At 33.2% G+C, this 144,179-nt stretch overlaps 8 protein-coding genes, 4 long non-coding RNA genes and 2 pseudogenes across 24 annotated transcripts; 6 read left to right on the top strand and 8 right to left on the bottom strand.

Moving 5' to 3' along the window:
- The first annotated feature begins 16,692 nt into the window (after positions 1-16,692).
- Positions 16,693-17,055, top strand: LOC109189647 (protein AUXIN-REGULATED GENE INVOLVED IN ORGAN SIZE-like). The gene has a single exon (XM_019340260.1). The coding sequence runs from the start codon at positions 16,693-16,695 to the stop codon at positions 17,053-17,055; it is 363 nt and encodes a 120-aa protein (XP_019195805.1).
- A 2,229-nt stretch (positions 17,056-19,284) lies between these two features.
- LOC109189625 lies at positions 19,285-25,600 on the bottom strand. 7 transcript variants are annotated; one of them, XR_002055600.1, is made up of 9 exons: positions 25,208-25,600; positions 24,474-24,512; positions 23,629-24,247; positions 23,012-23,094; positions 22,074-22,150; positions 21,764-21,893; positions 21,232-21,286; positions 20,871-21,149; positions 19,285-19,558 (listed from the first exon to the last, which is right to left on the bottom strand). It is a non-coding gene; the product is annotated as an uncharacterized LOC109189625 (long non-coding RNA). The 7 variants fall into 7 exon arrangements; XR_002055602.1 differs by lacking the exon at positions 21,764-21,893; XR_002055601.1 differs by lacking the exon at positions 22,074-22,150 and having other exon boundaries at positions 21,764-21,875.
- A 1,687-nt stretch (positions 25,601-27,287) lies between these two features.
- LOC109189646 lies at positions 27,288-34,081 on the top strand. Its single transcript, XM_019340259.1, has 4 exons — positions 27,288-27,469; positions 27,556-28,202; positions 28,577-29,770; positions 32,421-34,081. Exons 1-4 carry the CDS (start codon positions 27,288-27,290, stop codon positions 34,079-34,081), a joined length of 3,684 nt encoding a protein of 1,227 aa, XP_019195804.1.
- Positions 34,082-51,476: 17,395 nt separating this feature from the next.
- Positions 51,477-56,917, top strand: LOC109189749 (ankyrin repeat protein SKIP35-like). 2 transcript variants are annotated; one of them, XM_019340358.1, is made up of 4 exons: positions 51,477-51,583; positions 51,844-52,870; positions 54,709-55,141; positions 55,853-56,917. In XM_019340358.1, exons 2-4 carry the CDS (start codon positions 52,218-52,220, stop codon positions 56,645-56,647), a joined length of 1,881 nt encoding a protein of 626 aa, XP_019195903.1. In that variant the 5' UTR covers positions 51,477-51,583; positions 51,844-52,217; the 3' UTR covers positions 56,648-56,917. The 2 variants fall into 2 exon arrangements, with proteins under 2 accessions (XP_019195903.1, XP_019195904.1); XM_019340359.1 differs by having other exon boundaries at positions 51,499-51,677.
- Positions 56,884-60,491, bottom strand: LOC109189750 (queuine tRNA-ribosyltransferase accessory subunit 2-like). Of its 2 annotated transcripts, XR_002055624.1 has the most exons (11): positions 60,221-60,491; positions 59,952-60,126; positions 59,691-59,849; positions 59,080-59,173; positions 58,646-58,716; positions 58,313-58,364; positions 57,925-57,973; positions 57,719-57,850; positions 57,342-57,461; positions 57,065-57,256; positions 56,884-57,031 (listed from the first exon to the last, which is right to left on the bottom strand). XR_002055624.1 is itself a non-coding variant. In XM_019340361.1 (10 exons), exons 1-10 carry the CDS (start codon positions 60,430-60,432, stop codon positions 57,124-57,126), a joined length of 1,197 nt encoding a protein of 398 aa, XP_019195906.1. In that variant the 5' UTR covers positions 60,433-60,491; the 3' UTR covers positions 56,884-57,123. The 2 variants fall into 2 exon arrangements, 1 of the variants encoding a protein (XP_019195906.1); XM_019340361.1 differs by having other exon boundaries at positions 56,884-57,256.
- A 9,764-nt stretch (positions 60,492-70,255) lies between these two features.
- On the bottom strand, positions 70,256-73,625 carry LOC109189626 (annotated as a pseudogene).
- A 4,434-nt stretch (positions 73,626-78,059) lies between these two features.
- Positions 78,060-99,250, top strand: LOC109189766. The gene is made up of 3 exons (XR_002055628.1): positions 78,060-78,071; positions 91,826-91,832; positions 99,174-99,250. It is a non-coding gene; the product is annotated as an uncharacterized LOC109189766 (long non-coding RNA).
- Positions 84,533-91,173, bottom strand: LOC109189764 (Golgi to ER traffic protein 4 homolog). 4 transcript variants are annotated; one of them, XM_019340382.1, is made up of 14 exons: positions 90,927-91,172; positions 89,541-89,600; positions 89,295-89,399; positions 89,040-89,119; positions 88,861-88,939; positions 88,437-88,518; positions 87,633-87,789; positions 87,010-87,100; positions 86,685-86,768; positions 86,469-86,515; positions 85,562-85,690; positions 85,077-85,161; positions 84,879-84,959; positions 84,533-84,739 (listed from the first exon to the last, which is right to left on the bottom strand). In XM_019340382.1, the coding sequence occupies exons 3-14, from the start codon at positions 89,340-89,342 to the stop codon at positions 84,722-84,724; spliced, it is 981 nt and encodes a 326-aa protein (XP_019195927.1). In that variant the 5' UTR covers positions 89,343-89,399; positions 89,541-89,600; positions 90,927-91,172; the 3' UTR covers positions 84,533-84,721. The 4 variants fall into 4 exon arrangements, with proteins under 4 accessions (XP_019195927.1, XP_019195929.1, XP_019195928.1 ...); XM_019340384.1 differs by having other exon boundaries at positions 89,295-89,389; XM_019340383.1 differs by having other exon boundaries at positions 89,295-89,378.
- Positions 93,016-102,618, bottom strand: LOC109189763 (apyrase 2-like). Its single transcript, XM_019340381.1, has 9 exons — positions 102,071-102,618; positions 101,802-101,930; positions 101,659-101,715; positions 101,424-101,516; positions 99,965-100,170; positions 94,753-94,844; positions 93,951-94,168; positions 93,629-93,821; positions 93,016-93,510 (listed from the first exon to the last, which is right to left on the bottom strand). Exons 1-9 carry the CDS (start codon positions 102,374-102,376, stop codon positions 93,404-93,406), a joined length of 1,401 nt encoding a protein of 466 aa, XP_019195926.1. The 5' UTR covers positions 102,377-102,618; the 3' UTR covers positions 93,016-93,403.
- A 6,469-nt stretch (positions 102,619-109,087) lies between these two features.
- On the top strand, positions 109,088-109,693 carry LOC109189622. The gene is made up of 4 exons (XR_002055596.1): positions 109,088-109,164; positions 109,256-109,283; positions 109,372-109,499; positions 109,610-109,693. It is a non-coding gene; the product is annotated as an uncharacterized LOC109189622 (long non-coding RNA).
- A 143-nt stretch (positions 109,694-109,836) lies between these two features.
- LOC109189621 lies at positions 109,837-112,345 on the top strand. 2 transcript variants are annotated; one of them, XR_002055595.1, is made up of 5 exons: positions 109,837-109,899; positions 110,257-110,477; positions 111,149-111,192; positions 111,272-111,348; positions 112,204-112,327. It is a non-coding gene; the product is annotated as an uncharacterized LOC109189621 (long non-coding RNA). The 2 variants fall into 2 exon arrangements; XR_002055594.1 differs by lacking the exon at positions 109,837-109,899 and having other exon boundaries at positions 110,179-110,477; positions 112,204-112,345.
- Positions 112,346-112,443: 98 nt separating this feature from the next.
- Positions 112,444-114,983, bottom strand: LOC109189645 (annotated as a pseudogene).
- Positions 114,984-117,485: 2,502 nt separating this feature from the next.
- Positions 117,486-118,372, bottom strand: LOC109189620. Its single transcript, XM_019340233.1, has 3 exons — positions 118,188-118,372; positions 118,019-118,074; positions 117,486-117,928 (listed from the first exon to the last, which is right to left on the bottom strand). Exons 1-3 carry the CDS (start codon positions 118,270-118,272, stop codon positions 117,755-117,757), a joined length of 315 nt encoding a protein of 104 aa, XP_019195778.1. The 5' UTR covers positions 118,273-118,372; the 3' UTR covers positions 117,486-117,754.
- An 8,805-nt stretch (positions 118,373-127,177) lies between these two features.
- On the bottom strand, positions 127,178-128,206 carry LOC109189644. The gene has a single exon (XM_019340258.1). The coding sequence runs from the start codon at positions 128,204-128,206 to the stop codon at positions 127,178-127,180; it is 1,029 nt and encodes a 342-aa protein (XP_019195803.1).
- Positions 128,207-144,179: the final 15,973 nt, after the last annotated feature.

Raw genomic sequence — 144,179 nt, 5'->3', positions numbered from 1 at the left:
TGGACTCTTCCCATTCTCACGTTACTTGAGTTAAACGCTACCTTCAAAACTACTTCTTTTAACATGAACTCTATTCGTTCCCTAACGATTTGGTTGATTTTTCCTCTCTAACTTGTTTCTACAAGTTTCACTTTACTCTTGCCCAACTTCTCACAAGCATTACTATTTAACACTTAGATTTCTTAAAACATCAAACATCACCAAGACAACAGGAAATAAGGCAAATTCATAAGCACTTCAATTTCCAATTTAGGGTGTTACCTTTCTACACTCCACGTCCTCCAGCCTGGGTCTGCCCCATGACCATAATCTTGCCTGATTCGGCTCTTGTTGTACGTCCTGGCTAAGCTCCTCCTCGCCCCTGACTGCCATTTCTATGAAAACCTCCTCTAAGCTGATCTCCTCGGCCCATCCCTCTGCTGGGTGCCTGGCTAGTCGGACCTCTAGGTGGCTGACTCGAGGTCGTACCATGGGATTGCCCCATCCTCGGATACCGACAAACTGCAGCTCTATGACCTGATCTCCCGCATCGAAAGCAATTCACATGTGCTCCTCCACAAGTGGTCTTAGGATGATCCTTGCCACACCTCGGGCACACCTTATTCCTCTCACCAAATGGTCCCCCAGCTCCTACTCCCTGTCTCATAACCAGATTCTTCCTTTCACCTCGATTGTCGTTTCTACCTGCAGGGTTGAATTTGTGTCCCTTGCTTGACGGGGACTCCAAACTCCCGTTCTTCTTTTTCGATCCAAGCATGGTATCTCGATGGAGTCGCTCAATCCTGGAGTGACCAACAGCTGCGTCGTAAGCCTCAGTCAACGTGGAAAACTTCGTCGCGGAGAATGACTTTTGTGCATCATAATGCAGTCCTCGAACAAACTTCTGGGCTCGACTAGTCTCATCCGGTGCTAAGGTAGGGGCGAACCGAGACAGCACCACAAAGCGGGCATGATACTCCTAAACTGTCGAACTTCCTTGCTCAAGGTGCATGAATTCCTCATACTTTGCAGCCTTGACATGCTCCAGGTAGAATCTCTCCCTCATTACCGTCTTGAACATCTCTCAATCGAACCCTTCTCTTTCCTTGATAGATGGTCCCTCCATCACCCACCAATTGTCAGCCTCTCCTTGCAGGTAGTACACTGCAAACTCTACTCGCTGATCCATCGGGCAGCCCACTACATCGAACAGTTTATCGAACGTGCGGATCCAACCCTCGAGGATTTCCGGGTCCTCCTGTCCCTCGTAACTCGGTGGATTGCGTCCGGTGATCTTCCTCGACACATCCCCGCCACCATTGTTCCCATTAAGCATGACAGCTCCTATAGTCTAGGTCAGCTACGTGAGCTGGCGTAGGCTCTCAGTCAGATCGGTGGAAGATGATGCTCCGGGTCCTGACGGTCGGGGAGTCTCTTCCCTAACTCTTCGCGGTGGCATCGCGACAGTCCTTTAACATGATCAGAACAGATCATTCTTGTTAGCACAACTAAGGATTATCTTCAACTAACTTCTCTATTCTTAGAGCGATGCTTACAACAAACAAACATGAACAAGCACAAGCAAAAACTCTTTCACTTAACCACTTACACAAAGCCTTTCTCTTTCAAGCCTTAATTTTTTTAAAGGTTCATTACTTCTAGCTTTCTTAGCTTTTCGCTTTCAACTTTCACTTCTACTTTCAACTTTCACTTCTACTTTCAACTTTCATACTCTTGGTTTTTCTCTTTCAATTCTCACTTTTAACTTCTCTACTTTACTTTCAAAGATAAGCAAAAGACACTTTAAACACATTAATAAAGCACATAAACAGATAAGCAAACGCAAGGGAAAACATACAACCTCACTGCGTTTCTAATTGATACTTAGAGTTTCTCTTAACTCTGATTCTCAATCTTAGTCATTGAACTTAGAGTCTTTCTCATCTCAAATTCACAACTTAGGGCTCTTTCCCTAATCTTATCATTCCTAGGACTTTCACTTAAAGTTCTCTTCTTAACTTTTCTTCCTTAACACTTCAACTTAGAGGTCTTTCTTTAACTTGTCCTTCCTAGAACTTTCACTTAGAGTCTCTATACTCAATCTTAAGGGTCAAAACTTTCTAAGTCTCCCGCGGTTCGTACCGCTCTGATACCAACTTGTAACATCCCACTTTTCTTAAACTTACTTAACAACTAAAACTAAATTATGATAAACTAAACAGCGGAAAGATAAACTTAAATAATAAACTCAGTGGGAATGTCACCACCACAATCACCTCCCCATGGTAATTGCACAGGCTAAAGGTAAAACTAAACTTCAAACAACTAACATCCGAAATACTAGGGGAATGCGACCCTGGTGTCTAGCACCAACAAAAGAGATAACGTACTACAAACCAAAATAACAAGAGTTTAGACTACAAGTCATCTAACTAACTAGTCTAATTCGTACTCTCTCGTACCTACGAGCTGGGCCCACCTGAAAGGGGGTTAACAAACAACAAATAGCAAGCAAAACCCGTTAGCACGAAGCTAAGTATAATGCCACTCAACCCTATAAAGTAAATACAATATATACTTTGAAAAATAGAGTTTACATTCTTGAATCAATCACTTAAACACTTAAATCATACTTTGACATTAGCTTCTAGATGCTTGCAACCTAAATAATAAGTAGTCGAACTTATCCAATAAACAATTATCACATTCTCGTCTCATGAACAGACTAAGCTTCTCATTCATTTTAAATAAACTCATGTTTTCTCAAATAACTCAAATAAGCATTCATATGTCGTCATAAACTTATCATGCATTCACTTGCAGAGACGTAACTCACAACAAGATCATACTATCAATCATGCAATCTAGTGCAATGTGTGTAACTCATAAGCAACACATACTATCAAATAACTCATAAGCAATCATGCTACTAATCATGCAATCTCGTGCAAGATATATAAACAAACTCATGCTACTAATCATGCAATCTCGTGCAAGATACGTATAAGCAACTCATGCTACTAATAATGCAATCTCGTGCAAGATACATATAAGTAACTCATGCTACTAATCATGCAATCTCGTGCAAGATATATAAGCAAACTATGCTACTATTCATGCGATCTCGTGCAAGATATATAAGCAACTCATGCTACTAATCATGTAATCTCGTGCAAGATATATGTAAGCAAACTCATGTTACTACTCATGCAATCTCGTGCAAGATATATAAGCAAACTCATGCTACTAATCATGCAATCTCGTGCAAGATATATATAAGCAACTCATGCTACTAATCATGCAATCTCGTGCAAGATATATATAAGCAAACTCATGCTACTACTCATGCAATCTCGTGCAAGTTATATAAGTATAGGTACATATACATAAACACTCTTTTGTAAAAAGAACACTTTGGCACCGAGGTACCGAGCCACAAGGGCCCATGACACCCCATTCGAAACAACACGTAGCTGAGCCACAAGGGTCCGGCCAGTGCACAGGACACACTCAACGGTTCTTGGGGCGGGGCTCAACTAGGCCCGCCTCACAAGCCGCCTAAAAGTCGGCTCTAGGTAACGGCCCCCTTCTAGGGCCGTTACCTAGGCCTGGTAGGCCACGACTCTAGCCAACGGTCCCCTTGTTGGGCCGTTAGCTGGGGCCGATCATCTACTGGTGCACACTGTCTGTGCACCAGATGATCTCTTCTCATCTGCAAAATTAATTCAGGTAATTCTAACTCAACAAAAACATTATCAACACATCATAGGCAAATAGTAGATCACTTAATAGCTCAAACACTTCAAAATCTAGCATTTCTACTCATTTCTACACAACAAAAGACTTCACAGAGTCTTAAAACAAGCTTGGGAGTCCATGGGTTATACCTTGTACCTTTCTTCTTCTTCTTCTAGCTTGGATTCCACCTCTTCCTTAGCTAGCTACAACCTCCTTCACCTCCTAAACAAACCACACAACCAACCTTAACATATAATTTCATAGAAGGATGGAAGCAAAATGAAATGGAAGGTTAAGATTGAAAGTTGGAGATGGAGAAGCTTACTGTGTCTTCTTGGTGCTCTTGCAGGGGAGGGAGACAAGGTGGAATCAAGAGGCAAAGATTAGATAAATGCCCATTATATAGAAGAACAAAACCCTAGGTTGATCCCTCATGATTGGTGGAGGGCAAAAGGGTAAATAGGCTTGGCTAAAAGATGAATCAGAATGAGTTTTGGATGTCTAGTGGTTCACCATGCTCCATGAACCAAGGGTTAAAATTGTTATTTTAAATAGTTTGGGGTTGAAAAGGAATTTTCCTAAAATGATTTCTTGATAGACACTTGATTTAGGCTTTTCTAAATTCTCCCGGTTTCGCTCAGATATGTTTCTTAGTTCAAAACTCGGTACGCGATGTACCCGAAAATTTAGGGTAATGGAATTAAATCCATTCTAGGCATCGAATCAAATTTAAAATGGTTCAAAATAATTTATTCAACACCATTTTCTTCGTAAAAAAAAATTATGGAGTGAAAATTGGCTATTTTGGATTTTCTTAAAACGGATTTATAAAATAAAATTTTGGGTTGTCACACAGAGTGTCTCTTTAGGCAGTGGCCACGGGAGCACATTCTACCACCAAACCGGTCTGTCATTCTGTCCTATATAGATTCCATTGCCCCGCGACGGGTGGTTCGCGCTATTAGATGGGATCCCCCTCCGAATGGCTCTATAAAGCTCAATCTCTCATACTCTGAGTCTGTGGGTGGGGCTGCTGCCGTGTTGCGTAATCGGGGAGGGGGGGTGGGTAGCTTTTGCTATGGCTTGGCCATCTCGACATTCGACGAGTTTCGGGATTTTTTCCGAGTTATGTTCCGCTGTCTTGAATGGTGCTTAGCCGAGGATTTTAGGTCTCTGGTCCTAGAGTCTGTATTGCCTAAGCTTAAGGGTTATGTTGACTCCTCCGTTCCTATTCCATGTGTTTTTTACTCTGAGGTGTCGCGGCTCCGATTTTTTTGCTCCTGTGCATCTGTTTCTGTTCTTTAGTGTTTGCCGTAGGGTAATCTCCATGTCGCTGCATTGGCCGATTGGGTTAGGGATAAGGATGGGGAGTTTATTTTTCTTAACTTGTTTGACTTACCACCAAAGGTGCGTGCTTTGCTTGTTCATGATGATTTCCCCTCGGTGGTCCTTGAGGATTATGATCCACCTTGAGCTGAGACTCCGATTCTCTTGATGTTTTAATATTTTTGTTGAAAAATGAAACAGAATTGAAAGATGAAAAAGGAGAAAAATGAGGAAAATGGAAAGAAAACCAGAAAAGAACAAAGAAAATGAAAGAATTAGAACAAGATGAGAAAAAAGAAAAAGGAAAGAAAGGAAAAATCAAGGAAAATACAAGAAAAAGAAGAAAGAGATTGAAAAGTACACTGATTGGAGGCAATGATGGCTTGGCTTTATGTCAAGTCTAGCCTCAACAACGCAGGTGTCAGCGGTACAAGAGGTACTCTAGTCCGGGCTGAACGACGGCCGGGCAGGATTTATCAAATCCGTTGACCTATTCAGGCTTGGTGCTGGCCAATAGTAGTCGAGTCCCTTCTAGGCTCCGGGTGGGGCGGGTTATACATGATGGGGGTTGCTTAGTTGTTCGTGTCTGCCTGTTATTCCCTTATACACTGCTTGTTGAAATCATGATTTTCGAGTTGTATTGGTTTAGAAAATGTGGCGTTTGCTTGTTTTGTCACGTTTTCATTTTGTAGGTCTTTCCTTAGCTTCTGAGGTATTGCTGGTCTTAGGCTTATTTGGTTTCACCCTTGTGGGTTCTTTTAAATAGACCACGCCTCAACATTGGTGCAAGCGGTAAGAAATTGCATCCTGGCCCGGGTTGAACGGTGACCGGGTAGGGGTTTTTCAAATCTGTTGGCGGTTTGTCCAGGCTTGCTATTGGCCCATAGTAGCTAATCCTGTTAGGGTTCTGGTTACTATTATGTTAATGGTGCTGATTGGGTGGACTGATGCGATTGGCTAGCCTTATGTGGCCTGTGTGCTTTATTTGTTGGCCTGCGTGCCATTTATTAGTTTCTGGACCTGCGTGCCTCCTGTTTTGTTTGCCTAGTGCTGATAGTTGGACAACTGTTGTTGTGTATTTCTGTCCTTGTGAGATAGCCCTGCAACAGCCGTTATGCTGCCGAATATCTTACAAAATGGGCTAGCATTCTTGGAGGTTTTGGCCAGCCAATAGCTTTGAGACGTGGGCGTGGAGCGTTGCAGCTGTGTTGGCATTGATGCATCGTTGCATTGTGGTGTAGATTCGCGGCATTGCAACTTTGTGGTGGTGCGGCATGGTGGCGCAACAGTATATTCTCCTAGAAACAGCCGCTATGCTGCCGGATTTTGCGCCTATAAGGGGATTCTGCGCCTTTATTTCAGTATCCCTCTTATTTTTCTTTTATTATATTCTTTCATTCTTTAGGTCTAACCTGTTAGGACTTGGGTCCATCCCTTATTTAAGTTTCTATAGATTAGTATAGGCCTAATGGGTTGAGTATGATTTATGGTCACTTTTGGGCCATCATTTGTAAGACCTTTTATCTTCTTTCGGTTAATAAAGTTTTGAAATTGACTTAAAATATATATATATATATATATATATATATATATATATATATATATATATATAGAAAATTTCAATTTTGGTCCACTGACTATTGAACTTGTGTTAATTGCAATACTTGACTTTCAAAACTGTTAATTTAATACCTTGACTTTGCAATTTCTATCAATTTTGGTCACTCCGGTCAAATTACCGGTCAAATGTGACCGGAAAATTTTAAGTCAACATTCAAACTGAATTGGGAGGGGCAAATCCGTCTTTTATGCTTCACTCTGATTTGGGAACATGTGTTCTAGCTACGTGTCTAACTCCTTACCTTGCATGCTCTGGTCCAAGCAAAGGAATAACTTAAGCTGATAGCTATGGCAGACACACGAAGCCTACGACGGTCACTCCGGTCATCGCCTCTCCGGAGACATTCTGCGCCTGCTTCTCTCACATCTCTGATTCCAAGCAACTCATCATCAAAATACTCTTGAAAACAAAACAAGCATCCAGCTGAATCAAAGATTCAAAAAAAAAAGAAAAAGAAAGTTCTGTTTCTACAAAGAAATTCAGGAATTATTTATTTTTTATTTATTTTTAATTTGGGAATTGAATTTAATATCCATCACAAACGGGTGTTGCAGAAGTTGTTGCATGCTCCACATCTTACTGGATTCCTTTTGCAAACAGGAATCTGCTATAAAGTCCTTGAACTCCGGTGAAGCTCCGGCCGGCAAGCTGGGCGGTTCGTAGAAACATATAGCGCACATTAGGTTCGTCGGCTTTAGATCTCAGTGGATGATTTTGGTCAATCGCTTTCCCAAATCCTTCTTCCGCGACCAATTCGGCGTCCAATTCATCGTCAATTCGTCAAATCCTTCACTGTCCAATTCCGAAGTAAAGGGTCTCAGATTCGGTGGCCAATTCATCAACAAATCCTTCGCCGCCGGAGCTCCTCCGCCCTCCTCGCTCTTCCGTCGTCGCCCTCCAACATCGCCAAGCCGCCTTTCCCTTTCACCATCGCTTTCGTGCCGGAGATTCCGCTCGGGGAGGTGCACAAGAAACTGATTAAAGGGCTGAGCGACTTGAAATGGTGCGGTTCAAGTTCAGAAAGGGCTGCATAACATGAAAAGACGAATTTGCCCCTACCAATTTAGTTTGAATGTTGACTTATAATTCTCCGGTCACATTTGGCCGGAAATTTGGCCGGAGTGACCAAAATTGATAGAAATTGCATAATCAAGGTATTAAATTAACAGTTTTAAAAGTCAAGTGTTGCAATTAACACAAGTTCAATAGTCAGTGGACCAAAATTGAAATTATATATATATATATATATATATATATATATATATATATATATATATATATATATATAGGAGATGTTCATGCATAGGTAAATAAATATTGAATTTGTTTACTTAAAGTGGTAATTTAAAGTATATAAATGCAAGATAATAATATATGAAAGATTGATTATAATTGTCACTAAAATAAATGTTTGCAACTTTGTAATAACGATGGTCTAAATACTTAGTTTAAAAACGATAGTCTAAATAAATACTACTTTTGATTTAAATTTCTCTAATTCTCTTTCGGGTAGCATTATCATTATTTTCATCTTCAGCACATGTCCTCTTTTTAGTTTTTTTTTTTTTTTTTTTTTTTTTATTATTGATAGTGTGTTATGTGTAATTGGGTTACTTGTGGTAGCATAGAGGGATACATCGTGCAATGAGATTATAGTGTAGGAAACTTTCGATTTATCTTGTTGTGTATATGGCTATGATCTTGGTTGTACTATATGAACTATTTATCTTACAAACATATATTGATATTTGGTAGTGGTAGCTTTTCCCCTACATGTTCCATGTGTTGTGAGATATGTATCGTAGGTTATGTGAAAGTGAACAAAATATTAATTTTTATTATATTTGTATAAAATACTTGGTACTTTCAAAAAAAGTATAAAATACTTGGTAAATAAATAAATATATAACATAATTTGTATTATAATTTTGATATTTAATTACAAGATAATGTAAAAAGAAGACAATGGACAATGTAGTGAATATAATAAATTAATAAATTTGAAGGTGAGGAATCTTTCATCTACGAATTGTAGAAAATAAAAATAATATAACTAATGAAATTATATCTCTTTTTAAATTTTTTATAATGAATAATTTTTTAAAATATAGTTTATAGACATCAAATTCTAAATTAATTAAATGCATATGTATTATTTTTTTTATAGCTACTAATTTATTTAATTTAATAAGAGTAATAAAGTGACATACATACTTTTCATCAACAATAATGAAATCATTGATTTTTTTTTTATTTTATAATTTCCATTCATTGTTGGGGCAAATTGTTTTGAGAGTTTGTCAATGACAATTGCTACGATTGCTGTCAATTAATAATAAATAATTCAAAATATATGGTCACAATAGATATTGTTATAATGATATAGTAAAAATTAAATTAACTTAAAAATTTCTTTAGAAGTTTTCATGCATTGATAAGATTCTGATGTGTAAACTTATTCAATTGGGGCCAGTGGAATGTCAACATTGTCAATTCTTTGAAAAATGGGCGTACCGTTTTAGAGTCCATGTGTAATTGTATTTATTATGATTATGATCAACAACTTTGTAGTTAGGTCGCGCAGGTATGACAATGATGTACGAACAATTTTGTCCGATAAAAAAATAATAGTATAATATTTGTAAAGTAATGTACAATTGTATAATTATAAAAATACATACAAAAAATATTAATATCATAATGACCTAAATCATTCCAATAATATAAAAGCATAATTGAAATATTAAATTTTGTTCTAAATAATCAAAAGAAGATAATTAAATGGAAAAAAAAAAAAAAAACTTAACCTAAATTTGTTTTTTTTTTAAATACAAAAAAATAAAATAATTTTTAAAGTTCATGATTTATAATCTTTGATGCTCAACTTTAAATGCTATGTATTTAGTCGAGCTAATTATTTGACCAAAGTTTATGTTAAATATTACACACACACACACATAAATATAAATATAAATAAATAAATAAATAAATAAATAAATAAATAAATATATATATATATATATATATATATATATATATATATATATATATATATATATATAATTGCACTCGGGTGCAAATGCATTGCCCAGGAGCGAATATGCGAATGTGTGATAGCCGTCCACGTGTCCGGATCTAATGGATGAGAAACACTGATTTAAAAAAAAAATGCGGTGACATTTTCGTAAATAATTGAACATCAAAGTGCTAGTAAAATGTATTACAAGTGCATGTAAAATGTATTATAGGTGCAAGTAAAATTTACACTGAGCATCAATACTAAGTTCACATATAGTTATAAGTAGTTGCACCTATAGTTATAAGTAGGTGCATGAATGTTTGCGGGGGTGATTTTCACTGGTACTAACTACCCGCATAAATGTTTGCGGGTGGTTTTACTGGTACTAACTATCCGCTGAACTCCTACGCAAGAATGAACTCAAATCAGTGAATGTTAATAAGGCAAAATTACATGCACTTATAGTTGAAAGTAGGTGCACTTATAAGTGATTTTACTTGCACTTTTGACTTGCATAGATGTACCAACTACTTGCTCATATAACACATTTTACATGCACCGAAGACACGTTTCGCGCGTTGATTCATTCGCATATTCGCTCCTGGACACTTATTCGCACAAGAGTGCATCCCTATATATATATATATATATATATATATATATATATATATATATATATATATATATATATATATATATATATATATATATATATATATATATATATATATATATATATATATATATATATATATATATATATATATATATATATAAATACGTTTTAACATATTCGAAGTATATGTTTAATAATTATGCCAACTCTAATTGGGGTGGGGTTCGAACCTAAGAACATTTTATAGAAATTAATGAGTAAGTTAAGAATAATAAATAGTTAACAGAATATTCAGTTACTAAAGTTTGTACTAATGAAATTTAGGGTTATTTAAGGAAAGAAAATAATATAATAAAGGGTAAATAAAGAAAATCATTAAATAATACTAAAATCAAAATAATATGAACCATTCATTTTAAGAAACAATTACATTGACATTTTTTTGTTCCAGTTAAGGGCCGAACATTATTGGCTCTTATGCAAGAACATAAAATAATTTTTAAAATTCTTGATTTATAATCTTTGATGCTCAACTTTAAATGCTATTTATTTAGTCGGACTAATTATTTGACCAAAGTTTATGTTAAATATTATATATATATATATATATATATATATATATATATATATATATATATATATATATATATATATATATATATATATATATATATATATATATATATATATATATATATATATATTAATACGTTTTAACATATTCGTAGTATGTGTTTCACAATTATGCCAACTCTAATTGGGGTGGGGTTCGAACCTAAGATTTTTTTTTTATATAGAAATTAATGAGTAAGTTAAGAATAATAAATAGTTAACGGAATATTCCGTTACTAAAGTTTATACTAACGGAATTTATGGTTATTTAAGGAAAGAAAATAATATAATTAAGGGTAAATAAGGAAAATCATTAAATAATACTAAAATCAAAATAATATGAACCATTCATTTTAAGAAACAATTACACCTACATATTTTGGTTCCAGTTAAGGGCCTAACATTATTGACTCTTATTAGATTTGTATATATATTGTATGTAGATAATAATTTAGTAGCTACAACAAAAAATAATACATATGCATTTCTTTAATTTAGAATTATGTGTCTACAATGCCTTTATTCAAAAAATAATAATTCATTATCAAGAAATTAAATAAGAGAAATAATTTCATTAGTTATATTGTCTTTATTTTTCTCCAATATAAAAATTCTTTAGAGAAAATTTCAATTTTGGTCATATGACTAAAGGGGTCTTGTTAATTCTAGTCCTTAACTTTTAAAAGTGTCAATTTAGTACTTTAACTATACAACTTTTGTCAATTTTGGTCACTCTTGTCAAATTGCCGACCAAATTTCGTCGAAAATTTTTAATTATTAAAATAATAAGGGTATTTTGATCATTTCACGTCTCTATTCTTCTTCCCAGGCGAGTCCATCCCTTCCTCTTCCGTTTTCTGTAAATGCAATGAACTAAGATGATGGGGAAAGGAGGCTTGATGATATTAAAGATAGGGTTTAGAGGGAGAAAGAACGCCGGAAACGGGAGAGAAAGAGATGGACTCGCCGGAAACGGGAAAGAAAAGAGGCGTGAAATGACTAAAATACCCTCATTATTTTAACTATTAAAATTTTCCGGCGAAATTTGGCCGGAGTGACGAAAATTGACAAAAATTGCATAGTTAAGGTACTAAATTGACACTTTTGAAAGTCAGGGACTGAAATTAACAAGACCCCTATAGTCATATAACCAAAATTGAAATTTCCTCAAATTTGTTACATTCAAATTCATCAATTGATTATATTCGCTACATTGTCCCTACAATGTCTTTAGTAAAAAAAATTATTCATTATCAATAAATTAATTAAGAGAAATAATTTTATTAGTTATATTGTCTTTATATTTCTTCAATGTAAAAATTCTTTACATTTAAATTCATCAATTGATTATATTCACTACATTGTCTATTATTTTTTTGTGCATTATTTTTTAATTAAATATCAAAGTTATAATACAAAATAATGATATATATTTATTTACCAAGTATTTTTATTAATACCATGAAAAAATTAAAAAAAATATAGATTATTAATAAAGTTAATCATATTAGCTATTTGAGGGATTTGTTAACAAAGAGAGTATTCAAATCACACAACAAATTGAAGTGAGAAGTTACCTCGCAATGTCATTATTTGACAATTATCAGTTAGCGATTAGCGTTAACAGATTATATTAGCGGATTTGACCAGCGGATTAAAATAACCTAGTAGTAGTAGTAGTTGAACGTCAAATTTCAAGAAAGTGAAATAATTAGGTAAACCGTAAACATAATGGTGCTTGAATTGGACCATGGATATATATTTCGTCAAATTTCAAGAAAGTGAAATAATTAGGTAAACCGTAAACATAATGGTGCTTGAATTGGACCATGCATATATATTTTAATGTAGATATTACAAAGGTGGAAAATCAAAATCATCAAATTCAACCCAAAGTAAAAACGTGGATGCAGCCGTTGACCAGATGCAGCAACCAGTCTAGTCGGTCTTCTTTTCTTTGCTGCATGCGCTGCTTCAGGGAAACAAGCCTAATAAGAAAGAAGAAAAGTCCAAGAGAGCAAGTCTACTTGAGTTACAGCACATGCTTTAGAGTCCAATCTTGAGAGCTGATCGGATTTTTAAAGTAGTGTCAAAGTCATTCCATTTTCATTATTTTCTTTAGGGAAAATGATCAAATACACCATTCAACTTTAAGTAAGAAGTCAATTAAGCTCTCAAACTTTTGCAAGTTGCAATTAGAACATTAACATATATATTTAGTGCATCAAGGCCCAAAGCCTTAATAGTGACCTGCAATAGCAGGTCAATAATGCTCCGGGGACTTTTCGGCGACAGGTCGCCGGAACGCCACCCTCAACCACCGCCCCTCCTCCCTTCGCAACATCCGCTGGCGGTCTCTAAATTATTCGCCTTCAACATTCTGCCAAGCTATGCCCAAACCTACTGTATATATCTAGAACAGAATTTAGGAACAAATTAATATTCTATCTTTTGCGAAAATACCTTCCATTCCTCATCGGTGGCGACCTTCGATTTGTAGCTGAATACCGCCACTAGCTTCCCCATCGGCGCACAAATTTGCCTCAAGATTTGGAGATCAAACTAGTAAAGAAGCCATGGAAGCAGCAGCCACACCGTCGCAATTGGCAAATCACGACGCGCATTCCATGCCGGCAACCATCTGGTAAATCAAACACTCCTAATCACCTCCAATGGCGGCCTCTCCTGCAAAAACTTACCAATCAAGGTAAATTTCTCATCCTCTTCAGCCAATTTTCTCCAATCCTCCTTCGTAATTTGTATAATAGGTTTGCCTTGACGCAATTGTTCTTGAGTTTTTTTTTTGTATTTCTTGGAATTGCTTAATTTCTTTGTTGATCTGAAATTGCTTGATTTCTCTGTTGATCTTGAACCCCTGGAATGATGTTGTGATTAATTGTTGTTTTCTGTTACCGGTTTTGCACTACATCCGCGAACATGTGAGTGATTGTTGCCGGAAGTATCCGGCTCAGACTGAATAACCAGCGATGATTATTGCAAATTATGGATCCTACGATGGGAGGAGGGGCGGTGATTGAAGGTGGCGTTCCGGTGACCTGCTGGTCACGTTTTTGCCGGAAAGTCGTTGGAGCTCGGCCGGAGCATTATTGACCTACTATTGCAGGTCACTATTAGAGTTTTGGGCCTTGATGTACTAAATGTATATGTTAATGTGTCTAATTGCAACTTTCAAAAGTTTGAGGGCTTAATTGACTTCTTACCTAAAGTTGGAGGGTTTATTTGACCATTTTCCCTTTTCTTTATAATTCAAGTTTCTCAATTTCAACATATTATATTCGGGTCTCATAAATCTGTCACAAGTCTATTTAACTCAAAATTGTACACTTCTATACACGAAGATTACATTCCAAACCCAAACTATCAATGCTTATGACAGTGGTCAAGCCCCACACTACCGCTAATTTCAAATCTTAAAATGAAACTTCTCACCCACTAAATTAATGCCTTGAGAGCTATTCCCATCATTTACTAACAAGCTTTCGATCCAATTAACAAAAAAACAAAAAAAAAAAAAAACAAACAAACAAAAAAAAAAAAACTCTTTATCATCAAGAGGCAATGTGTATCAATTGCCTTATACTAACGATTTTGAAACTCTAATAGAAATTAAAACGAGCAAATATCAATTTTGATTTCACGGATATTAGTAAAATGACAGTTTTGATTCATATGTTTAATTTCTTCCAATTTTTATCCACGATTATTTGTTTTGTATCAATTTACATCCACGAATATTGTTTAGTGTCAAAATTCATCACAACAATCACCCTCTGTTTAAGACATACCGAAATATAAAAATTTAAAAGATATTTTCATCCTTTTCAACTTAAAATCCCAATATGAGCATGAATAAATGGATTTTATCTCTAAGATCGATCGCAACTCGCAGTTCTTCTCCTCATCCTACCTTATTTTGAGGAGCAAAACTGTGAATTATGATCGATCTTATGGCTTAAATCTCTTTATTCATGATCAAATTGTGATCTTAATTTGAAAAGGACAAAAATACCTTTAATAATTTCATATTTCGGCATGTATATTAAACGAAATGGCAATCGATCATGTGATGAATTTTGGCACTAAGATAATAATCGTGAATGAAAATCGGTAAGAATTAAACATGTGGACTAAAATTGTCATTTTATTAATATTTGTAACATCAAAATTGAAATCTGCTTAAATTAAAACTTATGACTAAACAACATTGAATCAAGGGAGATGGACTGAATCGCTTAAACATACATCATCACTATAATACAATATTAAAAAAAAAAAAAAAAAAAAACTTATCACACTATGTACAAACTACTCTATAATTAAACATTTCCATTTTCAATTAAAAATCAGTAGTACATATATAGAGTATCAGTTATATTATTATTATTATATATAGTTGCTAATTCTTTCCCCTAGCTTATTGCAAGAAGCAAATAGTTAATTAATTGATTGGAACAAAACTGTTCATACAATATAATTAATTAATTGTGAACACATGCCACTATCTACAAAATTGGACATCGTGCCGGGTTCATAGGCAGAGAGGAGACAACCACACATTTTTTTAATAATAATAATAATAATAATAATAATAATAATAATAATAATAATAATAATAATAATAATAATAATAATTCTGATTACTTTTGAATTATTCACATTATAAATATTCTACATGCATTTTATTTGTCATATTAATACCTTTTCTATTCACTTATTTTTTCTTTTAACATCCTCTTATATATAATTTTGAAGTTGAGTTTATTTATTTATTTATTTTAATATAATTTATAAATATATCAATAAAATTAATTAATTTAAAGAATTAAATAATACATAATTTGAAAAATTCTCATTAGTTATGTTAATTATATATAATGAAGTTAATTAAGGTCACATCATTTAACTTTACAGTCATATTAACAATAACAATTCGCTTACAAATTGTTCTAAATTACTTTATTTTCCAATGTAATGAGAAAAAACATGTTTTCATTACCAAAAGTGTGTACCAAATTTATTTCTAATAACTTACATATCAATTAAATGACACTAGAAAATAAGTGTAATAAAGTTGATCGATCCATAACGGAAGGACAATGAAGTAATACTCGCATGGGCTTAGTTCAATGGTTTAATGGGCAGTATTTGAGACAAGAGACCAATGTTTGAACTTCAGCGGAGACTGTGAGAGAATTATGTCTAAAGTGAACAGATTTCTTGTGCGGATCGGTATTTGGCCCTGTCTACTAGGGTTAAAATAGAGATATTTGTGTAGGGAACGGGGAGGTGGAAGAAATGAAATGAAAGAAAAGTGGGTGGGGGTGGGGTAAGGGTTGTCCAGGGGAGAAGAACCTGGGCAAGGAAGGTGGGCCAAGTGGGGGAGTGTTTGGAAACATCATTCAAATTTGATTCCCAAGTAGCATGTCAGGTTGCCCCACTTGATAAGGAAATTCACTGAATCCAACCTTAATTCAGCAACATCCGATCCTATGTATATATACAGTTACGTTGCACATGATTATTACAAATACACTGTAACCACCCCAAATTCATCATATCAGATCCCTAAACCAAATCCTTCTCCCCATTCCAAACTAATATCCTTTTTCATCAACCACTATATACTCATCGATCACTCTTTCTTCAATATAATGCAATTGGGTTTGTTTTAATTTGTTCTCTCGTTCACTCTCAAGATTGGATTTTTATGAGAAGATAAGATCGATCAGAGCTAGCTGTTTCTTTGGATTCAATTCAATAATGGGTGCAAAGACGATGAGAGACGAGATGTATGGGTACTCTGCGGCGGAGAGTTTTGGGAGCAGGAAGAATTTGAATTTGAAGGAATACCAATGGCGGCGGGTATCGCAAGGAGGCGGCGGGGGGCATGCGAAAAGGGCGCGGTGGTTGAGTATGAAGTATTTCAGTTCAGAATCGTTTGTTCTGCTTGTGTGTCTGACGGCGTCGGTGCTGCTTCTGCCGTTGATCTTGCCGCCGTTGCCGCCGCCGCCGTTCATGCTGCTGCTGCTCCCTATTTGCATTCTGGTAGTTCTTGTCATTTTAGCTTTCTCCCCTTCTGCTGCTTCTAGTGGGCAGAGCATGAGTCATCCCTCCTATTTGTAGCTTAGCTGAGAGATGAGATCAGAGTTACCCTTAGCTTAACATATTTTTGTCTTGCTCTTGCATGTAATCATCAAACATTAATTATATTCAAAACCTATATATAACAGTTCAGATCAAATACATATATAGCTAGCTAATTCTAAAATTAAAGTATGATCCAGCTAGGTAAATGGATGTTTGTTATGCGTACTCTTTAATTTGCTCCATTTGGAAACCAACTACTTGTATTCTGGGCTAGCTAAATTGCTCCATTTGGAAACGAACTACTTGTATTCTGGGCTAGCTAGCTTAAATTAGCTTGTAGTACAGTTGTGTTGTCTATATATATGGTTAATTTTCACATTTAATTTGCAGGCTAGGGTGTAGGGTGTGGTTCATCAAGTCAGGATGAAAAGATTTCCCGCATCAAATTAAATACAATTAATTGCCTTAATTAGCTAGCTAACCTAGCTTTCAGTAATTCTCAGCTGGTTGATCCCCAGATCGACACACTTAAGCTAGGGCTGGAATGCATGGTTGCGAACGTAACCTACCTTCAAATCCACCCAAATTATATTAAAGAATATCTCAATCTATATTAAAGCAAAATAAAAGGAGCAAAAACTTCCCGCCCAACAGCAACGGCGCCGTTTGGAGGAATCCGAAATATTTATTGTGTTTGCTTCAGAAAACGAAAGGTCTATAATACGTAAAGTTTATATAAAACCCAACTTTTTTAATATATATCCGATAGCTCAATCTCCAACCCAATGGGATTAGAGAATGTATTTAACTCTATCAGTTTCCCATAAGGGACATAGAGCCCACTCACCGATATCTATTCTCTAGGTATTTATTGTTGGATATTGGTGAATAAATCGATACACAAAATATATATAAAATATATATTTGTCCCGAAAAATGGAATTTAATTTATAGAAAATTAATTTCAACCAATTTTGGTATGAAGCCAAAATTACATATATATCAGCGTATATATATTAACCAAATAGGGATTTATTTTATCAAAATAATCCCACCACAACTAGTACGAAACTAGTACACGGGACTTAATTTCCACGAAATTAATCCCACCACAACTAGTACGAAACTAGTACAAGGATTTAATCTATCCGAGATTAATCCCACCACTTGGTCCGAAACCAAGAACAAAAAAACAAGATACGGGTTTCTAACCTGAGGTTTTAACCCAACAAGAAAAAAGAAGAAGCAGAGGAAGCCCGAGTCGTGTGTACACACACTCTCCTTAAAACCGATTCGCCACCTCCCGAGGGTGCTAGGATCGTTGTGGCGTCAGTCTCCCAGGATAAAACGGACTACGACTTTGGCATTCGAGCACTCCAACCTAAAGCCCGACGAACTAGAACACAAGTTGAGCACTCCGATGTTTTACGGAATTATGTTGGCAAAACAATCTTTCTCTTTTGAAATCAGGGAGATTAGAGAGAAAAAAGCAATGGTGTTTTGAGTTTCAAAAATGGCGTAAAGCATTCTGCCAACATAACAAGCTATATGTAGTGAAAGGGAAATTTAGTAGCATTATAATGGTCATTAACCAACATAAATCCAAGATTTAATAATTGGATAATAACGTTTGAAACGGCCGTAATTATTATCGTAATAATTCCAACGGTCACGAACTTAATACGCGATTAATTAGTACCGATCACAACGACCCGTTTCAAAATATCTGAGTGACCGAGAAGTCCATACGAACCCGAAAGGTTAACGAATTGGGACTGAAAACCACACCCGAGTGGTCCACACGCACCGAAACGGTGCAGCACGAATCAATGCATATAGCATTGACTCGTGCTCAGCACGAAAGTAGCTCACGAAATGAGAGCACGAAAGGAGCTCACAACTCAAACTTTCAGCATGAAACTAAAGCTTATAATTAAGCTTTCAATTTTGCATGCACTTTCGTCCAACATGAAAGCATAGCACGAAAGGTGCTAAAATCCCAATTCACTAATTAAGCAACCAAAGCTTAATTACACTTAAGCTCTACAACTTTCGTGCAGTGCAACGAAAGTTATTAAAATGCTGATTCCTAATTAGCATTTAAACTTAAGTTTTTGACTTCTCTCAAATAGGTTCACTTTGAGAATCAATTTTTCATTCACCTATTACCCATTTTGAGCGTACATTATATCTAATTCTTCGTCTCACTACGAAGAACCCGAATCCACTTTAACCCAACCCAAATCAGAAGTGGACCCACATATATTTGTACCACAAAATAATCACTCAAAATGCCATTTTAGCTAAAAATTCCAACAATTATTTCGAAGGTAAATATAACGAAAGGTCATCAGACCTTATATATACAGCATAAACATACTTAACACAATTCAAGCTACTGAACACATCCGCAATCTGTATACAACATCCTCTCTCAATTTTCTGCCCCACTTCAAGATGTTTATCCTTGCCAGCCAAATATCTCTAATTAATACTAGACAGGCTCTTAGGCTACGCGTCGTGCGAGCATATCAAATTCCTGAGAGAAGTGATCCATCGAAAACTAGATCAAAAGAAATCGTATTTCATGATGAACAGGTAAGTGTTATTTATAAATAGATAGAGATTATGCAGTGAAGATTATTTTAAGACAAATATATTTTTACAAAAATCTTATTTTGTTTGTTATACATACACAGGGTACCTTCCTTCATGCTCATGTACCAAAAGAATATGTGGAAAAGTACCTTAGCTGTTTTGCTGAAGGTTCAGTTTATGCCATAAAAATTTTTTGTGTGATCACCAATTTTTACTCATACAAAACCAGCCCACAGAAGTACATGATAAAATTTAACTATCAGACTATGGTAAAGGATTTGAAGTCTGTGAAATTTCCTATGAAAATGTATCGTCTGAAGTCCTTTAAAGAGATCAAGTCTAATGAAGGCCTTGATGAGAAACACCTATTTGGTAATCATTGCTCTCATGCAATCTATGTCTTCTAAATAATTTAGATTATTTTATTATTTTATACACTAATGCATTTTTTTGTAGATGTTATTGGTCGAGTTATTGAAATACACTGCCCACAGGAGAAAGTAATTAATGGGAAGAACTCCAGGTTGATTGACTTCACCATTGAAGACACTGAGTACTCCTAATTATCAGTTCCTATCTATTTGAAGTAGATTTTTATGATTTCTGTAGTTCTAACAGATTATCTAACATTTTGTAGAGGAATACAACTGATGTGTACGTTGTGGGATGAACACGTAAGCAAGATTAATGCATTCTACAATTCTACTTCACAAGAGCCACTATTGGTGTTGATACAGTTTTGTAGGGCTAGGGTGTGTTTAAACAGTAAGTTTCTCAAAAATTTGAAACTGTGCCTAACATCATTTACCAAGTACATATCCACCATTTATGTATTTTCTGATGTGTGCTAACACTAATTTCTATAGGTGGGGATGTCAAGATTTGTAGCTCCTATGATGTCACCCAGCTTCTTTTCAACTAGGAATCTCCAGAGTTTGAGGAGTTCAGAAAAAGGTTAGCCAATGCTTATTCTTGCAATACCTATGTACATTGTTTACTAATTCTTATTTTATTTTTCATTTCACAGCATCAGCCATGAACAAACTCCAATGCGGAGTATTATTTCGCAATCAAGTTTTAAGGAATGTAGCTCCTATTCAGTTTCGCTATCTGGTGATATGGAACTTCGTACTATCAGTGAAATCTACAGAGACAAGGAGGTAATATCTAAGTCAATTATTAGCTTACCTCATAAATTAAAAAGAAACTATGAGTACTCTATAAGTTGGAGACACGTATGTTACGAGTATTACCTTAGTAGTAGTACCTTAATCTTCTCATGTATAATCATGTGTTATAGGAGTGCCAACTTCTGACCTTTGTAATCTGCATTTAATAATTAGGCATTATAATTTATAAAAATAAAGTAGCACATAACTGTACAGTCCTATATAACTATTTGAAAGCTAATAGACAAATAAATTGAAGTGTACAAGTGGGTGCTTATCTCATTAACTAAATAGAAATCCTCTAACTCTGTATAAGTTCTGTGGGTATGTTTGTGCAACCCATACTCTGTATTCATCTCAAACCTGCACAATGAATAGACTATTTGTTAGTTATATAATCATACTCTGGGTGCTTTTCTGTTAAACTAAACAGAAATCCTCTAACTCTGTATAAGGTCATAGGGTATGTCTGTGCAACTGATACTATGTATATCTCAAACCTGCACAATGAATAGAAGATTTGTTACTTATATAATCATAGAGATAGGGGGGAGGGGGGGGGGGGGGGGGGGCTCATAATGTACTCTGCTAATTGCCTAAAACTGTATGCAGTTTGGAGATTTTTGGGTTGCAGCAAGGATTGTATTCATTGATGACCCAGAGTGGTATTATGCTTCATGTCGAACCAAGGGTTGCAACAAAAAGTTGAAACTGAAAGGAAAGTGGCTGTGGTGTAGTACGTGTGACAGGAATTGGGGTGATGAAACCCTGAGGTACAGGGTTAAAGTTAGAGTAGTGGACTTGGATGGGAATGTTCCCTTCCTTCTATGGGACAGGGAGTGCCTCGAACTACTTGGTATTAGTGCAGATGATTGAAGGATACACATACCAAGGTACTAAATTCTAATGTAATTGTTAACTAATAGACCAATTTCTAACTTTCGTATGTATACAAACTTTATACTGAGATGAATTACCTGCAGGGTCGAAAGGGGGTACCTAAGGAGCTTGAAACTCTAATTGGATTGAATCTTCTCTTTCGAATTGCTATTCGCAAAGAACAGTTTCAAAACTATCTCAATGCTTTCCCTGTTATGAGGATCATTTCTGATGAAAAGATAGTAGAGAAGCATGCACCAGAGCTAATTCAAGTTAGGGACAGGGATCTCAGTTCAAAGTTGAAATTGGAGCTTACAGATGAGGATCTATGGGATCTAGAGGTATACTTGGGGATATTGGTGTCATATGATACCAATTAATTCATACCTATGTTTATTTAGTACTTACAGTTTCAACTTATGATTTTTTAGGACATTGACCAAGCCAATGAAGCTGAAAGTCCTCTCCAAGTTGTTGCACAGAGGCTGAATGCAGAGAACAATGTTGAGAATAGAACAGTAAAGAGGTCTCTAATTGATGAATTTTCCAGCACACAAAGTTCTAACAAAAGCAAGGAAGGTGTGGTCAAAATTGAGAATGAAGCAGCTGTGTAATGAGTGAAATGAGTGAGAGGGTGCTCTATTGGACTGTTAACTTTTTTTTTTTTTTCTGAATGTTTTTGTTGTTGAAAAACTTTTGGTGTCCCTAAAACAGCTAAACATACCCTTTTGGAAACTTGAGGGTGGATTTATGGATTTCTAAGTTGAATGTTATTTACAGTTCCATCCTTAAAACATGCTTTAAAATGGTATCCCTTTTGCAGAATGGTTTTTTTTTTCTTTGTTTTTTTTTAGGTACTAAAGCAGAAGATGATGGCAAATACAGCAGATCAAGATGCAGAGCACATGATGGAAAACAGACCATGCAAATAGTATATGTTAGCATAACTACACAGTTTTAATTGTACTTTGTATAGGTAAAATATTAGATGCAAGAATAATGTAAGCTAAATTACAGTGTTTACATAGAATTTTACCTTTTCTAGCTTGAATAATGTAACCATAGTATATATGTGATGTATCTAATTCTCCATTTTGTTGAATCAGTTGACACATAACACAAACATCAGAGAATAACAGGGAGTGATTAATAAGCTATCACTAAAAAGATTAGTTATCTCATTCTCCATTCTCCATTCTATCAATAACTCTAGAGTGATTACTAAACTATCACTAAAAAGATTACAATACTGTAGTATAAGTATTTAGGTCAAACAAATAGGCTTATCATGTGTATTTATAAATTATTATAGAGTAACTATAGGCTTAGTAAAAGAGATATCTCACCCTGTCAATGACTTATTGAAAACCACTTCTCCAGTTTGGTAACCAGTTTCACCAAAGCATTTTGGCTTCCAGATTGAACCATCCTAAAGCACAAATACAGAACCATTGAACCTTCCATGGTTTTTATACCAATGCTGATTTGAAGATAATCATTACTTGTGCAGCAGTAGACAGAACATTAGAATTGTAATTGATATAAGGGAGCAAAAGTATAAAGACACTAACTTATACATTAGAATGTAGACAGAAAAAAAATGTGGTTATGCATCAAGGTTCAAATTTAAATATTCATTTCTCGCATGGCTCATGGAATCTATGTAGAATCAAATAAAACAGTTGCAAATCTTTGTGAACTCCGCAAAACATTTATAAGTTTGATAAAGTAACAGACAGTTAATTCTACTTTAGAATGTAGACAGAAACACAAATTTGATTAGGCATCAAAGTTAAAATTGGGATCTTCATTTATCACATGAGCCATTTAATCAGTGCAAAATCAAATAAAACAGTTGCACATGTTTAGCTGTCAAATATGAAGAGTAAACTTGAAACTCTAAACATGAGAAGAGTAAGACTCGATTAAGTAATTCGAAAAGTCAATTAGTTTTCAAACGTACTAGATGAAATTAAAAAGACAAGCACAACTTCAGGTCAGTTCAGCAATCATAACATTTTGCAGATCATCTTGCTAACCTGCATGTTATATAGAGTCCATTAGAAACAATGAAATAATATAGCACGAGGAGGGAACTTATGTATATTGAAGTAGAGTGAGAGCTGATTGGGGACTTAAAACTTATCTTTGCTCATGAAAGTACCACTGAAAGTACCAATGTGCATAAACAGAGCTGATTAGGGACTTAAAACGTGTTGACACTAACTTATCAATTAGAGCTCTCTTCAAATTCTTTTTAACCATCATAGATTGTGTAGCAGCTTACCTGCAGTTTAGTCAACAACTCATAAGTGAAAATATGACTAGCAGGCAAATGATGCTTATAATTACCATCTTATTTAGAAACAATGAAAGAATAGTATTCTGGGTAAAACTTATGTATATTGAAGTAGAGTGAGAGCTGATTAGGTTCTTAAAACTTATCTTTGATCCGTGCGCTGCAACTGTAAGTACCAATGTGTTAAACACAGCTGATTAGGGACTTAAAACATGTGACACTAACTTATCAATTACAGCTCTCTTCAAATTCTTTTTAACCATCATAGATTGTATTTGCTTACCTGCAGTTTAGTACAACAACTCATAAGTGATAATAGGAATAGCAGGCAAATGATGCTTATATCGGAGACCAGTAAAGTACTTTCTTATTGCAAAGATCATTCTCAATTTTATTTTTTTTACCTTCAAATTATTGAGAACTCTTTACAAATTGAATCAAAATTTGTATGCATTACCAAATTCATACAATATTACTGATTCCTATATCATATGGTAAACAATTTCAACCTTTGCACGTCTAAACCACCGATTTCAAGTCCTGGCTACCTGGAAAACAACATAGTAGATAAATCAAAGAACTTATTATATTCCAGACAAATTTGAGAAATCCATATATTTATGAGAAGGAATTAGTAATATGCAAGGAACACGTATTTAGATGTCCCTATGCATTAAGTAGCACACCTAAAACTTATAGTATTCCAACAGCCATTATAATGACCACTTTCCAATTTTGTCTCCCAATCTTAAATGAGTACTTTACATCTATATAAGGGACACATAGATATTCTGAAGCTCTTTTAAGCACCACCTAAACAAGTTCTGAGTTAGCCCATTCATCTCCCTAAGACTACATGAGGAAACTTACATCTTCAACCACCATTGGTTCGAAGCGGAAGCATCCCAGCCACAACCAAGGTAAATCTATATACTGCTATTTTTATTATACTATTTTGTGTTAAAAAAGAGACCTATTATCCCGAATGAATTTTTTTTTTTTTTTTTTTGTTTTGTGTAAGAAAAAGCTAAAAACGAGTTCAAACCGTTGGAACAAAAATTAATAAACCTGTTAAGCATATATTAAAATTCATCCTATAGTTTTTATTCTTATCAAAATCCACATGCATGTGTTCTATATTAAATGAGTTCTAAAAATCTACACTAAGATGCCAGTTTAATTAAATTGAATATACCATACTTAGATCTGAAACACTAGAGATGTTAGGGTTAGAAATCCGTACCCAATTTGGTAGAAATTGTAGAGATGATCTGAAATCCACTGTGTATCTTCACACAAATTTCTTAGCACCAATCTTCGATCTCTGTCTACACATGGACTCCGGTGAAGTATAGTGTTCACCGGGTTCAACTGTAGATGACGAGAAACCCGGTGAAGACTCCAATTCGGGGCTTTGACTATGGATTCAACACCTCAGATTGGAAGTATTTTGTAGACCGGAGGGTCAGTTTATGCTTCAAAGTGTATCATCTTCATCGTGAATCCATAGGATAGAGTAGACGAGACTGACAAATCGAACCCTCTCACCGTAATCTCCTCCATTGTTAGTGAGAGAAACCATCGAGTGTTTGAGAGATGAGAGCGTACGAATGGAGCAGTCTAGGTGAGTAGGAAATGACGGCCAGCTGTGAACAGACTGATCTTCATCTTTCTCGCTTTAGGACATTCGATTTATTATTATTATTATTATTATTATTATTATTATTATTATTATTATTATTATTATAATAATTATTGTTAATTAATATTATTATTAACAATTACTATATTATTATTAATTTTTTTTATTATTATTATTATTATATTATTATTGTTATTATTATTACTAGTAAGATACTCATTATTATTTGTATTATTACACCTTGAAATATTATTATTAATATTTAAAGTATTATTAAAGTAGTATTATTATCGTTATTATCTCTAATTGAGAGAGTGCTATATGTAAATGTTATTATTATTATTATTATGATATTATGATATGATATTATGATATTATGATTAAATTATTAAAGTATTATTATTAGTATAAAATAATAATTGTGATTATATAATATAATGTAACATAAGTATTAACTATCTATTGTTGAATAATTAAAGTAGGTCTCGGTATGAGTAACAATATTTTATCTACCAAATTATGCCTGTATAGTGATATTATGTTTTTTTTTTTTTTTTGACAGAGAATGAAAATCGTACAGTCAATGACACGAGTTTAGTGTCGTCCATTGAACAAATCAAGAATACAGAAAATCGTTCACAGTTAATTGGTGTTTTCCAAAGTTCGCTTTGTACGCCTTTAAGTATTGTTTCTAATGGTAAGGGTTTTATATCTCACAATTCACTTCCTTAATGAATAGTTGATAATAATCTTTGCTATTGTAATTCACAGTTTCTTCTCTGGTACGAACGACAATACGGACTACCTCAACGCAAGATTTTAGTAGCAGAATACCATTAAGCAACATATCAAATAGTATGAAGCTCAACCAATATTGTAATAATATTAGTATAAATTTATATATAATAAAATGGAATACTTAATATTCTAACAAGTGTTTTGTACAATATTTATGTAATTAAAGCAAATTGCGCTAGAGTTAACGGGGACCGTGATAAACCACCTAGAACCAAGCGTCAGAATCGTTCGTTCGACTTAAATCGAACCCCAGATTCGCAACTAGGTATAAATTTAGAATTCAGCGAGGTCTTTATTAAATATTAAACTACAATGCTTAAGTAAATATTTTATAATCATATATTATAATGGGCTATTGTTTTTTTAGACTACGAAAGTAATTGTTATAATACAATTGACAAGAATCTGCAAAGAGTCACGGTAGAGACGGAGAGTGAACCCATCGAGCATTGTCGAAATTTGATGTCAGATTTTGATGACGTTGTTGAACCGTTACATGACCATATGCCCTCAAACAATGGTGAGTTCATATTAAATGTATTAGGACAAAAAGATATGGTCTTTGGACGACACTAAACTACATTATTATGTTAAATACAAACTAATAGTTATTTTTTTTTTAGATTATTATTTGATATCGGTGATCCAGATTATGTTTGCGAACATTGTAATTCATTTTTTTGGTACAATGAACCGGCAAGCAACTCAAGGTCATATAATTCTCCGAAATACTCTGCATGTTGTGTCAATGGTAAAATAAAGTTGTCATTCATGACAAAGCCTCCTCAAAAGTTGTATGATCTATTCTTTACCACAAGTGATAAAAACAAATGTTTTTTTAAAGAATATAAGGTCCTATAACAACATGTTTTGCTTCATGTCGATGGGTGGAAAAATTGATAGAGCTATCAACAACGGAACATCGCCGCCTATATTCCGTATAAATGGTCAAAATTTTCATCGCATTGGAAGTTTATTGCCTTCACTTGGCGTTCAACCTAAATTTGCCCAATTATACATTCACGATACAGAGAATGAGATAGAAAACCGCTTCAACTATTTGAGGTATAATATTTTGTGTTACTAAACTCTTTTAGCTATTTCATTGGTTAATAGGGAAATTCTTATATTATATATTCTTATTTTTTTAGGGCGGAAAACAATGGTTCTACATTGCATGTTGAGGTAGTTCATGACATTAAGCAAGTCCTAGATGACCACAATGTTTTGGTTAAGTCATTCCGAATGGCCAAGTCATTTATGGAATCTAATCCTCAAACTCAATTTCGAATGAGATTAATAGGAAAGAGGACTAAAGATGCCAGAACATATGCGCTACCAACTACTTCAGAGGTTGCTGCTCTCATTGTTGGAGATTTAGACCCTTCCATGGGTGAACGTGATATTGTTGTCGAGTCTAAATCTGGAGTACTGAAACGAATAAGTGAATTAAACCCAGCATATTTACCATTGCAATACCCAATCTTATTTCCATATGGAGAGGATGGTTTTAGGGAAGATATACATTTTGCAACACATGTTACTAAACAAAATTTTGCAAGAAAGAGTGTTTCTCAAAGAGAGTACTTCGTGTTCCGTATTCACGAAAGATCAAATGAGATCTCAACTATAATGTATGCTAAAAGGTTATTCCAACAATTCTTGGTTGATGCGTATACTATGGTTGAATCTTCGAGGTTGCTCTATATTAGGTCAAATCAAAAAGCTTTGAGGTGTGAGGCGTACAAAGGTCTCTCTGATGCATTGACGCGAGGTGAAGTTCAACCTAGCTCTCAAGGTAAAAGAATAATATTACCTTCAAGTTTCACGGGAGGAGCAAGATACATGATACAAAACTACCAAGACGCCATGGCAATTTGCAGATTTATAGGTTATCCAAATCTGTTCATTACTTTTACATGTAATCCTAAATGGCCTGAGATACAACGCTTTTTGGAGAAAAGAAATTTGAAACCTGAAGATCGACCAGACATTGTTTGCCGGGTTTTCAAGATGAAGCTAGATTCTTTAATAAAAGAACTTTAAAATGGGAAACTATTTGGTCGCGTAAGGGCATGTGCGTACCGTAATTCCTTTGCATTGACGTTTTTCATAAAATACTTATGCAACGAATCTTATAACTCATAGGAGCTAATAATTGTTTATTGACAGTGATATACACAATTGAGATTCAGAAATGGGGTCTTCTACATGCTCACATATTACTATTCCTACAAGGGACGAGCGACTTTTCCAACCCTGCTTTTATGGACACGATCATTTTAACCGAGATCCCAGATAATCAGTCAGATTATGAGTACTACAAAGCAATTGAAGAATTCATGGTGCACGGACCGTGTGGTGTTGCAAAGAGGAATTCCCCGTGCATGGTAAATGACAAGTGTTCGAAGCATTTTCCAAAAAGATACATTGATGCATCACATTTTGACCAAGATGGTTACCCATTGTATCGAAGAAGGGATGATAAGAGGACAATAACAAAAAATGGAATAGAGTTGGATAATAGGTATGTTGTACCACATAATCGGTACTTGCTCTTGAAATACAAAGCGCACATAAATGTAGAGTGGTGTAACCAATCCAGGTCAATCAAGTACCTATTCAAGTATGTCAACAAGGGCAACGACCGTGTAACTACTGAGTTTTATAAGACTACGATGGATGAAGCTGGTAATGAGATTGTTGATGAAATAAACATGTACTATGATTGTCGACACATCTCTGCATGCGAGGCAGCTTGGCGGTTGTTTAGTTTTGAAGTCCAATACAGAACTCCCCCGGTTGAGCAATTAAGCTTTCACTTGCCTGACTGCCAATCAGTTATTTTCCAAGATGATGATACGATTGATCATGTCCTCAATAGAGAGACGGTTGGGAAAAGTATGTTTAATGCATGGTTTGTAGCCAACCAAAAATTCAAAGAAGCGAGCTTACTTACTTACATTGAGATGCCTACCAAATTTGTGTGGAAAAAGGACATTCGTGAATGGCATACAAGAAAGAAGGGTTTCTCAATTGGTCGAATATTCTATGTACCACTAGCTTCAGGTGAAATATATTATTTGAGGTGTCTATTGAACATAGTCTGCGGTCCAAAAGGTTTCCAAGATATTAGGACAGTTAACGGTGTTGAGTACTTGACCTTTAGAGATGCATGTTATGCTCATGGATTGCTAGATGATGATAAAGAGTACGTTGATGCTATAAATGAAGCAAGCTACTGGTCAACTGCACATTCATTGAGGAAGCTATTTGTTGTTTTACTAACATCCACCTCAATTATTAGACCCGAAAATGTTTGGAATCAGTGTGGCAACATTTGTGTGAAGATGCTCAACACTATCTGTAACACCCCGTGTTACGGCCTCTAAAACCAATTAATTATTTAATCATTTACCCAAAAGAAAGAATTAAAATTCATTAATTAATTAGGAAAGGTCCACCATAGTCCATGGGCCCTTATCCCTAAAGCCAATCCCTTAGTCCTATAGGAAATAGAATTAGCAAAGCCACACCACTTAAACCCTAATTGGGACTCTTAGATATATAAATAGGGACATAGGAGGCACCTAGAACTCACACCACAATAACTTTCACCACACAAGAATTCCCCAAGAATTCCCATAGGAGAAATCAAGAAAGAAGAAATCTTAAAGAAAGACCCTTCATAGCCAAGGAAATTAATTAAGGCTAAGAGGTAACCCATGTCTCAACAAAACCTATTTTCCTTGCTATGATCTCCTTCTTTGGCTCCCTCTATATACTTGTGTCTTGATGAATTTCTTTATGATATTTGTGATATAATCTTGATTGATTGATGTGGTGATTTTATGAGGGATCTTGATGATCTTGATGTTAAAAAGAGATTCTTGATATTTATGTGATGATTCTTGATAAACCTTGATGGTTCTTGATAATGAAAATAAAATATGATTTTGATGATTTGGGTGGGATTAGAGCCCTAGGTTGGATTGGGAATTGGTATTGTGATGTTCTTGATTTATATTTGGGTGGGAATTTGCATGTTCGGGTGTTGTTCGTGTCTAGAAGTCATGTTAGGATGTGTTCAATATGATTCTTGCTTTCGATCCATTAAATGCCTATGTGGTGTCGTTAATTGCGTTTAAAAGTGTCTAAGCATGGTTTCGGGTTCCACGAAGGATCCCGGGACGCGTATTTGATAAATGAGTCAGTGGGGGGTAGGGGTACCCGCCACCTACCCACTGCCCAAAGTGAGACCGCCAGGCAGCGGGCAGCCGGCGGGCAGTCGTCTGCCCGCCGGGCACCCGCTGCCCGGAAGTTGTCGCCGGCAGGCAGCCCTCCACCCACCGGCTACCCGCTGGTTTGTCACCCACCCCGGGTCTTTGGCTTCCCCGTTTGATGTTCCCCATTCCCTGTGGTGTCCCAACGGACCCCATTTGTCGTGCTTGAGTCTAGTTTGATGTTTCGGGTACCGTTCGTAGGATAAAAGAGTCTAGGAATTGCATGCTAGTTGAATCGGTAACCCGTTAACTTAGGTGGAAGTCGTATGAACCCCTTAGGACTATTATTAGTATGTGAATGATCACACGTAAGCTTATTCATGTGTCTCCCCCTTCCCAATGTGCTATTATGTGCTATTATGTGTTATGTGATGCATGATTCCCCAATTTGGTTGCGATCAAATTGGCTATACGGGCAGTTGGATGGGTTGAGAACCATCCCAACTGTTAACCAGGCCGGTTGCGATCGGTCAGGTATATAAATATTATATAGGGCTGCGGTCCACTGTTTGGTTACTTATGAGCTGCGGTTCATTCTCCTGGCTGCGGTCAGTGATTCACTTCTTGGGCTGCGGTCCACATGGGCCTCGTGTGCTATGACCCACCGACCTGGATACGCCAGGCGGTGTGTAGGGCCAATAAGCCCGAGGAAGGCTGTAGTCCACCGACCTGAGTAATTAGGCGGTGTGTAGGGCTACGGCTGGCTGCGATCCACCGAGTGATGGGCCAGCGGTGTGTAGGGTCGTAGTCTTCGAGGATCATCGCCCACCGACTGAGTCCCTCAGCGGTGTGTAGGGCCTGACCCGCTACGATCCACCGACTGTGCCCGTCAACGGTGTGTAGGATCGTAGTCCCCCCTTGTAAAGAGGATCACAGTCCACCGACTGAGTGCGTCAGCGGTGTGTAGGACTGTGATTCGCCGCTGAGTTCGTCAGCGGTCTATAGGGTTAGTTGCGATCAACTCCCTTCATGCTGCGGTATGAGATAGGGTGCTGCGGGGCCGTGTTAGTGCTATATGCACTAACCCTCATGTTCGGGGCATGCGATTGGTCCCGTGGCGCCACCAAAGTGTGATTGTGTGACACAAATGATGATTGGATGATGATATGATTGATTTGAAAGTGATCTGTGACCTTAGTTGCGTATTCTTTATGATGGTTGTTTCTACTTAACTGTTATCGTTGATTATTGTGCTTGCCCCTATTTGCTGAGTCTATTCCTGGTTTTAAAGCTAGAGTCTCTTAAGTATATATCTTCCTGCCTCAAAATGGTTTTCATATATCTATATATATCTATCTATATTGTATTTCAACGCGTTGGAGTGGGTTACCAGCATCATTCGCTAAACAGATATATTTGGCTTTCAGGCACCGATGAGTAGACCCGGAGCGCGCTAGAGATCCGAAGCATAGATTAGTTAGTTTCCCTTCGGCCTGCGTGTCATGATTATGTATTGACATTTGTATTGAGGATTTTAGTTAGTTAGCCTGTGCATCCGAGCTCTCCAGCTCAGATGTGGCATAACACCCCGCACTCTTATGTTTGATTCTGGGATTTAATGAGAATTCACCTTTGTTATATAAGTTTTAAAAGTTTAAAAATTTCGGGGTGTTACACTATCAAAGAAGAATATTAAAACAACAAGGTATTGTAACTTTTTTATGATAGAATCCTATTTTCATCAATTTTCTTAGTTTATAATTATAACTATCGGTATGTTGGTATTGTAACAGATTTGGTCTTAACAGAAGAAGAGAAAAAGAACTTTGGATTGTTTGAATTTGAAAAATTTTTGGGGCTACAAAATAAGTCTTTAAAAGACTACCCTCCGATGCCAATACCAACTACTGATAATTCAAGGTTGTTTCAGAATCGTTTGGTTTTTGAAGAGTTATGTTACAATCGTGAACAGTTGAAGGAAGATGCTGAAGTGTTGTGTTCCAAACTAACTGAAAAGCAGAGTTTCATTTATGATACTATTATCCAAGACATTGCAGTCAATAAAGGTGGCTTATTTTTTGTTTATGTTTACGGTGGAACAGGAAAGACTTTCTTGTGGAGAGCGTTTTCAGCTGTAGTCCGATGCAAAGGTCAGATCGTTTTAAATGTCGCATCAAGTGGCATAGCTTCTTTGTTGTTACCAGGTGGCCGAACTGCACACTCAAGATTTGCAATACCTATTGCAATAAATGAAGACTCTACCTGTAACATTAAACAAGGTAGCGATTTGGCTGAATTGTTGATAAAGACGAGTTTAATAATTTGGGATGAAGCTCCCATGATGCACAAACATTGCTTTGATGCGTTAGATCGAACTATGCAGGATTTGTTGCGTTTTGTAGACCCTCATAGTTCAATGAAGACGTTTGGTGGTAAAACAGTTATTTTGGGTGGAGATTTTCGCCAAAATCTACCAGTAGTTCCAAAAGCTACACGGCAAGATATTGTTTCTTCAGCCATAAATTCATCATATCTATGGGATAGTTGCAAAGTTTTAAGGTTGACTAAAAACCTCAGACTAAGTTCGGTACCCAATGGTGGAAACCGGCAGGCATTACAAGAATTTGCTGATTGGATTGCTACTATCGGCGATGGAAAGATGGGTGGGCGGAATGATGGTTTCGCAGAGGTTGAAATACCAAAGCATATGTTACTGCCATCCGGAGGGGATGATATTAAAACAATTGTGCAAAGTACATTTCATATGTTTGTAAATGGAAACTCTGACCCCGAGCATCTTTTAGGTCGTGCTATATTAGCACCAACGCTAGATGTGATCAACACAGTCAATGAATATATGAGTGCGTTGCATACTGCCGAAAGCAGGTCATACTTTAGTTCCGACGCAGTATGCAAAGCTGATGGCGACAACGGTATATTTGGAGATGTACACACACCGGAATTTCTAAACGGCATTAGAGTTTCAGGTCTACCAAATCATACACCGACTTTGAAAATTGGTTCACCAGTCATGTTAATGAGAAATATTGACCATTCACTTGGTTTGTGCAATGGTACTCGGTTGATAATCACAAAGCTAGTAGACCATGTTATTGAAGGCGAGATACTGACTGGTCCTAACAAAGGTACAAAAGTGCTGATCCCCCGAATGTCAATGTCACCCTCTGATCCAAGATTGCCGTTCAAGTTTCAACGAAGGCAATTTCCATTGATGCTTCCATATGCAATGACCATAAACAAAAGTCAAGGACAAACGTTGACTCATGTTGGTTTAATACTAAAGAAACCGGTTTTTGTACATGGTCAGTTGTACGTAGCTGCATCTCGTGTTAACAATCCAGACGGTCTCAAAATATTGATAGTAAAAGACTCAAGTTCAACTACTACATCAACCACTAATGTTGTATATCATGAAGTTTTCAATAATTTGTAATTTTGTAAAGTTTTCTTTTTTTAGTACCATCACCTTGCAACTATTTGTAATATACCATTTTCATATTATTTTTGTTGAATTCCCAAACATATTTCATTTATATGTTATAAATTTTAACCGCATTAGTTCACACAATTTATAACATAACATACACACAATTAATACTTTTTAATTTACATACCGTGCAGCGCACGGGTCAATTACTAGTATATATAATATGGGATGCACTCAGGTGCCAATAAGTGCCCAGGAGGAAATATGCGAACGAATCAACTCGCAACACGTGTTCAGATCTAATATATTAAAAAAAACGCAGTGACATTTTCATAAATAATTGAACATCGAAGTGCAAGTAAAATCACTTACAAGTGCACCTACTTTCACCTATAAGTGCATGTAATTTTTTCTTGTTAACATTCACTTGCCGCAACCATTCATTCACCTAGGTGCACCTACTTATAACTATATGTGCAACTACTTATAACTACAGGTGCAACTACTTATAACTATAAGTGCATGTAATTTTGTCTTGTTAACATTCACTTGCCGCAACCATTCATTCACCTAGGTGCACCTACTTATAACTATATGTGCAACTACTTATAACTACAGATGCAACTACTTATAACTATAAGTGCATGTAATTTTGTCTTGTTAACATTCACTTGCCGCAACCATTCATTCACCTAGGTGCACCTACTTATAACTAGGTGCAATTACTTATAACTATAGATGCAACTACTTATAATTATAGGTGCAACTACTTATAACTATAGTTGCACTTCGTATTGATGCTCAGTGTAAATTTTACTTGCACCTATAATACATTTTACATGCACTTGTAATACATTTTACTTGCACTTCGATGTTCAATTATTTACGAAAATGCCACCGTGTTTTTTTTTAATATATTAGATCTGGACACGTGTCGCGTGCTGATTCGTTCGCATATTCCTTCCTGGGCGCTTCATTCGCACCTAAGTGCAATTTTATATAATATAATATAATAATAATAATAATGCATGCACTCATATTTATTTCTACATCTATCTACAATCTACAATCTACAATCTACATCTATATCTACATCTACAATTCTAATAAGAGCGAATAATGTTAGGCCCTTAACTGGAACAAAAAAAAAATATCGGTAATATTGTTTCTTAAAATGGATGGTTCATATTATTTTGATTTTAGTATTTTTAATGATTTTCCTTATTTACCCTCTATTATATTATTTTCTTTCATTTAATAACCTAAATTCCATTAGTATAAACTTTAGTAATGGAATATACCGTTAACTATTTATTATTTTAACTTACTCATTAATTTCTATAAGAAAGGTCTCAGGTTCGAACCACATTCCAATTAGAGTTGGTATAATTGTTAAACATATACTACAAAATGTAAAATGTATAGTATAAAATATACAAATACAAAACATTCAAAATATGTTAAAATATATTTTAAAAAATATATAATATAAAATTTAACATAAACTTTTTTCAAATAATTAGTTCGGCTAAATACAAAACATTCAAAATTAAGCATCAAAGATTATATATCAAGAAAACCAAAAGTAGTATTTATTTAGACTATCGTTTTTAGACTAAGTATTTAGACTAGCGTTATTACAAAGTTGCAAACATTTATTTTAGTGACAATAAAATCAATATCTCATATATTATCTTGCATTTATATACTTTAAATTACCGATTTAAATAAATAAATTTAATATTTATTTACCATCTCCTATATAATATTGCATTGATGAATCTCTCTATGATGTCACCAGTAACCTAATTGCACATGATACACTACCAATAAAAAGAAGTAAAAAAAAGAAATGACATGTACTGAAGACACTGCTACAGAAAACGACTTTAACGTCGGCTAAATAACCCCATTTAACGTCGGTTATCCTTCGACGTCGACTAAAGAGACGTTGTAAGAAAATAAACGACGTCGGTTGTTAACCGACGTCGTATAATTTTTTAAAATTAAAAAATAAATATACGACGTCGGCTAATAACCTATTAGCCGACGTCGTATAGTTTTTAAAAATAAAATAATATACATATGACGTCGGCTAATAGCCTATTAGCCGACGTCGTATATTTATTTTCTAATTTTAAAAAACATACGACGTCGGCTAATAGACTATTAGCCGACGTCGTATATTTATTTTTTAATTTAAAAAATTATACAATGTCGGCTAATAGGATATTACCCGACGTCGTATATATATATATATATATATATATATATATATATATATATATATATATATATATATATATATATATATATATTTATTTATTTATTTATTTATTTATTTATATTAAAAATGTTTTATGGTTTCTAGCCCAACCTACTGTATCAATTTTCAGAACCTGTGCAGCTAGCAATTTAACATTCAACATCAACTAATTCAAGCTACTAAACATGAAACTAATTAAGCTACTAAAAATAAAATTAATATAAATAACACAATGCAACAAAACTACTAATTAACATTAAACCAATAAACACAAACTAATTTTAAACGTAAAGTATCAATTGAACAACGTTTTATTAACCCATTCATCAATAAGAAACTTAGACCATTTGTTTCTAACGTCATCAATCTCTTGCTTGTTGTAGGGCAATCTTCCTTGTCTTTCCAAAATCTACAAAGTTCAAAAGAAATAAAAATAATAAATAAGCAAATATTTTAAACAGCATTTGAAGAAGAAATATGTATTATTAAATTACTTGCCTTATACATTCATTTGCTTAGGTTGTTGGAAACAATTTCCCACATGAATTTCATCACATAATAACCACATTCGGTGGTTCCTTTTTGTATAGCACACTACATTTGAATTACAATAAAATTATAAAAAAATTAATAAAAAACAATAAGTTTGCATGTTTTACAAAGTGAATGAAGTACTTACCAAACATCTAGTCCATTTCGGTGGACGATATTGTTTCTTTCCATTCATCATGCTTGTTGCAGCCATACACATATTCATATAAGACATAAAATATATGTAAATACTTGGCATCACTAGTTTAATAATAACTATTAATTCATTATATAAATTTACATACGTTTCCATTATATGTTTAATGTCTTCACGCGGCCCATGACCAAGTGAATCAAACCAAAAAATTTCATTTAATCTAGGACAAATCGCCATCAGCATCCAATGCTCACTACAAATAAGTAATTTATTAGTTATAAGTAAATATAATATATAATAAAAATATATTATATATATAAGCACTTTTATTTAAAACATAATTAATACTTACTTGAGAACGTATGGGGCTAAATATACATTTTTCTTCCCATACTGCATGGTGGCATTTATATATGATTTCCTTTCTTCTGTATTATTCATTTTTGGTTGAATCCAATATGGATCTAGGAAGCCATACGTGTCTTTTGATGCTAACTCAAAACTAATGTAAATACCCTTATTCACAAACACAACCAATTATATATAGATTACCAATTATATAAATATAAAACTATTATGCATAAATAATCATAAAGAACTTATTATTACCTTATAAAGAACTGAACTAGAGAAACATCGATAGTGTCCATAGTTAAGAAACGCATTATCTCCACACTTTCAAGGTGCAAGTCATACTCAATCTTGCCCATAATACCACGAGCCACATGGATCACAAGATTCTGTTCGAAACGGCGAGCTATTGTAAAAGCCTTTTTGCAATCATCAGTCAAAGAATCTGGAACAACACTACTGGTATTGTCTTTTAACTGTGTATTATAATACAAGTAAGAATTATTATTTTAAAAAGTAAATTACTTACTATTTTAAAATAGAAATATTATAAGTACATACCGCATTAGCTTCAGTACATAACTCTACCAACTTCTTTGGCCAAATGATAAAGTGTTGAATTGCATCACTTACAAGCTGAACCTCACTGGTGGGGAATGGTACATGTGCAGTTGGATCACTAACTTCATTTACACTCACTTTCACATTATTTACATCCAGTACAACCCCATGAACTTGTCCACCACGGTAAGCTGTCCCATATGCCACTGGACGTCTAATTGGATCTTCTAAGAACAATTGACATCGTGCCCCTAACTACATTAATTTTTAATTAAGAATCATATAAAATTTTATTGATAAATAATAATAAGATAACTATAAACGAATACTTACAGCCGGTAAATTACTAAAAGGGTCTGGGGAACTAGCTTTGTCACTTGGAGATGGTGGCACAACATCCACACATACGTCATTCACCTGCTTTGGTTGTACAAGAGTCTGCATAGCACTAAATTTCAACATCATACTAGCTATTTTTGCCTCAAATTGCTCAGTTAATCGTTGACCAAATTCCTCCCGTTTAGAAATATTTTTCTGCTTTTGTTTTTCTAACGCTAGTGCAACAGCAACATCAACCATTCATTGAACATCTTCAGGAGTCTTTTGGCGACGTTTTGCATGGCCAAATACACTTTTGATGCCATTTCCTCTTCGCATGGCTCTAACACATCCACAATGCTCATCGGTACCCAATGCAACAGTCAATGAATCCTTCCTTCCATCCTCAACAAATTCTCCTTGAGAAATTTGCAACTCAAGAGCATCCTAACCTATATAAAAATTATTCAATAATAATTACTATTACTGTAGTAAATGACAACATATTTACTTACAATTTTTTCCACTCTACGTATCGGACTTGTCCATTCTTGCTTTCTTCCATTTTTCGGCTCTACGTATCGGACTTGGAGGACTCATTGTATACGACGGATCTGCATCAGCACATGCTTGTTGTTCTTTCAACTTCTCATCCATCATCATCTTCTCCAACCTTTTATAACCTCCTCGAGCTAAGAGATGTGGATGAATATTCTTAGCTTGTATGTCTTGATATTTTTTCCTTGTTGCCTATATACATGATTCACCCGTATGCGACTGATAAAACTCATTCCATGTCTCTTGTTCAAGGAAGTCGTATGTTTTACAAGGGTTCTAACCTGCATAACAACCGTATATATACTTGTTCACCAATTTTGTTTTAAAATCTCTCCACCGGTCATTCACATAGCTTAACCAATGTCTCTTCATATGAATGTTGTCGGGAATATCATAAGTACTCTACAAAACAAGATTATTTATTAGTAAGAAATGTAATTATATTAACTTTTTGAATAAATCTAAATCTTACCAGGATTTCTTTCCAAATAGTAGCTTTAGTATCTTCTGGGACATCCGACCATTCTTTTATTGTGATAGGAGTATTGATTCGTCCCACTAATCCAACGTAACTTTTAAATTCATTGCCAGCTTTCTCATAGACAGGCTCGAATCCATCAAGCTCAATTTGTAGTTTCCCAAAAGCATTACCTTGCTTAATGATTTTTTGCATACGAGTGGCACCCCTTTTCTTAGTAGTACTACTTTGAGTATTATGAGTACCTTCTGTAGTACCACCATCATCTGTTGAATCCATACGCCTGTTTAGAAAGAAAAATTATTAGAATATATAGAAATATTAGAATAAGAAAACATAAAAAACATAATAAATACCTAATTAAATCATTAGATATAATAATCAATTCTCCCATATCCCTTCACAATGATCATCTCGTGATGCATACACTTCATCTATCTCATTATCAATAACGCGGGGGGGGGGGGGGGGGGGAGGGGGGCGCAATAAACCTGACAAAATGGTGGTATTTCCTCAATATCAAAACTAACATCTTCATTCTCATCTACAACAATTTGTCTATTTCCATGAAGAACAATTGACCATTTTTTGTCACACGGATCACTAATATAAAAGACTTGTTTTGCTTGGGATGCCATTATAAACTGCTCATTTTTGTGTCATTCCCGATGCATAGTATTCACTTTGACTCCTCGAGTACCCTTCCCAGTAATTCTTCCTTCATGTCGATTCTTAGAAACTCCAATAGCCTCAACCCCTGCCAAATATTCAATACAAAACTCAGTAACCTCCTCAGCAACATAGCTTTCAACAATAGATGCTTCCGGCCTATATCGGTTCCTAACATAACCTTTTAATACTTTCATGTAACGTTCAAATGGGTACATCCACCTCAAATAAGTTGGACCGCAATGTTTGATCTCTCTCACCAAATGCACAAGCAAATGAACCATGATATCAAAAAATGAAGGTGGAAAGTGCATCTCTAGCTGACACAGTGTAACAATAATTTCATTTTGCAATTCATCTAATTTGTCTGGATCAATTCCACAAATTGCATTGAAAAAGAAACAAAGTCTTATGATGGTGTATCTCAACTTTTTAGGCAATATGTCTCTAACAGCCACTGGCAATAGTTGTTGCATTAAGACATGACAATCATGAGACTTCAACCCCACCAACTTTAAATCTTGCATATTAACAAGTCTACTGATATTTGATGAATACCATTGTGGTACCTTTACTCCACGTAAACACTCACAAAAACTTATTTTCTCCTTTCTTGATAAAGTATGAGCAGCGGGAGGCAAATATGTTTTCTTATCCTCGGAATGTGGAGCTAATGTAGGTCGTATACACATTTCAACCAAATCCAATCTAGCATTGAGTCCATCTTTAGACTTACCTTTTATGTCTAAAAGAGTTCCAACCAGACCATCACATACATTTTTCTCCACATGCATCACATCAATACTATGTCTCACATCTAGTGTCTTCCAATATGAAAGATCAAAGAATATAGATTTCTTTTTCCATAGACTATTCTCATTTGTAGATTTTGACCTCTTACCTCTTTGAGATTTAAGCTTCTGAGTCTTACCAAAAGTAACATTGATGCATTCAACTCGTTCATAAACTTGATTTTCCCAGTCAATGGTTGTGGAGCATCTATATAGTCTTGCACCCCATTGAATGCCTTTTTTAATTTTCGATAAGGGTGAAATTTATCAAGAAATCTCCGATGCCCCATGTATACAGTCTTTCTACCATGAACAAGTTGATGATAACATGTATTATCTTCACATATGGGGCATGCCTTATGACCTTTGATACTATATCTAGACAGATTTCCATAAGCTGGAAAGTCATCGATTGTGCAAAAAAGCATTGCATGCAACTTAAAAGTCTCCTTCCGGTATGCGTCAAACACTAACACACCTTCATCCCATAATTGAGGACCACTCATATACTCCTGTGGTGCTCCTGCAGGGTAGCTGTAAATGGTGATCCTTCATGGCTCATGCCAATTCCCGTATCGGTTCCCATTGTAACCTCTTCTCCACTAGCCTCAGCTATGTGTCCTGATTCGATCCCAACACTCGACCACTTTCTTTGTGGTACATTCAAACTAACCACAAGTGTCATCTTCTCGTCCAAGTGCTTCTTAGCAATATCAGCTAGGGTCAAATACTTGTTCTCATCAACTTGGTACAACTCGTAGTATCTCATATTGACGGCATTCAGAGCCGACCTAGTAGTCCTTTGGATTCTTTCTCCCATCTCAGGTAAATTTATCTTTTTGAATACCCAACTGTAACACCCCACTTTTCTAACTCTTAATTACATCTCTAAAAAGTGATGGTCATAAACTATGCAGCGGAAAACTAGAAGATAAGTAGTGGGAGTGTCACCGCCACAATCGCCATTCTTGGGTGATTGCACAGGCTAAAAGGGGTAAAACTATTGCTGAGAGAGCAAGGTGTCTCAGATTGAATGTTGGGCTCTCTAAGTGGTTTTGGGCAGAAGCAGTGAACATGGCGTGTTACTTGATCAATAGATCACCACGGACATCACTTGGTGGCAAGGTTCCTGAGGAGGTTTGGTCAGGTAACCCTGTAAGTTTTGATCACTTACGAGTTTTTGGTTGTCTTAGCTATGTTCTTATTCCAGGTGATGAGAGATCAAAGTTAGATCCCAAGTCAAAGAAGTGCATCTTTTTGGGTTACAAGAAAGGTGTAAAAGGATATAATTTTTGGGATCCTGCAACCAAAAAGGTGGTGATTAGCAGAGATGCAGGGTTTGATGAGAATTTCATGTTCCAGTCAAAGACAGAAGATACACTAGTTGATGGTTCTAGCACAGTTGAAGTGGATATAGATCGTGTACCTTTGAGTGAGAAAGTAGTTAATCCACCTACAATTGAGACTCAAGAAGTTGCAGATTCTACATCTGCAGCAGGTTCGAGTTCAGAAAATTTACAAGATCACAGTTTGGCTAGAGATAGATCGAGACGCACTAATGTCAAACAACCTAGTAGGTATGGGTTTGAGGATATGGTTTCTTTTGCACTTCTTGTTTCTAATAATGATCCAGTTACCTTTCAAGAGCCTGTTTCTAGCTAGGAGAAAGATAAATGGATGGCAGGTATGATTGAGGAGATGGAGTCTTTACATCAGAATCGTACTTGGGAGTTAGTTCAACTTCCTCAAGGAAAGAAGGCTATAGGGTGCAAGTGGGTCTATAGAAAGAAGCCATCAGTATCAGAAAAAGAAGGGGAAAGGTTTAAGGCTAGGTTAGTTGCGAAGGGGTTTTCTCAACAGAAGGGGATAGATTATGATGATGTTTTCTCTCCTGTTGTTAGACATACTTCTATCAGATTAGTACTTGCTTTGGTAGCCATTTGGGATTTGCATTTGGAACAAATGGATGTGAAAACTGCTTTTCTACATGGTGATCTAGATGAGCAAATTTACATGAAGCAACTTGAAGGGTTTGTTAAACCCGGAGGTGAGCATCTGGTTTATCGACTCAAGAGGTCATTGTATGGGCTGAAACAGGCTCCACGACAGTGGTACAAGTGGTTCGATGCTTACATGATTCAAATTGGCTATACATGTTGTGAGTATGATTGTTGTGTCTATGTTAAAAGCCTTGGTGATGGTTCTTTTATTTTTCTGTTACTGTATGTGGATGATATGTTGATTGCTGCTAAGAGTATGAATGATATTACTGCATTGAAAGTTTTGTTGGGTAAGGAATTTGATATGAAAGACTTGGGAGTTGCACAGAAAATTCTTGGCATGGAAATTCGTAGGGATAGAGATGCAAGAAAGTTGTGGCTAACTCAACAGAGGTATATAGAGAAAATTCTTGACAGGTTTGGGATGAGTAAGTTCAAACCGGTTAGTACCCCTTTGGCTAATCATTTTAAACTCTCATCTAGTCAGTGTCCTCAAACAGTTAGTGAGATTGAAAATATGGAGAAGGTTCCTTATACTAGTGCAGTTGGCTGTTTAATGCATGCAATGGTTTGTACTCGACCTGATTTGGCCCATGCTGTTAGCCAAGTTAGTAAGTACATGTCTAAACCTGGGAAGTAGCATTGGGAGGCGGTTAAATGGATTCTCCGGTACATAAGGGGCACTATGGGGCATGGTATTGTATTTGGGGGTCAACAGAATGAGCATGTACTCATGGGATATGTGGATTTTGATTATGCTGGTGACATGGATAATAGACGTTCTACAACAGGGTATGTTTTTACTCTTGGGGGTGGTCCTGTTTGCTGGAGATCATCAGTTCAGTCTATTTTAGCTTTGTCTACAACTGAAGCAAAATACATGGATGTGACTGAGGCAGCTAAAGAGGCTTTGTGGCTTTCAGGTTTGATTAAGGAATTGGGTATTGAGCAAGATGGAGTTCAATTACACTGTGACAATCATAGTGCCATCTTCTTAGCTAAAAATCAAGTATACCATGCCAGAACCAAACATATTGATGTAAGATTTCATAAGGTCAGAGAGTTGGTTGTTTCTGGTGAGATTTTGTTGCAGAAAATTCATACAAGTGAGAATGCAGCAGACATGTTGACAAAGGCAGTTACTAGTGACAAGTTCAAACATTGTTTGGACTTGTTAGGTGTTTCAAGATGTTAAATGAACATGGTGGTCCTAATCTAGTGAGACTATGAGATGAGTCTTTTCTCCTAAAGGGCATATTTGCGAAGGTGGAGATGGTTAGATAAATATTTTCTCTTAAAGGGCATATTCGCCAAGGTGGAGATTTGTTGAGTTATCTTTTCTCCTATGGAGCATATTCGCCAAGGTGGAGATTTGTTGTGTTTGTCTCATATAAGGATTAGGAATATGAGTTTGTCTCATATAAGGATTAGGAATATGAATTTGTCTCATATAAGGAATATGAGTGAAAGGGAGATTAGATGCCTATAAATATATTAAATGTATCTCATCACCTGGATCACCATCACAAATAATAAAAGAATACTTTCACTCCCGTGGATGTAGGCACATTGCCGAACCACATAAATCTTGTCTTCTTTACTTTCAGCCATTATTATTTTTCTTGTTCTTGTTAATCTCGACACTTTGCTTCCAAAGATATATATATATAATTTTAGATTTATAGATGAAGTTGTATTTGTATATGATTTAGACAAAGAAATTAAATCTAAGTATTATAGGAATATTTAGACAAAGCACAAGTATTGTAGGATTTAGACAAAGCACAAGTACTATAGGAAAAAAAAACAACCTAATAATAACATCGTATCAATTATAACGTACACAATGTAATATTAGAGTTCAACATCTAGTAAAACTTAAATCACTGAAGCCTAATAGCATCGTATTATAACACTACCAAATGTAAACTACTACTTAGGTTGATTCACTTCATTATCATCCCCCACTTCCATTAGGATTCAGATTCATGTTTACTTGGTCTTGTGTCAGCCTTCTGTGCTTTCTAAGGAACTAAGCTCGCTTTTCAATCTCAAGGTCTAAAGGCAATAATCCTTCTTTCCCCCAAAATCGTGTGCACTTATAACACTAGGTCCTTAGATCCAAAAATCACAACTCAACAAACGACACTTGTTATACGTTAGCAAAAATAAAACAAAAATAAAAGGGTGGATTAGACTCCTAGAATAAAACTTTCACTAATATCAATACTTAGACGCCACTTCCCCAGCAACGACCCCAATTTGATTGCAGTATAATTCTCAAACAAATAATTACTCGGAGTAACGAGTTATCGATCCACATGGAAGTGGGACATATCAAGCCCTAAATACTAATTTATTTAGAGTTAATACCTCCAATGGTCCTCCGAGTATTAACCATATACCAGCTGTGGTCATCTGACTTTTAAACGACCACGAGACGTCCTCCATCTTTTCAAAAATAACCACCGGTGATCCTCCGTTAAGTTTGTTGTCAAATGAGCGTTAAGTTTTAGGGTAAAACCGTCATTTAACATATATTACCCTCAATCGAATGAATAACTTAGCAGAGGGATGAGATACTTGTGTCTCTTCTTGCAATCCAATCCACCACCTTTTGGCATCACTCTCAATCACCACATTTCTTACCCTATGATCCCAGGTTAGCTCCAAACCTTTAGGGGGTGTTTGGTTCATGGAAAGGAAAACATTTTCGTTAAAGTGAAGGTAAATGTTGTTTTCTAGTGTTTGGTTCATGGAATTCATTTTCCAACCTCAAATTTGAGGAAAACAAAATCCTTGGTTGGACCAAGGATTTTGTTTTCCATGGGAGATGGGAAGGAAAAGTGAGATAGATTACCACTTTTACCCTTGTTTTCTTTTTTAATTATATTACTCTTATTAATTTGTAGGGGTATATAGGTCTTTATACTCATTATTCCTTACAATTCCAAATCTAACCAAACAATAGAATTAGTATTCCAAGTAATTCTTTTTTCACCCACCAAGCAATGAAATTCATCTTCCTAGTAATTGTTTTTCCATGGAATTTCAATTCCACTTCCCTTAAAATATTTTCCGCAAACCAAACGAGCCCTTAAGGATTCCCCATGCATGCTTCTGCTTCCATAGCCGAGCCGACGCCAATGTTGCACTTGAACATATGATTGACCATTGATCGAGTTCTTCTTTCAGCCATGCTGAATCCTTGAAGAAAACAAGCAACAAGACGGGAAAAGCAAAACATATTATGTGGAGTTCCACAACACATGTTGCGATCATCAATGTGTTCGACTTCTAGACCAATTAGCCATGCACCCAGTGATACATCTTCGTTTGCAAACTTATGTAAATCATCCCTGAAATCATCAACTCAAATAATGTCGGGAATTGACAGATAAAAATTATGAATAATGAGTGGAATGAGAGAAATCCCAAATTCAATGAGACTTGATTTCGTTGCACCATATTAGAGTTCAGATCTTGAAAGTCCTAAACTCACTCAAACAATTCGGTTTATGAAGAAAAAGCTTAAGTTCTAGCCTGCTAGCTAGGCGTCGCTCAGTGATAAAACCAAATGCCACATACTTCACAAGACAGATATCAAGAATCTTTCTTACTTGTTGATAGAGACGTATGTTGCCGTATCCTTTGAAATAGCGTATATCTGCCCAGTTGCATGCCGGAAGTAATTATTTCAATTCCAGTCTCTCCAAATTTACATATGATTATCTAGTTCTCGTCTTCATTGCACAGCAGGCCTCCGCAGCCCATCTTGCCCGTGCGGCCATTCCTGATTGCGTCGACGTTCATCTTGCTCCATCCCTACATCGGTTTGTTCCAGCGAAGAAGGCACCTCGAGCTGTTGGTTGGATTATTCCTCCTCTGGGAAGCCCTTGCCATCTCTGATCTGCAGTTTGTGTTTTTATCCAGTCCCCCTTGTCTATAATTGTGACTTTACCTTTGAAGAACACCTCGTTCCTCCACTTCCAGAGGCACCACAACGTTACCGCGACTAGAGTCGAGCCAGCACGTGTTAGTCTCCGTGCTCATTCCTTTCCCCCCAATCCATCTGTCCGTGCTCCCATTCTTCCTTGATTATCTTCCTCAGAAAAAGGTTGCACCAGACTTCTATAGCTCGTGGGCTACGGCGCATGATATGGTTAATCGTCTCAGTGGTGCTGCATAGGTGGCAGTAGCCGTTCTGAGTAAAGCCTCTTCGTCTTCGTTCTTAGTTCGTCATTATCCGTCCATGCCGCACCAGCCATAGAAAAACGCTGGTTCTGTTTGTGCAGATTATTGATTAAGGTTGATTAGAGTGGCATAGGTAGGTAGACGTCTTCCAATTTTGAATGTTTTCGAAACAAAGATTTGGATTTGAATCTCGTTGGAAAGTAATATTATATAGCAGCAATGAATGGTCCTCTCCAGTGCATGCACTCTCCATTAATGGCTGTGAACTTAACGAAGCAGGATGTAATATATATTAAATGACAGCTTTACCCTCAAACTTAACGCTCATTTGACAGCAAACTTAACGGAGGACCACAGGTAGTTATTTTTAAAAAGATGGAAGATGTCTCGTAGTTGTTTAAAATCGGATGACCACAACTGGTATATGGTTAATACTTAGAGGACCCTGGGGATATTAACTCAATTTATTTATTCTTGTGAAGCTGCGCTAATCCTAACAAAAGACATGAATGATTGATTAATTAAATTAAAAGCAAAGTAGCAGGGTTGTCAAAACAATAGATCAGACAGAGAATGAGATTCTTGGGATTCAAGTGTTTAATCACCTAGTGCCAATCTAATGTGCAATACTAAATCTGGGTTTAAACAATTGTGAGAATGCAAACAAGGGAAAGAGTTACTCCCGTAATCTCTAACCGAAAACAAGTGAATATTCACTCTCGTGATATAAAAACTCAACAGTATAAGAACAAGTGTTCATAATAAATTCCTAACTACTATACCATCTCCCGATGTGCAATAATCAAGAATTAACTTCCTTAACCAATATGTCCTCTTCCAAGGTGCAATAGTTAAGTGCAATTGTGTATGCTCTAAATTATGCCTAACTCCTGTTATGACACAAAGATAGATATGAAACAAGTAACTTTGGCCATTAATTACAAGCATCAACAATATGAATCACAATTGCAACACAAGTTATAAAATTAAACCCAAATATAAATATATTAGAGAAATATGAGAACTAGGCACATAGGTTCATAAACACATTCCCTTCGAGTTTTCTTTCCAATGGCGTAAGAATCACTTAAATAAGACATTCCTAGAGTGAGATATGATCAAAATACTAAGGTGTCGCCAAATTCAACGGGAATTACAACTCTTTGGTCTTTTGCTCCACTTTTCCCTTGTTTTGTTCTTGTGATCAAATCATTGAAAGTACCACTATTTGGCTCTCTTTGAAGCATTTTAGCCACCTCCTTAGCTTCACCTTGACTCCGTTTTGGCTCCAAACTTGTCTTAGAACTGCTTTTGCAATTGATCTGCAATGGTTCCAAAACACCAACAAAACCATAAAAACTCTCAAATCAAGCATTAAACCATATTTTCATTAGAAAGCAAGGAACTAGATATTGAAAGTAACAATTTAACGAACTTAAGCCTACAAATAGATATGTATAATTAAGCTCACATCAGTTACATTTTAATAGATATGTAACATGAGGGGCAGAAATGGTTACCACACAATTGGTACAACCAATTAAGTAATTAAATAGGCAACAATTATAATTAAAGGACTAAGTTGTCCACTATGTCACAATTTAAGGACTAAAAAATTAAAGTTATTTTCATTATTTAAGATGAAGAGTTCGGAGGGAGATTTTATTTTTATTTTTATTTTTTGTTCGCCTAGATCTCAATGAATTTTTAGGGGGTGTTTGGTTCAAGTTATATGTAATAACCAATGTTATATTTGTTTGGAATATAAAATTATATTTTTATTTTGGTTCAGATTATATAATATTTCATGAAATATAACTTAACATCTATATAAAACTTTTAATTAGCTATTTGAAGGGAATGTGAGATACAATTTCCTTCCTTAAGTATTTTCACATTCCCTTATAATTTTATTAATTTTGACATTTTAACTCATTGATTACCCCCACCCCTTAAGACATACAATATTTCTCATTAATCTCAAACTCAAGCTCTTAGTTAATTATTTTTAAATCATTTACTTTTATATTTAACCATTGACTTATTCATTTATTTTAATTTTGAAATTTATTATATATTGAAATGCATAAAAATAAATGAAGGGTGTTAAAGTAATATAATCATTATTAAAAAAAAAAAAAAACTTTCTTAATCAAACAGATTTATATTATATACCCAATTTTAACAAAACACATAAATTTAATACAACAATCTAACATTCATTGAACTAAACGCCCCTTAATGTAATAATAGTAGTAGTAATACGTACTATTCTCAACATGATTAAATAGGTATTATTTTCAAATTTCAACACAATTAAATTGTAAAAAATCAATTAAATATAAATATTTATTTTCTAAAAACGAACTACATACTATAAATGTAATGAACATTGCATCTTGTGATATTAAATTTTGACATGGAATAATATGTTGAAAATTTTGATTAAAAATATCTCCCAAAACAAGAAACTAGTTAAAATTATTTTTAAGTAATACTATATTTAGTGACTCTCCCATATGGGGAGGTCCTGAGACTAAGCCTCATTGGAGACGGCGTTGACTCTTTGCACTTCAACGGGTTGAGAAAGTATAAATGAACAGATACTACAATGTAATAGAATCAGTAGCTTTCAAACAAAAAAAGTAATACTATATTTATTTTCTTTTTTTACTCGTCAATATGATTTGCACCAATTAATATTTTAAAAAAAAATCAATTTCTTTTCTCCAACGAAATTAAATCAGATCGAACATGTAACAGAAATAATACTTCCTTTGAGTACACTAAACATATTCTTATATCTTTCTCATGATTAGAGGTCATACAATACACCAATTTAATATTACCGTCTCTGTAATTTATTCAAAGCTTAAACACTACTAGTTTAACAAAAGCCATACAACTAAAAATAATCAAGATATGATGACATGCTAATGTAGCTTTGGTTTACGAGAAAATTCGCTGCCATTACGTGAAGATGCATACTGGGTGAATCCCGCATATGACCCTATCATATAGACAATTCTCACAGAGAGTTAAATTCGAAATCTTCTAATTACTAAGTCAATTGTCTGACCAACTTAGTTAAATTTACTTCTTAAATAAAGTTTTTATTATATGAGTTAGTGATTGGAAACAGAATTCATGCATGTTGCATGAAGCGGTAGGCAACGGGGATACCAAATAGTAAGACATTTATCACCATAAAATTTGTTGCATGCTAGACATGTAACAAATAGTTATTTTTATCTGAAGGATTAAAAGTGACAAAAAGTTAAAGTTATGTACTAAATGTGAAAGATGTCATAGTTAGAGACCAAAGTGAAAATACTACAATAGTCAGGAAATTAAAAATAACAAATTCAACAATTTAGATGCATTCACTTTTAATTTTTTTCATGATTTACACGGAATAATACATGCTATATGTGATAGGGATTATTCTTAGTGGTTCGCATCAATGTGTTGACCGGTCCTGCACGTACAGGTTATGTTGAGCCTAAACCGGTCAACGCCGGGTCAGTTAGTCGACTTTTCCAATCACGCGAGATCGTCGAGCTCCCTCAAGGGATATACCGTCCTAAGCGGAGCATCGCTTTCTCCCGACCCCTTTAGGTCGTTGTCGGCTTGCTGCTAGAGATTGATTGATCTTACGTTGTTCAGGAATCTATCACCACGTGGTCCCTTTCGATCAGACCAAATATGCACCCGATGCATGGCCGCCACATGGCCAGCATGCCGAAGGACCGGAGGTTGTTCCCTTAGCCCCTATAAATACCGCATTTAATGCAGTCAGGGTGGACTTTTTTTTGTTTACCTAAACGATAGTCTCAACGCTTGGGAACCTCTGACCCACTGTCACGTCTATCGGGCTTCATCACTTAAGCTTATGCGTGTAGTAAAGACGACCTGTCCGGTTAGCCGACCCTTGTAACTCACCTTTATACGCATGAATAATAATACAACCGTATTTTACCCTATCAATATGAAAAGAAATTATGAACACACACACACACACAATATATATATATATATATATATATATATATATATATATATATATATATATATATATATATAATCATGTCCCTCAAGATGACTTAAGCGATATGGCGGTATAAATTCGATTTTTTCCATATACATAATGGTTTTGGATTAAACTTTTTATGCGCAGAAGTGTATAATTCAATTTACTTTCTCATGAGGCTCAAACATGTTTATGAGATATATCTGATTGGTGAATTTACACCTACATAAATTTAAGAAAAAATCACAATTAAGTAATGGCATAATATTTCTCTTGTGACTTATAAAACATTGAAAATATAAAGTGAAGGTGTAATGAATAATGATGTGCACAAAAGAAGGTGCACTTGGTATTTTGGTATGCTTTTTTTTTTTGGGTTATATATTTTGTATAATGCAATATAATATTGCAATGGGACTGCACACTCCACAGTCCACAGTTCAGATTCTCTCCCTCTTACATCAACTTACCAAACTACTAAAATAATATTTTATATTTTAAAATTAATTAGAGAGAGAGAGAGAGAGTAAATGCATAGTATACACTCAACCATCCAAAGGAATGAAGAACCACAGCCTCTCTCTCTCACCAATGAATCAGAAAGGTGATTCTCTCTCATCTCTCTCCACATATATTCTGCACTGCTTTTTCTGTTATTTTCTCTACTTCGTTACATTTTTCGTTGGGTTTTCTTCCGGGTAAATTTCAACATGTATTCTTCCTAGTACGTTTCGTATTTGTGTTTTTTTTTTTCTGTTCATTTTCTTTGCTTTGGATTTACGTTTATTGAATCTCCAGAGTCGATTCTTCGTTTTTACTTGTGTTTAATGGGTTGGATGATGTTTTTTTGTTATTGTTTTTTAGGTTCAACTGTGGATTCGATTGTTTGGTAGTCGGAAAGGGGCTTCCTTAGGGTTCTGATGATGAAGATGCCGGTGGTTCCGGTGGTGGTGCTTCTCATCTGAGCCCTTTTTCCCTTGCTGCTGGGATTTTTGTTCTTCTTTGATCCTTCAATTCCCTTCTTTTTGAGGAATCCAGGTCATTTTTACGCTTCAGTTTGATCTCAAATCCTCCGTGGATTTCCGTTAACTTTTCAAGGGTTTGTATGAAAGTTGTGATTCTTAAGGGATTTAGGGGACTATATTTTTCCTTTAATATGGTTAAGGCTGCTATCTGGAAGAAGTGATTCTTCTTGTCTTTGCCTAGCTTTGGGTGCTTGCTTGGTTGGACGATACAAAATGGAAGAAGATAAGGGAACATACCTGGTGGAGAATCAAGACCTGAATTTGGTTGCTGAGGATAATAATATGAGGGAGCCTCACTGCTGTGGAATGGAAGTGGAAACTGGAATCTCGGGTATGAGTGGCCAAAATTTTGTTTCCGACTCTGAGAATGGTGAGGGAAGCAATGGCAATGTGGTTTTTTCAGGACAAACCCCGCATGTGGGGAAAGATTTTAGAGGACCAGGAGGACCTTGCATTTCTGGGGTTAAGAAACATAAATTCAGACAGGCTAATTCTGATCCTGAACCTGGTAAAAATGAGAAATCTGGGCAAGAGAAGAAGCTTAGTAAACAGGACAGGATTGAGCTAGGGAGGTCATTTCAGGACGCTGTGACTTCCCATGATTGGACACATGCAGAGAGTTTGACTTTTTTGGCTGATCCACAAACTCTTAATGATGCATTATGCATTGCTCTGGATTCAATCTGGTTTTTGAGTACACAGGAGGAGTTGTGTGGTATTACTGGGTTAATTAAGAAGATTATTTCAAATGGTGCTTATGACTTTACTCGCGCAGCCCTCAGGACTTCATTCCTTGCTTCCTGTGTTTGTGCTTGCCAAAGTCGAACGATGAGCCTTTCTGATACTGTAACTGTAATGGCACAAAGGTAGTATCCTGATATCCCTATGTGTCTGTGTTTTACATGATGATGATGATGATGATGATGATGATTATTATTATTATTATTATTTTTTAAACGAAACCGAACTATTATTATGAAAATGGAAATTGATACAAAGAAAGAGGAGACATGGACCAAACCCTCAAAATAAGGTAGGGACAAACCTGTCAAAACAACTCAGTGTAAATGGTAAGTTAAAGTACTCGTGCGGCCTGACCTCACACGGACATCAACATCCTCCATCAGCAGACCACCCTCACTCTTAACATCCCCCACCCAACCATCATCCTCTGAATACTCTGCCTCCTCAAAATCCCACTTGGCATCATCAGACATTACTTGTGGGCTAAGAAGCCCATACAACCCTTGCTCCAAATACCTCCTCGGAGCCTTGCGTAAAGTGCCTGCTTGGCTCCGGTCCTATCTCCCGTCTCAGATAAAAGAGAGCTAGAAGCCTTATCCTCATCCACAACATCTTTCCCTTTACGGATTAGAGGATACCGAAGGAATTAATGCTTTGGTATTAAGCACATGAGTAAATTCTTGGGCTATGGAGGGTGAAGACAGGGGATGTAATTGAACAGACATGGGCTGACTGCCTGACTAATTATGTTAGGGGTATTTCTATCTTGGGCCATAGGAGATAAAGAATGGGCATTTAATTGAGAAGCATTGGAATCCCGTGTCTTCACCCTCCACAACATCCTTCCCTTTACGGATTAGAGGATACAGAAGGAATTGATGCTTTGGTATTAAGCACATGAGTAAATTCTTGGGCTATGGAGGGTGAATACAGGGGATGTAATTGAATAGACATGGGCTGACTGCCTGACTAATTATGTTAGGGGTATTTCTATCTTGGGCCATAGGAGATAAAGAACGGGCATTTAATTGAGAAGAATTGGAATCCCGTGTCTTCACCCTCCACAACATCCTTCCCTTTACGGATTAGAGGATACAGAAGGAATTGATGCTTTGGTATTAAGCACATGAGTAAATTCTTGGGCTATGGAGGGTGAATACAGGGGATGTAATTGAATAGACATGGGCTGACTGCCTGTACTAATTATGTTAGGGGTATTTCTATCTTGGGCCATAGGAGATAAAGAACGGGCATTTAATTGAGAAGAATTGGAATCCCGTGTCTTCACCCTCCACAACATCCTTCCCTTTACGGATTAGAGGATACCGAAGGAAATGATTCTTCGGTATTAAGCACATGAGTAAATTCTTGGGCTATGGAGGGTGAAGACATGGTATTTAAATGTTAGGGGTATTTCTATCTTGGGCCATAGGAGATAAAGACCGGGCATTTAATTGAGAAGAATTGGAATTCTTCCCAACTGTGCCGTGAGAGACAGAAGAAGAGTTTTTATAAGGCTAAAGGAGAAATTGAAGGACTAATTTGAGCGTGTTTTACATGATTGAAACTGGCATTTTAGTCATATGAAGTAGCACCAAGTATTTGCAAAATTGACAAAGGAAGTGCACATAGCTCTCATAATATCTACTCTTTTAAATGTTGATTTCTGGTCAAGTTTAGTAAAAAAATATTGTCCATTTTCTTTACACCTCTTCAAAATTGAATTGCCCTATTTCGATTGAGTTAATTTTAAGATTTATTGGTGCAATTAAGTGGTGGATAAGTTAATTGTATTCTGTTCAGTGGAGTTAATTTTAGGATTAGATGCCAGCTGCTTTATTATTATTATTATTGAAAATAGCTTTTGATGCTAATGTTCTCTGTACTTACCCTTTTCTATTTATTTTTTTTAATGTTGTCATATGTTTTTCACCTGGACTTGTATGCTCATCCTCAACAGGTTGCAGGAACGATTGCAAGAATGCAATGGAGATGAAGTTTTGAAGGCAGAAGCTGGTGCAAAGGTTCAGAAATTCACTGAATGGGCTCTTAAATGTATAGGTTTCCATTCGCGTTGCCAAGGAAACAGGGATAGGGTAGGTCATAACTCAGCTGCTGAGATAGAGTTGCAATTATCTGCTTTCAAGACCTTCCTAGACCTTGCTGGGAACAACCTTACAGGAAAAGACTTCACAGAAGCTTTTGATGCAGCATGTTTCCCCCTTACTCTCTTCTCTAGCTCATTTGATCCTGGCTGGGCATCTGGTATATCAGCAAGTGGTATCCAGGGGTTATTGGGGATGTTAGTAGAGGGGGGTGCTGACAATGTTAATCAGTGTTTTCTTGAAGCTTCACGTTTTGGTAGCACAGAGCTTGTACGCATTTTGTTGCAGGTAAGTGTTGTTACCCTGCTAAGCCTATTTCTTGTGTCCATTAGTGCTCTCTATCTTTTGGTGACTCAAAAGTTATTAAGGAAAATTCGTGTAGGATACCTTTTTACATGAGTTAAACTCATTGGTTGCCCACACCCATATGATGTGCATATAATTGTGTGTAAAGACAAACAAGTGAATAGGCAGTATTTGTTAATTTTGAGACAGCCTGAATATGGAAAGCAGACTGATAAAATGGGATGCAGGGAGTTGTCTTTTTCTTTGGGTGGAGGGATTTGTTATATAAAGGTTATTAGTGTTTTTATACCTTGTTCTATATTTTGAAGTTGAGCTCCAGAAAGCAGTGTATGCTAGGTACATGCAGAAATCATTGGGATAAAAGAGAAATTATACAGTTTCAGGCTGTACCAATCTGTTGCAGAAAATCATGGTCCTTGCATGTTGAGCTCTTGACACATCACTGCAAATCATATCTTATTATCTGTCTTTATTATACCTTAATTGAGTACTGGTCGGATTTCTTGAGCAGATTTCCTGTGGTTTCTCTAATTTATTCCTATCCTTTGATATTTCTTTTCTGGGAAGAGACAGAACATTCTAATCTCTAGTCATTTATTTCATTGGCTTTGAACTGTGCTATTTAATTGATATTTTCCCAAACTTATGACCTTGTACTTACATGATATGTTGGTGTCGTATTTACTTGTTTAGATTGCTCAAAGGAACAGCCTGGATGTTGATGTTGACCTGGCGTTAGGATTTGCTTCACATTATTGTAAAATAGGAACCATGGAATGTTTAGTGGAAGAAGGGAATGCCATGGCTTTCTTGGGGCCTTTAATGAGAGCAGCAGAGAGGGGTTGCATGCAGGTTGTTGAGTGGTTTGTTAAGAGGGGATGCAGAGACATGGAACTGTGTCTGGCCCTCACAGCCGCCACATCCAGCAGTCAGGTCAAGGTGGCGGAATATATCCTTCCACATGTCCCTCAACATACTCTTGCAGCCCTGAGCATTGAGATTCTCAAGGCGGCTGGTGAGCGAAGTAGTGGGTCTCTTGATGGGGTAGCCTTTCTTCTTAGTTCAGACTTCCTTGGAGATCCTGCTGCTACTTATGCTGTTGCCGACAGCATAGCTAGGTCGGAGGACGAGGCTGTAGCTCCGGAGCTTAGGTCTTTTCTTCACGAGCATTGGTCAGAAGCAGCAGCAATAGAAGGAAAGAGGCAAGGTGAGGAGCATTACCTGAATCTGGTGCGGATTATGAACTTGGGTGAGTCTCCAATCTGTTTGAGGGATCTTCCATCTCCACTCAGGATTGCAATAGCATACCTGCCTCTGTATAGGGAGTGTGTCAAGGCAGGAGGTTGCTTGCTATCACAGAGGCTTAGAGGACAGCTTGTGGAGGCGGCCAAAAGGCTGAGTGGAGTCACGCTTGAAGATGCTAGGCAAGGAAGAGAGTTACTGGGCATTTTAGAGCATAATCTTCCTACATTTTTGCTAAATGCATAAATTAAATTAATTACACCCCATACCCATACCATGCATGGAGTAGTAGTAAGTACAAGTTGTATTTGAGGTTCAGGAATTTTATTTTAATAATACAATAGTTAGTAGTTGGGTTCAATGGTGAGAAAGCTGCTGGGTGGAGACTATCATGATGTACAGTAGTAGAATGTTTTCTTAGAGATAAAACCACCCGCTCGGAGTTGAGTTCTGTAAGTGGAAATTGAACACAAGTATGAATATGAATATGAATATAATAATTAATTAATTTTCTAAGAATTCAAATTCTATCTTATCTTTTTTGAGCTTCAACACAACACCCCTTGTTTCTCGCTACTCAAATGTAAATAAACAAAATTATATATTTATTTTACAACTGCAAAGTTTTACTTGTAAGGAATGGAATTCTCTCTCTTGTTTTACTCAGCTCTTAAGTAGTAAAATAGATGTTATCCAAAATTGCAATTTCCAAGGAAACCTGTTCAAGCTGATGCACTGGCAAAAAGATGGTTGAGCCTATTCCTGATGAACTTCTCCCGGTATTGCTCAAAGCTTCCTTCCTTAATTGCTTCTCTAATGCAGCGGAAGAATCCCAGATAATGGTGTGTGTTGTGTCTGGAAAATGAAGCTCGCTCAACTTGGGTTTAAAATAAATCACCACAAATCATCAAATAATTAAAAGGAAGAGAGATATTCATACATTTCCAATAGAATCTGAGCCAGCATTTCATGAACATTAAACAGGTGATTAATGTATGCCTTTGTATGATTTTGACATGTATAACAGTTACAGCTGTCAACAATTGGTGATGTATCTTTCCTGCAATGTCAAGGTAAGAACAATACATTAAATTGGGAAATATAACCACAGAGCATGAGTACCTAATAAAGGAATAGCTTCATTCATCTTTTGCCTTCTTGTAGCATAATGCTATCACTTGATTCTCATAAATCCAATCCTCAATATAATTCTTAGACTTACCTTATGTCAGGTATAAGTTCAATACAAATTTTTTGCCTTCACTATACATAAAATGTCAGGTAAAGTGAGACTAATGCAAAATCTTCTAGAGTTACCTGTAAATAGTTGCTTTCAGGTTGATCTTTGTCTCATCACTACTACTTGGCTGATAATCAGTTTTATGTCGTTCACTTCTCTCAAGTGGGAAAGTGAGTGCAAAGCCGCCAAGTGTCAGATGATAGATGTAACTGCCAAGCAATTCTGATGTCAAGAGAAAGCAGGAGGAGGAAACGAAAATGATGAATTCAAATTTGGCACATACGAGGAATCAAATAGATCAATGCCTGCTGCAACTCCCTGCAAGACCTCTTCTGCAAGAAGGAAAACATTTATCCATTTAACAACAGCATCTACAAGAATTGAAATAATACTGGCGGCCATACAGGCTGGAGAAGTTTGAACTTGACTATTTGAGATTTAGCAAACATGTCAACATTGGTATTATATTTTAAGAATAAATCAATATACATGTGTGTGTTGAAGGCATTTGCCTACACCCTGAAACCTAGTAGTCCTGGACTCCCAGGATCTCTTTAAAACAAATTGTGATGTTATGATTGGTTGATGCATACCAACTAACAACGTTATCAGGGGTGGAGTATAGAGGAACTGCAAATGAAATTGGTGATAGAAATGCAAGTATTAAATACCTGGAAGTTCAAGCCCACATATCTGCCGTGGCTTTTCCTGTGGTAAAGATTCCTGCAATAAGACGTCGTAAGCCAATCTGAAAGCAGGGAATTCCTTATCACAAGCAAATATATTAATCAATCAGCCCAATATTTTTAAAAGGGTAAACAAACCCTACAAGTTGAGCATAGCATATCCAATGCATTTGATGTCAAAGGGTTCTTGGAGTTAAGAGTAAATTGCATGTTAACTAGATTTCCACAATATAGAGGGTCAGCTTTCCAAAGCAAGTCTAATTTATAGGCACAATCCTGAAATGAATGAGGAGCAGTAGTAGCAAAAAGGAGCTATACCGTAACAGCACTAAGAAGAGCAGTGCGTTCATCCATACTCTCTCCTAATCCAAAGCCACCAATCCAATAGCCTGCATCATATGTAAGAATATTAATTATATGATTACAAAACTATGAGTGTCGTAAATAGATAGAAACCAGTATTATTTTTGCTTCAGTTTGGATGGTGAGATCGTCAAATGACAAACAGTAATGACTTCATTGCCATACATGCTTTATTTGAAACGGAATGAAAGGAGTAAAGTAGATCTCCCATCTCCTTCAGTCAAGATTAGTAAAGAGGTCATAAGACAAGAAGGCCATATGATACCAACTGTAAAAACATTTGAACACAAAAACAGAGAACATTGACTTTAATAATACAGCATACCGAAAAAAGTGAGTTACAAAATCTAGCTGTGACCCTAAAAAACAAGAATATAGAACATAAATACCCGATACATTTCGCTTAGCTACTTCTTGAGCACAACGCCGTCTTTCTTCAATGCTAGAGCCTCCAACAATAGATCCAAAAGCAGTTGCACCTGTCTATACCTCACCAGTTATAAAACACTTGATGTTTTTGATAGTTCATAAGGTATCATAAGTTGAAGGGAAAACAACCTACTAACTCATTCCATAAATGAGATTTACTATGTGGATATTGTAATTTAGAGCTTGCATGTCAATAATGAATCACGGAGTTTCCTTATATGGACATAACCAAATGAACCATCTTTTTTTACAGTCTTTACTTGAATTATAAAATAAATTAGCCTAACATGATTTCGATTCTGATGTAGAACTACTAATTAAGAAGATGAGCAAACAACAATTCAGAACTCAGAAGAAGTAGAAAAGCTGAATGTAATAGAAAAAAAAACCTAAAACCAGGCAAAAAGTCACAGTAGGTCACTGTGTAAACTGACAAATGGAGATCCTGCTCTCTGTGCTAAAGATAAAAAGTTTATGCATTCCATGAAAACATTAAACATGTACTGAGAGAGGTTATATTTATAATTTACAAAAAAAAAAAAAAAAAAAAAAAAAAAAAAAAAAGTTTTACCAAGTTTAAAGTGAGACAATCATCAAGCCATCTCACAGTTCGATCAACGGATATTCTATTCCTCTTGTCCGACACCCAAGCAGGCACCTCATCAGCTAAAGTGGTCCACAAATTTGGCATCATAGAAGAAATCATTTCCATGTATGCAGCAGGTTTTATCTGGAAAAAAAAAAAAAAAGTGAATTTTATTCTGTCACATACAAATAACTGAAACCGTACGGATTAATTTATTGCATTGCAGAAAAGCGGGAAGAAAATTACCAAACTACGACCACAGGGAGTTTCGAAAGATGCTCCGGTCCTGTTAGTGCTTGTGTGCTCAGGTATAGAAATAATACAATCCCTGGGCACGGCTGCGAATATGCGGTCATTTAAACCGAGCATCTGGTGTAGTCCTCCAATGTCGGATATGGTTTTGTTAGAGACGCATCCTAAGCTGGAAAAGGAGATAACAAACTATTCAATACAAGCAAAACAGCAAACACCTGCCGTGCAAAAAGAGAGAAAGAGAGAGAGAGGGTGTTACTTACAAGTGAAGGGGACTAAACTGGAGGAGGTGAGAATCCGGCGAAGGGAGAGAGGGGAGGTGATCGGGAGGAATGAAAACGGGCAGGCCCTTGCGAGTGGTGAGGAGAAGAGCTGGAGTTTCAATAGAGTAGGGGCAGCTACCCAACTGTAAAACTCCTACGCGAGCTTTCCCGCTGCTCAAAGCCTTCACCGCGAACTTCATCTCAGTCTTCATTACTCCCTTACCCGCCGCCGCCGCCCGCTCTGCTCTTCTTTGCGTTCCAACAATGTACCATTGGGCTTTATAGACTAGTCATTTTGCGCCAAGGTTTGAGAGTTTTTTTATTTTATTTTATTTTTTTTTTTTTAAGTCAACTAGTATTTGCGCCCGTAATACAAAATAGATTAAGAATAGATTTGTTGTAATATATTAAGAATATTTGGATTCATATATAATTATTTAAATTAGAACATCAAATATTATATAGTGCAAATGAATATACGGGTTGTATCATTTATGTGTTTTTATATTATCATTGTTTGAATGTAAGCAAATAATTGCTCAAATTAATAGCTAATGTGGAGATGTATGCATGCAATACTGTAACTTTGGAGATTTTATTTATCATTGTTTAGTATTTTTTTATAAATTAGACAAATGTGTTGTTCTCTAGCAACTCAGTTATATGAATGAATTGCTATCTTAATTCATTTGTATAGAAGATTTTTTTTTTGTCTATATATATAGCAATTTTGTCATTTAAAAAAAAAACATAATATCAACGATTTTATTTACACATTATTGAAACCTCTCTGTAGACCGCATTGGTAGTAGCAACGCAATCTTGTCCATCATCGTCTAGAGCTAACACCTTCAATCGATCAGGATGGGCGACTCGGTGAAAATATATAATGGTATAATATTAGTCAATTAGCGATCCTTTATATTTTAAATGAATTAGTAATATCATATTCATTTTCATCCAATTATTCTTTTTTTTTTTATTTTTAGTCAATTAGAATATCATATGTAGTGATATTTTTACCTAATTTATGTCCATTTTTAATTGATGATGTATAATATTATTATTGAAATATTTATGTTCCATTTGTAATTTGCATTTACTATTGTTTAAAATATGCATTTACTATTGTTTAAAATATGCATTTACTATTTATGATGTAGAATATTATTATTGAAATATTGGCATTCAATTTTAGTTTCCCTTCCATTTGTAATTAAAATGCAATGATCTAACCATTTATTTTTTTCATATTAGTCAATTATGAATAATTTTTTATATGCAGTCAATTATTAATATTCATTTCCTTTTATATTTTTAGTCCATTAGTAATATCACATTCATTTTCAGTCAATTATTTCTTTTTTATTTTTAGTCATTTAATCAATTAGCGAACTAAAATATCAAATGCAATCATATTTTTACCCAATTTTCGTTTCATTTTTAATTGATGATTTAGAATATTATTATTGAAATATTTCCATTTCATTTTTAATTTTCGTTACATTTTTAATTTACCTTTACTATTGTTTAAAATATGTCTTTACTATGGATGATGTAGAATATTAGTATTGAAGTATTTCTTTTTCATTTTTAATTTACCTTTACTTGATGGTGTAGAATATTATTATTGAAATATTTTCATTCTATTGTTTAAAATTGTGAAAGATTTATGATATACTTGTGATTTGATCTATTATACGTTATAATATTATTGTGAAAAATTAAAATGCAATGATCTGACCATTTTTTTTTCTATTTTAGTCAATTATGAATTTTTTTATTATTTTCAAACAATTATTAATATTCATTTCCTTTTTCAATTAACCTAATGTTTTTGTTGCCAATCACCTTCTGCTCAGATGGCATGTAGTGATCTCTCTCATGTGGGAAGTCATGAGATTGAGCCTGTGAATTTCGTTTCTTTTTCTATTTTTAGTGAATTAAAGATCTTTTTCTATTTTAATGCTAATTTTTAATTTTACTGATTATTATTAGTATTAATTATTCAGTGAATTCATTTTTTTGAAGAAGAAAGATTAATTCATTAAATCAGAATCAAGAATGTTAACAAGAAAGGCAGGTGGCTCATCTAACCACTCACCGCAACCTGACACAGAAAAGGCCTCCCTAGCAACAGTGTGGGCAACACAATTCGCAGATCGCTTAACATGACAGAATTTCACATCTTCAATCTCAGATGCCAAATTCTTTACATCATCCACTAAATAACCAAAAACTGAAATAAAAGAAGCTGAAGTAATTGCATTAAAAACAACCTGACAATCTGTTTCCACATCTACCGTACCAAACCTGTGCCCCTTAGCCAACTCAACGCCTCCCGAATAGAAAGCACCTCTGCTTTCCTAACCACACACAACCCGGGCATTTTTATGTTCTTAGCAGCCAGAAAATTTCCAACATCATCACGCAAGACCCAACCGAAACCCATAGCATTATCATCTACATTTAGCGCAGCATCCGTATTAAGTTTTAGCCTTCCATGTGCTGGCCTAACCCAAGTAGCCACGGCATGTGTACCTGAGTGGGCATCCCCAGCTGACAACTTCTCGTTCGCATTTCTCCAACAACCCAGAAACACCAACGCCCTATGCATCATAGTACACAAATCATAATCAATGCCCTTCCACACACTCTCATTCCTACTGCTCCACACACCCCAACAAGCCATAACAAACTTTGATTTCGAAAATAAATCTAATGTGCCCAAAGCCCAAAAAAACAGTCACCGAGATGATTACCATCGTAGGCACTCACATGCGACATCTCCAGCTTGTTCCAAAACCGACTGCCCCCCCACACTGGATAAAAAGGTGCATGGCCGACTCCTGTACTTGTCTGCACATATGACAATTCAATAAGCATGATACATTCTTAGTCAACAATATATCACGTGTAGGAAGATAGAGGGACGCTAACTGCCAACAAAAACTCTTCACCTTAGGAGGGACATGCAAACTCCAAATACTTGCCCATGGGCGATCGCTTGTAGCCACCAAAGTAAGCTGCTTATAGCATGACTTAACCGAATACGCACCTTTCTGTTCCCATTGCCAAAATCACTGATCACGAGGCTTCCGAATACTGACAGGAATATTCAAAATTAAATTAGCATCACGGGCATTAAAAATATCCTTAACACAATCCACATCCCAACCAGTACCATGTAAATTCATCAGGGAGGACACCGGGGCTTGATAAATTGTCTGATGCAACTCCGTTTCCACAAACGGATTATCATCCACTGGTAGCCAAAGATCCCTGCCTATTATAGTCCCATTACCATCGCCTATTACCCTTCGACAGCCCTCCTTCAAGCAGCCTTTAACTGCTAACATACCCCGCCATATGTATGACAGATTGCTCCCCTCCCTGGCATCAAAAAAAGTCACAGTCAGGATAATAGCGTGACTTAAACACACGTGCTACTAGACTTGTGGGGTTGGAAATCAACCTCCAAGCCTGCTTTCCAATGAGAGCTTTATTCATCTCATGAAGGCGTCTAAAACCCATTCCACCACACGCTTTAGGCCTTGACAAACCCTCCCATGAACGCCATCGTATTCCACGGCCATTTCCCACATCACCAGTCCACCAGTACTGATTCATAATTACCTCAATTTCCCGACAAAGGCCCAAGGGGAGCAGAAACACCATCATAGCATATGCCGGCATTGCCTGCAAAACATTTTTCAATAGAACCTCCCTCCCAGCTTTTGACAGGAACTTGGCATTCCAAGAACGAACCCTGGTGAGTATACGATCCTTTAGAAACCCCAGTATGGCCTTCTTTCTCCTTCCCACTAGGGATGGCAACCTCAAGTTCTTTTCTATTTTTCGTAAATTATGGATCTTCTTTTTTTTTTTTCAAATTTTCTGGTAGGATTTATTTATTTTTAATGTTATTCTTATTATGACCTTTTTTTTTTTATAACAATCTTTCATTTCCTTTTTTTTCAATGAATTAAGAATCATTTTTTATTTTCAATTTTACTGATTATTATTAGTATTAATCAGTAAATTTCGTTTATTTTTTCATTTTTAGTGAAATAAGGATCTTTGTTTTTTTTTTTCATATTTTACTGCTAATTTTTACTGATTATTATTAGTATTAATTAATATTAATTAATTAATTAATCAGTAAATTCCGTTTCATTTTCTATTTCTCGTGAATTAAGAAACTTTTTTTATTATTTTAATTTTTGGTAGAATTTTTTTTTTTAATGTTATTCTTATTATGACCTTCTTCTTTTTTTTTCCACACCCTTCCATTTCTTTTTTTTTTTTTCTATTTTCATTGAATTAAGACTCATTTTTTACTTTCCTATTTTATCAATTATTATTAGTCATAAATAGTAAATTCCGTTTATATTTTCATTTTTAGTGAATTAAAGATCCTTTTTTTTACTGATTATTGTTAGTATTAATTAATTAGTGAATTTCGTTTCTTTTTCTATTTTTTGTGAATTAAGGATTTTTTCTATATATATATATATATATATATATATATATATATATATATATATATATATATATATATATATATATATATATATATGTATGTATGTATGTATGTATATAATTTATTAAATTAGAAATTATAAAAATAAAAAATGATTAAATTGTGTAAATTATATCAGTGAATATTACGGATTATTTGTTTAGAGAAATTGCTTACTGGAAAAATTTAGTGAATCATTTTATTATAAGCAGTAAAAAATTGTGTATATAAATTAATAAATTAGTTGTATAAATTAAAAATGAAAAAAACGGAAGTACATACTTAAAATTAGATTTCTAACTTATTTAATTTTCAGAATTTTGGAATAAATTTGTAATTGTAAATAGTAAGGTAAGAATAATTCTTATGCAATATATGATTTGGCAACTCAATTAATATTAAGATCCCGTGCAATGAACATGTATTTCATCTTGTGCACTCATTTAAACAGTAATTTATTTTTATAAAATAATTATGCATAATAAATTAATATTATGCTAATTAATAACTAATAAAATTTATTATTAATTTGACCATTAAAATTAGTCTGGATGGAAAACAAACATATATGGATTGGTTCAATAAATCGTAAATATTATCAATTGTTTGGTTAGAAAATAATCATTATCAATTGATTAAATTGATAAATTATACTTAAGATAAATATTACGAATTATTTACTTATATAAAATTTTTATTGAATTATTTTATAATAAGTTGCGAAAAATTTTATATATATATATATATATATATATATATATATATATATATATATATATATATATATATAACATTTTGGTTATTGGTTATATACCATATTATGAATTTATGTCCATATGAGAATATGAAAAGAATAAATGTACAACTTAATTAATACTACGTATTACATAATACCATACCTAATATTACTATACATAATATCATACGTAATTATTATTTTTAATACCATGCATACGATTACCATATATACATACTTGAATTGGTTATCAATATAGATTTCTAAATTGGTTATAAATCATATTATGGTATTACGTCCATATGAAATAATATTAACATACATAAGATTACCATACATACTTGTTAATATTTAGATTTATTAAGTTGGTTAAAATTCATATTATGGTAAAATAATTCTTATGCAATATACGATTTGACAACTCAATTAATATTAAGATTCCGTGCAATGAACATATATTCCAACATGTGTACTCATTTGACCAAAAATATGAAGGTTGGTTCAATAAATCATAAATATTACCAATTGTTTGGTTAGAGAATAATCTTTATCAAATAAAAAATAATTAAATCTCAATTATATTCATATGTTGCTGCTTTAGGCTTTTGTCAAGGAGATCCTCAACACATTGCCATGGCTCCAAATCCTTGTGTTACTCCTATTGGTGTTAAAAGGGCCGTCACATCATAAAAAAGAAATATTAATTAATAGTCCAAACTCATTCAATGATGTCCCTCTCATCTCATGCAAATGAACCTCTAGATCTAGTTGCTTAGAGTCCACTAATAATCAAATGGTCAGTTTTTTTTTTCTATCACTATGAATCGTGCATTATTTAATCCTGCCAGAGTTCAATAATAAATAACTTTTAATGGATTGAGATAAGGTATTAGAGAAATACCTTTTAATGGGTTGAACAAACTCGTTCAGATTGATGATGAAGAAGATGAAGTGAAAAGTGCATTACTTGCCCTCAAGCACAAACCTTATGCACAAAAGGTTGATGGTACTGAAAATCATGAGATAAACATATATGTTTTGGGCTATTTTCATCAAAATTATTATAAAGATAGATGTTATAGACTATTTATGTATCTCATATAATTTATGAGGTCTTAAAAAACAGTAAAAATTGAAAGAAACAATATTAAACTCAATATTGATGTTTAACGAACTTACTCTCTGGATTAGCTTATATATATGATCAATATATTCATAGTTTATATAATATATGTAGATATATTTTAAATTTCACCAATGGTATGATTTTTTTATTCTTTGGCTATGAATGTCTCTTGATCTCAATGGCTATGAATGAAATGAAAGAAATGTGTTAGGGATCAGGAGACATTTTAATGGAAGAAATATGTCTCTTGAAATTTAAAAGAAATGTTTAACGAAATATATATTGAACATATATATAGATACCTAACGCAGAGAATATGGGTTTTGTTCATCATCTTCTCGAAGCTCACTGTTCTCTACACCATTGCTATGCAGTTGCAGAGAATATTCCCTTTCGTTCTTTGTAACTTGGTACTGTTTGTATTGAAGAAAATATGATGTATATATAGGTTTTTAGATATGATTAAGGGTAACAATTATAATTTTTATTATATTACCAATTACCAATTAAAATTAGGGTTACCATTTTACATTTGCTTACCAAAAAATTATATATAGATACCTAATTTATATTTGAAGAATATATTTACCTAATTTACATAAATGAATAATATATAATATATAATAATTTCTATATTTCAATAATTAATTAAATTAAAAAATTAGAATATTACATAAATGCCCCTAAGTTTTGGGGGTAAAATTTAGGAAGGAGGATTTTACTTTTATATGTATATAGATAGATATAGATATAGATATATAGATTTCAAAACTTTATTAAAAAAAATTAACATTTTGAAATAAAACGATTAGCATAATCATGATCTAGCATCTCATAATGAAGTAGCAATATTGTTGCAAATCTAATAATAATAATAATATTTGCGGTGAAAGTTGCGGATAAAGGAGGAGAGAAAAGGATTTTAATTGGGAAGGGTAAATTATGTCATTTATTTGAAATAATGAGGATAAAGATGGAAAAAAAAAAGTTAGGAAGCTATGAGCTTATTTTGGAACGCTAGGTAGCGTTCCAAAATAAGCTCTTATTTTAGAACATTACCAAACAGAACTTATAGCTTATTAGTAGCTTAAAATAAGCTATAAGCTCCTAAATAAGCTCTGCCAAACAGAGCCAAAAGGTCTTATAAATGATGGCTCAAAAGTGATCATAAATCATACTCAGTCCATTCGGCCTATACTAATCTAAAGAAACTTAAATAAGGGATGGACCTAAGCCCTAACAGGATAGGCCTAAAGAATGAAAGAATATAATAAAATAAAAATAAGAGGGATGCTGAAATGAAGGTGCAGAATCCCCTTATAGGCGCCAGATCTACCAGTAGAAGTCAGACGCAGGCTATCAGCGGGCTATCAATCTCTTCCTCCGCAAAATCCGGCAGCATAGCGGATGTTTCTAAGAGAATGTACTCTTGCGCCACCATGACGCACCACTACAAAGTTGCAATGGTTCTTACCTTTATCAATTTTTATTATTTGATTTTTAATTGGAACATAAATGATTTTTTAATTATTAATTTTTATTAATTTTTGTTTTCGACTCTTAATATAATTATAAATAGTCCTTTGATTCTTAATTTTGTTCCATATTTCATCGTTCAACTAAATATTCATTAAATAAACATTAAATTTAAGAATAATAATGTAAATATTAACTTATTGTTGAGATGGACAAATTGATTTAATAAATTTTGCATTTTTATTTGAAGTCAAAACATACACAATACGCCATATGAAAGGTTGTGGATTTGAGTCTCAATACAAATATTGCATTGTAACAGAGTCACTCAGTAGTACTAAAAAAAAACATACACAATACCATGTTTGTTTGCATGTTTTTGATATCCTTTTATTGAATTCAAACTTTTAAGTAATTATAAAACTCATTACCATTTCTCTCTCATATTATTGAATAATAAAATAATAAATGAAAGAAGAATTGTTTTAATCAAAAAGTCATTCTCTATGTATTAAATATGAAACATTAATATATATATATATATATATATATATATATATATATATATATATATCCAATTTCCGGTGCGGCGAAATCCTCCTGTTCGGTCGTGTGGCGGTTTTCAGAATACACTAATAGTTAAGCAAAATATACATCATCAACGTTACGAAATGCACTACAAAAACACACACAAATTAAGTACGCATCACCAACAACATAGATATGACTAAAAGCACCACTAGTGTTCAGAAATACACCATTAGTGGGAGGGAGGTATATGGTGTATTTTTTTTGAATGTATTGTGTGTTTTTTGGTGTATTTTTACATTTTATTGTTGTGTGTTTCCCTTACACTGTTGGTGCATATTGCTAACACTGTTGGTGTATTCTGAAAACCGATGCACGACCACACGGGAGGGTCTCGCCGCATTTGAACTTTTTCCTCTATATATAATCGGGATCAAATAAGAACCCGTCTTCTCATACGAACGTAGAATTACTTGCAACTCGTAATGCCTAGTAAAGTATTTACACCCCTTAGTTTCTTCTATTACACACACACACACACACACAAAAAAAAAAAAAAAAAAAAAAAAAAAAAAAAAAAAAAAAAAAAAAAAAAAAAGAAAGAAAGAAGGGAAAATGGCACTTTTTCCCCCTGTGTTATATACTTATAGCACTTTTTCCCCCTATATTATTTAAGTGGCAATTTCCCCCCCTGATATATTAAATGGACATATTTACCCTTAAAATAAATATTTCATTTATTTTACTTCTCCAACAAATTATAACCACAATTTGAAAAAATAAAATACATTAATTGTTGAATTTAGAATACTTTAAAAATAAAAAAATAAAATTTTAAAATAATGTTTGAACCAACAGTTCAAATTGGATCCGAAATTGTGAAACAATGATTCAAAATAAAAACCAAATCGCGATTATATATACTTATATGTGAGAGTCAATATAAATGTGAAAAAAATATACACTATTTGCAAATATTATAATTCTAATTTTAAGCTATTGCTAGTATTTGTTCCGATTTGAACCTCTGGTTCACGGTTCAGAATCTATTTTTTCCACTTCACAATTTTAATAAACGGAAACCCAAATATTGGGTTATGTTATGAATCATAACCGAATTTTTTTTTATTTGATTGCTATAGTGTTCGGTTCAGTTCGAACCGAACCGTGGCCATCCCTACGTATAAACAATAATTTGTTGAACAAGAGAAATAAATAAAATATGTATTTTAAGGGTAAAAATGTCTATTTAATATTATCAGGGAGAAAAACTGCCACTTTTATAATAATTGAGGGGGCAAATGTGGATGCATGAATAACTCAGGGGAAAAAAGTGCTATAAGCATATAACATAGGGGGAAAAAGTGCCATTTTCCCCAGAAAGAAAGATAAATAGTTGTAATAGTAGTAGTTAGAAGATTTATTGTCTGTTTTTTTTTTTTTTTTTTTTTTTAAAATCTTAAATTTTGAAAGAAATATTAAACAAGCTCTTGGCGTTTGAGCTACCTATTACGACTTACAATTTAGTGGCGGATTTAGGACACATAAGAAGTAGTCCTAGTGATAATTGAGAAAATTTATCTTATACTATCTTTCTTTCTGTATGGAAAGATAAACAAATTGTAGATAAAGAAATAAAGTTGGGCCTAAAATTCATAATACATTATAGACCTGAGAATGTAATCTCATATAATTCTTTTCATTCAATACTAGATTGCTACTCATTTCAGATATCCTTAAAGATTGCAAACAAATCGCCATTGATGTAATCATTATCGACCAAACTGACCAAGAAGTGTGTGTTCTGGACCTGCAAGGACGGATAAACAATATGAAGAACACATATTATTATTTTCCAGATTGATAGTAAATATGAGATTGATGAACATAGATGAAGAGACATACTTGTTCAAGTACTTTCCTAGATGGATCAGTCTCGGGGTATAATTGCGCCCAGCCCTTTGTCCAGAATTCAAAAGCCTCATCTTTCAATATCATGAAGCTAGCGGGATCTACAACTGTTGGTTGAATTATCTCTTTTGCTGGGAACTGGGAAGACCCCCCATGTTACAGCATTAACATCAGTTTGATTGACATTTGAAATCAAAGTTCCTTCTTTATTTACTCCCAGATATGTAAGAGAGGGGAAGGCTTTGCATTTCTCAACTAGAGCATTCAACTTCTGTCCTGAGCACAAAAACTCCAAATATGCCTTCTGATACACATATCCGCCAGGTCCACCCCATCCTGCAAATGGAAGTTACTCTGATCTAGTCAAAACAATCCAATTAACCTTTTACACACCCCATCTTGCAATCATCTTTACAATTTTTCTTAGCCTCTTAGGGGTTCACGATGGGGAGAATCTACAAAACTTCTAATGCACCCACTGAGTCACTGTGTGTAAATGGGAACAACTGAGAAAGTAAAGTGAATCTCCTAAAAAGGGAAATTAGTAACCAAACCCAGGTCAGTTTTGCTGCTTCTTGAACCAAAACCAAACTCAGCACAACATGGTTTCTTTTTTTTTTTTTTTTTTTTTTTTTTTTTTTTTTTAGACAAACATTTTTTAAAATAAAAAATGAGCAAAAGATGTTTCACAAATTGGCCACAAGCATAAACCACTGGAAAGAGAAGAAACCAACTTATCCCCTTGCTCCCTTTGTATCCACAATTTAACATAAAATTATTACTCACTTTCCAGCCATAAAGTTGTAGAAATATTTAAGTAATCCCAAGGCACCAACTGATCCATTCTGCTCCCTTCACGACCACGATCAAAAATATAACAATTACTCTCATTTTCCAGCTTTGAAGTTGTAGAAATATTTAAAGTAATCTTAAACACCAACTGATCCATTCTGCTCGATGCTCTACCTGATCCCTACCTCATTAGGCTGGAATCCAAATTTCCAATGCAGTCTTATTGTCATTTCCTTGAGCCCTTGCCCTTCTTACTCTAGTCTAGTCAAGTAATTTATGAGGTTGTTCACTTGATTCTCAGGTACCATGGTGATCCCAATCTTTTAGATCCTGTGTTAAGCCCGAACCTATACTTGACCCCAACATATCATAGAACAAAAGGTTTTATAAGACACTACTGAAGACAATAAGGCATACCTTTTAGTTATACGGAGTATTATTTTAACCAAGTCCTATGGATACATAAAACCATTTCTCGGTTTCACTACAAAACCATGTATCTTTCCATGCAAAGCTAAGCACTCTTGGAGGCTTGGAGTAATTTAGTCTAATAAAGAAAAGCTAAAAGTGATCACTCTTACCAACAATAGGGGAGTCCGATTTTTGTCCATTAACTGCTGGTTGGCTGTTGATGGTAAGGAACCCTCTCAGGTTAACAGTTCCCAACTGTTCATTAATGATTTGTGTTTCTGGCTGAAGCCCATCCAATTCAGACCACGGATTGCTTCTCAACTTTCCAAGAGCATATTTGGAAAATATCTGACTTGCTATAATTTCATAAGCACCAAAATTAAATGGGAAGCCAAAAACATATAAACTGTCAGGTTAAGGCAAATTCCATCTGAAAAGCATACCTCGCAAATGTCGTCAATGTTATTCAAAGGAACCACCCATTCTTCATGAAGCTTCGTATCACGTGTACGTGGTCGCATGAACTATTAAAAGAGTTACTATATCACTGAATAATAAATAAATCCAAATTACATAATTGAAATAAACTCAAGCAAAGGGCTTGAGAGGCAGGGAGAACTGGGCATTCCATTGTGTAGGAGTAACCGTAGTCCCCATACCACTCGTTTCAAGAAAAACACAGTAACATTATAAAGGTGAATACATGCTTGTGACTCAGTGTTAATGAAAGAACACTAAACCATATAAACAGTGAATGAATATCAAAGGATCTTATCCAAAAGACTGCCCTTAGGCTCCATTTTGGCTGTTTAGAACTTTTTCTTTTTGCCCTTTCAGGGTATACTTTGAGGAATTGTCAACATTTCCACCCATGGGGTGCAAAATTTTCCTTGATCTGTAGCATATCACCCAAGAGCAATGAGATTAGATATATCCATGGGATAGGGTGAGGCATTGACATTTATGAATGCTGCCAAATGTCCAATCCAAACCAAAGTGTAAACATGACAAGCCCATTCATGGAAGCCAGAGGGATTCCCTTCATATGATGAAATTGTATTTGTTATGGACAAGTCTTGTTGGCTGCTCATACAATTTATTAGATTTGCTTTGAATAATTTTTCACTCTCTTTTGTGATATATGCAAACTATGAAATTCCATAATTTCAGCCAACTTATATGCCATCTCATTTGAAATATAGGTCCAACGAGAAGTAAAAACAGACCAGATATCACTAAATGACTGAACATAAGAGTTCATTTTCACCTGATGGTCGGTGGGTGCTCCATATGATGCATTGCGAGAATCACCCCATCGGCCATGTGGATATTCATCCCAGCCTATGGTTCTGGTTATGTAGCTTTTTGGACGATTGGCAATAAATATCAGATGCTGCCCACAACTGGGGGAAGTTCATTGACATGATTATCATCAAAACTTGTAAAAGAAAGTATGCAATCTTCTAATACCTGGGCACTAAAAAGTGTATGGCATCAATACCTTGGTTTTGCAGAATCCAGGATACGCAAGAAGCCCTTGTAATTGTTGATGGGCATAATACCGGGAACAATGGGGCATTTTATCCCAATTTCGTTCACAAATTTGAGGAAGATATGAGTGGCATAGAAGAGCTGAGTAATAATGAGGTCTGCTCCGGCATCAACCTTATAGAGTCTAGATTGGTAGTTAGGAATGCAAGAAATGAGTGAGGAGATAGATAAGCAAAACCTTTCTCTTGAGGTAGGCAAGGTCATTCTGGTAGGCCTCTCCAGTAGGAGAGATAACATCAACGTGTGCCTCTGTTGGGAAGAAGAAGAGCAAAATGAAGGTGAAGAACAAGTATTTCCAATACTGAATTGAATCGGAGCAGAGCGTTATACTGACCATACTTAGTACCACTATAAATTGTTTGACTTGGTTTAAAAATTAATTTTTAAAAATCAATATAAGTGTTTGGTTATTTAACTTTTATACTTTAAAATGTTAAAATTCAAAAAGCTAACTTTTTGAAAAAAAAAAAAATTATACCAATCAATTATCACTAACAACTAATTTATCAACTTCTACAATTATCAACTCTCTAATTAAGAAGAGATTTGTTTGTTTGGCATACCGGGAGTAATTCCGAAGTATTTGTCACGAATGTGCTTGGAATGAGGAATGAGGAAAAATAAGAATAGAGAGACAAAGAGTCAAACACATTGTATGCATATATGCAGATAGAGTAAAGAGCACCGACGAGATCTAAAGCGCATGCAGGAGAAGCCATTGTCGACCTGGACGAAGTTGTTCTGGATGGTCGATCTTGTGGACGGGCATGTTAGTGCAGGTGAGGTGCATCATGGCCATCCGGTTGGCGATGTCGAGGGAGGGTGAGATCGCAGAAGGTAGGGTTATGAACCACCATTCGATCCATCCGCTCCAACAAGTTGTCCACACCATCCTCGATCGGTCTTGGGAAGGAGAAAACCACGTCGCCAGTAGTGCCATTGCAACTGCCCTCCTCGACACTCGATCACCTTCATTTCTCAATTCTCACTCAACTTCAGATCAGTTCAGTTCAGTTCGACAACCAAAGCTTAAGCCACACTTCTTCTTTATAGTATCCAATCCCTACCAAACACCAGCCTAGTGGCCAGTGGACTGCACTACACTACACATCATCAACTACTTTCACATCAAATTCTACGCTGAGAGGTCCCGCCAACCAACCCCAAACTACCCAATTACCGTCATCCAATTTCGTAATTTCACGTTTATATATACTACTAGTTTTTTACGCGATTGGGATAATGCTCAATATTTTATTTTTTTTTAAATAAGCACTTTAAAGTATATCAAGACAAGATTATATTGAAATTGTTCAGATAATTGAATGTTAAATTTGCGTATTTAAATAGGTAATTCTAAATTTACAAATGCAAGATAATATAATCAATATTGATTATAATTGTCAATAAAATAATTGTATAGGTATGGTTGAAACCAAATACGGGACATAAGAGAGAGCAAATAAAATTAGGGCATAAAATATTAAATATATACTAATATTGAAAAGTTAACTGTTGATTGCCAAACAGGATATTGCGAGATAGTTTCCCACTTCAAATTGTTGTGTGATTTGAATATTCTTTTTGTCAATAAATCCCTCAAGTAGTTAAGACGATTGGCTTAATTATATTTTTATATATTTATATTTTTTTAAAATAATAATTATTATTATTATTATTGAAAATTTGTAAAGCGCAGCACCAAAACTGAAGTTGTAACACAAATAATTTGTAACGCAGTTCGGGCAAACAACCCTAATCTGCGAGGCACTTCTCAATTTGAGAACTTGCCTAAATCCACTAAAAGCTCAATATTTAAAGTACACTGTTTGGAACCTGAAATTACACAATAGAATGATCTTTCCTACCAAACTATTGAAACCTAAACACATGTACTACTTTCTAGGGGAATTTAGTATCCTATTCTCAAAGACTCTCGTACCTCACAAGATTAATGTTGAATGCTTGAATTCTACAAGAAAGGACAACCCCTATTTATAGTAGGTATTCCTAACAGATTCGTGAATAATAAAGCTATTCCTAATCAGACTAGAACTAAAAACTTCAATAACACTTCCTTTTAGAACTAGTACTCTTCAATAACTACTCCTCTTAGGCTTGGTATTCCTTTATAGATCTGGAATTCCTTTTGCACATAACTTTGACAAAACACTTTGAGTCAACAATCTCCCCCTTTGTCAAATTTTTGGCAAAAATCTTGATCTCATAGTGGCTTGATTTCCTATTCTTCTCCCCCTTAGTTGATTCTTCTCTCCCTAAACTTGATTCCTGGAATTCTTGAAAAAAAAAAAAACTTTGAAACTTGTATTTGAATGTATGAGTGAAGAGAATTCTTCACTGTCTCTGTACATTTTACCAATGTGTGGTAAAGTAGGTCCACACAGTCACAAAAGTTGAGGATTTGATCATAGATAAGTTCAAGTGGTTTTGGATCTTATATGGGCCCTAAGACATACCCAATCTCTTAAAGAGGCAGAAAAAATGCAACCCATTTTATATATATATATATATATATATATATATATATATATATATATATATATATATATATATATATATAACCATTGGGAACATCATTTATATATATTTCACAGACTATTAGGCATTGGTCGGTTCAAAGAAGAGACCTAATAATTTTGTCCATTTGTCATCAAATGATCATTTTGGAATCAAGCTTTCCACAAATTGGGAATTGTGTGAAGATTTGTACTGAAAAACAATGGGCCAAGGCTGAAGCCGGTGACCCATTACATGGTTGAAGCCCATTTTTATTGCCTGAATATTCTCTGTGGAAACAACAAAAATCCATCCGACAGCAACGAAATCTCAGATGCCTATTGATTGTATCTCAAAATTAGTCGTACATAAATCAGCTGTTTAGAGCACCTCGTTAGGAATCAGTTCAGCTATGGCTTTCCAATACTGTTTATCAGCTTCTTTATGGAACTTCTCTTGATTCCCCAGCTTCTTTAAAAGCTCAAGTCGGACCAACAAATTAAAGTTTTGGATCTGTAAATCAAACTTCGCCATTCACGTAGGGCAAAGCCCGCCTCATGCATTTCATTTGGAGGAGGAAGCACCGGGCCATCAGAGATGAATATTCCGGTGGAATCTTCTCCGAGATCATATGGATTTCCATTGCCGTTTGAAACCGGAACGGTAGAGGATCCGAAAGTTGGGTGCGGATCCGACCCGAATCCATAGGGATCGGGACTGTGGACGGATTGAGGAGAGTGCTCAACTGTCACTTCATCGTACTCTCCCGGAAATCCCCCGGCTGATTGGCACGGTGGCGCGTATCCGCCGTAACTGCCGTCATCAAACGGTGGAGGAGCCGTTCTGACGTGTTCATCCATGGTAGATACATCGAAGATGCTGATTTCCCCGTCTTCTTTTCTTGATTTTCCGGTGATCCTTCGCACCAGGCTCTCTTCTGGGTTGTTGTGGTAGCAAGAAAATGAAGTCACCCGAAGACTCATGTCATTGGCTTCCATGGAGATTATTATAATAACCGGACAGTAACGGGTTTTGATTGGAAATCAGTCTCGTACTTGTATTCATTTATACAAACCCCTCTCGCATTTGGGTGCGCCCCAACTGTTCGACAGAATTTCGGAGTCATTGTAAGTGCAATCCAAACTTCATATTTTGTTCACATATGTCATAGCTCAACTTTATACCCCAATCATGTATATCTGTTACAGTTTTAAGGCATCATCAATGTTTTTTTTTTGGGATCAAACTTGGAGGTGTGGCAGTATACTCCTTTTATTTTGTGGAAATCTTGTTTCTTTCCTCTAGTCTTTATTGTTTGATTGAGATCTCCCATGATATTTTCCAAAGGATGATTTTTCTGAGTAGAATGACTTTTATCCTTTTCTTCATTTGGCTCTATTTCTGTTCTGCAATTCTACATATCATTAGTCAGAGGTGTTGGAACAGTTGTTTCAACAACTCTTGGACTTTTGTCATCATCAGTGGTTATTGTTGGAGTTACATCATCAATGATCACACTGTTTGATGAATAGCCTGGGGATGCTCCTTGGTCATGAAAATTTATGTGTCCCATACGTTGGTGCCATAATTGTGTTTGACTGATGGTTGTCTGTAAACCGGATAGATCACTATCCCATGTGTAGCATTTGTTTGTAGACCTTTTTCCCATCATGACGCAATCATGATTCTGATTAAACACATTGCAACTGTCTCTAGAGAACTCTACTTTGAGTTCATCTTCACAAAGCTGACTTATGCTGATTAGATTTGCTTTTAGGCTTTGTACTAAAAGGACTTTTGACAACTTAGGCAGCCCATGGACATTCAAGGTACCATTTGCAATAATTTGTCCTTTTCCACCGTCTCCAAAAGTGACATGCCCTTCATTTTTGTACTGGATGTTCTCAAGATTTTTTGAATTTCCAGTCATATGCCTTGAACATCCGCTGTCAAAGTACCATATATCTTGCTCTTTGTTTGTTTTGGAGGTATATGCAACATTTTGGTCTTTTCTTACCCAGATTTTCTTACTATTATTTCTGTTCTGTGTTAGCCATACTCTGTTGTTCTGTCTGTAGTAAAGATCATTCTGTCTCTTGTAGCAGTGAGCTTTGATGTGTCCTAGTTTGTGGCAATAGTAGCACCTTATTCTTCTTCGGTGTCGGAAGTGCTGTTGTGACACTTCTTGTGTCTCGGTTTGATGATTCTCACTAGTGTCTGTGCTTGGAGTCCTGGGTCTTTCGGTAAGCTCCTTGATTTCTTGTAGTAGTTTAGCTTCTTTGTTTTTGAAGTCTAATAGTTCGTTTTGAGCTTCTTTGTATTGTTTCTCTATTCGTTCTTTTTCATTCTTCAAATAGTGATTATCTTCCATGAGTTCCAAATTTTTCTTGATTATTTGCTCTCACTTGGCATTTAGTTGAGTGTATGCCTCTAGTAACTCTTGCATGTCATCGCTATTGTTGCTTTCATGGCTAGCGGTGAAGGCTACGAAATTTGTGTTGCTGTCATCTTCTTCACTATCTGAGTCATCGCTTAGGGTTGTTATATATGTTTTATTTTTCCTTTTCAAGTATGTGGCACATTCTGATTGGATGTGTCCAAAACCTTTGCATTCATAGCACTGTATTCCTTCTGTATTTGAACTGTCTCTTCTTTTTGAAATAGATTGATTTTGTCCAGTTGGGAAGTCCCCTTGATTGATTGAAGCACTTTTGTTTCTAAATTTGTTGAATTGTTTGAGAACTCTGTTGAAATTCTTTGTTAGGAGAGCGATTGACTGTTCTATGGTTTCAGTATCAATTTCTGGACTTCCTTTCTGCTTTGATTGGAACGCAATTCCTTTGTCATTATCTTTTCCTTTTTGCAGTATCTCAAGCTCATATGTTTGAAGATTTCTCATTAGATCACTCAGTTTGTAGGTGTTTAGATCTTTATGTTTTTGAATAGCGGTGACTTTCATTTGGAATCTTCCGGGTAGTGAGCGTAGTACCTTTTTGACGATCCTATGTTCGGGTATAGGTTCGCCTAAGTTGAATGCATCTCCGGATATACTTAAAACTCTGGCACTGAATTGGGTGATGCTTTCTTCCTCTTCCATTTTCAGGTTTTCAAATTCAGTTTGTATCATCTGAAGCTTAGATTGTCTTACAGTTGTGTTTCCATCATGATGATTGCACAATATACTCCACGCAATTTTGGCTATGCGAGTGGAGGCAATCAGTTTGAAGGTATCTTCGCTCACAGCTCCATAGATTGCATTCATTGCCTTCGAGTTGAAGTTATATTCTGTTTTTTTCTTCTTCACTCCAGTCAATTTTAGGTTTTATGTTTCCTTTATCATCAACTGGAGTTTTCCATCCGTTTTCTATAGCATTCCAAACACCTTCTCCTTGTGCCAAGATGTATATTTGCATTCTGGCTTTCCAGTAGGAAAAATTCGTGCCAATGAGGGCAGGTGGCCTAGTGCTTGACAGTCCTTCTCTGGGAAACTCCATTAGGATCCTGCTAATAACTTAAGCAGTTTGGCTCTGATACCAATTGAAAATTTGTAAAGCGCAGCACCGAAACTGAAGTTGTAACACAAATAATTTGTAACGCAGTTCGGGCAAACAACCCTAATCTGCGAGGCACTTCTCAATTTGAGAACTTGCCTAAATCCACTAAAAGCTCAATATTTAAAGTACACTGTTTGGAACCTGAGATTACACAATAGAATGATCTTTCCTACCAAACTATTGAAACCAAACACATGTACTACTTTCTAGGGGAATTTAGTATCTTATTCTCAAAGACTCTCGTACCTCACAAGATTAATGTTGAATGCTTGAATTCTACAAGAAAGGACAACCCCTATTTATAGTAGTTATTCCTAACAGATTCGTGAATAATAAAGCTATTCCTAATCAGACTAGAACTAAAAACTTCAATAACACTTCCTTTTAGAACTAGTACTCTTCAATAACTACTCCTCTTAGGCTTGGTATTCCTTTATAGATCTAGAATTCCTTTTGCACATAACTTTGACAAAACACTTTGAGTCAACAATTATTATTATTATTATTATTATTATTATTATTATTATTATTATTATTATTATTATTATTATTATTATTACCCTTAGGTCATTTTACATGTTAATCTAAACAGCTAATTTTTTTAAATATATTGTTATCAATCGTTGATATAATTCGCTAGTCAAATTCACTAATATAATCCGCTAACGCTAACCGCTAAGTGCTGATTGTCAAACAAGGACATTGCGAGGTAGTTCTCACTTCAATTTGTTGTGTGATTTGAATACTCTCTTTGTCAACAAATGTCTCAAGTAGTTAATATGCCAACTTTGATTGGGATGGGGTTCGAACCTAAGACCTTTCTTATTGAAATCAATAAGTTAACGGTGAACTAACAGAAATTAACGGAAAATATAATATTTAACGGAAAAGTTAACGGATAATCATATTCATTAAGGATAAATTAGGAAATCTTAAGGAAAAATTAAAATCCGATCAATCTGAGCCATTCATTTGATTAAAAAATTTGACCGCTATTTTTTCTACCCATTATAGGCCTAACTCTCTTGGGCTCTTATTAGTATAGTAGACTAGCATTTTGTACGCGCAATGCGTGAAAACCAATGCCCAATATTAAAATATTGTAAAGTAACACAATTCCTTAAAGTGATGATACTTTTGAATTATCATATATTTGAATATAGAGATCAAAACAATATATATATATATATATATATATATATATATATATATATATATATATATATATATATAATAATTTACAAATAATACTAAGCTAACAACTACATATATGATATATTGATATGTATACACAAATAATATATATATACATATTATTTATAATTAAAATTTAATATTCATATAAATATTTAATTAAAATATAATTTATAATTAAATTAATTGTTATATGATCATTTTAATAAAAGGATAACTAAAAATAGGAAAAAGATATGATAGATGTAGGTGTATGGTAAGATTGGTGGACATATTAAATACTAACGGTGTTATAACGGTGTAAGGGTAATTTTGTCCAATACAAATCAAATGTACAACAATTAAAGCAAGATGTATATATTTATTAGCATATAAAAAAGGGACAAAAATCAAGGACATAACTTGTATTGGCACTTATTATGTTTTTAGATTAGATTACTATTACTATTTCCTAACAAATTCCGTTTATAAAAATATAAAATTATATTCTTCAAATGATTTGTTTAATATTTAATTATGATGCCAAGTACCAAGTACCTTATGATTTGTTGAATAGTGAATAGGTTAAAGTGTACTAATCTAAATCTAATCCTCTAAAAACATAACTCTTAATTCAAGTTATAATCTGATTTATGTATGTTTTTTAGTTAATGTTGTACTATATAATTTTTTAGACAAAAAAATCCTCTATAGTGTATGTGACTCTTTTAGATGTAGTATCTATTCATATATACTTTCTCAATCTACTGAAACCCAACAAGTCAATACCGCCCCCACTAAGTCTCAAACCCATGACCTTCCACTTGGGAGTCATGCCGCCGACTTTGACAATATAAGAAATAAATTTGATTTCATTTAGATTTTAATTAAATGTTACCATAATTTTTGTTTAAAAAATTATATATTATTATTTTTAAAAAAATAATATAATTAATAATTTAACATTGAATATTAATATTGGGCATATATTTTGTGCACATCGCACATATAAAATACTAATCTAAAAATATAATAAGTCACAATCCATATTATATCTCTGATTTATGTCCATTTGTTCAATTAAATTTTTTTTTTATACATTATGCTATAAGAGTTGTACTATATAATTTTTTGCACAAAAACATCTCTATCGACTATTGTTAAAATTTCTGTTATTTTTTTCTCATTATTATTACCATGCACATGAATACACAATAAAGATATTATATTCTTTAATGGTAATAATGTATATAGACATTATATATTAGAATAATATAAGAAATAATTTTGATTTCATTTATATATATATATATATATATATATATATATATATATATATATATATATATATATATCAAGTTCTTGTGCGGTTAAATATCTCCCGTGCAGTTGTACGGTTATTAATGCGTGTGAGTTTTGTACTTAAGGTGCATGAGTGTGTATTTAATGTGAATACAAAACTCACACACATTAATAACCGTACAATCGCACGGTAGATATTTAACCGCACAAGAACTTGATATATATATATATATATATATATATATATATATATATATATATATCGTTTTGACAATGAATTAATAGAGGGGTTGGATATCGCAAATTTATTAGAAGTCACATCTATATTCAATCTACTAATGACGAACAATTTAAGTGGATACAAATTGAATCAGAGCAAATTTAGCATCTAATCTACTAATGACGAACACTTTAAGTGGATACAGATTGAATCAGAGCAAATTTAGTTAAAATTGTAGTCAAAATTCATGATATGCTCTGTATTTGGAAACAATAATAAAATTGAAAAACATGAATTTCGATTGAAATTATATTTCAGTAAACACACACACACAAGAGGTTTAATTTCCGTGCTAAAATTCAATATTGTCTTTTGATATGTACATCTGTCTGACTTTGCGAGTTGTTCCCTTTTGGCTGTGGCCTAATATTCTTTTTCTTTAAAAAAAAAAGAGTATTTTACTCAAAATGGTCCCTCGACTATAGCTAAATTCACAAATTGGTTTTCGACTTTTAATTTCAATCAATTAAGTCCTTAACTTTGTAATTTTAACACAATTTGGTCCTTTGTCTATTTGACTGTTTGTTGACTGCACATTTTAGGATATATATGTAATTTCATGGTCCATCGTCGATTTTTTAAGGTTCCGGTTGCATTTCTAGACCGCACTGTTACATTTGAATCCACTGTCGGCACTGCACCCCATGCCGGAGAGATTATAGCTTTTGATAGATAGATCGCCGAAGTCCCTGGAGTGGCTCTTCGAGAAAGCTGTGACTCCAAGCGATGTAGGCAAGCTGAACCGGCTCGGGATCCCCAAGCAGAAAGCGGAGAAGCACTTCCCCCCTCGAAACGGCGCTGTCACCTCCAAGAGCGTTCTCTAAGCTGAACCGGCTCGTGATCCCCAAGCAGCAAGCGAAGAAGCACTTCTCCCTCCGAAACAACGATGTCACCTCCAAGAGCGTTCTCTTGAGCTTTGCACGTGAAACTACATATATATCCTCAAAGATCGCAGTCAACAAACGGTCAAATAGATGGAGGACCAAATCGTGTCAAAATTGCAAAGTTAAGGACTTAATTGGTTGAAATTGAAAGTCGAGGACCAATTTGTGAATTTAGCTATAGTCGAGGGACCATTTTGGGTATTTACTCTAAAAAAAAAATGAAGGCTAAAGATATTTACAAATCATTATTGCATAGACTATGGTCTCACACAAAATAAAAAGTACATTTTTAATATACTAAAAGTACATTATTTATGTACATAAGGTACATTTTTTGAAAGTACATTTTTAATATATTAAGGGTACATGATTTTATATAATGTACCTTCAGTACAAAAATAATGTACTTTTAATATATTAAAAATGTATCTGATATTCATGGTCCACGCAATAATTTGTCGATATTTACTGGGGCAATACTGTTAGACAAGCATCATTAATCAAGAAAAATGACTTAAATGTGTAAGTAGGCATAAGGCATATGCAATTCCCAAAATATGACGTTGCTGGGGATTGGACGAAAATATGAGAAACACGTTTGGAAAATGCATTTTATCACATTTCCGGTCAAACATGAAACGCAAGTGGGACTTGCGTTTCTCGAGAAACGCAAATCCCACTTACGTTTCTCTCTTTTTTTTTTTTTTTTTTTTTCTTGTCTTCCCCGCCTTCTCCTTCGCCGGAGAAACCAGGGACCAGTTTTGGTCGCAGGCTTCTCCGACGAAGGAGAAGGCAACCAATGTCAGAAGGGGTGCCAAAACTAGAATTGAGAACGGGGAAAGACTGGCGGCCGAAAGCGCAGCGGCGGTGTAGGATTTGGATTGGGTTTGGGAGAAGCAACACTAAGTATTGATTGCAAAGAGTGAAGGGTCGCTTTCACGGTCATTGAATTCAGATCTTTTGCCTGTGGGCGCTGTTGTTGTAGGCATAATTGACGTTGCTGCGGTTATGGCAGTGGCAACGGGTGGTGGGGGAGAACTGCTACTATTAAGCGATGACATTTGTGCAATATTGTTATTTCCACTATTGGGACTGCCCTGAATTTTATCTCCATCTTCATCTGCTTCCTAGGCTTCTTGTTGGTCCGTCGCTAGAGAGGACACACACACACACACACACACACACACACACACAAAAGAGAAACGCAAGTAGGATTTACGTTTCTCGAGAAACGCAAGTCCCACTTGCGTTTCATGTTTGACCGGAAATGTGATACCCAAACGTGTTTTTCATATTTTCGCCCTTTCATAAATACATGTGCCTACTTACACATTTCAGTCATTTTTTTCCATTAATCATTATAAACAATTTTATTTTAGTTAAGCAAGAATTTAGAAAGTGCATTGCATGTTTGCATTATAGAAACCACAGAAAAAGAATATAGAATTATAATAAGCCAGCCAAGTGATCCATTAATCATTATAAACAATTTTATTTTAGTTAAGCAAGAATTTAGAAAGTGCATTGCATGTTTGCATTATAGAAACCACAGAAAAAGAATATAGAATTATAATAAGCCAGCCAAGTGAAACAACAAAACTGTCAATACATAAATGGCCCACCATTTAGATGCATATACATATTCAACTCAACTGCACTGCACTGCACTGCAAATGATTTCATCGAACCAACTGCTGTTGTAGCTCATTAGCAAACGCAACTCAAACACTCATATCGCCTATTCACCTCCCATCATCTGGGAATGGGGACACAATACGAAAACCGTGTGATGAATTAGGATTTGAAGGAGATTTTTCATCAGCATTATGATAGTGTTTGTTTCGCGGGTTTAGAGCCCGGGAATGAGAATAAAAGCATCTCAACAGGAATGTTACCTTAAAGATATCTCCAAACATCCCCTGCAGTGGATTCTGGCGTCGTAATCCATAAAACTTCTCCGCTATTTCATCTAACAACTACACAGCCATCAAGATAAATGAGGCAAATAACTGCAAGCTTGATCTGACCCAAGCATGTTTTACCCAAAATATCGAACAGATGGTAAAGTATTTCAAGTAGGAGATATTGCAGACCTCATAAAATGTTGGTTCTCTTTCTATACTGAGCTTGTAGACCACCCTCAACTTATTAAACAGAGGGATTGCATCTCTCTGCAACCTGCATTATAATTATCATTCAAATGCAGTAGCAAACAGCTCTTTAGACTCTAAATTGCAAAATACAGAGAGGAAAAAGTGTTGATGGTCTAATTCATTACATAAAAACACAATGCTCTCATAATCAGATGGTACTAGAGGAAACTGACACCTTATAAGTGGAAATTTCTATAATTACTATGCTATTTTGCAACAAATATAGCTGGGAATTAAAAAGAATTCAACCATAAAAATGATAAAATGAAAAACAAAACCTAAAAGAATTAACGTAATTGTCTTCAAACCAAATTCTAAGTGGATGAAGCATAGCATTTGAGACAGTTCTGCAAGAAGGTCTTGAAAGAAACCCTTGCTTTATAAGATATTTGGAAGAAAATAATGATAAAATGTAGTCAACTTACGTCAGAAGAAGATAACTGATGAACTGCATTAATTCTGATTCAGGAAATTCAAGCTCCTTAGAGCTGACTTGTTTTTTTAACTCATCCATAAGATAGTTGGCATCTCGTAGGTTGCCCAGGGATAAATACCTAGCAGTATGAAAAAACCACAAGTAACCAATCTTGATTGCATATAAATACAAGGAAAATTCTTCTATGCCAATCCATAACAAACTAACAATGCCAGATACAAAAAATTGAAATTTTTTGACAAATTACAAAATGTACCCCATCCGTTAGACCGTTACTATTTTTAGTATCCGACATTGTTACAAAATCAGTAAGGAAGTGGCTCCCATAAATACAATAGAATAATAGCAGTGAGATTCTTGAATGGAGTCACTTCCATATATTCTGTATCTTTAACATAAATGTTAGATGTTAGTTACATTCTCACTCACACTTGGTCCTCTTAAGTTCTATTGGTGAAATTGATCGATCACCTAATACTTATGGCATCAAGCATGATGCCCAACGCACAGCACTATGCAGTGCTGCATAATTAGTTTCCCATAAGCAAAATTGGTCCTGCTATATTTTAAACATGAAAACAGAACATCAAAAGTTCACAGTAAATTACCATGTCCTATCTAGGAAGATTTTAAAAAAAATACTCATTTTCTTCACAAATCTCAAACATCATCTCTCATTTCACAAGACAAGACTGGATGTAAGAATAAACATATGAAAGGGAATAGCAGCACACAAAGTTTCGTAAGTACAGTGCAAACATTGTAAAATTTTAAAAACTGAAAATGTAAATCGTAAAGTTGAGAATATACAGAAATTCATGCCTAAGAACTCTGGTACCAAAGTTCAAAATACGGCAACCAGAGTAGCAAGATCAGTACGTAATGTTCATACTTACATTAAAACTGCCCGAGCAATAGCCAAATCTTCTTCTCCAGGGTAACACTGCATATCAAGAAATACAATTCACATGTGTCCATCAAACAAATCATTAAGAGAAAATGAGAAATTCTGCATACAATAAATAACATATCAACAACTTTATGAAGTTTATAGCATTTTCTCAGCTGAGCCTATAAAAAGAAATTATAAATTGAAGAAGATGAAGTCTAACCTTGCCCATGAAATTGATAACAGTTGAAGTGAATTTCTTTGGATTCTTCCCTCTCACAAAATGGAAAGATACTTTACCCATGTCCTATGAACCATAAATATGTTAGATACAAGATGAACAAGAAGCATTAATATATTACTCTGTATTTCATACTAATTTTGCATGTCCAGTGGAGCATTAATCAAAGAAATTAATAGCTAACAGAACAGAATCACCATAATACGTCAATAATATATCAATTATACATATATACACACGCACACAAATATATGTATATATTAGAATGAAGTGTAAAAGAGGAAATGAACCAGTACTAGAAACGCACCACCTCAGGTGACTCTGAGAATATATATTCGGCCAACATGTCATGAAGCTCTGGAGATCCATACTTATGTGCTCCAAATTCAGAGGACCACCTGAGGCAAAAGTTTAAAGAGTCATTTGCATACATTATAGAAAAGAAATAATCAACAAGTAGGTCCAATCTCAGCCCCAATTCACCATCATACTTTAAGACCAACCATTTGACCCATACCCTGATCCATTAACCCATATTTGTGTCAGGGTATATTACACTATTACAGTAATACAAGCCTCCAACAAATAATAATAATAATAATAATAATAATAATAATAATAATAATAATAATAATAATAAAGCAGATATTTAATATCCAGTGTATTCACTATTCTCTGTATTTCTGATGACTCTTTGTCCTCATAGATTAAATAGATAATACTTATTCATCAATGACTTTTTTTGTTGACCCATTACGGCATTACCCCCCCCCCCCCCCCCCCCCCCACACACACACACACAAAAGAAGAAGAAGAAGAAGAAGAAGCAAATTCCTTGATGTATTTTACAAGTGTTCCTGATGAACTGCCTCAAAATGTTATTGATAGGAACACTCATGTATGCACCCATAGAAAGAATTAGAGCCTTACTTGAGGGCAGCTTTCAAAAAGGATGTACAAGCCTCTACTCGTGTCTTTGCTGCAGTGAGGACTTCTGCAAGTTTTTGCATGTCATCATCATCAGCTAGCTCCAAATTTTGTGGCACTGTAATTCTAGGAAACTTCTTGTGGATTTTCCTGATGCGGTCTAAAGATTAAATATGTCATAACCAAGTGCAAAACCAAAACATTTAGAAGTTCTTCAAGAGCCACATCAATTCAATATATGATATATGTGGCTCAGACATAAATAAAAGTGACACAATATTTTGGAGAGGAGTTTGATTAAAGAAAAAGTGCAAGGCTCTTGATAGATGCACTATTTACTGTGGGTAGATTTTGCAGTTACAATTTCTGAAGAACATTTGCAGTGACAATCTTACTTCCTTAAACCGAGGGAATATATTCATGTTATAACTAATACAGGTCAGCAGAATGCAGAAAACTTCACTTTAGAGCATTCTTCTTTGTACCACTCTTTAAAAGAAGAATCCCCCATGTTAAAAAAAAATTGTTGCCTCACTTTCTTTCAGAAATTGCTGAGAGAGGGAAAACTGCAACTTGCAAGTGGACAAAAAGCCAATTTTGAATACTTTTTGACACAATGGTATATGGGGTTGGGGGGGATCATACATTGTTCTTCCCTTCTAAAGTACTAAGAGAATACCAGTTGAGACAACTAGCGCACGATAGATCAGAACAATCATATTAGACACAAATAGGAAATATAATGCATGAAAGAAGATACAAAGATTTACATTAGCTTGATTCACATAAGAATTAAGAAATACTAACCAAGAGTGTCATCATCATAAGAGAAGTTTCCTTTTACAAGGGTGTCCACAAACAAAACAGCAAGCTCGCCCCCACAGGTAATCTACATGATGAAGAAACCAAATGCAATTCATTTGAAAAGAAGTTACTTGCAGGGTAAGGATTGTTTTCATATCCTACTCGTTTTCTGATTTCTACACCTTTTCATCTAGCTTCTGCTATTCAGATGGTGAAAATCTATCTGGATATCTGTACAATGTGCTTGAGGTATAATAAGACTAATAACCATTTTATCAAGTTGATAACTCCAGTCCTCATTTATCAGTTTCATTATAGAAAATTGTTTTTCCAATCAATAAAGGCCCTTGCAGGTTACACATTCCAAAAGGCTTGTGCTAATTACTAATCAAACTGATAGCAAATATGTAAGTGAGAAAAGTATAACCTGTTCCATTTCCAATTGTGCACAGGCCCCAAACTGAAGAAAATCCAATGCATCAGAAAACCTCTCAGCGCCCACATATCTGGAACAAACCAGTAAAAGTCGGTAATTCAAGATGTGATCAATAATAGAGTATTAGAGTAAAAAGAATCTAAAGAAAGGAGAAATGACAGCAATGGAACCTGGCACTAATAGACTTAAACATCTGCTGAGCTCCATAGTAGTTTCCATCTTTCATAACCTTCTCCAACTTGTCAATATTCTACAATCTCAACCAAAAAATAAAAAATTAAAAAATTAAACTAATAGAAATGAATCTTCCCACATATCCAATCAATGGCAAAACCCATAAAATATCAAATTAAGAATGAAGAAGAAAAATGTCTAGAAAATTGAGAATGACAGTAGAGTAGGATTAGATTGGATGGGTTATTTACCTCCTGAGCAGGAGGGAGTATGGCTCGCCTGACCCTCTCTCGCAACATACTTATAGCCCGTCAGTTCACAGCTTCTCACTGGGCCTGCCACAAAACCGGCAACCTCTGAATCACAAGTTCATCAATCTATATTTATTATACTAGCATCTAATTAATGTCCAATTTAAATACCAAAGATAATGAGAAATAGAATTGGGAAATTTGAATAACGCATAAATGACAATAAGTATTGCATGTGATCAAAACCTGAGATCCGGTTGGTGTGAAAGGAGATATAGATTGTCTTAGAGGGTTTGTTGTCTCATGCTAAAGAAAGAAACAGAAGGGGAAGGGAATTAGGAAAAAATAAGAATTCAGGAAAAGAACAAAGACACAAACGAGAACAGTGAAGATGTCGAAGAGAGACACATTTGTCCTAGGGCAATTGTTTCCGTAGAGAACATGTTATGTTATAGACAAATACGGAGACCGGAGTACTATAATTTATCCCCTTTCAATTTTTTTTTATTTTTTTTTTGAAAAAGGTAAAATAGATCACCTTTTTCGAGGAAATATAGAATACCTGGAACATTTAAATAAGTTTGATAACCATCCAATTTTACATGAAAGTGTTATTAAAATTTTTACAAATTATAAATGTAATTAAGCTCATAAATTTGCTATTTTGGTGCTTTAAAACTTCAAAATTAATTTCTTAAAAAAAAAAAAAACTTCAAAATTAATTAATGAAAACAACCTCACAGTAGGGATGTCAATTGGACTAGCTCACTAGGTTTTGGGCTAATTTTACAGGGTTGTTGACCTGTTTGGGCTAAATAGTCTTTTTTGTTTAATTTTTTGATTGGATTGGCCCTAATCTTGAATTATGAATTATTGGGCTTATCCAGCATGCTAAATCAATGAACTTATAATCAAGCATTAACATAATTCACATGCAACAAATCCATAATCAACATAAAGTTTTTTAAAAAAAAAAAAAAAAAAAAAAGCACAAATCTACAATCAATATACCGAAAACATGTAGTTTTCAAATAAATAAATGCAATGCATATAATAATTCACTCAAATAAATTCGTAAACAAATAAACCTACTGCTTATATTCATAAACCAAATAAGTATCTAAAATGAAAACAAAATAAACTAACAGCTCGTTTGGTTCGCTGGAAAATATTTGAATGGAAATAGGATTGAAATTCTATGGAAAATAAATTCCAAAAAAATAGATTTCATTGTTTGGTAGGTGGAAAAGAAATTACTGGGAATATGAATTCCATTGTTTGGTTGAGTTTGGAATGGTAAGGAATAAGGTGTATAATGACAAATATAACCCTACACAACAATAATAATATAATAATAAGAGTAATTAATAAAGAATGATGAGAGTAAAATTGTCATATTAATTTTCCATGGAAAACCTTTTCCATGGAAAACAAAATATCTAACAAGAGCTAGTAATTTGTTTTCCTCATTCTCAAGAAAAACTTTTTCCAATGAAAAATGTTTTTCATCCAACCAAACAACATAAAACATCATTTTCCTTCACTTTTAGGAAAACATTTTCCATGGAAAATGTTTTCCATCCAACCAAACAACCCCTAAATGTTTACGTTTGAAGAAATCAAATAAATTACTTGTAGTTGCCGGGATTGAGCAGGCGATGGCAGTCCGCAGTCCGGTTGGAGGTCGGTGGTCGACGGTCGGCAATCTCAGCAGTCGACGATCGGCATCTCTACAATCTCGGCTTCTCGCGTCGACAGTTCTCTGTTCTCGCCTTCTCGCGTCGCAATAGCCAACAAGGACAGGGACTATAGCTTGATTTAGAATTGAAATTTGCTAGACACCCAGAAGTTGCTTGAAATTTTGGGCTTCCAAATTTCTCTCCTAATCTATGTTCTCTCAGCCAACAAGGACTAAGACCGCAAATTATGTCGTGCAACCGAATGCACCATGCGCATGGTGCATTCGATGTAAAACGACGTCGTTTTGGTTAAAAAACGCGCGTCCCACTTAAAAAAGAAATCAAGTTCGATTTCCGGTAATAGTATTTTTATATATCCATAAATTCATAACTATATATCCACAAATTCATAACTATATATCCACAGTGAATGAATGAACTAAATATCCACAACGAATGAACTAAATATCCACAATGATTGAACTAAATATCCACAATGAATGAACTAAATATCCATAAATTCATAACTATATATCCATAAATTCATAACTATATATCCACAGTGAATAAATGAAGTAAATATCTACAATGAATGAACTAAATATCCACAATGAATGAACTAAATATCCATAAATTCATAACTATAAATCCAAAAATTCATAACTATATATCCACAATAATGCTATTGCCGAGAATCAAACCTGATTTTTTTTTTTTAAAATGGGACGCGCGTTTTTAGTCAAAACAACGTCGTTTTGCATCGTATGCACCATGCGCATGGTGCATTCGGTTGCACAGCATAACTATTGGACTGAGACTAGAGTTTGATTTTGAATTGGAATTTGTCAGAAGCCCAGAAGTAGCTTGGAATTTTGGGGCTTCAAATTTCTCTCCAAATCTTGGGCTTCAAATTATATTTTCTCTATTTCACCATTTTAATTGAAATGTTGATAGACGGTCCGGCTCGACAATCCGGTGGATTAGCCCAACTTAACCCAGTAACCCTATAGGGCCAGCCCAATTATCTTGTTTTTTATTGGGTTGATTTTATTGGATTTTAGCCCTATAATTTTTAGGGCTTATTGGGCCAGCCCATTGGTTTAGGGCCAAATTGACATCCCTGACTGGCGGCCAACAATGATCGTAGACTTCATCCGAGTAGAAGGCAACCATTGGAGATGACGGCTAATGATTGCCTTCTCCATCAGAGAGGGAGACCAATCGATAGCCTTCTTCAAAGAGGACAACCGACAATCGATCGTTGATTGTCGATTGTCAATTTTTCTTCGATTGTTACGGTCAAGGAAGCCAATAGTGGTCAACGGCAGTTAGTGGCGGTCAACGATGACCTATATATTAACCCATTTCACTATATTGAAGTGTGTAATTACACTTTTAAAAAGTTTAAGTAGCTAATTGCATTTTCATATAAAATTAGAGATCCTATTTAAACCTTTTTTCCTTTTTAACATTTTTTTTATCTTATATTTAAGAAATATTATTTCTACCTTTAAAAAAATAAAATAAATGATATGAATGCAGCTTGATCAAACCCACTGTTCTCTTCATCCTTCTTTTTTTAACCCAATAAAATAGTTATAACATTATGGTGATTAGGTGTAGTTTGATCCTAAAAAATGAAAGGCACAGCTCTTCCCTCCCACCCATGTATACATAGAAGAATTTTTGGTTAATTTATTTATTCCAATATAGAATAGAGCTGTTTTACAATTTACTTAAAACTTAAGCAGTCAGCTGAGCTATAACTGCTTGTACGGGAAGCTTTGAAGTGTGTACTGAGAATGGAATAAGACAATAAGTGAAGGGTGGAATGGTGGCATTGCTCGAATTTACAGGTTTGCCACCTGGAGCCAGAGCTGATGATTCGTTGCAAAATTGTGTAGATTTGATGTTAGGTGCTTAACAAGGTTAATGTTGAACAGCTTTTCATTATCATTTGTTGCTGCACTAATTTATGTGGCATTTGCAAACTCATAGGAGGCATCGAAACCCAGAACTGAATAATCTCTGTATATAAAAAGTAAAAAGTGGGGTATGTATCTTTAATTTTTTTGGCTTTACAAGAATGCATACATATCTATTCATTCTTCACATGTAACAAAATGTCAGAAGAACCACAAAAAGAAAGCTCTCATTATTGATATGACCTGCAATGCAATGCTATGCTCCCCTTCTGGCCAGAGCCTCCAGAGAAATAAAATATAGAAAATAGACAGACAGTAGAAAAAAGCTCTTCTCTCTGTATAGTCAGTCACTCATACAGGAAGGATATGATATTCTTTCCAGGGCCAGCAGAACAGAATTGGCTTCTAGAAGCTGCATTCCAAAAATTGCTTACCCTTGATAACTAATAATGCTGTAAATGAATAAGGCTGAATAATCAATCAAGCATTCCTGCAGTTAATTCAATTATGATACAACTTCAAGGGCACTGCCTAATGGCCATGCTGCCTCAACAAAGGAATTCTGGTATTCCACTTGTTTTACCAAAGTGATCTCTTGCTGAGGATCAATCCCTGAAAACACAAGCATGAATGAATGCAATTAGTTTAACAACAATAATCCTTGTCCTTCCATGCCCATGGTAATATGATACATCATTTCTGTGCTTCCTGCAAATGCAATATCACTTACCAAACCCATCTACAAGCAGAGTGAACTGATAAACAAGATCCATGCACAGGTACGGCAAGTTATCCGCACTAACACTAGTATATTTAGATTTGGCATCCTCAAGTCCGGTTTCACAAGCATCTTGAGCTGCACTCTCAAAATCAGCAGGGCGAACTTTTGCAACAGGAGCAGCAGTTGCATTAATGAACCCAACCTACATAATATGCATATTGTGATCAGCATCACATAAAACAGTGCACCAAAATTTCCCTACACCACAAGTTAGTATTATAACCCATGAAAATGTATGTACACAATCATCTTTTCCAAAAGAAATATATACCTCTGCAGCCCTGTCAAAGAAGAATGAAGCAACAAAGAGATTCCTCTGACCATCGCCTCCACCTCCATTCCACACTCCACCAAAAGTGCATTTCATGGATGTGCAAATTGACTCATTGACTTTAAGAGCCTTAATAGATACCTCTCTGCAACTCTTCATGTTTGAACCATAAGGCAAAGGTGATGCAGGGTAAATTTCCCCTCCGTACTTATATGACCCTTGCAAACCACACACTCACATAGTCAATCAATCAATACACTCAATTTACAAAAGAAGATATAAGGGTACAAGATATATCTTCTTTTTGGATAAGGGTACAAGATATAGCTTAATCATTTCATTTTCCTAACCTTCAATGAAGTTAACAATTAAAAAAAAAATGAGATTCAAAACGTGAATTGGAAAACAAATAACTAAACAAGAGTCCATCTCACTAGTGAAAGCCCGTATGTATGAGCATTTGTGTTATCTATGTTCTATGGCACATTTATTTCTCAGCTTGGTTCATGTTGCAGCTTTCAGAGCCAGAACGTAGTTTTTTCTTTAATCATTATTTTGCTATATCCTGACTTGCACCCCCCCCCCCCCCCCCCCCCCTCTCCCCTGGCCACAACCCAAAAAAAAAAAAAAAAAAAAAAAAAAAAACAAAAACAAAAACAAAACAAAAAAACAAAACAAAAAGAAATAAACAATTTTAGTCAGGAAGGCGGGAGGTAAAAAAAAATAAAAAATAAAAAAATTGAACATGTATAAACCCAAAATGCAAAACAAATAGTGCTACCAGTTCATAAGGGAATAGTACCAGCATATCCTGCCAAGATGCAAGGATTCCCAGAGTTTTCTGTGACCTTCAAAATCTCAGCTCGAGCTGCTAGTAATCCATAGTGCAAATAACTGTAATGGAAATGAAAAACATATTATGGAGATAGAAGATACAGATTATTTTAATATAAAGAACGCATCACTACTCTGGATTAGCAACAATGCATACCCCTTCTAGCCATGTACAAACACAAGGAAAAGATCAGAAAGTGACAATGGGTACTCTAAGTTCTAAAATTATCTTAATTCTTGTTGCTAGAAAGAAGGGACATCAACGTAATGTGTTTGTTCTATTTTCTGTGTGTTCTTCTTCACTGTTACACTTAGATATATATACTACCACAATTGACTGTTTTACAACTCTTCACTTCCTAGTCTATTTAATTCTATGCCTTTCCATCTTCTATAACTGTTTATATCTAACACTCCCCCTCAAGCTGGAGCATAGATATTAATCATGCCCAGCTTGTTACAAATATACTCAACCCTGTCCCTGCTAAGCCCTTTGGTGAACACATCAGCTAGTTGATCGCCGCTACGAACATGAGCCATGGAAATGAGGCCTTGTTGAATCTTTTCACGCACAAAATGACAATCTACCTCAATATGTTTGGTACGCTCATGGAACACTGGATTGTTTGAAATATGTATCGCTGCTTGATTATCACACCATAAACGTATGGGCTTCATCACTTCCACACCAACCTCCTTCAACATATTGTGCACCCAAGTTATTTCACACGTCACATGAGCCATCGCCCTATACTCAGATTCTGCACTGGACCGAGCCACAACAGTCTGTTTCTTGCTTTTCCAAGAAACCAAATTACCTCCTACGAACACACAATACCCTGTTGTGGACTTCCTGTCACTTAACGAACCTGCCCAATCAGTATCCGAAAATGCCTCAACTCTGGCATGTCCATGATCAGCATATAGAATGCCTTTACCTGGTGCATTCTTGAGATACTTTACAATTCGAACTGCTGCCTCCCAATGAGTTCGCATGGGTGCTTGCATGAACTGACTTACCACACTGACTGGAAAAGCAATATCAGGACGCGTAATGGTGAGATAATTCAACTTTCCCACCAACTTCCTATATCTTTCTGGAGAATCAAAGGCCTCCCCCTCACCAGCCACAAGTCTCACACCCTGCTCCATAGGGGTCTCACATGGTTTTGATCCCAACAACCCAGTATCATCAAGCAGATCTAACACATATTTCCTTTGGGAGAGAAATATTCCTTTCCGAGAGCGAGCAACTTCAATCCCTAAAAAATACTTCAACACTCCCAAATCTTTCGTGTGAAACTTTTCTTTGAGGAAAGATTTAAGAGCTTCAGTACCTACTGCATCATTACCTGTGATTACTATATCATCAACATAAACAATCAAGAGAATGCACCCAACATTAGTATGCTTGAAAAAGACAGTATGATCACACTGACTCCTTTGCATACCAAACTCCATAATCACACTACTAAACCTCCCAAACCAAGCTCGTGGAGATTGCTTCAGGCCATATAGAGACTTTTTCAATTTACACACCCTTCCAGACTTCCCCTGAGCAACAAACCCAGGAGGTTGCTCCATGTAGACTTCCTCAACCAAATCACCATGTAAAAAGGCATTTTTGGCATCTAGCTGATACAGAGGCCAGTGGTTAGATGCAGCTAAGGAAATAAAAATACGAACTGAAGCTATCTTAGCTACCGGGGAGAAAGTTTCTGTATAATCAACACCATAAGTCTGTGTATATCCTTTTGCTACAAGACGAGCTTTAAGTCTGGCCACAGACCCATTAGGGTTCATTTTCACAACATAAACCCACTTGCAACCAACTGCAGTCTTACCGACCGGGAGGGGTACCAAATCCCAAGTATGGTTTTCCTCAAGAGCAGTCATCTCATCCTCCATTGCATGTCTCCACCCATCATGTGCTAAAGCCTGACTCAAAGTGTTTGGAACTGACACAGAATCTAAACGTGATAGAAAGGTGCGAGATGATAATGGTAAATGATCATAAGACACAAAAGATGAAATAGGATTTTGACAACGTCGTTTACCTTTACGAAGGGCAATGTGAAGATCCAGATCATTTGACGAAGATTCTGGTAAGGAAGAAGTATTCACTTGTGGTTCGGGTGGTGCCACTTCATCTCTCGGCTGCCGAGTATACACCTGTGTAATGGGAGGTCTAGAAACAGACTCGACAGGTATGGTAACAGTATATGTAAGAAAGTCATTGTCTTGAGTAGATCCATACCCAGACGACCCAACACCCCCAGTGAACACCATGTTTTCAAAGAAAGTAACATTAGCTGACACTAAATACCTCCCCAAGTCAGGTGAATAGCATCTATAACCCTTCTGAGTATGCGAGTATCCCAGGAATATACACTTAAGAGATTTTGGATCAAGTTTTCGGCGTTGTGGACGAACATCCTGGACAAAACAAGTACATCCAAATATTTTGGGTGGGAGATGAAAAAGAGGTTCAGTCGGATACACTAAAGAATAAGGAATTTGACCTTGAAGGACTGACGAAGGCATCCGATTGATCAGGAAACATGCTGTATGAACAACATCAGACCAAAAGACTTTAGACACTTTCATTTGAAACAAAATTGCCCGAGCTACTTCTAACAAATGACGGTTTTTCCTTTCTGCCACTCCATTCTGCTGAGGTGTATACGCACACGAGGATTGATGAACTATCCCATGTTGGCCCATATAAGTGGAAAAGGGTTTAGAGAAATATTCTTGTGCATTGTCACTTCGCACACACTTAATAGTTTTATTAAACTGGGTTTTGATCTCAGCACAAAAACTACAAAAAATTGTAAACAACTCATCTCTAGATTTCATAAGATATAACCATGTACACCTAGAGAAGTCGTCCACAAAGGTTACGAAATATCTAAACCCATTCTTCCCTGTGACATGACAAGGACCCCAGACATCAGAATGAACAAGTTCAAATACAGATCGTACTCTTTTATTGACACGAGGAGGGTAGGAAACCCGACAATGCTTAGCAAACTCACACGACTCACACTGCAAAGTAGACAGTGATTCTAAGCTAGGGAAGAGTTTCTTTATGACTGACAGTGATGGGTGACCATATCGACAATGTAGCTGGAAATGAGAGGTATTACTCAACATGGCCTTGGACGGAGATATAGATTGTTCTAACACATACAGTCCTCCGACTTCCTTCCCATTACCAATAATCTTCTTCGTCAAAAGACTGAAAGAAACAATAACCCGAAAAAAAATGAGACAGAACAATTCAAAAACCGTGTGATCTGGCTAACAGAGAGCAAATTAAAGGGAAACTTTGGAAGATATAATATAGATGACAAGGGTAATGATGAGGCTGCACCAGCACTACCTCTTCCCAAAACTGGAATGGATGACCCATCTGCTAGAGTAACCATAACCCCAGGATTAGATGGAGAATGTGGAAAAAACCTTAGAATTACCTGTCATATGGTCACTAGCTCCAGAGTCAATGACCCACTGTGTAGACGAAGAAGACACACGCAACAGGATTACCTGTTTGGACAAAGGTTGCAGAAGAAAACGGTTGACTGGATGGAGACTGCATAGGAGAAGACATTTTCAGTTGATTGAACGCTGCTAACTCCTCATCTGTCATAATTACCATATGTCCTTCAGATCCGGAGGTTGTGTTAACAAACCTTTGTTGCCTGGGTAATTTAGGACATTGATTTTTGAAATGGCCCGGTTCTCCACAATTGAAACATACCCTTGGTCCTCCACGACCTCCTCCACGGCCTCTTCCACCACGTCCTCGTTGGCGACCACCTCCACTTTGACTATTATACCCTTCATTAGTATAATTTCCTTGAGATACAAACACACTTCCATCACTATTGCTCCCTTGTGATATAAAAACACTCTTCTCAACCGGTTCATTATTGTCAACACTTACTGCTGCATTTTGTATCTGAGAAAATACTTGGTCCAACGACCCTAATTCCTTGTTTCCCAATAATTATGACCTAAGAATCTCATACTCTTTGTCAAGCCCAGAAATCCAACTAAAAGCAATTAACTGATCACGTTGTTCTTTCATTGTTTTCACATCAGTTGTAATAGGCATTGCAGTGCATAAAGCTTCACTTAAGCTTTTAAAATCATAATAGTAGTCTCTCAGATCTCGACCTTTTTTATTAGGTCTATAGACATCTTGAGACAACTGATATAATTTTCTCAAATTACTTGTCCCACTGAAACATTCAGATACTAACTCCCACACTGCTTTAACCGTGGTACAATGTTGCATTGATAAAATCACCTTTCTATCAATACAATTAATTACCCGTGATAATAAAGCTTTATCATCTATTTCCCATTCTTTATTATCTGCAGGGCAATCTTTATCTAAATGGTCACCTTTACCCATTCCATCTAAATTAATTTTAACCAAGAATTTCCATTCAGCAAAATTAGACCATCAGCAGCCAATACTACATCAATTAATTTAGATGGAGTAGATACAACAGTAATATTCTTATTACTTCCTTCTGCCATGAATGTCTATTCACGTTGATGCTGTTACAAATTAATTGATAGACCACTATTTGGAGACTTCTGGAAGTAGTGATTCAACAGCCCAAAAACTTAAAGCAACAATGAACTGCTTATTCACGTTCAACCTAGGTTCGGAAACCCTAAGTGCAATCATCCACAAACCAAAACTCCACACAACATACCTGGGCAAAGCCTACTCCTCACGGCGAGTTCCCCGGAGTAATCGCCGTCGTTGATGGTGGCCGGAGAACGCCTCACGCGCCGGCGCGTGGCGTCGGAGCAGCTGGACGACGGCGGCGAGTGGTGGCGCGTGGAAGCTCTGATGGCGGCGCGGCTTGAGACCTGGCGGCGCCTCCTCCTTCCGATCACGGCCCACTACTTCACTCTCGCCGGCTCTGATACCATGTTGCTAGAAAGAAGGGACATCAACGTAATGTGTTTGTTCTATTTTCTGTGTGTTCTTCTTCACTGCTACACTTAGATATATATACTACCACAATGGACTGTTTTACAACTCTTCACTTCCTAGTCTATTTAATTCTATGCCTTTCCATCTTCTATAACTGTTTATATCTAACAATTCTCATTAAGGAACAAAGCATATATTAATTGTAGAGAATGAGACAGACCTGTGAACGTAAAGGTAATATTTCCTTCCCTTAAGATACATTTCCTGCACATATTTATCTTCTGGATCTGATAATTTTGGTGCCTTTTGAGCATCCGACTCTGAGATGGCATAAGCCATTTGCACAGATCCACCACCAAGATCAACTACACCAACAGTTTCAGAATATTCTTTACCCAAATTGCCTAGGAGATAGTTAATAGTCACCTGCAGAGATAGATGAAAGTCAAGCAAAAAATCCATAAATGCATCTAGTTATTGTACAACCTATGCTCAAATGGCAGCTTTAAAGTTTACCATGTGGTTGTCACAAAGTGTGGAACTGTGGATGCTAACTACCAAATGGGAATGGATTGCTAAAGGCTAATGGGAAACAGAGACTGGTACTTCCTTCAAAGGACCATCAGTATATTTCCAACTCAACTAAAAAGGAATACCACTAGCAAAAGGACAAAGAAAAGAATGGCCACAACTTGTCTGAAACCAGTAGTTCTCTTAAAATTCCATAAAGTTACACAAAAAAACAGATAATAAGGTATACATTAAACAAATATCCTTGTTCAGCATTTATAAAACAAACAGTATATATGTAAATCAGTAAATGCACACGTGCACAACAAACACAGATAAATATATATGTAGATGCATAGATAGATACACATCCATTATCAGCATAGCTTATCACCTAAATTTCTAACAGGTAATACCCACCTCAGCTGAATCTGAACTAGCCAATCATTTTAAAATAATATGCCAGTTCACTTTACAACTGTTTGCATTTGCAAAAAAATCTTTTAGGTGAGATTTTTTTTAATAGGTAAGGAAGTGTATTAAAAGTACCCAGGGGTTGCAACCTAGATATACCAAGAATACAGAACACTAGGAAAGGCTCTCCAGTCTCCAAAAATAACCCCAAGAATTTCCCACCAGTGCCCAAAAGAAGACCTATCTGCAGAAAAGCTATACAGACATCACAACAAACACCTGATATATATCTTTTAAGCGAGATTAAATCAATGATGCTTTAAGAAATGCCAGGTGTCATGTTTATTTCATAAAGCAATTATAAAACTACCGAGTGGGTATTTTATTTCATACATAAAGTAATACCAAATTTATCTGTAAACTGAATATCTCATTTTATACAATGGGGAAGGACATTTCATGTAAAACAAAGTTAGGAATAACTAGAATGACTACTTGAAATGAAATGAAAATTGCATAACATACATATGGGACAGTTTTGTAATTAAACAGGTCAATGGTTTTCCATTCATGAAATGGAAGGAATATCCATTTTGGGCATCAATGATAACTAGGAACTCTTATTATCTCACATACTCATCCTCTCCAAGCATTTCCCCAAGCTCAAATTCCGAATCAGAAAGGTATCTCAGTTTTTTATAAGAATTCAAAGTACACATTAGCATGTAAAAACTGTAAATATAAAATTAACATACCCACTCATAAGCACCTTCCTGACTTCCATCCAGGACAGTAACCCAATCAGGTTGTGACTTGAGGCTGCTTTTGGTCTTTAAAAAATCCCTCACCTTCATCAATAGAACTTAATTTAATTGATGTAAGAAGCAATAAATTTTGAAGAATAAGGTAGCAAATTAGGATACAAGACACATCCACTAAATAAAAGAAACAATATATAATATTGGACTTGAAAGAAAATAATAGACTTACTGCTTGCAGAATCCTATCAGGGGCATCGCCTTCTAATTGTCTCAAACCTGCAGTTGCCTGTATATACATCCATGTGAATTACATTTTGAATGAATGGCAACAAAAATCCTTTCTCGCTTTTTGACAAAGTTGTAGTTACTAACCCCAACTCTGACTGGGGTGTTGTGGCGCAAAGGCTGAGGAACTACTGCCTCTGCCTTTTCAAGAAGTGGTTTAATAGAGTTTGCAGCAGCCTCAGGATCAGTTGGATAAGCACTCAAACCTGGTTTTAACTGTGGAATAGAGAGACAGAACAATAATTAATTAATTAATTAATTAATATAATATATATACAGCTGAACAGAAGTAATGGATTCGCAGAGTAAAATGCAGTTAGAAAGACAATTTTATAAGCAAGCAAAGCAATAAGTACCTGGTGGAAAAGTTCGAGATTATTGCCGATAGGAACGAGATCGAGGTTCTGGTCAAAACAGAAAACGTGCACTCTACTGCCAGAACTACCGGCGTCAAATATGACGGCGTACTTGTTAGATCCGAAGTTGGGAGAGAATTTGCGGTTGAGGGAGTCGACGGAATCGGAAGGCGATCGCGATCGAAAGAGAAGGAAAGTTATAAGCAGGAGAGGAAGAGCGATGAGGAGGAGGACGCCACGGTATCTGAGGATCTTGTCGGAGAGGGAGTCGTGCTGGCCGCGATTGCGCTTGAGTGTCTTCTCCATTTGATCTAGTGGAATGTGCAGCGGTTGTGCCTCCAGGAGCTCAAGGGCCGACGGCGATCGGTGACGGATCTGGCCGTTCCCCGACGTGTCAAGGGGTGGGACCTGGTGGGTATCCTGCACAGACTCCAGCTCTTCAGAGTGGGTTGTGACGCTCTCTACTCTCTCTGGGACACGCAGCTCCACCCACTTCAATCCGCCAATGCAAACTCACTGCAGTCTGCACACTCCTACACCACCAAATGCGCAATTTAGCGGGAGACACGCTGGGGAAATTATCACACTAACTGCAACTTTTTAAATGTTTGAGATTTTACTTTTTACAACGAAAAGGAAAAAAGGAAACTTTCAAGTGCTAATCATAAAATTGTAAATTCGAGTTATGGGTTTTTTTTTTTTTTTTTAACTAATTAGAATGGCATCCAGGTTATCCATTCAATTCAAATGGATAGTCATAGGTTCAAACTTTGGTGAGGATTAGTTTCAAGGAGATTTTAAATTATGAAATTTTCATCATATTCGCGATTGAGGATCAAAATACCATGGAGAAAGTATTTTCGTTTCCGGCCATGGAATCGAATGGACCTCCGACTCCGTGGCCGGAGACGAAGATACATTCTTCTTCTTTGGCCGAAGACGAAGAAACCTTCTTTGACCATTGAAACGAAGCCTTTTTTTTAGATTGTTAATAATGATATCGCTTTTTATATGGCAAACACCATCGACTATAATAGACACTATGAGCACAAAGCACCACGCTTCTGTTGTCAAATCGTGTTTCATGCTTAGTCTACCGTCATACAAAGAACCCAAAAAATAGATGTATGAATTTGACTTTGTTATGAACACTAGTGTACAAGTATTTGAGAGTCATATCATGCATGAGCATCTCAATTGCTATTGAGTGATAGATTGTGAGCAATAACACATGATCAAGTATGACGAACACAATGTGGGAATTACATCAACGTGGTGGCAACCAAACAATGGTCCTCCCACATAATGAATTGCTAATTTACACATTCAGTATCTTGTTGCCCATAGTAAGGGTCCTGGTGGGGGCGAGGGAGTTTCGCCTTACACATCCTACAATTTATCTCCTTCACGGGTCTTCAAAACCAAGATTGCAAAAATCGCTAGGCAATTTTTTTTTTTTTTTAAATAAGAGTATGTTTGAAGAGTTTATTTAGAAGCTTATAGCTTGTTTTAAGCTACTAATAAGCTATAAGCTCTATTTGATAATGTTCTTTCTCAAAATAAGCCCGTAATTTAAAATAAGAGTTTATTTTAGAACGCTACCTTAAGTAACGTTCCAAAATAAACTATTAGCTTCCTAATTATTATTATTATTATTATTATTATTATTATTATTATTATTATTATTATATGAAGGAGATTCACATCAATATTCTTACTTCATTATGGGATGCTAGATCATGATTATGCTAATATAGTTTTATTTCAAAATGTTAATTTTTTTAAAGACAAAATGTTAAATTTTTATATGTAAACAAACTAATTTAGATTGTATGAAGATGTCATTTTTTGTCCTTATCATATTTAAGACTTGGTAATCTAAAAACATAATAAGTCTCAATCAAAGTTATATATCTCATTTATGTCAATGTTTTTAATGCTAATCATTTTGTACATTGTGCTTTTAGAGTTGTATCATACAATTTTATGGACAAAAATACCCTTACTGTTATAACTTCCATTATCTTTTCCATTACTTTTACCATGCACATGCATCCACCATATATTTTCTTATATTCTTTAATGATAATAATATTTATAAGATATTATATATTCATTATATATTGAATTAATATAATAACTAACTTTTATTTCACTTAGATTTTAATTAGTAAAAAATTGTTAGTTATTTTTTAAAAATATTAATATTGGACATATGTTTTTGCGCATAGCGCATAGAAAAGACTAGTTATACTAATAATAGTACAAAATTATTATTATTTAATAATAATAATAATAATAATAACAATAATAATAATAATGGACATTTTGACCTTTAAACTTGCAAACTTCAGAGAATTTTCGATTAACCGACCGAACCGACAAAGTTCGTTTAACCGTTTTTTAACTGAACTTTTTCGGTTCGGTTAATGGTTAAAGGAATTTCAAAATTTCGGTTAATGGTTAATTCGGTTCGAAAGGTTGGTTAATCGACTATGGATGTTTGGTTAAATATAAATAGTAATTGTGTAATACTAATATAAATATATAATGGACTATGGATGTTTGACTTTGGATTTTTTATTGAAGATTTGAAGTTAGGGATGGATTTATTATGATATGTATTTTATTTTAATTAGATTTATTATTTTAGGTGATTTTTAGGATTTTAAATTTTAGCTTTAAAAAGTTCGGTTAATCGGTTAACCGAAAAAAAATTTTGATTCGGTTAATTCGGTAACACAAACTTCGGCTGGTTAACGGTTAAATGTTAATTCGATTCGGTTAACTGAACGATTAAATGATTGAACACCCCTACTTTAAACTATTTGTTCCCTTGCAATTCCTATGAATACCAAATAGTAAAATTGAAGTTCCCAGTAATTTTATTCTTACAAATCAAAATTTAAATTCTCACTTTATTCCCACATTATTTATCTCTTCTGAAATTATTACAATTATTTTTTCCATAATTCACTCATTGCAACTCAACGCCGGTAAAGGATGTTAGGCATTGGGTTTGGAAGGACGTCAATTAATTGATGCTATTAAAATCAACAATAACTGCACTGCAAATTTGACAAAAGAAATTAATTTGTGCTTGGCATCCTCAACCATAAACTAATTCTTCTTCACTACTTTAGTACTTTCATATACAGACTAATTTAATAATTTGACTTTCTTTGTATGGAATTGAATAGCATTTTTTATTACTACTTTTAGATATATAAAGAATACAATTTTCTGCCACCCTAATTAAATTGATTAATATAAAAATTTGTATAATAAATCATTTATGTAAGTCATTAATTTTTCAGTAACTGAATACATTATGGCTTGTTTAGTATGCACGAATTGATTTTTCTTTCCAATGAAATTCTGTAACAATCAAATTTTGAAAGAATGACCAGGGATCGAGTCTCACCAGCGATAGTGTGTGAGCTACCTCTCAAAATGAGGGGGTTCTTTGTGCCCAGTGAGTAAAGGTCTAGCCTCTGTAGCTCATGTTCAATTGAATTACCATGATTTACATCCTTTGTGCCCAGTGAGTAAAGGTCTAGCCTCTGTAGCTCATGTTCAATTGAATTACCATGATTTACATCATTCCAAATACTCTGTCGGGTCGAAATGTGGGGGCCCTTAAGGTTGGAGTTCAACCTTTTGGAAGAACAATCAAAATTCTATTGATTAGTTGGAGGGTTCCCACCATAGAATTACAACTTCTATGCCCCCACCCCCAAGGAATTGGAACTCCACAGCATATGAGAAAGGAAGGAAAAAATAGGGAATTGAAATATTCACCCTTTATTTATTTATTTATTATTATTATTATTATTATTGTTATTATTATTATTATTATTATGGAGTAACATTTTAATCTTTATATCACTTATTCTCTTTCAATTCCTAATAATTCTATTCATGCATCACTACAAAAAAATGCTTATATAGTGACGGATTTAGCGACGGACCTATTCCGTTGCTAAAGCGACGGATTTTAATTTTTTTGCTAAATTGACATTTAGCGACGGATTTGTGATTAATATTGCGACAGAATATTTCCGTCGCTAAATACATAACTAATTTTAGCGACAAACTTTGAAGCAATAATTAGCGACGAACTTTTCACAAGCTGACTTCATAATGTTATTTACTACAATTTAGCGACGGATTTCAAAATCCGTCGCTAATTAGCTACGGAAATTAGAATCCGTAGCTATTTAGCGACAGATTTTAAACTCTGTAGCTATATATAGCGATGGATTCTAATTTCCGACGCTAAATTTATTAGTCGAATTTTTTTTATCATATTAGCTACGGATTTTTTTAATCAGTCGCTACATATACAAGGCAATTATTAATTTTTTCTACATTTTAACGACTGATTCACAAATCCGTCGCTAATTGTGAATTTTTTTTCAACCTTCGTTATCTAAATAAACTCACGCTTCTCAGTGTTGTTTCAGTCCTAACTAGTATAGTTCCCGTGCGATGCACGAGATGGATATTGTTCAAGATAGTTTACAATTATGTGAATAATTGGTTACGTTGTTGTGAAAAGTTTGCAATATTAATAAATAGTAAAAATTATTACAACATGTTTAAACAGAATATCCAAAAATACCGTTTAGTAAACAATTACAAATTATTGAAGATTTCATGGTACACTACGTTGGTTGTTGATGTAGCAGTTATCCTTGAGTCGCTGACAATTAATTAGGGTACGTTATACTAATGTTATAAATATAATGTAATGATTTAGATTTTTAGTTGACGATTTGTTTACCAATTGCGTCATCGCTTTTACTTGGCGACAAATTCAGGTCAAATGTATGAATAAGGCGCTTCTTCGACGGTGAATTATCCATTAAATCAATAACTTCTTCGCAATAAGCTATAATAGTTGTCATCAATTAAGTATTGTTATTATAGTATAAATAATGCATAATTGCGGATTAAGTGTTAAGAAAATTGTTTATATTAATATAACAATACTAACAATTTGTAATATTGCTTAAAGGTTGTCTGTAATTGCTTGTTTGACCCAAGGTGTTAGAGATTAAAGCGGTCATTAAGAGATTATATATTAGTGTCATAAAATATTCAACTTTAATTAAATAATAACCATTGCTAAACATGTGAAATAATGATAAAACTTCAAATTCCAAACATATAATAAATCTCTATCTCTATAATTACATGCACTCAAAAGTAAATGCTTAATGTAAAGTGAAATAGTCCAGTTTATATATTTTATATATAATGTATATAATCCTCAAACTAAATTTTTTAATCAGTTTTATAATATATATAGAGATTATAAATATTACTCCATTAAGTAACCATAGTGTTAGTTTTCTCACCAGAAGCAATAATGGGTCTTTGTTGACCTTATCTGCTACAATCAGATCTGGGTTATATTTTGGAAATGAGAATGATGCTCTCATTTCATACCCAGCGTTCACAGTTCTCGCTTTGCACCCTTTTCTCTCGATTTCGTCCTATTTCTCTACATTATTTTCCAGATCATGCGCTCTCTGTTCGTAATCAGGTGTCGTTCGTATGTAATCTACAAACATCATCTCTCGATTTCGTCCTATTTCTCTACCGATTTGGAAACCCTACTCTGAGTTCGAGTTTGCTCGTAGATTCAGCAGTCGCGAAAATGAAAATGAAGTCTCACACCTATATTTGTAAGTTTTTAATCCTGGTTCTTCTTTTCTCCGATTTACTACTTTAAAATTCAATTATAAGCTTTAATATAGGATTTATGCTTAATTTTGATTTTTTCTGTGAACTGATGTTACTTAATCGACAATCTAGAATCCAGAAATTTGAGTTTCAGAATCATGCATCTAAACCCTAAAATTTTGTTTATTTGATTTTTTAACTTTCGATAATTTCTAATTTGATATTTTTAGATTTTTTTGCAGTTTCCTATAAATCGAACATATTCATTTGTCTACAACCAAGGGTTTCTAATTTGAACAGAGAGCTTCGAAAAGAGATAAGTTTTTTTAATATATGCCATTTGATAGTGTATGTAATGCATTTGATAAGTTTTCCTATATGATTGATTACATGCTTTTACTACCTATTTGATAGTGTATGTAATGCATTTGAAGGAGACACACCTTTTGTTTGACGACACTGTTTCCTCTTGGATCCAATCGTGCATGATGATGTAGTCTTCCTCATGTTCTGCAATAGGAATGCTTTAGCTACTGTGCTTTTGATGGGAATGGTTTACCTACTGTGTTTTTTATGGGATGAGAGTATTGTGTTCAGATCAGTGTTGTAAATCCAATATTGTTTTTATTGGTTGTGTATTTATATAGAAGGTAAACTGCTTTCTCTTGAAAACCAAAATTGTAGGACTTAATTATTCATGTTATCAAGTACATAGGGAACCTAAAAGGTTTTTTAAAGTTTTGTGAATTAATCCCTCACTGTAATATTTTTTTTATTGTTGTTATATTAATGAAGCTGAAATGTTAATGTTTTTAATTATAGTTTTATATATTTAGGTGGTGTGTCAGTTAACATATAAAGGACCTGTATATTTTTGTGGTCATGTTATACTGTAAATGAAAGAGACACTTACCATTTGAACACTTCATTATGAACCAATGTGAATAAGTATATATAAGTTTGACTTCATTAACACTTATTAGAATTAATCTTTTTCAGGGGATCTTGAATTTGGTTTTTGAGCAAGTGATGTTACTTTACTAATTTTAAAGACACATTTACTAATTGAAGTATCTTATGTCAATTCCTCTAAGGTGACTTTGATTTTGCAGTTAAGGTGTTGGGGTCACAGATTTGAGATCTTAGATGACCCAAACATAAACTTAGTAACCAAATAGATTATGCAGAACAGATCTCTTACACGGTTTAAATGTAAGTTTAAAACTTTTATTTTAATTGTGAGTTTAGAAGTGTTTTCCAGTAAAGTAATTGAAGTATTTTCTTAAAAATTTGCTAAAATGACCTTTCATTTTGCAGTGAAGGTGTATTGGTCACATGTGTGATATCTTAACTCATTCAATTTTAAAGTTGGGAACCAAACCGAGTCTACAATTAGTTAACAGGTAATGTTAGAGTTTAAGATGAAAAAGTGGACCATTAATGTTAGAGTATAAGTTTGACTTCAGTTATACTTATTAAAATCGATTTTTGCAGGGCTTTTTACCATTCCATTTTTGAGCAGGTCATGTTACTTTACTAATTTGCAAACTACATTTACACATTGAAGTATTTTATGTCAAATTGTTCTAAAACCTCCTTTGATTTTGCAGTGAAGGTGTTGGGGTCACAGATCTGAGATCTTAGATGACCCAAACGTAAACTTGGGAACCAAAGAGAGTATGCAGTACATCTCCTTTACACTGCTTAGAGGATTAAGTTTAAAATTTTTCTCAAAATTGTGAGTTTAGAAGTGTTTTCCAGTAATGTTAGTTAATAATTTTCAAGACAAAAGCATGCTAATTGAAGTATTTGATGTCAAATTTTCTAACTTGAGCTTTGATTTTGCAGTGAAGTTGTTGGTTTCTACAATCTGAGATCTTACCTGACCCTAAAGTAAACTTGGTTGCCTGCTGAGAATATGAAGAGCAGATGTAACTGTTTAAATGTAAGTTTGAACCATGTTATTTTAATTGTGAGCCTAGAATCTTTGTGCAGTTCTCACTGTTTTAGTTAGGATATTTAAATTTAATTTTTCGCATTGACTAACCACAGTTGTGGCAATTTACTTGGCAGGATGGGTCAAAGTTGTGAGGGCGAAAGGGATACAAATTGTAATATTTTTTTTAAAGGCAAATCAGGTAACATTTCGGAATCTAAATTTGTCTATATACTTTACTGTGCCTGTATGTATTTTTGATTTTTTTGGAATCGAAACATATGTTATATGTTTTTTGCTGTTATTATGAGTGTATTTGATTGCATTTGTTCTGAATGTGGTTTCCAATTAATAAGCATGTTGCAAAAAAAATTCTTTTATAGGATATCACTTCATACATTACTTGTGATTACAATACAATTCTTATAGTATTTTATATCTAAATAGAACTTATCAAAATAGTCTGATGCCTTATTTTTAATATCTGAGTATGTAAGAGGAGAATTTTCCTAGTTCCCTCTCAGGCCTCACCCCTCACCCTCAGTCGTCTCTGCATCAGGCCTCAGCCGTCGCCAGTCGCCAGTTGCTGGCTCGCCGCTCCTCTTCTCAAGCCTTGCCGACTCGGTGACTCACCGCTCTCACGCCGAAGCACCTCCACTGTCGGTGTCGCTGGCTCGTCATCCTTGGTCTTCCTTATTCCGTCACACCTTCTGCTCCGGGTCCGCTCTCACTTACTCGCCGAAGCAATCATTCAGCCTCTCAATTGTTCCCTTTCAACAGGTAATTCTACTTCTCATTACTGGCATATTTTATATCTGTGTCTGTGCGTCCTTGTAACCTTTGGGTCTAGTTTTTCATTTTTCATAGTTATAATTTAGGAGTATTATCCTTCTACACCACTTAAGGTTTGTGTATGTTGGGGGAAATTTGGGAAAAGGGTTTCTGGTCTTTCTTGTCTGCGGTTGAGAAGTAAATCTAACACATCAATATATAGCTGATGTTGGGAAGGTTAATAGCAGTATGTTGCCACAAGGAAAATGGGACTTCAGGCTTGGTATTTTAGAAAAGTAAGTGAAACTATCAAATGGCTAATACTACATATATACAAGCCATGACCACATATGCATAAGTAAGTGCATAACACATTTATTTCTATAAGTAGAATGGAGAAAAATAAATACATTATATTCTTTGGCAAATAAAAAGGGAGCTGCTAACAATATGACCACTGTATTGTAGAGTTGCATAATGTATTTTTTTAATTGTGAACTTGTAGTGTTAATGAGTTGCTTTTGAGTGAAAGAGGCCACTGGACCCATTCTATAGATTATGTGCAGATGAACTTTTTTGTCCACTGTATGGCCCTCTCCATAGTGGAGCAAATGTGTTATTGTTCATTAAAATTGTTCAATTGATTTTGATTCTATTGAAATTGTTTTTTCACTTTTTAGGCTGAGTGATGCTGTCGACCACAATGAAGTAGGGGGTATTGTAAGTAAGTATAAGCTCATATAATCTTCAGATGGATTAAAGCTAGGATGTTTTCCTTATTTATTTTTTAAAAAAATAATTAGGGATGTGATGTATGTTGTTGTTCATGGGCACTTGAAAAGCTTTCGGGGTAAAATGCAGATAATAGCTTTGCTATAAGGTATGTATCTCTTTTAAACAGACAAAAAAGCATCTCTTTTAAACAGACAAAAAAAAAAAACCAATCTGTTCTAGTTATCTTTTGAACTATTTTTAATGACTAAATGATAAATGTTTTTGAAATGAAATATCTTATTTTCTCTTTGCTCTACAATATGTTATTAGTAATGTAATATATGTTAGTTGACTTCAAACAATCTAAAAGAAAATTTACTTCCAATTTTAGAAAATAGTCATAATTGCAGCTCAAAATCTAGGAAGTATATGAAGCATGTCTATGTGTGAGTATATGTATTGTTTGCCTTCTAATTTTTTTTTTTTTTTTTTTTTTGAGAATTAATACTTCACCCTCTACTTGTCTCTAGTCATCCTCATACTAATAAAATAAGGTGGGAGAAATTTTGGTTTGTCAATTCTCTTCATCAGTGGGTTGAATTATGCAGCAGTTAAGATGGACTACATATTTTGATTTATTTTGGTTTAAATTAAAAAATAGATTAATGTCAAACATGCTTAAATGTCACGGTTCAAAATGAACTTTTCTGGATCTATTCTATCTAGGCATTATTATATATACAAACTCCATGTATCAATCTCTTCCTGCTGTATGAAATGAAATTGTAATCCATTGCACGGAGCAAACCATGTTCTCTGTAGTTGATGGAAATATTGCTTATGGAAAATATACTAGCTCTAGCCATTGTTGGATTAAATTCATTATATTATAGCCAAGTTGGGAGATTTTGCTAGAAGTTGGCTACCAGTAAATATGATAATCCTATGTTGCTAGAAGTTATACTTGTATATTAACAATTGATCCCAGTCTGTGCGCTAAGTCCCGTCTACTTTTTCTCAGTTCTTTGGACAGAATTGTATGGATGGGCTCAAGGGCATTGAAAACTGGTGATGGATTATTTGCATCAGCCTTCACCAATGCAAGTTGTACTCTGGTTTAAAGTCTTCATGGGTCTAGGAAGATGGTCATCAATATATAATCTGTTGCAAACCTTGCTAAATTTGAAATTTGGAATAACATTTATTTCCATGGTTAACTTGGCAATATACTTAACAATTTATGAATTGCTTTTATTTTGGGTCAACTATCAAATTTGCTAATTGTCTTTTCAGGTGCAAAGGAAGCATGTCTATAATCTTCGCCAATTATATTAACTGATGATTTTGAGAGTTGCAAACAGTGCCAAGCAGAACCTTCTGCCAATTTAAATGCTAAAAATTTAGGACACAATTAGATTATGTGTATTAATATTTTTTGGTACCGTTTCTAACGATGTAACACTTTATAATGATATAATGCTATACTTTTGTTATTGTTATTGACATTGAATTTCTTATCTTATTATAATACATTTTCTAATGATATTATTGAACTGTTATATTTTAGGTTTAATGCAGGTATGTGATATTAATTAATTGATAGAATTAAAAAAAAAAATTAAAAATTTAGCAATGGACAAAAATCGTAGTAAATTCGTAGCTAAAAATCTTCCAATAATAAAAAAAATAACAACGAATAATGACAAAAATTTTCGTCGCTAAATTTAGCGATGGAAATTTTCGTCTCTAAGCAAATTTAGCGATGGAATTTTTCGTCGTTATTCCCTTACAAATTTCATCATTCAAATCGTCACAGGAAGGAAATTAGCGACGGATATATTTAAGTTTAGCGATGGTAATATTCGTGGCTAAATTTAGCAACGGAAAAAAATTGCGTCGCAAAATTCTAGCCACGTCACTTTTAGCGACGGACAGATTCAGTCGCTAAAGCGATTAGCGACGGATTTTTCCTTTTCTAGCGAAGGAATATTCCGTCGCTATTTTTGCATTTTTTTGTAGTGTACTAAACAATAGATTTGAATTTCTACTTTATTCCCACCTTATTCTTTTTCCACGGAATTACAAATTTTTTTTTTTTTTGGCACCCAAACAAAAAAATAACTAACAAAGTTAGCTCAAAATAAAAAGTTGCCTACATGCACCAAATTGGTCATTGCAGACAAGATTTCTACACCGAAGCCAGGAGGGGGCACTTCAAATTTCATTCACTCCGGAATTACAATTCTTTTCCTCCTTAGTTCTCTAATTCCAAACAAACTTCCCGCAAATGAAATGGATGAAGTAATATGTATACAATAATTTTTATGGATATGGTATAGTTCCTATGAGCATTTGTAGTCCCATGAGAATGTGGTGACTGATTTCATTCGTCCATCTAAATGATCAATGGCTGAAAATTAAGGAAAATCATATGGTGGCATTTCCATCATTTTTTTCATCAATCAAAGGGAACAATTACGACAATACATCTGAAAAAGCTTGATAATGCATTTACATATAACTAATAATGCACACACATTATTGCATTATTACATATCTCGAGTGCATTGTCATTTACTTGTACTTTCAGATGTATATTCGTATTAAAAATGTACTTCGCATTTATGATTCACACAGTTATCTTGGACTGTAGAAGTTAGGGTTGAAGGCAGATTTTCTGACAGAGGTAAAGAATCGGGAGTGAGGCGAGAGAGCATGAGTGAGGCCAAAGAATGTACTTCGCTTTAATATATTTGTTTATTAAATATTATAAAAGAGAAAATTTCAATTTTGGTCCACTGATTATTGGGGTTGTGTTAATTGCAACACTTGACTTTCAAAAATGTTAATTAAGTACCTTGACTATGCAATTTCTTTCAATTTTGGTGACTCCGGCCAAATTACCAGTCAAATCTCACTGAAAATTTTTAATAGGTCAAATAATGAGGGCTTTTTTGGTCATTTTACTTTTTCCCTTTCTTCCCCGCGAGCAACTCCATTTCCGGCGAGCCATATGGTTGAACTCCTTAACACTAACAATTAACACAAAGGTGAACTCTTGCTTCTCTGCAAGATCAACATCATCTCCTTCAACGCCCTTCCATTCGAAAAACCAAACCAGATTAGCCACAAAGTACTCTAAATGCAGCAAAACCAAAGCCAAGCCAGGGCAAATTCTCCTCCCTGCACCAAAAGGCATCATTTTGATTTCTCTACTTCCAGTTATATCAAATGTTTCTTCACCATTACTCAAGAATCTCTCCGACTTAAACTCCATCGGATCGTCCCACACCTTCGGGTCCCATCCCAGATCAGCCACCATGAAATTTATCACTGCGTTCTTGGGGATTACGTAGCCTTCGAGTTCAACTTCCTCGGTTACCGAGTGTGGCAGCACGAAATGTGCAGAAGGGTGGCGTCTCAGCCCTTCCAAAACCACCGCTTTTAAGTACGGCATTCTTTGCAAATCCTCCTCTTTCACACCCTCCTCCGCCGGTGCTCCGATCACTCCCAAGATTTCTTCGTAGAGTTTTGCTTGAATTGATGGGTGCTTCACTAAATTCGCCATGATCCATTGCAGCGCAGTGGAAGTTGTATCCGTGCCGGCGTTGAGAAATTCCCCACAAAGGGAATTTTGGGCCAGAAATTCAGGATACTAAATCGGGGAAAACTGAGAATGAATTTTCTCTGTATTTCCCCGATTTTTCTAATCTGCTCTTCTTCCAGCTTGTCCCCAAAGCACATTAAAACCAGCAAGCAAAACATGGTGTTGCTCTTGTTAGTGTTAAGGAGTTCAACCATATGGCTCGCCGGAAATGGAGTTGCTCGCCGGGGAAGAAAGGGAAAAAGTAAAATGACCAAAAAAGCCCTCATTATTTGACCTATTAAAAATTTCCGGTGAAATTTGACCGGTAATTTGACCGGAGTGACCAAAATTGAAAGAAATTGCATAGTCAAGGTACTTAATTAACATTTTTGAAAGTCAAGTGTTGCAATTAACACAACCCCAATAGTCAGTGGACCAAAATTGAAATTTTCTCTATTATAAAATAACATTTATATTGATTTATTTTTATATTTTGTAATTTTATATATATATATATATATATATATATATATATATATATATATATATATATATATATATATATATATAGAGAGAGAGAGAGAGAGAGGGGTTAAGTTTTTTCTAAATTGTAAAATAATATGAATTAAATTCATATATTTGTATACTATATTTAGCACCAGGACTATGTGGTCTAATGGTATCCGGGGTGGACTTCCAAGTGGAAGGTTGTGATTTCGAGCCTCAGTGGAGGCGTTATTGGCTCTTTGTGTTTCAGTAGCTTGAGAAAGTATATGAACAGATACTACAATGTAATAGAGCTAGTAGCATTCAAAAAAAAAAAAGTATACTATATTTAGCATTATTGTATAAACTTTTTGAATTAAATTCATATACTTTTTATACTATATACAACATTTTTTTTTTCTATATTGCATGTGAATTTGTTTTTGAAAAAGTTTGTTTTTAATTATGGTCAAATGTACGCAACACTTTTTAGAATAAGTAATCTAAGGGGATTAAAAATTTTGATTTGTGTTGTTTTTCAAAAAACAAAACAAAACAAAAAAAAAAATTGATTTGTCGAGATAATGAAAATTTATGAGTATGACTAAAAATTTCGTATACAAAGAAATTTTCAATAATGTGTAATACAATTTTAATGTTAATTATTTATTTAATAATTTTTCTCTATACAGATTTTTATTATTATTATTATTATTATTATTATTATTATTATTATTATTATTATTATTATTATCATCATCATCATCATCTATGGCCGTGCATCGCACGGGTGCAACTACTAGTATAACTAATAATGCACACACATTATTGCATTATTACATATCTCGAGTGCATTGTCATTTACTTGTACTTTCAAATGTATAGTCGTATTTTTCTTAATTTTCATCCTTTGATTATTATAAACAATGGACGGATGAGATTGATTAGTTTGCATGCACATTCTCACATGGTTATTAATTCTTATATGATCCTGATTATATATATATATATATATATATATATATATATATATATATATATATATATATATATATATAGGCGGGTTCAGGTGCGGTAGTGTCTTATGGTGCGGCGATTTCTTACGGTGCAGCAACACCAATAGTTCAACAAATATGCATCGTCATCGTTAAGAAAATACACCATACAAAACAGAGTAAACAGAGCCCTGCATCACCAAACACACACCATTAGGTGTGAGTAAAAACACCATACACTGTTCGGAAATACACCATTGGGGGTGGTGAGTTATATGGTGTATTTTTTTGAGTCTGTTGTGTATTTTGTGATGTTTTATTACATTTCATTGTGGTGTGCTTTTATTACACTGTTGGTGCATATTGTTAACACTGTTGGTGTATTCTAGAATTCCGCCGCACCGCCGCACGAGAAGACCCCGCCGCATTTGAACTTTATTATATATATATATATCAATCAGGTGTAGTAATTGGTTGCAAGTGAAAGATAGGGTTTAATTTCAACCCCTGATCTAGCTAAAATTAACAACTTCGATTGAAGAAAACTTTAAAAAAATGTGGTGGCATTATGGTAATTTTGTCTAAATTCAAAATTTAAGGTGCGTAGTTTTATAACTTAAAGGTGCGTAGTTTGATAGCTTAAGGTGTGTATGTTTAATGCTTAAGGTGCGTCACTTTCTAGTTTAAAGTGCATTGTTTTATAGCTTAAATTAAAGTGTGTATGTTTAAAACGTAAAGCACATTACCTTTCTAGTTTAATTAAGGTGCATTAGTTTAAACTTAAGGTGCGTAGTTTTATATCTTAAGGTGCATTAGTTTGAGACAATTGATCATTTACATATTTGAAGCGCATCACACACACGGGGTAAAAATATCTCAAAATTATCTGACTATTGTTTTATTAATAAGTCTTGTGTGAGATCGTTTCACTATGAGACGTGTAATACTTTTTAATTAAAAAATATTGCGTAATACTTTTAATAAGTGCACAAAAAATATTACATTTTAACTAAACAGTATTACATATACATATCATATTAGACGATGTAGCATAAAACTCACTCATGTTTTATTCATTAAACAAAGTTTGATCTCAAATTTGAACAATGAATTACTATTATATGGTGATAAATTTCTCTTGAATAATGTTTACCAACACCTTAATTTCAAATTAATTAAAACTCAACATTGATATCGAATCTCTAAAATAATTATAATTAAAAAAAAAAAATTAGGTTTCTAAAAGAACAAGAAGATAGATAGTAATAATATAGTATACATGGGGGAGATACATAACTATATGCAATCACTTTGTATGAGTATATTACAGAGTACAGAGTATATAGTATGATTTTTAATAGCACAAATCATTAAAAAAAAAAAAAATACACTAGAAGATAATTTCCCCAATTAAGCAGGTGAAACGGATATAAATCGATAGGATCCAGCTCTGATCTAAATCTATCTGTATCTTACAACGGATGACAGATGGATGAACTCTGATCTTAATCACTGTTTCCGGGAGGGTTTGGATCATGGCGGGGATTGGCGCCGGTGCCGGAATAGTCCTCTTCCTCCGCAACCATTCGTCTTCTACGTAGCCAGACCGACTCACCGTCTTCTTCCAATTCCAACTTCAGCCCCCTGACCCTCTGCGAACTCACATCCACCCTGCTCGCCTGCCGTACACGTACGATCGCCCAATTCAACTCACAAAATAAACAATAAATCAAATTCGAAGCTAGCGGAGGATATAACCATTAACCAACCTTGTCGTCTACGAAGTTGAGGACCGCTTTAGGGTTACCAATTTCTTCAACACTTGCTGCTAAACAAAAATTAATGAGAAAAGGGAAATGATCGATCACATAGGAATGAAGAATTATACAATATAATATAGGAAAATTCGATCTCGATATCAATATCAATATCATATACCTGATGCATGTGGAGTAGCAAGAGAAGAGAGAAACAGGGAGAAAGCAAGGATGGTGAGTATCAGGAGCAGCTTGCAGAGCTCCATGTATGATATATGCAACTGGCGAATGGCGATTCGATCGAGCTGGCCAGCTGAAAGGTGTAGGTAATATTTATACAGATCAAGGTAGAGAGAAAAAGTAATATAACAGCCTCATCTTTTTTTTTTTTTTTTTTTTTTTTTTGAAAAAAAAAACAAATTCTTTGATAACTGGATTTCCGTCTTTGATAAAAGGAATCTGTCTTTTGAGTCATTTTAGTTTCAAAAATCAATATCAAATTGTACACTCTCTGTATAACAAGTCTAAATACTTATGTTAAGAATCGAATTCACATTATTTTTTGAAATGATGGTAATACATTAATAAAAACAAAAAAAAAAAAAAAGATTTTTAAATTGACACTATACACTTTTATTTACTGATTATTTAACTAAGAGGGGTCATGATTTGATAATTATTTTAAAATTAATTTTTTTTAAAAATAAAATTACATTGAGGAACTAAAATATGGTGATTGTTTATCCTTATCCATATATGGTAAACAGAGTGCACGATGGCCTAACGTTGTCGAAAGGTGCTTTGTTGCCTAACTTGTTTTGTGGATATCACTACATGCGGTACCGCACTTCCGCCAATGGTATCTACAACGTTATCAAACTCGAATGATTAATTTTGTGAAATTTCTTAATTTCAAAGCATATAGGGGTCTTTTACTAACTTGGAAAAATGGAGAATTTTCTAAAAAAAGAGAAATTGAGAAGTGGAAAAAATAAAAATTGGAAAACTTATTTACCAAATATCTTCTTCCAAATGCTTACTCCATCTCCATTTTTCCACTTCATATACATTTTTGGAGAAAGAAAATTTGGACTTCTCCAAATGGAGAGATGGAGAAAATATGCGTGAATAGTAACCTTTCCAAGAGGTTGCGGGTTCAAATCCTTTATTGCGCCTTCGCCTTTGCTTCAATTGTTGCTTTCGAATCCTATACTGCGCATTTGCATTATTATTATCTTCTTTTTTTATTTTTTATTATTATTTTCCCCTTTCTTCATCCTTATGCACACATAATAATAATAAAAATATTAATATTAATATTAATAATATTATTATTATTTTTTTATTTTTTATTTTAATTTTCCCTTTACTTCATCCTTGTGAAGAATTAGAGGAATGAGGAGTGAAAATTGAAAAATTGGAGAAATGGAAAACTGGAAGAATGGAGAAAGAAAACTGGAGAAATGGAGAAATGGAAAACTGGAAATGGAAAAACAGATAAACGAAGTAAACGACCCCATAATACTTGGCTATGTTATGCGTTTAGACACCAGAAATGAGAATCAAAATTATACTTAGTATTAATTGGTTGATAATTTTTTTAAAACACAACTATAAAATTTGATTATCCATTTAATTAAAAACTACATCCCATCATATTAGTAACCTGGTTTTATGATTGGGTTACTGCCTTTAGATTTTTGTTTTGATTTTGTTTTTGTTCATGTTGGTACTTTGAATATCATTATAGGATCAATTGTCTTAATTTTAAATTTTTGTATTTTTAAAACATTTATTCCCATTATAGAGTCATAAATAACTAAACATCATCAAACATGCAAAATACTTTCACAAAAAAACTCATTATCATTACCAAGTATTTAATTCTCATTCCAATTTCAATTCTCATATGCAAACCAAACACACCATTAATTTTATTTTAATTTGTTGCAAAAGGACGGGTTCATCATTTGTATAATTGTATATATTAAAGTCTTTAATGGGGTGTTTGGTTGGATGTAGTTGCAATTTAATTACAGTCTAATTCTTTGGCCACCAAAATTACACTATTTGGTTTGAGGGAATTGCAATTCCTCATTTTAATTTTGAATTGCAATTCATACCCTCCACATATGAATTGCAATTCAATGGGAAAAGGAAAGGGAAAATAGAGGAAAATGACTTTTTTTTAGCATTGATTATTATTAGCATTATTATTACACAAGGACATTTTAGTGTTTATACCATTTATTCTCTCTTCATTCCCAATAATTCAATTCATTCTTACCAAACAATGTAATTTGAATTCCTACTTTATTCGCACATTATTTTTTTCTCACAAAATTACATAATTCCTTCCTTCCAACTAAACAATCTGTAATAGATTTCTTTAACAAAGTGAAACTAATGGTAAGCATCGAGTTTCATAATGAGCACTATTTACCGCGCGAACTCTTATGGCATGTTTGGTTCATGGAATAGGTCAGAAATGGAATAACATTCCTTGGAATAGACCTATTCCATCGTTTGGTTGGATCATTTTGTCATGAGAATAACATGCCTAGGAATGAGCTATTACCTTCGCAAGGGGAATAGCCATTCATAGGGGGGCCTTGGTATTAGCTATTCTCATGCCCTTGGGAATATCTTTTATCTCACAAATACCAAAAATACCCTTTGTACATTACATAATATTTATATTTATTTAATAAATATAATGTATTATATAAATGTATATATTTAATTAAATTATAATTTTTATCTATCAATCTATCAATAAATATATATATTTAAATAAATTATTTGTGTGTGCGTGTATGTATATATATACACACACACACACACACACACATACACACACACACACATTTTGCAGCGTTTGCAATTGACATTTTGAAAAAAGAAAAATATTTTCTCAAAACACCCTTGACATTATACATACATACATACATACATACATACATACATACATACATACATACATACATACATACATACATACATACATACATACATATATATATATATATATATATATATATATATATATATATATATATATATATATATATATATATATATATATCTACTATAGTAATAAGAGCCCAAGGGAGTTAGGCCTATAATAGGTAGAAAAAATGCCGGTCACAGATTTTAATCAAATGAATGGCTCAGATTAATTAAAAGATTGATAAGATTTAAATTTTACACTAAAATTTCCTAAAATACCCCCACACCGTTACTAATTCCGTTAAAATTTTAAGAATTGCCGTTAGTTCACCGTTAACTTACTCATTGATTTCAATAATAAAAAAAAAGGTCTTAGGTTTGAACCTCATCCCAATCAAAGTTGGCATAATTAGTACTCTATTTTACTCTTATTAAATCTATATCTATATCTATATCTATATATATCTATATATATATAAAAGTAAAATCATCCTAACAAATTTTCCCCCCAAAACTTTTGTAGTAAAACTTATTTGGTAAGTAAATGTCAAATGAAAATTAAATAAATAATAATAATAATAATAATAATAATAATAATAATAATAATAATAATAATAATAATAATAATAATAATAATAATAATAATAATGTTATTACCTTAAATAAATAAATTATTATACTTTTCCTTAAATAAATAAATTATTATACTTTCCTTTTGAATTAGTATTTTCTACCTATAAATACAAGAATTTCTTCAATCAAAGAATCTCAGACTCATCTTTCTGCTTTCTTTTTGTATGAATTTTCTACATTTTTCTAACTATATTCTCACGTACTTCAATATGTTTTGCAGTTTAGACATCATGAATAGCTTCATCAACGATATCTTCTTGAAGCTCGCCCAAGAGGTGACTCGCTTGGCCCACTACAACAAGAAGCCGATAATCACTTCCCGCGAGATCCAGGCCGGCATGAGATTGGTTCTTCCTGGCGAATTGGTAAAGCACGTTGTCTCTCTAAAAACACTAAAGCAGTCATCATATTTACAAGCTCTTAGATGAAATCATTTAAATTTATGTTTCGTTTTTATATAATCTCAATTAAGGATTAATAGATGTAAAGTAACTTGGATTTGAGTTTAATTTCATATTATTCTTCCAAAATGTTTAATTTCATATTATAAGTATTGTTATCTACATTCAACTATCAGTGAATCGATTAGCATTCTCAAAAAAAAAAAAAATTGAATGTCTATATCTACGTGCATTTAAGATGCAACATGTGTATGATTCATTAGGCTTTGAGGCAGGAGAACACATCTGGGTACATTGGTGGATCTGTATCTCATTGCAAAAAAATATTCATACAATGAATTAATTAATATAATTACAATTATCATTATTCTAATTCAAAAAAAAAAACTAAAGAATTAATTGTAATAATGAAATTTGTTATTAATATTCTGTTACTAATTGACACAGAAATCAGACTAAAAGAAAAACGAATTAATTAGTAGGACAATTATATTAGGTAATCTAATTAATAATTTACTTTTTAAATTATATTCCCTTTTTAATAATGAATATTTTCTTAAAGTATATACACAGATTATGCTTATCAATATAGAATTAAAAGTGTATAGATGTATAATATTATTAGTACAAAATCAATTATACTTGCCTTAATAATTAATTATTAATATTATTGCCTAATAATTATGTGTTGTCACCTTTTTCGGGGTAATTATTATGGTAATTTATATACACATATATTTTTATACTTAATGTATAATATTATTGGGCACAAAATAAATATACTTACCTTAATATATATTGATTATTTTTAATATAATTTCCTAATTTATTAAAGGTAATTATTCTCATAATTTTTCTTTCCTTCTTTTGTGTAATTATTATGGTAATGTATTTAAATATTGGAAGAAAAAAAAATGTTATAATAAATATAATTAATGAAATTATTATTGTAATTGCCACAATATTTGGTAATTATAAATAATATAATTAAGAAATTTGAGAAATATAAGATTTCTTCCGTAGAAATATTTGTGGCAATTTCATTAAATTATAATTAATAAAATATGAAATATAATTAAAGAAATGAAATTATAAAATTAACAAAACATGAATATTTATATATATATATATATATATATATATATATATATATATATATATATATATATATATTTAAATATACATACATACACTTTTTAAATTTCTAAATATAATTTTTTAAGTATAAATCTATTAATATAAATTAAAATTAATGAAATTATATTATAATTTTCCTATATACATATTAATAAATATTATGTGTATATACAATGTATTATACAATCATATAAGGATATGCGTCCGATTAGAGTTTATATTTGTTCATACAAAATTTAGAATTTACATTTTTATTGATTTCTAAGTACAATTCTCTTAGTTATTATTATTCATATTTTTAGAATTAATAATATATATATATATATATATATATATATATATATATATATATATATATATATATATATATAATACAATTTGGAATAAATCAATTTAATTATATGAATTTTTTCTATAAATTTATCTAAATATGTACATGATTAGAGATTATATTAACCATACAAAATTTAAATTTAAATTTTGTATGTTATGAAAATAGATACTTGACCAAATATATAAAATTCCAACTATATTATTATATTGTACATTTTAATATTTTTTTATTTTTTATTTTAATTTTAAATTCATAAAAACAAAAAAAAAACAAAAAAAAAAAAAAATTCCACGGGTAAAACACTACATTTAAAAAAAATACAATTTCATAAATATCATAAATTAATTAATACAATATCATTTATATTTATAACAATTAAAGAAAAAATAAATAATTTCAAATATATGAACCAATGATTTCAAAATGAAATTAATATACAGTTACAAATAAATATAGCATGATTAGATTTACTTTAATTAGTTTTAATTCCCTTAATGATATGACTTTTCTTTATCAGTTTTTTGAGGGAGACTAAGGGAGTGTTTGAGTTGCTGGAAATTATTATTATTTTTTGAATACTTACTAATAAAAAAAATTAAAATATTTTTTACCCCCCTCCCCTCCCCCCAATAACATGTGTAAATTTTATATTTTTTAAAATTACAATTTGATAAATATTATAAATTAATTAGTAGAATATCATATCTGTTTATAAATTATAATAATTAAAAAAAATTCATATATGTGAACCAATGATTTAAAAATGAAATTAATATACAGTTACAAATAAATATAGCATGATTTGATTTACTTTAATTAATTTTAATTTCCTTAATGAAATGGCTTTTCTTTTATCAGTTTTTTATGGGAGGCTAATGGAGTTGCTATAAAATATTTTAAAATAAAAATTCATACTAATAAAAAATCATTTTAAAATATTTTTTTAACCCCTCATAACATGTGTAAATCTTATATTTTTTAAAAATACAATTTGATAAATATCATAAATTAATTAGTACAATATCATTTCTGTTTATAATAATTATAGAAAAAATAAATAATTGAAATATGTGAACCAATTATATCACAATAAATCTTTCAAAATTTAAAACAAAAGAACGGAAATTAAAAATAGAACGAAAATATTTCAATAATAATATTCTACATCATCAAGTAAAAGTAAATTAAAAATGAAAAGATAATATTTCAATAATAATATTCTACATCATCAATAGTAAAGGCATATTTTAAACAATAGTAAAGGTAAATTAAAAATGGAACGGAAATATTTCAATAATAATATTCTACATCACCAATTAAAAATAAAACTGAAATTAGGTAAAAATACCATTGCATATGATATTCTAATTGATTAATTGAAAGAAAATAAAAAGAATAATTGGTTGAAAATGAATATGATATTACTAATTGACTGATATTTTACGATGATATATTTTCACCCCGAGTCACCCATTCTAATGGACTGAAGATGTTAGCTATAGACGATGACGGACAAGATTATGTTGCTACTATCAATGTCGTCTACAATCAGTGGCGGACCCAGAAATTCTTTTCAGTGGGGGCAAAACACATTAAAACAAAATAGATAGTTTGATTTAAAAAAAAAAACATTTAAAAGTATAGCGATAAATATTGTTGGATGTGGACGAAAAATAAAACACATCAAAATTTTATAAAAAATATGAAACATAATTAATTTGATAAAATAATTCGAATAAAAAAATACATTATAAACACATCTCATTATTGGTATGAAAGAAAGTTATATACATATATATATGTAAATCTCACAATTAATTAATACGAAGTGTTTAAAAGTCATAGAAAATAATTAATTATAACTTGAACAATTTGCTGCCAAAGTAACAAGGGACAATGCTGCTGTGACAAATCTGACAAAGATAACGCGCGCCTTACCACCTGATCTACTCATCCTTTATTGATTTTAATCTATTTTATTATATTTATACTAAAACTTGTACTATATATACATATATACATACAAGGGTTATATATGTGGTGGAGGTGGCGTGAGGGGGGGCAGCTGACCCCACTGCCCCCATGCTGGGTCCGCCTCTGTCTACAATATGAGGTTTTAATAATGTGTAAATACAATTGGTGATATTATGTTTTTTTTTTAATGACAAAATTGCTATATATCTACACACAAAAAAAAAAAAAAAAAAATTAAAGCAATTTAGACAAAAAAATATATATATTTTTCATACAAATGAATTAGGATAGCAATTCATTCCTATAACTGAGTTGCTAAAGAATGAGCACGTTTGCCTAATTTATAAAAATACTAAACAATGATAAATAAAAGCTTCAAAGTTACAACACTGCATGCGTATATCTACACATTAGCTATTAATTTGAGCAATTATTTGTTTAAATTCAAGCAACGATAACATCAAAACATATAAACAATCCAAACTATATCTTCAATTGCACTATATAATATTTAATGTTCTAATTTAAATAATTATATATCAATCCAGATATTCTTAATATATTACAACAAATTCACGGGCGAAACCATATCTTTAATTGCACTATATAATATTTGAGTTATTACTGAAAAAATCAGTCTTTAATCACGGTTAATTGTATGTTACTTTTTTCCGAGTCACCCATCCTGATAGTCTGATAGTTTTAACTTTAGACGATGATGGACAAAATTCTGTTACTACTACCAATGTCGTCTAGCTATAAAGAGATTTTCAATAATGTATAATTTAAGCCATTGATATTATGTTTTTTTTTTTATATACAAAAATGACAAAATTGCTATATAGCTGATCTACATAGAAAATATATCTTCCGTATAAATAATTTATATAACTGAGTTGCTAGATAACGAGCTAATTAGCCCAATTAATACAAATTATAAACACTGATATATAAAATCTCTAAAGTTGCAACACCGAATGCGTATATCTACACGTTAGCTATTAATTGGGCAATTATTTATTTGAATTCAAGCATTGATAACATCAGAAAACATAATCGGTGTAACTCAATTCTTCAATTATATTATATAATATTCGATTTTATAATTTATACAATTGTATATCGATATAAATATTTTTAAAATTTTATAACAAATTCATTCCGTGCAACGCACGGGCGCAAATAATAGTCTATATCTATATTCTATATATATATATATATATATATATATATATATATATATATATATATATATATATATATATATATATATATATATATAAGTAAAATTCTCCTTCCTAAATTTTCCCCCCAAAACTTAAGGGCATTTGTGTAATATTCAAATTTAATTAATTATATATACTTAAAAGGCAATTTAATAATATCAATATTATAAATTAATTAGGAATAAGATTAATTAGGAATATTAATATAATGTCTTGATTATGAATATGAATATAATGAATTGATTATGGCAATACCTTAAATAAATAAACACACTTTCTTTTTGAAAAATTTTACAATTTTATAATTCTTATATTTTTCACCTATAAATACAATGAGTTTATACCTAAAAAAAATTATAAGTCTTCATTTTACATTGCATCACTCTTTTCCCTTGCAGGTGACTCTCTCATCACCGATTTATCAATGTAATATTAAAGGTACAATTTCTCTTCTAGCTATTTCTATCTTTAATTTCTCCGGGTTAATGCCACTCTAGACCAGTTGTAGTTGCTCTGACTAAGCCCAGGCACCGGTGTCGGGAAACCAGCCGCCGGATCCTCCCGAGACACCATCATCGGCGGTCACCGCAACGTGGGCCTGCGGCTGTGACTGCCCGGTATACCGCTGGTAGCATGTCACGGCCGTATGCCCCTGATTTCGGCAGATTTGGCAGCGTGGGAGATTGTTCCGGCCACGTCCACGGTTACCTCCTCGTCCGCGGTTACCATTGCCCCGGCTCTGGCCATTGCCGGAGCTTCGTCCGCCACCATTGTGCCTGCCCCGCCCCGCATAGTTCGCGACTGGAGCAGCACCGAAGCCGACGTCAGATCCCGCCGGAAAATCTTCGGAATGAATGAACTCCTGGGCTTGCAAGTGATCGGATATTTGGGAGATCGTCACTGGAGTCCCGGCCGCTGCAAGAGACGACGCCATCGCCCTGTACTCCGGACGCAGACCCCTAAAAACGAACAAGTTTTGTTCGTCGAGTGAAATAGGTCTGCCGGCCAACGCTATATTTTCGACCAATAATTGAGTGCGGCCTAGGTATTCGGTGACGGAGCTGTTCCCTTGGCGAAGAGAGTGGAACTGGCCGAGAAGACTCAGGCACCAAGCGCGGGTGGAGCTGCTCAGGGCTGTGGTGATCGATTCCCATACCTCTCGGGAAGTGCCATGGTCGACCGCTAAATGCATAACTTCATCTGATAACGAAGAGATGAGTAATGACATTATGGACCGGTCCTGTTTTACCCATGCTTTGTATGCAGGGTTCGGGACCAGTGATGGAGTGGTGGTGGCGGATGCTGACTCGCCGGAGGCCGGAGCCGCATCAATGACCGGTGGTGGACACGGGATTTCGCCATCCACGTACCCTAAGAGATCCTGACCGCGGAGAAAAGGCAATATTTGCGTCCTCCAAAACAGGAAATTGTGCATCGTTAGCTTCAGGGAGACGAAGTAGTGCGCACCCGACATGGGGTTGGCGGTGGCGGCCGGCACGGCGGAAGGGGCGGCAGTGACTGTTCTTTCTGAAGAATTCGTGGACATATTTAGTGAGGGACGGAGGGGGTACGGTGTTGGTGGAGGTGAGAATTGGAGATAGAACGGATCCTGGTCTGCTGATACCAGATGAGAAGATGATCGTTCATTCAACTGAAAGAGGTTACAACTGAAACACTTAATAGTAGAGAGATAATCGTAAACTACTCCTACACAATAGGCTAGTCAATCTGTAATTAACTTATTGACTAATTCTAATACAAAACTAATAACAATAAAGATAATAATAATAACATGGCTTAATAGATATCACTATATTTTATCAGGAAGAGAGATTTTTTAGGAATTGGGCGGGAAGTTAAAATTGCAGGATTTTATTTTTATATATAGTATAGATGTATAGATAGATAGATTACAATAGGAATTGTATTACAGTATTTTATAATATTAGAATAGAATTTTAACCCAGAATTATTGTACGAATAGGAAAGTAGAAATCAATATATTTTATCAGGAAGAGAGATTTTTTAGGAATTGGCCGGGAAGTTAAAATTGCAGGATTTTGTTTTTATATATAGTATAGATGTATAGATAGATAGATAGATTACAATAGGAATTGTATTACAGTCTTTTATGATATTAGAATAGAATTTTAACCCAGAATTATTGTACGAATAGGAAAGTAGAATTCAATATATTTTATTACGAAGAGAGATTTTTTAAGAATTGGGCGGGAAGTTAGAATTGCAGGATTTTGTTTTTATATATAGTATAGATAGATGTATAGATAGATAGATAGATAGATTACTATAGGAATTGTATTACAGTATTTTATAATATTAGAATAGAATTTTAACCCAGAATTATTGTACGAATAGGAAAGTAGAAATCAATATATTTTATCAGTAAGAGAGATTTTTTAGGAATTGGGTGGGAAGTTAAAATTGCAGGATTTTGTTTTTATATATAGTATAGATTATAGATATAGATGTATAGATAGATAGATAGATTACAATAGGAATTGTATTACAGTATTTTATAATATTAGAATAGAATTTTAACCCAGAATTATTGTACGAATAGGAAAGTAGATATCACTATATTTTATCAGGAAGAGAGATTTTTTATGAATTGGGCGGGAAGTTAAAATTGCAGGATTTTATTTTTATATATAATATAGATGTATAGATAGATAGATAGATTACATTAGGAATTGTATTACAGTATTTTATAATATTAGAATAGAATTTTAACCCAGAATTATTGTACGAATAGGAAAGTAGAAATCAATATATTTTATCAAGGAAGAGAGATTTTTTAGGAGTTAGGCCGGAAGTTAAAATTGCAGGATTTTGTTTTTATATATAGTATAGATAGATAGATAGATAGATTACAATAGGAATTGTATTACAGTATTTTATAATATTAGAATAGAATTTTAACCCAAAATTATTGTACGAATATGAAAGTAGAAATCAATATATTTTATCAAGGAAGAGAGATTTTTTAGGAATTGGGCGGGAAGTTAAAATTGCAGGATTTTGTTTTTATATATAGTATAGATTATAGATAGATAGATTACAATAGGAATTGTATTACAGTACTTTATAATATTAGAATAGAATTTTAACCCAGAATTATTGTACGAATAGGAAAGTAGATATCACTATATTTTATCAGGAAGAGAGATTTTTTAGGAATTGGGCGGGAAGTTAAAATTGCAGGATTTTGTTTTTATATATAGTATAGATGTATAGATAGATAGATTGATTACAATAGGAATTGTATTACAGTATTTTATAATATTAGAATAGAATTTTAACCCAGAATTATTGTACGAATAGAAAAGTAGAAATCAATATATTTTATCAGGTAGAGAGATTTTTTAGAAATTGGGCGGGAAGTTAAAATTGCATGATTTTGTTTTTATATATAATATAGATATAGATGTATAGATAGATAGATAGATGACAATAGGAATTATATTACAGTATTTTATAATATTAGAATAGAATTTTAACCCAGAATTATTGTACGAATAGGAAAGTAGATATCACTATATTTTATCAGTAAGAGAGATTTTTTAGGAAGGCGGGAAGTTAAAATTGCAGGATTTTGTTTTTATATATAGTATAGATGTATAGATAGATAGATAGATTACAATAGGAATTGTATTGCAGTATTTTATAATATTAGAATAGAATTTTAACCCAGAGTAAGTAATAACTTAATTTATAAGGAATTAATTTACTTACCAAAGATTAATTTTAAATTTTTAATTTTTAATTTTTAATTTTTAATTCCCTATTATGCTAAACGTTATTATGTTGTTATTATACTAAACATATAATATAATTTTTCAAGAATATTTTTACTATGTTGTTAAGAGCTGTGAAGATTGATAGTCTGGGTTGAGTCTAACAAAGTTTTTACTGGACAGAAGAATGATTTTTTTTTTTCCATGGCTTTATTATAATAATAATAAAGGAAAAAAAAATGATTGAAGTCAAAATATCATTTGTATTTTCTTAATACTCCGTAATATATAATAAGTTTTAATTCAAATTCTATTCAAATTACGTTAGTATAATTTTAATTCAGTAATAAATTGCATCCGTTTTTAAGTATATATATATATATATATATATATATATATATATATATATATATATATATATATATGATTTCTCATTTGTATTTTCGTATGGATGGAATAAAAAAGGAATGTTGAAATTTTAGGAAATAAAATATTAACAGGAAAGTAATGAAAATTAGTATTGAGGAAATATTAAATATTTAATAATTTTATAATTAATTATTTATATAAACATTTGTTGACCTACTTGCATATAGAGGGCAAATTTTTTATTTTTCCTTTTGTATTTCAGTATACATGCAAGAAAAAATGTTAGGAAGACAATTTGAAGGAAAAATGATATTTAAAATCTTAGAAATTAATTTTGAAAGAAAAATGAATGAAAATCTATATTGAGGTAATATTTAAAATTTAATAATTTTATAATTAATTATACAATTAATTACCAAAATGGTCCCTTGACTATAATGAAATTACCAATTTTGTCCTCGACTATATACATAGTGTATATATAAATTGCACGAAAATTATAAAACTAATCAAATGTTAATGTTAAAAATAATAATAAGAATTTTAAAATTAGAATTATAAATTAGGTATTAGGGTAATAATTAATCTATATATATCATATTATTATTATTGTTATTATTATTATTAGTATTAATAATAATAATAATAATAATAATAATAATAATAATATTATTATTATTATTATAAAAACAAAATCATCGCATTTTATTTTCCTGCCCAAACTTTTGTAGTAAAGCTTATTTGGTAAGTAAATGTCAAATGCAAATTAAATAAAATCTAATAATTGATAATATTGCATAATTTGTAATATTATGTATGGTATTATAATCTATAATATAATTGATAATATTATTGTTCAAGTATAATAAAAACACTAATGTAATACTGTAATAAAATAAAATAAAATAAAATTAAAATAACAAAAACAACAACAACAACAACTAATAATAATAATAATAATAATAATAATAATAATAATAATAATAATAATAATAATAATCCAAACAAAACAATATACAAAATAAAATTAAAATTAAAAAAAAATAACAAGAAGACAAAGGTGGCTCCCCTTTGTAAATGATACGGGATCATTTTGATCCCTCATTGAAAATGTCTGGAAAGAGGAGCTCTTGAGCTCCTCTATATACGAGGAGCAATGCTCCTCTTACAAACCTATAATTGTTTGCCCATCAATGTGAGCAAATATTGAGAAGTCCAAAGGTTTTCTTTTTAGTACTATTGACCCGACAAATTATGCTGTGGAACTGTGTCCACCTTGCAAGGTAGACACGGTTCAAAAATTGTTCATAATTATAAATATATAGTTCAAAATTATGAACATATAGTTCTATAATTATGAACATGGTGTTGTGAACATAATTTTGAACATATAGTTATGTAATTATGAATATAGAGATTCAATAATTGTGAATATGAAGTTCAAAAATTATGAATATATATCTTTATAATTATGAATATATAGTTTGGTAACTATAAACATAGAGTTCTGAATTATGAATATATAGTTCAATAATTATAAATATGAAGTTCAAAGATTATGAATATATAGTTTCATAATAATGAACATACAGTTCAGTAATTATGAACATAGAACTGTATTCACCTTGCAAGGTGGACATAGTTCCACAGCATAATTATTCGATTGACCCTGTTATATGTAAACTTTCTCAACCTGATAAAGCCCAACGTGTCAAAACTCTCTTATTTAAGAAATCTTATCTTAATGGCTTCCTATTTTAGTTTTTTTTTTTTTTTTTTTTTTTTTTTTTTTTTTTACATTTTTTAAAATTATTTTTAATTTATTAGGGGGTTTGAAAAAGATTAACCAAAAATGTATATGAGTTGTTTTAGTTTTTAGCAATTTGGAGTAAATTGCTAAGTTATTAAATAATATTTTTGGTGTTTTGATTAAATATAAAATGTTAAACAAACGAATTTCTTAAAATTTTGACGAATTTGCAAAATAATCAAATTACAATAACAACAACAACAACAAAAGCAATAATAATAATAATAATAATAATAATAATAATAATAATAATAATAATAATAATAATAATAATAATAATAATAATAATAATAATAATAATAATCCAAACAAAACTATATAAAAAATAATTTTTTTTTTTTAAAAAAAAAAAGACAAATGAGAGTCACGAGCTTCCTTTGTAAATGATATGCGATCATTTTGACCCCACATTGAAAATGTTTGAAAAGATAGAGCTCCTCTATATAAGATGAGCAATGATCCTCTTTACAAATATAATTGCTTGCCCATAAATGTGGGCAAGTATTGAGAAGTCAAAAGGTTCTTATTTAAGAAGCCTTAACTTTGTCTTTTTATTTTAGTTTTTATTTATTTATTATTTACTATTTATTTATTTATTATTAGTGGGGGTTGTGAAAGATTAACCCAAAATGTATGTGTTGTATTAGTTTTTTTTTTTTTTTTTGTAGTTTGGAGCAAATTACTGAGTTATTATGTAATTTTTTTGGTGTTTTGATTAAAGTTAAAATGTTAAAATGACGAATTTATTAAAATATTTGTGAATTTATCAATAATCAAATAATAATAATTATAATAATAATAATAATAATAATAATAATAATAATAATAATAATAATAATAATAATAATAATAATAATAATAATAATAATAATAATAATAATAATAATAATAATAATACAATCAAAACGATATAAAAAATAAAATAAAAATAAAAAAAATAAGAATAAGACAAAAGGGTGGCTCCCCTTTGTAAATGATGTTGGATCATTTTGATCACATATTAAAAATGTTTGGAAATATGAGCTTTTGAGCTCATCTATATAAGAGGAGCAATACAAACATATAATTGCTTGCCTATCGACAAGTATTGAGAAGTTCAAAGGCTTTTTTTTTTTTTTTTAGTACTATTGACCCGTCAAATTGTGCTGTGGAATCGTGTCCACCTAGCAAGGTAGACACGGTTCTAAAATTATTTATAATTATGAATATATAATTCAAAAATTAAAAATATATAGTTCTATAATTATGAACATATTGTTGTGGACATAATTATGAACATATAGTTATGTATATGAATATAGAGATTCAATAATTGTGAATATGAAGTTCAAAGATTATGAATATATAGTTTTATAATTATGAACATATAGTTCAGTAATTATGAACATAGAGTTCTGTAATTGCGAATATAGAGTCTAATAATTATGAATATGAAGTTCAAAGATTATGAATATTTAGCTTTATAATTATTAATATATAGTTCAGTAATTATGAACATAACTATTCGATTCACCCTGTTACATGTCAATCATTATTGTATGGACCATGGTCCACACAAGTTGTGTGGACTATATTTTGTCTACTATAAAATAATGTATATTCAGTACAAAAATAATGTACATTCAATATAAAAATAATGTATATTGTAGACAGGGGATATACATTATTTTTGTTCTGAGTGTACATTATATTTTATAATGTACATTCAGTACAAAAATAATGTACATTTAGTATATTAAAAATATACTTTTTGTTATGGTCCACATAACATTGTGTGGACTATGGTCCATACAATAATTTACCGTTACATGTAGTATATGTTCATATAAACTTTCTCAAACTATTGAAGCCCAACGTGTAAAAAGGCTTTTATTTAAGAAACCTTATCTTAATGGCTTCTTTATTTTATTTTATTTTTATTTTTTTAATTTATTAGGAGATTTGAGAAAGATTAACCCAAAATGTATATGCGTTGTTTTAGTTTTTAGCAATTTAGAGCAAATTGCTAAGTTATTAAATAATAGTTTTGTTGTTTTGATTAAATATAAACTGTTAAACACGCGAATTTCTTAAAATTTTGGTGAATTATTCAAATAATCAAATTACAACAATAACAACAACAACAACAACAACAACAACAACAACAACAACAACAACAATAATAATAATAATAATAATAATAATAATAATAATAATAATCCAAACAAAACTATATACAAATTAAAATTAAAATTAAAAAAAATTAAAAAAAAAAAAAAAACAAAAAACAAAGGGGAGTCACGGACTCCCTTTGTATATAAGAGGAGCAATACTCATCTTACAAACATAATTGATTGCCTATCAATGTGGGCAAGTATTGAGAAGCCAAAAGGTTTTTATTTAAGAAAGTCTTAGCTTTGTTTTCTTATTTTAGTTATTTATTTATTTATTTATTTATTTATTTATTATTAGTGGGGTTGTGAAATATTAACCCAAAATGTATGTGTTGTATTAATTTTTAGCAGTTTGGAGCAAATTATTGAGTTATTATTATTATTATTATTATTATATATATATATATATATATATATATATATATATATATATATATATATATATATATATATATATATATATATATATATATATATATATATAATCGCACTCAGGTGCGAATGCTTCGCCCAGGCGCGAAATAGGAATGAATTCTGTTCGTCCACGTGTCCAGATCTAATGGATGAGAAACACTGATTTTTTTAAAAAACGCGGTGGTATTTTCGTAAATAATTGAAAATCGAAGTGCAAGTAAAATGTATTACAAGTGCATGTAAAATGTATTATAGGTGCAAATAAAAATTTACACTGAGCATCAATACTTAGTTGCACCTATAGTTATAAGTAGTTGTACCTATAGTTCTAAGTAGTTGCACACATAGTTATAAGTAGTTGCACCTAGGTGTATGAATGTTTGTGAGTGGTTTTCAGGGGTATTACTACCCGCTGAACTCAGATCAATGAATGTTAACAAGGCAAAATTACATGCACTTATAGGTGAAAGTATGTGCACCTATAGTTATAAGTAGTTGCACCTATAGTTATAAATAGTTGCACATATAGTTATAAGCACACCAGGTGCATGAATGTTTGCGGAAAGTGAATGCTAACAAGGCAAAATTACATGCACTTATAGGTGAAAGTAGGTGCATCTATAGTTATAAGTAGTTGCACCTATAGTTATAAATAGTTGCACATATAGTTATAAGCACACCCAGGTGTATGAATGTTTGCGGAAAGTGAATGCTAACAAGGCAAAATTACATGCACTTATAGGTGAAAGTAGGTGCACTTGTAAGTGATTTTACTTGCACTTCGATGTTCAATTATTTACGAAAATGCCACCGCGTTTTTTTTTTTAAGTTATTAGATCTGGACACGTGTAGCGCGCTGATTCGTTCGCATTTCCCTCCTGGGCACTTATTCGCACCTGAGTGCATCCCTATATATATATATATATATATATATATATATATATATATATATATATATATATATATATATATATATATATATATATATATATATATACTAGTAATTGTCCAGTGCGATGCATAGACTATTATTAATTTAACAAATTTATCAATTAAATTTTTGACGTACTCTAAATTAGCAAAGAAATTAATGTCTGTGGAAACAGAAAAACTTACCTGAGTTCTTCCGCTCCCAGAAATATTCATCTTCCCTAGATCGCACGGTATAAAGCTCTATAGGAGATCTAAGCTCCCAAAAATATTCTTCTCCCTATTCTAGTCACGATCATCCTCCTAATTCCAACCACGACAAAAACATAATTGTAGTATTATATTGGTTGTGGATGATGACTTATTTATAATGTTGAAGTAGATGTAGATGTTCATGTAAATATTGAAACATGTGGTTATTGAAATTTGTAAGAATGTTTTATTTATTGCAGTAAATGTGAACACAATTAATGCATTCGTACTTTGCTGATGTCATTTGCAATTGGTGTGGAGATAGTAAATGCTTATATGAGCATCCTCAATAGATAAGTTTTTTAGCACAAATATGAGAAAAATATGTGAAAAAAGAAAAAAAGAAAAAAAGAAAAAAAAAACAAAGCTGAAAAAAAAAATTGACGCGCAAACTTCCTTTTCTCTCTTGGCGAGACCCACAAACTCTGAAAAAACTTGAGTCTTTGCAGGAGCACCCTACTTCTTCTCTCTCCTCCATCTCTCCATCTCTCTCTTTTAAGTTGCCATTTTTTCCTAAAAGACTGTGAACAATGCCTTAATGGGGATGCTCTTAGAAGCATAACATAAGTATTGCAATGTTAATTTTCAATTATGGATCAACAATTATTACTCAAATTAATTTTGTGAATTACTCTCCACTCCACTAAACTCTTTTTTATTATTATTATTATTCACTTTGATTTTCTTTCATCTTTATTTAATTATTTATGATGATTATGAAGTTCCTAAACCCTTGATATTCCATAACTCTCAAATGCACCAAATGAAGGGAAAAAAATTTCACCTTGATTCTGCTATATATATATATATATATATATATATATATATATATATATATATATATATATATATATATATATATATATATATATATATATATATATATATATATATATAATCCGGATCAGGTGAGGACCTAATCTTAGGTGAGGACGTGAGGACTAATCTTGTGCGTTTATTTTTTTATTTGGATGGTCCAGATTTGAGTTATTGAGATGACATGGATTGATCTTTTTTGTTAAAGTGGGATAATAGTGTCTTTTTCTATTTTTTTAAGTGTGAACGCATGTATAATCCTTGGCCAAATTGGTTTCCTATTTTCTTGGATCATCACCGTTGCAATTTGGAGCCGCGATTTCTTCATCATTGATTGAGTGTTCGCCCATGCAAACTAATCAGTATTTTTTTATTTTTTTTGCTTGTTCTTTTGAGTATAATATTGTCTATATTTGGATTGTCCTGTATATGTATAAATGCCTGGGTAGTACGATTGTGCATTCGTGTGTGCTGATTGTGCAACCTAGTGTTGTAAGTTGTGCACTATAGGGTAGGGAGTTGTGCATTATAGCACATAGTTCAATGCATCGTAGAACATTGGATCTTCACTATATGATTTTTTGGCGGGGTTTGAATGCACAACAATGAAGTTATTGATGCACAACACTCAGTATAGGAATGCACAACATTTTGTATAAGAATGCACATCTTTTAATAAGACTGATTTACCCTAAATTTATATATTTTAATATTTTAAAGGGATTTGTTTTCTTAATCCGTGTGATTTGTTTCTTTTAATCTCAATCATACATCATTCTGATTTAATGGTCTAGATTAGTCCTCACGTCCTCACCTGATCCGGACCCTATATATATATATATATATATATATATATATTTGTGTCTTTATTAAAGTTAAAATGTTAAAATGACGAATTTGTTAAAATTTTAGAGAATTTATTAGTAACCAAATTACAACAACAACAACAACAACAACAACAATAATAATAATAATAATAATAATAATAATAATAATAATAATAATAATAATAATAATCCAAACAAAAGGATATACAAAATAAAATTAAAATTTAAAAAAATAAGAAGAAGACAAAAGAGAGCCACAAGCTCCACTTTGTAAATAATGTTGGATCTTTTTGATCCCACATTGAAAATGTTTGGAAAGATGAGCTTTTGAGCTCCTCTTTCAAACATAGTTGTTTGCCAATCATTGTGGGCAAGTATTGAGAAGAGCAACGACTTTTTTTTTTTGAGTACTATTGACCCACCAAATTATGCTGTGAAATCGTGTTCATCTTGCAAGGTAGACACGGTTCTAAAATATTTTATAATTATGAATATATATATAGTTCAAAATTATGAACATATAGTTCTATAATTTTGTACACAGTGTTGTGAACATAATTATGAACATATAGTTATGTAATTATGAATATAAAGATTCAATAATTGTGAATATGAAGTTCAAAAATTATTATGAATATATAGCTTTATAATTATGAACATAAAGTTAAGTAATTATGAACATAGAGTAATGTAATTGTGAATCTAGAGTCTAATAATTATGAATATGAAGTTCAAAGATTATGAATATATAGCTTTATAATAATTAAAAATATAGTTTAGTTATGAACATAGAACTGTGTCCAACTTGCCAAGTGGACACGGTTCCACACCATAACTATTCGATCATCATGTTACATGTAGTACATGTTCATATAAACTTTCTGAACCTATTGAAGCTCAACATGTCAAAAGGCTCTTATTTAAGAAACCTTATCTTAATGGCTTCTTATTTTAGTTTTTTTTTTTTAATTTTTTAATTTATTACGAGGTTTGGAAAAGATTAACCAAAATGTATGTGTTGTTTTAGTTTTTAGCAGTTTGGAGCAAATTGTTAAGTTATTAAATAATATTTTTGGTGTTTTGATTAAATATAAAATGTTAAATCAACGAATTTTTTAAAATTTTGAAAAATTTGTCAAATAATCAAATTACAACAACAACAACAATAATAACAATAATATAAACAAAACTATATATATATATATAATTTTTTTTTGTTAAAAAAAAAAAAAAGACAAAGGAGAGCCACGAGCTCCTTTTTTAAAAGATGTGTGATCATTTTGATCCCACATTGAAAATGTTTGAAAAGAAAGAGCCATCTATATAATTGCTCCTCTTACAAACATAATTGTTTTCTCATTAATGTGGGCAAGTATTGAGAAGTCAAAATGTTATTATTTAAGAAGCCTTAGCATTGTCTTCTTATTTTAGTTTTATTTATTATTTATTATTTATTATTAGTGGGGGTTCTGAAAGATTAACTCAAAATGTATGTGTTGTATTAGTTTTTAGCAGTTTGGAGCAAATTACTGAGTTATTATATAATATTTTTTGGTGTTTTGATTAAAGTTAAAAATGATAAATTGACGAATTTTTTAAAATTTTGACGAATTTATCAATAATTAAATAATAATTATAATAATACTAAAATAATAATAATAATAATAATAATAATAATAATAATAATAATAATAATAATAATAATAATAATAATAATAATAAAACGATATACAAAATAAAATTAGAATTAAAAATAATAAGAAGAAGACAAAAGGGAGCCACTGACTCCCTTTGTAAATGATGTTGGATCATTTTGATCTCACATTGAAAATGTTTGGAAAAATTGTAATATAGCTAGACAAAAAATATATCTTACATACAAATGAATAAGGATAGCAATTCATTTTTATAATTGAGTTGTTAGAGAACGAGCACATTTGTCTAATTTATGAAAATACTAAATAATTATAAACAAAATCTTCAAAGTTATACCACCGCATGCGTACATCTAGACATTAGCTATTAATTTGAGCAATTATTACACAAATTCAAGCAATGCTAACAAGAAAATATATAAACGGTCCAAACTATATCTTTAATTGCACTATATAATATTTAATGTTCTAATTTAAATAATTATATATCGATTCATATATTTTTAATATATTACAACAAATCTATTCCGTGCATCGCACGGGTGCAAATACTAGTATATATAAAAGTAAAATCCTCCTAGCCAAGTTTCCCCCCCCCCCCCCCTCCCCCCCCTCCCAAAAAAAACTTAGAGGCATTTTTGTAATATCAAATATTTAGACAAATATGGCATTTTAATAATATTAAAGATTTTACCTTTCTTGAGATCTCTTACCATTTTATAATTTCAATACTAAACCCTTTTGATCTCATCCATTGTGTATAAATACACCTTATATGACCATACACAACCCCAACTAAGGTTAATTATTTTATTGATTTTTGCTAATCATCCTGTGATCTTCCACAGTTGAGGTTGATACGTGATTTGCACTGGTGAGGTTTTCATTATCTTAGTTTCTTTAATTTTTTCTTCTTTTTTGGGTTTTGTTTTGTTTTTATTCTTTTGTATTTTCTGATTTTTAAACAACAAAAGTGGTTCGTAAGAAAAAATATTGATATATTCTTTTCTTTTTTGTCTATTTTTGTAGAGAAGATACGAATCTAGAAAGATTGATCGGGAAGCAATAGACTTCTAATCATCCTGTGATCTTCCACAGTTGAGGTTGATACGTGATTTGCACTGGTGAGGTTTTCATTATCTTAGTTTCTTTAATTTTTTCTTCTTTTTTGGGTTTTGTTTTGTTTTTATTTTTTGTATTTTTTGATTTTTAAACAACAAAAGTGGTTCGTAAGAAAAAATGTTGATATATTCTTTTTTTTTGGTCTATTTTTGTGGAGAAGATACTATACGGATCTAGAAAGATTGACCGGGAAGCAATAGACTTCTAATCATCATGTGATCTTCCACAGTTGAGGTTGATATGTGATTTACATTGGTGAGGTTTTCATCATCTTAGTTTCTTTTATTTTTTCTTCTTTTTGGGGTTTGTTTTGTTTTTATTTTTTTTGTATTTTATAGTTTTTAAACAACAAAAGTGGTTCATAAGAAAAAATGTTGATATATATATTTTTTTGTCTTTTTTTTTTTTTTTTTTTTTTTTTTTTTTTTGTGGAGAAGATACATATCTAGAAAGATTGATTGGGAAGCAAAAGAGTTCCTTGCTCATCAAGATGATAAAGTTTTGTGATCGAGGGACGAATTATGTGTATATGTAAATATATATAGACTTATAGAGGGAACCATACTAAGAATACAATAAAAACCAAAATGAAATTAAAAGCATTTTTTAGTTGTCAATATATCAAAGCATTGGACTTTGTTTCGATTCAATTTCTCTGTTTTTAAAGTGTACATTTTTTGTAATAAGAGAGTAGTTTGTCTTTCCCTTCAAGACGTTTTTCTTGCCATTTAATTTTTTTTTTTTTTTTAGGAAAAAAATGATTAAGTACTGTGGCTTTTTTTTTTCAATAGAGTATTATTTTGATTTTATTCTTCATCTGACATTCCTTGATATAAAATCACTTTACTAATGTAAAATAATGTTATTGACTTACCATGTTTGCTTCGATATGCTAAGCCATTTAAAACTTAATACGGAGTAAAATTTATAATTGTAATACTTCCGTAATAATATTGAATAAATATTAATCATATGTTTAGATTTAATAATATATTATATTAAAAGAATTATTTATTAATTTAATATAGCGATGGTTAATACGGGTAAACCATATATAAGCAATATTTTACCTTAAGAATATTATACCTTAATTATAAAAATTGTACCTAATAATTTTAGTATTAAAAGTCATACAATAATTACCATAAACAATGTTTAATAATTGCCAAATTCTATTATGCAATAAAAATTACTATTATAAAATTTTTTGTAATATGGATACATTATTTTTAATTATTTCGATTTAATAATATTATATCTTATGTATAAAAATTCAAATAATACTTTTAGTACTATTGAATATTGATTGACTAACAATTATTTTAATTATTAAGGCAATTAATGGATATTTTGATTTAAAAAGTTTTCAAATATATGAATTATACATAGTAGCATTGAATCAATTAGTAAGACAATTATATTAGGTAATCTAATAAATAACTTACTTTTTAAATTATATCTCATCTTTAATCTTTAATAATAAATATTTTCTTAAAGTATATACATAGACTATGGTTATCAATATAAAATTAAAAGTACATATATATATATATATATATATATATATATATATATATATATATATATATATATATATATATAAATATAATGGATAATATTATTAGTACAAAATAAGTTATACTTACCTTAATAATTAATTATTAATATTATTACCTAATAATTATATATTGTTACCTTTTTCGGTGTAATTATTATGGTAATTTATATACATATATATTTTAATACTTAATGTATAATATATTGGCATGAAAAAAATTATACTTATCTTAATATATAATTAATTTTTAATATAATTTCCTTATTTTTATTAAAGATAATTATTTTGATAATTTTTCTTTCATTATTTTGTGTGATTATTATGGTAATGTATTTAAATTTTGGAAGAGATTATTACAAATATTATAATTAATATAAGTAATATAATTAATGAAATTATTATGGTAATTGTCACAATATTTGATAATTATAATTAATATAATTAAAGAAATTGAGAAATATAAGATTTCTTCCCTAGAAATATTTGTGACAATTTAGTTAAATTACAATTAATAAAATATGAAATATAATTAAAGAAATGAAATTATTAAATTAACAAAACATGAATATTTCTAATCATACATACACTTATATGCACTATAATAATCATGCAAAATTTAAATGCAACTTTTTAAATTTTTAAATGTAATTTTTTAATTATAAATCTATCAATATAAATTATAATTAATGAAATTATATTATAGAATTTTCCTATTTTCATTTTAATAAATATTATGTGTATATAAAATGAATTATACAATCATATAAGGAAATGCGTCGGATCAGAGTTTAAATTTATTCATACAAATTTTAGAATTTATATATATATATATTTTTATAAAACTAATCAAATGTTAATGTTAATAATAATAATAAGAATTTTAAAATCAGAATTATAAATTAAGTATTAGGGTAATAATTAATCTATATATATTATATTATTATTATTATTATTATTATTATTATTATTATTATTATTATTATTATTATTATTATATAAAAACAAAATCATCCCTTTTCAAAAAAAAAAAAAACAACAAAATCATCCAATTTCATTTTCCCGCCCAAACTTTTGTAGTAAAGCTTATTTGGTAAGTAAATGTCTAATGGAAATTAAAAAAAAAAAAAATCTATTAATTGGTAATATTGCATAATTGGTAACATTATGTATGGTATTATATTCTATAATATAATAATATAATTGATAATATTATTGTTCAAGTATAATAAAAATCCTATGTAATAATGTAATAATAAAAAAATTAAAATAAAATTAAAATAATAACAATAACAATAACAATAACAATAATAATAATAACAATAACAACAAATTTAATAATCCAAACAAAACTATATACAAAATAAATTTAAAATTAAAAAAAAAAAAAAGGAAGAAGACAAAGGTGGCTTCCCTTTGTAAATGATGTGGGATCAGGGCCGGATTTTAGGCTGTGCAAGCTGGGCTACCGCACAGGGCCCCCAATTTTAGAGGGCCCCAAATTTTATAGGTCCAATATTTAATTTTTACCTAGCTAGTTTAGAAATAAAAATTAAGAGTTTTCAATTAAACTTAAAAGGTTCTATGAAGAGATGGTAAAAATGTGTATTTATTGTATTTTAACTTGGAAGTCAAAGGTTCGAAACTTGCATGTATTGATTTTAAAAATTGTGATTTTGATAGGGCCACATTTATTTACCAAAACAGGGCCACTAAAATTTAAAATACGGCCCTGTGTGGGATCATTTTGATTCCACATTGAAAATGTTTGGAAAGATGAACTCTTAAACTCCTCTATATAAGAGGGGCATTTACAAACATATAATTGCTTGCCCATCAATATGGGCAAGTATTGAGAAGT

Source organism: Ipomoea nil, unplaced genomic scaffold (genome assembly GCF_001879475.1).
Source record: "Ipomoea nil cultivar Tokyo-kokei standard unplaced genomic scaffold, Asagao_1.1 scaffold1562, whole genome shotgun sequence".
Classification (NCBI taxonomy): domain Eukaryota; kingdom Viridiplantae; phylum Streptophyta; class Magnoliopsida; order Solanales; family Convolvulaceae; genus Ipomoea; species Ipomoea nil.
The sequence above is the reverse complement of the archived record's forward strand: the minus strand, read 5'-3'. Positions and strand labels throughout refer to the sequence as shown.

Bases quoted from the DNA above. Each gene is read 5' to 3' on its own strand.
- LOC109189763 (XM_019340381.1), bottom strand. From the start codon at position 102,376: ATGGAGAAGACACTCAAGCGCAATCGCGGCCAGCACGACTCCCTCTCC. The intron at 101,716-101,801 runs GTTAGTAACTAC...ATGTATATACAG, and splicing joins ACACCCCAGTCAGAGTTGGG to GCAACTGCAGGTTTGAGACA. The intron at 93,822-93,950 runs GTATATATTTCT...CATATTATGTAG, and splicing joins TCTTTGACAGGGCTGCAGAG to GTTGGGTTCATTAATGCAAC.
- LOC109189749 (XM_019340358.1), top strand. From the start codon at position 52,218: ATGGAAGAAGATAAGGGAACATACCTGGTGGAGAATCAAGACCTGAAT. The intron at 52,871-54,708 runs GTAGTATCCTGA...CATCCTCAACAG, and splicing joins GTAACTGTAATGGCACAAAG to GTTGCAGGAACGATTGCAAG. The intron at 55,142-55,852 runs GTAAGTGTTGTT...TTACTTGTTTAG, and splicing joins TTGTACGCATTTTGTTGCAG to ATTGCTCAAAGGAACAGCCT.
- LOC109189646 (XM_019340259.1), top strand. From the start codon at position 27,288: ATGGGTGGAAAAATTGATAGAGCTATCAACAACGGAACATCGCCGCCT. The intron at 27,470-27,555 runs GTATAATATTTT...TTATTTTTTTAG, and splicing joins AACCGCTTCAACTATTTGAG to GGCGGAAAACAATGGTTCTA. The intron at 29,771-32,420 runs GTAACACCCCGT...GTATTGTAACAG, and splicing joins GAAGATGCTCAACACTATCT to ATTTGGTCTTAACAGAAGAA.
- LOC109189647 (XM_019340260.1), top strand. From the start codon at position 16,693: ATGGGTGCAAAGACGATGAGAGACGAGATGTATGGGTACTCTGCGGCG.
- LOC109189764 (XM_019340385.1), bottom strand. From the start codon at position 89,342: ATGTTGCGAGAGAGGGTCAGGCGAGCCATACTCCCTCCTGCTCAGGAG. The intron at 87,101-87,632 runs GTAAGGCTCTAA...CTTTTGCCTCAG, and splicing joins TTTTTGAAAGCTGCCCTCAA to GTGGTCCTCTGAATTTGGAG. The intron at 86,516-86,684 runs GTTAGACTTCAT...CTTGATATGCAG, and splicing joins TTATCAATTTCATGGGCAAG to TGTTACCCTGGAGAAGAAGA.
- LOC109189644 (XM_019340258.1), bottom strand. From the start codon at position 128,206: ATGTCCACGAATTCTTCAGAAAGAACAGTCACTGCCGCCCCTTCCGCC.
- LOC109189620 (XM_019340233.1), bottom strand. From the start codon at position 118,272: ATGGAGCTCTGCAAGCTGCTCCTGATACTCACCATCCTTGCTTTCTCC. The intron at 118,075-118,187 runs GTATATGATATT...TTTGTTTAGCAG, and splicing joins TGCTACTCCACATGCATCAG to CAAGTGTTGAAGAAATTGGT. The intron at 117,929-118,018 runs GTTGGTTAATGG...CGTGTACGGCAG, and splicing joins TCAACTTCGTAGACGACAAG to GCGAGCAGGGTGGATGTGAG.
- LOC109189750 (XM_019340361.1), bottom strand. From the start codon at position 60,432: ATGAAGACTGAGATGAAGTTCGCGGTGAAGGCTTTGAGCAGCGGGAAA. The intron at 60,127-60,220 runs GTAAGTAACACC...CTCCTTTTCCAG, and splicing joins CAGTTTAGTCCCCTTCACTT to CTTAGGATGCGTCTCTAACA. The intron at 59,174-59,690 runs GTAAAACTTTTT...GGTGAGGTATAG, and splicing joins ATTGTCTCACTTTAAACTTG to ACAGGTGCAACTGCTTTTGG.